The sequence below is a fragment of the Malania oleifera genome, chromosome 4 (genome assembly GCF_029873635.1).
Source record: "Malania oleifera isolate guangnan ecotype guangnan chromosome 4, ASM2987363v1, whole genome shotgun sequence".
Classification (NCBI taxonomy): domain Eukaryota; kingdom Viridiplantae; phylum Streptophyta; class Magnoliopsida; order Santalales; family Ximeniaceae; genus Malania; species Malania oleifera.
Window position 1 is genome coordinate 101757723 of NC_080420.1, and position 144179 is coordinate 101901901.

The 144179-nt window shown below is 36.0% G+C and overlaps 3 protein-coding genes across 6 annotated transcripts; 1 reads left to right on the top strand and 2 right to left on the bottom strand.

The window, feature by feature from the left end:
- The first annotated feature begins 7399 nt into the window (after nucleotides 1-7399).
- Nucleotides 7400-9102, top strand: LOC131153378 (AT-hook motif nuclear-localized protein 20-like). Its single transcript, XM_058105648.1, has one exon. It carries the CDS (start codon nucleotides 7868-7870, stop codon nucleotides 8738-8740), a length of 873 nt encoding a protein of 290 aa, XP_057961631.1. The 5' UTR covers nucleotides 7400-7867; the 3' UTR covers nucleotides 8741-9102.
- A 33809-nt stretch (nucleotides 9103-42911) lies between these two features.
- Nucleotides 42912-92190, bottom strand: LOC131154162 (uncharacterized). Of its 4 annotated transcripts, none has more exons than XM_058106737.1 (8): nucleotides 91713-92190; nucleotides 81729-81838; nucleotides 72298-72509; nucleotides 72104-72195; nucleotides 56381-56483; nucleotides 56158-56300; nucleotides 55724-55847; nucleotides 42912-43284 (listed from the first exon to the last, which is right to left on the bottom strand). In XM_058106737.1, the coding sequence occupies exons 1-7, from the start codon at nucleotides 91908-91910 to the stop codon at nucleotides 55752-55754; spliced, it is 954 nt and encodes a 317-aa protein (XP_057962720.1). In that variant the 5' UTR covers nucleotides 91911-92190; the 3' UTR covers nucleotides 42912-43284; nucleotides 55724-55751. The 4 variants fall into 4 exon arrangements, with proteins under 4 accessions (XP_057962720.1, XP_057962719.1, XP_057962721.1 ...); XM_058106736.1 differs by having other exon boundaries at nucleotides 42912-43277; nucleotides 91713-92173; XM_058106738.1 differs by having other exon boundaries at nucleotides 42912-43363; nucleotides 91713-92173.
- A 29463-nt stretch (nucleotides 92191-121653) lies between these two features.
- On the bottom strand, nucleotides 121654-133423 carry LOC131153103 (protein EIN4). Its single transcript, XM_058105153.1, has 2 exons — nucleotides 130739-133423; nucleotides 121654-122324 (listed from the first exon to the last, which is right to left on the bottom strand). The coding sequence occupies exons 1-2, from the start codon at nucleotides 132482-132484 to the stop codon at nucleotides 121782-121784; spliced, it is 2289 nt and encodes a 762-aa protein (XP_057961136.1). The 5' UTR covers nucleotides 132485-133423; the 3' UTR covers nucleotides 121654-121781.
- Nucleotides 133424-144179: the final 10756 nt, after the last annotated feature.

Genomic DNA, 144179 nt, shown 5'->3' on the forward strand with positions numbered 1-144179 from the left:
TGATACTTGATGCAAAATTTCTTTTGAATTAAAAAAATTAATCATATTGAACTCTAAACCATTATCAGATCTTACACATTTAATTTTTGTCTCAAACTGTGTTTCAACTAAATTATAGAAGGCAATGAAAATATTTTGAACTTCAGACTTCCTTTTCATTAAGTAGGTCCAAGTAAATCTAGAATGGTCATCCACTAAGGTAAGAAAATATCTAGAACCAATATGAGTTGGAATAGAAAATGGTCCTCATATATCAGCATGAACAAGATTGAAAAAAAAATTTTATTATATGAATGAATCTCAAAAGGAAGTCTTTTCTATTTAGCCAAAGGATAAACTATACAGTGATCATCAGGTTTGTTTGAAAAACTAATATCTTATACATTTTTTGAAAGAAAATTCAATCGGGACATAGAAGGATGTCCTAATTTACCATGCCAGATTTTGGAGTTTATGACAGAATTCACAACATTGGATATTGGTGAAAACTCAACAGCATGAACAACAGAGTGTTTTTTTTTTTATGAGAAAGATGGTACACAAAGTACATCTTTGAGAGTTAAGCTTTTAGAAAATTTAACTGTGCCAAGGTGAGTAACTTGGACAATGTTTCCATTTGGAAGCATAACAGCAGTGTCTAAAGGCTTTGTTATAGAAGTAAAGGTATCAATGGAATGAACAATATGATTTGTAGCACCAGTGTCTACAATCTAATGATGCTGAGATGTTGATGAAGATGTTGAACAACTCGAAGAAAAACTTGAAAGTATCATACCTTGGTCATTCTGTGGAGGAGTGGTAGAAATAACTTTGGCTATTTGATGGTTGATGATTTTATCAGGTTGTGAGTGGATTAGAGCTAATAATTTCTTATAGTCCTCTTGAGAGAAAGGCAAGTTATTATAAGATTCAAAGGTTGTATCAAGAGGATGGCTTATAACTTGATTAGTTGATGAAGACTTTTACTGGTTTTAAAACCTAGAGGATAGCCATGTATTTTATAGCATTTATCAACTGTGTGCTTATTCAAACCACAATTACTACAGAACAATTTGGCTCTCCTTTGTTGCTGATTTCCAGAAGCAAATTTGTGGCCTGAAAAATTCGATTCTAGAATTTTACTCATAAGAGCAATTGTATCGATTACCCCAGGTGTGCAGATTTCTCTCTGTTTCTCTTCTTGAACCATTAAATAAAAAACTTTTTTTTATTTCTAGTAGAGGTTCCATCATCAGAATCTGCCCTCTAATATGAGAAAAGAAAAGCCTTCATTCAATCCCATCAAGAATTGAATGAAATGCTATTTATCTTGATATTTCAAGAATTCCCGAATGGCATCACAAGTGCATGTTCTTAGTACACTACAAGAACAAGTAAGAATCTGATTATAATCATCCAATTCATCCCATAAAGACTTAAATTTTGTATAGTAATCTCTTGAACTAACATTGATAAATCCTTTTGAAGTTGAAAAATTCTTGGCCCATTTCCTTGTGTGAACATGTTCTTGAGATCTTGCCACATATCCTTGGCAGTGTGGGAGCAAATAATGTTGGCCCCAATTTCTCTTCACACTAAGTTGATAATCCAAGAAGATACCATATTATTGCATCTTTCTCACAGAGCATTTGAAGCATCTGTTGAAGCTGGACAAACAATTGTTCCATTCACAAAACCAATCTTATTCTTTACCTTCAAAGCCATCATCATGGATCTACTCCATGTATGATAATTTTCCCCAGTAAGAACATTTGAAACTAACATTGTATCTGGTGAATCACCACTCTTTAAGTGGTATGAATTGTTTTCTTCATTTGTATTATTCATTGAAATAGAGGAAGTAGACATGGCAGTGATCCTACGTAGCTTTCTTTTCTTTCTTGCTCTGATACCATAAAACAAAGTGCGGCAGCAATAGATAAAACTCGAACAAAAGAAAGAAAAGCTTTTCTATTATTTTCCTCTATAGCATTACAAATTGAAGCCTCTATATATATAGCCAAAGGAAGAAGATGAAAAATGAAAGAAAACAGAAGTAAAGAGAAGAAACAGAAAAAAAAAAAAAAAAAAAAAAACCAGAAAAAGAGCAACTAACAAAACTAAACTAACTATTGCATTGTGCTATAATACTAACTACTGCATTGTGCTATAATAAACCTTAATAACATTTACACGATTCAAATTAATTTTCCTAACTCTCAAGAGAAGATTAATTGGCCTCTTTCTTGTAATAGCTATTTCTTTGTCAATCCATGTATGATAATTTAATTTGATGGCGAAGCAACTCTGCAGCCAACACAAAGAGCCTTATTACATATGAAACCTCTTCATACCATCCAAAATCTCTATAACAATCTACAATTAAGAGGATGGGTGCTAGCTCCTTCTTGAATTCTTTGCAAAGATGATGGTGAAACTGCTACTTGTTGCTCATTGTAAATTCAATATAATGATCTGATTTGAAACCAACATCCACCTCAACCAACCATAGGTCATGCCAAATTCAATCCACAACATGCTTAACTTTTGGATTTCCATGTTCCTTAAAGGAAATATGAAATCTCTAAAACTTTCAATCCCTGCAACTATTTTGTTTGAAAGGTAAAATTGAGTGAATTCATTAATGAACAAATCTCAAGCCATAAAAAACTGCAGGAAGACCAAGAACATAAAACCAACAAGGCAATAAAAGCAGTGAGCAGCCAACAAATTAACAAAAAAACTGAAGAGAACACCAACAAAAGAAACTACCAAAGCAGTTGAATCAACCACTAAGAACTTTTTGTTGTTCATTATCCATTTGATATCTGACTTCCTCCGCCATCTGTACCTTTCTACTTTAGCATGCAACTGCTTCTTCCTCCAATAGTTGAACCTTGACACTTCCTCCAATAGCCATTACCTACTTCATCAGACTGATAAGAAGACAACAGAGCCTGCTTAATTCTTCCTCCTCCTAAAGCTTTGTATCACTTCCTCCAACAAAACTGTCATCTTCAACCTCCAGCTGCTCTCGACAAGCTGAAATAGAAACTTCTGAAAAGCCAAAGATTCAGCCTGTCTACAAAGACTCTGCCCCACATGCACTAATTCTACTCTCCAAGAGAACCAACCAAACTACCCAAAATCACATGGCCTCCATCTTTCCTACCAACTTCTGCCCATCCACTTGTGAAGGAAATCCAAAATTCCTTAAAGAGAGCTGCTAAGCAAATGCTAAAAATGTTTCCAAGCCTTCCAACCTACAGTCAGTCACCCTTCCATCTCGGAGAGAATACAAAAGAACTCTTCCCAGTCCAGGTTAAATAGAAGTAAATAGGACATGTACCAATGAAACAAGTTAAATATACATTTGTCATGCACATTTGAAACTGTGGAATAATTCTCCTTGAAGATCCTCCTATTCTTTTCCATCCATATCTCCCAATAGATAGCTGCCGAAATAGTTGCTTTTAATCTTTTTAGAAACCCCTTAATATTAGTGAAGCTCCAAGTATAAAACATTGAAATCAACTTGTTTGGCATGACCAAGTGATTGTGCAAGTTTTGGCAAACTACTGTCCAAATCTTCCTACTGAAGTGGCAATGGAAGAAAAGATGATCGACCCCTTCGCTTTTCTCTTTGCAAAGAAAACACATTGAGGGTAGCCTTCAACCTCTTTTTGCAGGTTATCAACTGTCAGAATTTTATTATTTATCGCTAGCCAACAGAAGATGTTGACCTTTGAGGGAATAAAGGTGTTCCACAACCGATAGGAGGGCAGGTTTAGGTTGTTATGAGTGTCCTTTTGAGAAAGAAGTTTGTAAAAGCTAACCATCATGAAGACTTTGGAGTTGGAGAGATCCTAGGAACATGAGTTGGAGTCCCCCTTTTGACTGTTGCATTGTAAATCAGTTATAGTAACTCAACAAGATGATTTACCAACTCGCCTCTGACCTTCCTATTGAAAGATAAATCCCAAAAGGGCCTATTATCAGGGAAGCTTAAAACTTTTGCCACTCTAGCTTTTCTATCTCTAGCCAAAATGAAAAGATTCAGGTAGAGATCCTGAAGAGCAGCTTTTGTAGCCCATTTGTCCAACCAAAAGTTTGTTTTTCTCCTAACTCCCACATTGATCTTCATGTGTTCCCAAATAATTAACTTGAGTTTTAAGAAATTTTTCCATAAGCTCCACCCAAGGCAACCTAATAACATTGACGGATATTAGTAAAAAACCCTATACCTATATTTGATGCAAATCACCAATTTCCAAAGGCTCTAGTCCTCCATACTAAACTGTCAAATCCATTTTCCTAAAAGGGCTTTGTTCATAGTATCCAAGCGTTTGATTCCCAGTCTGCCTTGGTTTTTGGATTGAGCCATTGAACTCCATCTGGACAGAGGATAATTAAATATCTCCTATGTTCCTTTCCATAGAAAGCTTTTTTGCAACCTCTTGAAAACATGGACCACCTTCTTTTGCATAGAGAAGATGGACATATAGTAAATGGGTTGATTGGAAAGAACAAAGTTAATCAAGGTCAGTCTACCTCCCATGGAAAGGACCTTTGATTTCCAAGTTAATCCCTATAGCTATTACTTGGAAGATATGGAAATATAGAAACATGAGAATATTCTAGGAGAAATGCTCAAATAGTTCTCTCATACTCAATAGGGTTCTGAATGCCATTTTTCTTTGGTCCAAAACTATTCTCTATTGCTCCCTCAATTGGGCTAGTAATTATGTAGCTTCAGATGGTTATCAAGTAGTTTGCTTGATTAACTAGGTTGACGGTTCTTCCTTTTATGCGGGCAATAAAATTCCTTCTTTTTGTCATTCAAAAAATAAAAAAAGAAACAATGGTTCATTTGGTAATCTCTCTTTCTCCCATCATATATATATGTATGCATGCATGAATAAAAAGAATTTGTGTAACTTTTTTGTTTGTACAATAATATTCAACTCCTTAATTATATTGTACTTTCAACTGTACATTTGATCACCGTGAGGTATGACTAATCATAATCAAGAACTACCAGGGATGTAATTTAACCCATTCTAATTAATTTCCATATGCATAACATGTAAGAGTAGTTCCTTTTATATAAGCATGACTTAATTCTCTTTTTTTTTTATTATCAATTTGCAGTTTTTGAGCCTTTTTCTTGTTCATATAGCTTCACCTTGTCCCCTTTATTTTTAATTTCATAAAAATGAATTCAATTTAATTAATTGAAGGGAAATGCAATATTTAAAAGCCCACAATTTGTTCTTCCTTGGGATTTCATTTTTCTTTCTTTTCTTCAATTGTATATTAAGGAAAAAGGATTCCTCTTTTAAATATTAAACCTATTTTCCATGCATTTGCCTTAATTTCTTGCTATTCTATTTGTCTATTTTTTTTGTTCCTGATTTGATTTTTTTTTTCTTTTTTGCATGATTTGTACACAAGACTAAATGAGTGATTTTGATTAAGGTTCATACCCGAAAATTTTCATTAAAAAAAACTCTAACATAGTAAAAGTATTTGAAAATTCCTCCAAAGTAAAAGTATCTCTTAGTTAAGACCGATAGTACCAATTAATTCTTGAAAAAATAAGTAACAATTTTGGGGTGATTTTCAACTTAAAATTAATGATCATTTAAAATTTCTAAAGTTACCTTTAACTTTAGTCTAAAATATTGTACAAATCTCTTCGTACTAAAGGCTAGTTTTATAGATACCATTTTTAAACTTTTCTAAAAAGCTATCCTATGATTTCCTTGCATTATAAGAGGCTTTGTGACTATTCTATGAATGAACAATTAAATTTTAGACCGAATGAAAGGCTTTCTTATTGATTGATGTTTTAGTAAGATAAAAGAAAATTTTAAGATTTAAGTGAATTAGTAGCTAGCTAGGCAAAAAAATTAGCATTATTCTTACGCAAAGGTATAAGACGTTGTCATGATATCTATAGAATTAAATGAAAAACCTAGTTATCTTTTATTTTTTCTATTATAAAATGTGTTTTGTCTATCCCAAATTAGTGTACAAGTGTTTATAATGCTACAGTAATATGTATATTGTGTTTTAATTGATTTCTTCTAATATTATAGTAATTTACTATGAAAAAAATTAATGATGATCAATCTATAAATAATTTGATTGGGTTATTACTTATGTCATTTTTAAAAAAAAAAAAATCTAGATGTATGTTTTTAAATAGGCTTTTTGTATAATAAGGTTTATTACAAATAGTCTTAAACACATAAATATCTTTGTATTTTGAAAATGCCAATTAAACTAAACATAGACACAAATTTTCATTGCATAAGAGTTGGATATATAAAATTTTGTAAATTTTTGTCTTGCTTTCCAAGAAAAACACATTGTGCATATTATGATTTTTTTTAATTGTTCCACACCTGCAACTCTCAAAATTTACACTTAAAAGTTGTTTGCACTCTCTCTCTCTCTCTCTCTCTCTCTCTCTCTCTCTCTCTCTCTCTCTCTCTCTAGTTATTAAGAAAGAAATGTACAATAGGATAGAGCATAGAATATAAAGGGTATAGAGCCCCCATCGAATTCCCATGAGATGTTCAAGAACCAATAAGTCCAACCAAATATCATTTCTATTGTCACTACAATTTGATAAACCATTTGGAGAAAAATGGGAAAAAGTGGAAAGAAGAGAAAGATGAGTTTATTTTTCATTTCTCTCATTCAATTAACATAAATTGAAAAGATGAAAGGATAGAGGAAAAATCATTAAAATAGTTTAATGGGAGAGAAATGAAAATAAAATTCAAAAATAGTTAGATTAAACACCTATTACACAATTTGGAGTAGCCTTAGTCGTAAATTTCATGTTGAGGACTTCTATCTTTTTTTCTTCACGTGTTTCTCTACTCTCTGTTTAAGTCGAAGAATATTTTAAAAATCTAATTAACATAATTAATATTCCCTTTCTAAGCACTCCTAATTAACTTGAGCCAAATCCGGGTCTTAAAAGATGCACTAGCCATAATGCGAGTGGCAGATGGCCACTAATTAAAACACTTTCTCAAGCTAATTAGCTTCTTAATCCTGACCAACACCCCCCGCCCAAACGGTTAAAAACTTCAAAAGAAGTGAGCTTATTTTTTTAAATTGAAAACGAAAAGATATATATATATATATATATATATATATATATATATATACATACATGTAATTATGTATATAAATGTGTGTGTGTGTGTTTATATGTGTATATATATATATATATATATATATATATATATATATATATATATATATAATATGATACATTTAGTGTTTGATCTGTCGGGGCACGAGAAAACTACGTGCTTCCCACTTCCTCACACGCACGCTACCCCACATTTAACCCTAATTTCCAATGGCCCTGACCATTTCTCAAAGAGACAACATTTTCTACATAGAGAGAGAGAGAGAGAGAGAGAGCATGAACCTGAGCTCCCGCAGCCAAGTCCTTGATTGATAGATACCCCAATCCAAGGAACACTCATTTCTAACATCAAACTCTCTTAGCTTACCTGTCTTCTTCTTCTTGTTCGTCTTCTTCTTCTTCTTCTTCTTCTTCTTCTTCTTCTTCTTCTGTGCTACCTTCACACTCTGATGCTCTTGCAGCTGCTCTTCTCTCTTCTGGGGTTTTCAGATTGATCGGATCATCCCAGCTGGGTGTCTCTCTATTTGATTTTCCTTCAGTTGAAGCAGCTTGAAAACCCCTTTAGCTCTTTTTTCTGTTGACCAAGAACTTGATTATTATAAGTAAAGTTAAGAACAAGATCTAAACAATATATAGTTGTGTGTCTAGATAGCTATCTATCTGCTTTCTGATCTTATTTCCCCTCTTTAGTTTCTCCTTTCTCGTTGATCGAACATGGCGAACCGGTGGTGGACCGGGCAGGTGGGTCTGCCGGGGGTAGAGACATCGACAGGATCGCCCGTGCTGAAAAAACCAGATCTGGGAATATCCATGAACGAAAACGGCGGAAGCCGAAGCGGCGGCGGCGAGGAAGAAGATGAAAGAGAGAACAGTGACGAGCCGAGGGAGGGTGCAATTGAGGTGGCCACCCGCCGACCGCGAGGCCGCCCTCCCGGCTCCAAGAATAAGCCCAAACCGCCCATATTTGTGACTCGTGACAGCCCTAACGCGCTCCGCAGCCACGTCATGGAGGTGGCAAACGGCGCCGATGTCGCCGAAAGCATTGCCCAATTCGCGAGAAAGCGACAAAGAGGAGTGTGTGTGCTCAGCGGAAGCGGTACGGTGGTGAACGTAACCCTCCGGCAACCGACGGCGCCCGGGGCGGTGATGGCGCTCCATGGCCGGTTCGAGATTCTTTCCCTAACCGGGGCGTTCCTCCCTGGCCCCGCCCCGCCCGGTGCGACCGGGCTGACAATATACCTCGCGGGAGGGCAGGGCCAGGTGGTAGGGGGCGCCGTGATGGGATCGCTCGTGGCCGCAGGACCGGTGATGGTGATCGCAGCCACCTTTTCGAATGCTACGTACGAGAGGCTGCCGCTAGAGGAGGAAGAAGAAGGGAACGGCGCGGCGCAGGGGCCGCTGGGAGGAGGGGGAGGCGGGGGAGGGTCGCCTCCGGCGGTGGGGGGTGGCGGAGGACAGCAGCAGGGTGGGATGCCTGACCCATCATCAACTATGCCAGTTTATAATTTGCCACCAAACTTGCTTCAAAACGGGGTGCAGCTCAACCATGAGCCCTTTGCTTGGGCTCATGGCAGACCACCCTACTAGTACTAGAGGTATTTAACCAAAAAACAACAAAAATAAAAAATAAAACAAGCAGGTAGAAAAGAGGGAATTATGAATTAATGAGATCCAACAAAAGTAATTAATCAGCTCTGCTTGATGTACTGAAGAGGGAGAATTAAGGGAGGGAGGTGAAGAGGAGAATATATTCAAGCTTTGTGCCTTGTATATGATTTTGGTTTAGACTTTACTATAGCTTGCTACTGGGTAGATGTGTATTATTCATCCTCCTCCTCCTCCTCCTCCTCCTCCTCCTTCTTCTTCTTCTTGATGGTGGAACATTAATCAGGGAGTATTGCTATAGACTATGATTAATAGATTTGTAGAATAATTAATAAGTGGGAATGAATGGCTACATATATGTCTAAATATATATATATTTATAATTTTAGTCATTAAATTTCTATCTACTTATTCTTAAATTATTGAGGTTCTGTGTTCTAGCTTGTTTTTGTTTTTTAATATTTGCAGCACTTTACTTGTGTTCCTGGGAACTTCGTGTATGTATAGCTGGTTTATATATCTCTGGTGATTCTTTAATTGATTGATTAAAAATTAATTATTTTTTTAATTATATTATCTCTCATGGCATGGCCGAAAGAAAAAAAAAATTATATTTATATATATATATATATATAATAAATCTTAAATACTGGACCTAGAAAAATAATAATAATGAAAGATGCAGCTAGCTAGGTAGCGAGCAAGGAATTCAGCAATATCTGCTTTTATGAGTTTCTGGTAATCCATCAGCTGGGTAGAACAAAGAAGAAGGGCTTCTTAGTTCGTAGGAGAAGGAGTTCAAAGATGTCCGGTGCACAATGATGTTTCTCTCTTCGAGTACAGCTAACCTTGTAACTCCAGATAAGTTTTTCTTTTAATTTCTACTAGCTACTTTTGCTTTCACTTTGCATTTTGCTTCCTTCAATTCATCTACTTTCTAATTTTAAACACAAGTATGCCCCAATACATAATATTGTTTCCTTTCAAAAAAATTTATAACCAGAATGAAAGAGGGGTTTTTTTTTGTTATTTTTTATTTTTAATCTCTCTCTCTCCCCCTTCCCCCTTCTTCTTCTTCTTCTTCTTCTTCTTCTAGATCCTAGTACCTTTTCAACTATCTTCTTCTTTCTTTGTTAGTAGTATAGATTCAACTTGTTAGGTGACTTTAATTGCTAGCTTCATAATCTTCTTATTCTTGCTCTTCCTCCTCATCTTTGATCCTACTTAGTTTAATTTTTTCCTCTTCTCTATTATGAGCAGCATAATTCAATAGGTGTTAGCTAGCAGCTATGGTTTATAATCTTCTTATTCTTGTTCTTTCCTCCTCATCCTTTGATCTTCTTCAAAACTTGTAAGTGTCTATTCTCATATCATTCAAATTTATTAACTAATTGGGTCCTTGGTCTTTAAGAAAACTTTGCTTCTCCCAAAGAAAAACTAGCACAATAAATTTTCACAATTGATTTCAAATATTGTGGATTTGTTGAAATTGATTGAGTTTGAAACGACTAATTAATTTTATGATGCCACATCACTTGTAATGAAATTTTGTTTTGCGTGCAATGAATAACATAACCAAAACCATTATGATTTTGTGATCTACATGCATAGCATCATCCCATTAAATTGGACTTTATATAACTTACTGTGATTTTGCAGAATATTATGTGCCATCTCAAGTTATTTGCCTTAATATCTCATACTTTTCTACTCATAATTTTTTTCTTTCTTTGAAGCAACCATATATAAAAAATTCCTCTATATAAAAATCTCTTCACAGGAGTTGAAAATTTTTGAGATATAATGTCAAAACAAAACTTATTTTTGCTAGTGATACACTTTAATATCGTTAACTCTATGTTTGTGAGTTTGGAGTTTGAGCATTAGTTATGATATGTACAAATTTCAAAAAAAAAAAAAAAAAAAATGCATTACAAAGTTCAATTGTATTGAATTGTACTTAAACCCACACAAATTAATCTAAATATAAGACATAGAATCTCTGCATGATATTTCTCATTGCCATTGTAATAATTTTAGGAAGTCCATTCTACTGAATGCACATCTAATACAATCCCAGTTTTGGAAATATGACTACGTTATACCAGTGCGACAATATTGTTGAGTTGTAGCACGCTCTTTCTCCTTCCCACCCCAAACACCCCACCCCAAAAAGAGGCAAGACCCTCTCATAATTGTATTATGAACTTGAAATAGGGCTTTTGTGTTAAATTTGACAATGTGTCTAACACATTAACATAGTTTTGCAAGGATTTTGTAAATTATCCAGGTTTTTTGCTTGCTTGGGTTTTATTCTCACTACCTACATTTATCATCTTACTAAAAATTATGTTTTTTCTTAGTATAGTGAGTGTTCTTCATTGTTGTACCTATTTGCATATGCTTGCAACTGGGTTGCATGTGTGGGAAATGATGAGGTTTAATATACATTGTTGACCCACAATATGATGCTGCCATTCAAAACCTTATATATATAAATATATATAGGTGTTTGAAGGAAAAACATTATGCCTGCCACTTTTCTCCTATCGAGACAAAGGGAAACCTTCGACTAAAACTTCAAAAGTGTGATTAATTAAAGTATAATGTCGTATATATAGTCAATGCTTCCTATATTATGCACGTGAAGAAACAATGATAAATTATATATGAGAAATTATATAAAAATAAATAGTCTAAATTGTTGAAATTTGAGTTTCTTATGAAGTATTTAAAAATTCATTTGTGCCCCTTTTTTGTGTACCACACTCTTTGCACTTTGTTCTTCTTCAAAGGTATTTCGTTCTTTTTATACATGCACTTGGCCCACATTATTTGGGAATCCTACTTTGGATCTTCTCATATATGGGAGCACTAGTTGGGCTTTGTCAATAAAAACACGAAGGTTACGTTTATTTTGTGAAATACACATTTTCAAGAATATATTAGTTTTAATAGGGTAGTTATAATTAGTTATTAAAAAAATTGTCCTATTTCTATAAATTGGATAACAATGTAAAACATTTTATGAGTTCACAACAAGGAATAGATAAGAAATAACTATTATCAAATTTCATCATGATGATATATATCCCTTTCTTATTACATGTTAAACGAAATAATTAAGAATATACAAGGAATAACTATTCCCTTGATTCCCAAAATTTAAATATATTCCATCTTATTTCAAGAAATAACTATTCCACTAAACCAAATGAGCTATAAGGGGTCTCTCATGTGTGCACTAGACAAGGCATTACCTATTCATTTCGAGGGAGGCTACTCTAAACATAGGGTGTGAAATCTTGATTATTCCAAGCCTTATGAGTGGGCAAAGCTCAATTATTTTTACTATTATGATTTTTGACTATTCAAATATTTTCCTTGATTTTTTTTTTTACAACCCAAATAAATTTTGGCATGATTTTTCTCTAGGTGTTCAATGTTTTGACAATTGTTTGTCCTCTTTTAAGCAATTATTTTGTAGCTATCCTCTTTTCTTTTCTTTTTCCTGTGTTACTTGATTCTCAACCATTTCTTAAATTGTTATGCATCATTATCTCAAAGAAAATCCCATGATACGTTGTTTTTCAACCTATGCCTCTTACAATCCCCTAGGTTACCAAAGTTCATACATATTTCTTGTTTCAGATTGTGAGTGAACACTTGTAGGAAGTTTTTTTGCACTATCCTTAAACGACAATACATCGTGTATAATAGACAACCATTTGTTAAGTATTCCATATTCACTGCATTTTCTTTTTGCATCCATATCTACTAATTAAAGATATTTTTATGACAATCTTAGATAGATAGATATAGATGATCGATCCTATTGTGAATATGGCTCACATTTTAAGGGAAGGTATGAAGAAAATCTTTTGAGTAGCAACAATCAGTCGACTAATTGGCCAAATTAATCGACTCATTAATCTAGAGTTCAGAACAATTACATTATGTTTGAAACGATCGATTGATTTGCCCAATTAGTTGACTGATTGGCTCGAAACAACATGCGCAGATTTCTGAATTTTGAATGATTAGACATTAATATGGTTGGGTTTCGGGGGCAAACCTCCAAGGGGACTTATATATACATAGAATATGTTGTATATAGGAAGTCAAGTGTGGTTGAAGAGACTTTTAAGAGAATTCATGTATTGTTTATGTAATTTGGACAAGAAGATAGTGAACTATTGTCGTTTGCTTTCATGAATGTAGGCTTTTTGTAGAACCACGTAAATCCTGGTGTCATTGTTCTTGTTATTGCTTTATTGACTTGTTGTGGTTGTGAATTTATTATGTATTCACCATTTAGATTGTTGTGTTGTTTGTGTTTGATTCTTTAAACAATTATATATTCTATTGTGCATTTTTTAAGGGTTTTTACACAACAATTGGTATCAGAGCACTGTTGTAATGGCCTCTGGAACATCGTTTATGAAATTTGACGTTGTCAAATTTGATGGAATCGGAAATTTTGGTTTGTCGTAGAGAAGAGTGAAGGATCTCTTGGTGCAGCAAGGGATGGTGAAGGCATTGTATGGAGTGCAATTGGAAAGTATGGATGAAGCAACTTGGAATGAGTTGGAAGAAAAGGCATTATCAACCATTTGACTATGTTTGGCTAATGACGTGTTGTATCACGTCATGGATGAGGATTCTCTGGCGGTAGTTTGACGTAAACTAGAAAGTCGGTATATGTCGACATCCTTATCAAACAAATACTTTCTTAAGCAAAGGCTGTATTGGCTTTAAGATGGTAGAGGGTTCAGATTTGAACCAGCATATCAACACTTTCAATCAGATTGTGAGTGATTTTGTACGTGTTGATGTAAAGTTTGAGGAGGAAAACAAGGCGCTGATGCTATTAAATTCGATACCTATATTTCAAACTTATGAGAACTTGATTACCACTCTTACATGGGGCAAGGAAAGCCTGAATTTGGAAGAGGCAACAAGCGCATTACTTGATTTTCATCAAAGAAAAATGGTTAGAGATGAAGCTTCATATGGTGAAGGACTTGTTGTGAAAAGTAACCAAGAACATGGGAAACATAAGTCTCGGAACGGATCTCGATTGCAATTCAGGAAGAGGAAGGACATAAAATCTTTGAAGTGCGGTAAAATTGGGCACATAAGACCGGAATGTCCGGAGTGGAAGAAAGGGGATTCTGAAAATTAGTAAGGTCCACCAAAATTTGCAAATGTAGTGGAAGGAGATTTAGAATGCAGTGATGGAGTTATGCTATGTATTTCATCGAGTTCGAAGTGCCTCACGGATGATTCTTGGATCCTAGATATCAGATGCTCTTATCACATGATAGCAAATAGAAAATGATTTGACACCTACAAGCCAATTAATGCTGGTTGTGTTTTGACGGGAAATGATATTTCAAGCCAAATACATTGTATTAGAAATGTCAAAATCAAAATGTATGATGTGGTTGTGAGAACCATATATGATGTAAGATATGTACCGGGTCTAAAGAAGAATGTAATTTCATTAAGCACTTTAGACTGTAACAGGTATAGCTACAAGTCTGAAAGTGGAGAAATGAAAGTGTTTGAAGGCGACTCAATAGTGATAAAAGGAAAAAAGGTAGGAGGAAATATCTATGCACTACAGGGTGTTACGATTGTAGGTGGAGCTGTAGCTATAGAATCAGAGTCAGATATTTTATGACATATGCCGTTAAAGCATATGGGTGACTGCATGCATTCAGATGTTTGGGGACCGGTGAGGATAGCATCACGGGGCAAACATATGTTTTTTGTGGGTGTATCACGAAAGACCTTGGTTTATCACATGTGGCACAAGCCTGATGTTGATGCTTTTACCAGGTTAAACTTGTGGTTGAGGTGGAGTACCAGACCAAGAGAGAAATCCTCAAGTCAAACATTGGGACTCAATACGCTGGTTTCATTTAAGAAGTCTTGTGAGTAGGGTATGTTATATGTAAGGCTTGCAAGATACTTCTTGGTGAAGTCAGTGAGTATGACGCGTTTCTCGTAGGGTAAGACCATAAATATCCTAGGGTCAAACCCCCAAAAACCATCCTGATCTCAAACCAACTACTTACCCTTCGGCCAGGGTAACACTAATAGCTTGCTCTATCTCGAAGCTCACTCTGCTCGTCTGTCTAGATTTCCTGAAATGTTTGTATTGTTGGGGTGAGACACCTCTCAGTAAGGGAGATAAACTAATATCAGTGTGTGACAATATGAATATTATTGTATTATAGCATATACCACACTTGTGAAACTGTAACTGATAAGTTAGGAAAATATATACATAATTTAACTACATTTAATAAATCAAGTAAAACTATTCTGTATAAATTTGAATAAATCATATTTCCATCTAACATATTGTGTCATACTAGATTTATGTATACATATAAAGCATCCTCTATATTTGTATAATACTAAAATTATACCCTGAATGGATAGCTAGCTGATGTCATAAATTAACCCAACATGACTGAGTTATGTGACCCGTAAGTGGGACCTAGCAATGGTTGGCCTACCACACTAAGTCAAAACTGATAAGTCTATAAGTACGATTGGTCTGCCCAACCTGGTCGAGACTGTCAGGGGAGCACATTACTCTACTCTAGGCTCAATCGACTATCTATCTCCCACACTCTATCTGAGAAGTGTGGTAGCATTACCTGATCTGATAGTTATGGTACCGTGCTCTAAATCTAAACTAAGTCATCCAGGTTCTATTATCATATAATATATTTCATAATATTGTTATATAATTGTTTCATAATTCTGTATAACATCTGTAATGATAATATTTCTTAAATAACTGTTATAGCATATCTAGTCACGACATTTGGACCGGCTAAAATATCATGGAATTTGCTTCAGTTGAATATTACGGCATCTGCGCTAGTTGAATATCACGACATCTACGCCGACTGAATATCACAATATACTGAAAAAATAATTTCTGTTATGTTTATAGTTTTTTTTTTTTTCTAAAAACTGTCGTCGAATCATGTTTGTTCTGTGAAATCATACATATTCTCACATATCATTATTTATAGTAAAATTTATACTCATGCCACACATAAGTGAGTACTACACTATGATATATTAACTGGCTGGGAAAACATATTATATTGACAAAATAATATTAAATTTGTTTTTAAGGTTTCCTCAGTTCAACATCAGTATTCCCAAAAACTATACTAAACCATATATAAATTTCTAAATCAAAACATGTATATTCAATAATTAATTTTCTAAAAATATCTTACTTAATCTATCCCCTTACCTATTTCTTGAGAAGCCTGTTGAAAAACCCTAAACCATGCCCGCGGCGCTCAAAACTCCAAACCCTGAAATCGCATTATCCCCAATTCAATCAACTCAAACCCCATATATTTGTCATCTAACACATTCCCTTGGACGACATAATCCAAATAATCATTTAAACCCTAAAATAACTCACTTACCCTGATTTTGGAGTGGTGTCCAAGGACTTCAAATTAATAATCTGCTTCGGTCAACTTGCAGAGAATCATCCCTAGATCATTGTAGTAATTTCTGATTGTCGATTCGGGTGAGAATCGGGCCGAAATTGAAGAGAGAAGGTTGAGGATCCATAAGTTAGAGAGAGAGAGAGAGAGAGAGAGAGAGAGAGAGAGTGTGTGTGTGTGTGTGTGTGTGTGTGTGTGTGTGTGTGAAAAGAGGGCAAAATTCTCGCTGAAAAAATTATCTTGAGCCCTTATATAGACAGCTGTTCACGTGGCCTCGTCGACAAGACACGTGTACTCGTCGACGAGCCGAAGAAGGGCATTTGTCGACAAAGAATGGGTTCGTAGACAAGTCACAAAAGGTCATTCGTCGACGAAGATAATGGGTTCGTCGACGAACCCTTAATGGCTTGAAATTCTCTGCTCTCAATATCTTCTCGTTGACGAGACACATGTACTCGTCAACGAAACCAAGAAGAGCGTTCATCGAAAAAGACAATGGATTCATCAATGAGTCCCTACTGATGCCCCCTTTCTAAATTTCTTTCTCTTTCCTTTTTCTTTATCATTTTCATTTGTTACATTTCCGAGTCTCTACAACTATCATTGATATTTTATGCCCATTCCTATGGTAATAATAATATTATCTTCCAATGTGAGCTTGAGCTCTTTCTTTTGGTGAATTTCATATCCCTTTTGGGTAATGTCTAGCATTCATTTGATGCTTTGCCTATATGCATGTGTAGTAAAATGATTCCTATGTTATTGTTGGAAAATTCACTAATTAAGCACTAATAAAATCCATTTAGGGCACATGACGACATGCCGAGCCACATTAAAATAAACCTGGGCAGTGCAGTGTGGATGGTAATTGTAATGACACAAAAGGAAATTATATTTTATAGAGATTTAAAGTCTCATCATACACTCGTTGGTGACAACCTAGCTACAATTCTAGGTTTGATACATAGCCTGAAAGGTACTAGTACAATGAATTAGATTTTCATTGGTTGAACCAAACATTTTTTCTGCCATTTGAGATTTGTGGGAGATTAGTGAGAATTGATTTACTTTTGAAGTGTTTAAAAAACTAGAACTCCCTTGGTTGGTGTTCTTAATCCTTTTGTGTACCATACTCCTTGTTCTTTTTGTTCTACCATAGAAGGTGTTTTGTTTATTTTGTCCATTTGTCTCACATTGTTTGGGGAACAATAGCTAGTTGAATCAATCTTATTGACAAACAAGCACCAAGAGTTCCCTATACAAATAGAGGTGAGGCACAATCCATTTTATTTCAAGGGAGCTTGCTCTAATAATTAACAGATTAATTGAATGCGGCATAGGTAATCATCATGCATGAGGGGTGTAAATTCATAGTTCCTTAGTTGAGCTCTAGTTCAACCTAATTTTACTATTATAAGTTTTGACTTTCAAATTTATCTTTGACCTGCTTATCACCCAAATAATTTCTAACTTTATTTGCTCCAAATGTTAATTTAGTGATTAATTAATTGTTTCTATCCCTCTTAAGCAATTAATTAGCCATTCTAAAATATTTTCCTTTGGAACTAATTTTAAACCATTTATTGATAAGTCATTCAATTTGATAGAATAATCCAACACTCAAGGGTTTCTTAAAACACACTGCTCTCTTAGCTGCTTAGATTTCTAAAGTGAATATGCCACTCTGCCTTTTTCGCATTGACTAAGCATGCTTGTGAGAAGGTTTAATGTATCTTGGTAGATGGTTACTAAACCTTTTTGCACTACAAAAGGGCAATATCTTTCTTTTAAGAATAATGTGGTGGATCCCATAGATTATACGGTTAGCTTGGTTTTCACCTGGATCAATTAAGTAGCTCAGATCAGCCCCTTGGTATGCTAAGATCAATATCACACTATTGATCCACTCACTTGATGTGGTTCCGCTCAACAAACTCACTTGCATATCATATGATATGACAAATATTCTCTATCTACTACGTTTACATCCTCCATTTGCAACTATATTTTACAATAATTTTTCGAATAGATATACCTAAGTATGAACATACATTAAAGGAAGGAAAAAGGACCCTTTGATGCAATGTTTGTGATTGTGGATTTGTTGTGATAATGTTCAACTTTCTTCATTATCTCATATACTATGACATGTCTTGAAAAAAATATGTATATATGTAGTATATACATATGTATGTTAATATATATATATATATATATATATATATGTACATATGTATATATATGTACATAAGTATATATATGTGTGATATTTTTCTTTTTTATGTTTTTGATTTGTGAGAAGCTTTACTAAGCTTGAGCTATATAACATTGAGTTGAGACTCCTATTCAAAGATACCTTTATCGCTTCCTATTCGCAAAATTTGAACTTGTCTCTTCTAATGTAATGTATCTATTATTGGCCATATCTTGTGTCTTGTTGAATATTCTCTAATCATAAAAACACTAACAAAACCGTGTGCGTGGTAGGTGGGAACTAGTTAAAGAGGAAGGAAGAAAATAGAAAGTAAAAAAAGTGAGTAGAAAGTTAATTTTTTTCTTTATTGGTACGGTAGAAAACTAGGAAAGGCGAGCCAATGGAATGCAAAGGATTTTTTCGTTATAATTCGTCAAATAAACAATCCTCCTAAAGTAGAAGAGAAAAATAAACAAAAAACACACTTATCACATAAATTGAGTAGTAATTATTCTTATTTTTCTCAATTTTTCTCATCGAAACCTAGATATGCAATCCACCTCAAGATGTAAGCTAATTTGGTAGTTTACCCATACTTGGAAACCCAATTACATGACTTGTACAAATTTCAATAGACCAAATTAAAGAAAGCTCTTGCTATGAGTCACAAACAATACTATTTAGTGAGACAGAAAGCAACTTTCCACTTGCACACGTTTTGAGAGAGAGGGAGAGGGAGGAATTTGTGCAGGCATGTTGTTTGTTGACCAGCAATTCAATTTGTATCTTTTGTGCCTTCGAGTGGTTTCAGTGTAGAGATGCATGCATATGTAACATGTATGATTTTAATGGAATATGAGTTTGAAGAGTACTGCAAGTTCAGAAGTTCAGAAGTACAACTGACACCACAGCATTTCCCATCATTTGTCTTTCCAAGTGCTTTGCTTTGCTTTGCTTTCCTCTCCCATTTGGTACCCAAAAATCCCATATTAAATTTATTTTTGTATTTAGGAGGATTCCATTAATCAATATGTTTTTTATTATACATATATATATATATATATATATATATATATATATATATATTTTTTGTTTGCTGAAAGAGGCTATTAATCTTTGGTACATCATGAGAAATAGGAAAAGGAAAAAGAAAACAATATGTTTCTTGCTAGTTATTTTTAAAGTTATATTTTATTGGACAAATTTTATTTTATTTTTTTTGCAAAATACAAAGAGATGTTCCTTGAACCTCTTAAAATTGAGATGGTACTAATTTTTTTTTAAAATAAAATCCATTGACATGTAAATCAAAATTTGTTTATTTTTATATATTTTATTTTATATTTAAATTATTTAATATCCAAATATTATTTTTAGGAGTATGAATTTTAGATTTTGAATTTAGATTTAGATAAAATTTGACAAAAAAATTAGTATAATTTTATATTAAATTTTATTAAAATTCACACAAATTTAAATACAAAACTTCCCCTAAACATAAGATTAAGATTTTTTCAAATTTCAAAGAACAGCTTAAAGCTTTCTCAACCTTAGAAATGGATTGGGGCATGCTCATATATATATATATATATATATATATATATTCCTTGTGGAAAACTCATTAAATCAAGAAAGAACTAGTATAATGACTGACTGAAGAAAAGGGTTTCCTTCTCCTAAAAGAATGGTATTCAAAATCAGTAAAGGATTTCCTTCTCTTAAAAGAATGGTATTAAGTAAATTAAAGATTGAGCAATACTTTTTATGTTACCCATCTGCTATGGAGCTCATCAAGTGCAGATAGTGACTTGGCCGCCACCCATGTATAGCCAAACTTACATGCTTTACAGGCATTAGCTTCTCATCCATCCATCCAACTTTAAATCCCCAACAATATTAATGCTTAAAGCTAGAGAGCTTTATTCCTGAATCAAAAAGAAAGCATTCCATACATTAGGAACCTGAAAACCATAATTGGGAGCTAGCAAAACCATTCATTACTTTCTAATTTTTTGTCCTCTTTCTTTTATAGTCTTATCAAAATGATCTCATCCCATTGAGCTTTGCACTAATTTAATTCGATACAACTATTTATACCACTTTGAATATGTTTTCTCTTTCTCTCATGAGTTGATGATAGTGACATTGAATAAATCAATATGCACTTTTAAAAATAATTTTAAATCTTCGATAATTTAGCGGTAATCATAAACGAGTTGTCAACTCAAATGTTCTGAAAATCAATTGTTCATGAGATCAAACTTGTATTTAAATTAACACCCAAGATATGAGATGTTTAATATATCAATATACACTTTTGAAAAATAATTTTAGATCTCTTATGGTATCCAAACGTCTATTTTTAACTTCTCAAAAGATCAAATATGCATCTAAGTTGACACCTATGATTAGGGGTCGTTGTGTTAAATGTCTCGAAAGTAATTGATCAATTTATGACCATTCCCTTTCATTATAAGTAATAGTAATTCAGGTCTTAACATGTGAATGGATTGTTGTACGTATTATTCGTAAGATATACTTTACCCTAAATAACATTTGACTTATTTATTCATACATGATCTTGTGAATTTGACATGAAAAAATAATTTTGACCCTTGGAAATCAAATCTTCAGTATTTTTGATCAAAATTTTACCATCAAATCTTGGTTTCCTTGGTGGGTTTTGAGCATTGATGAATTTACATCAAAGAATTGACCATGTGAATAGGGTGCTGCTATAATCATCCACTGCTGCAGTGGTCATATCTCCTATTGTGGATAGAATTGTATATGGCATGGCATGCACCAAGCACAACCCTAACTGGCTACCACTGCTGCCCATCAGTGCCTTTAAAAAGGATATTCTCTTTGAGAATCCTAGACTTATATAGAGCAAAAACATGAAGGACCCTCTTCACATGAACTCACATGTCATGGTTAATGAGAAACCCTAATTTATTGTCCCCAAGTCATTGCCTCCAACATTCCAAGGGTAAAGCTGTGATGTTCATGGAGCCCACCCCATGTTTTATTAATTAACATTTCTAGCTTCTTCTTGATTAAAATAGCCTTCAACTAAGACTAATTTAAACATTTAGCTTTTTCTTTTCTCTACTTTTCTTCTTCTTCTTTTTTTATTTTTTTCCCAAGTGTAGTTTCACCAACATCTACAAACCCTAGCTACACCTTTGAAAGTCTCACAATTCCAATTAACTATAATAGATTGAAAGGGAATCCGCAAAACCTGCATTGAAGAAAATGCATGTGGACCACACACTAAAGCCTAATTTATGTAATATAAAAGAGGGAATGGTTATTTAATAAATATTGTTAGTGGGGAATCAAGCATCAACAATGATACTGAGAGTAGTTGTAGACGCAGCGACTATCTCATCTCAACCATCCATTAATTTCATACTTGCGCATAAAATAGCGTATGGAATGCACGAACAAACAAGATTAATTAGTCGCTATCCTGCGACTATACTTGGCATTTGCCCTATAAAATAAAAGGGCACAGTCACTTTCCAAATCCTCAATTGGTGTAGAAAAATTTTAGTCGCTACATACGTTTTCCGTGGAGTACACGTTGCCTTAAGTTGAACGAAGTTGTTTGACCTAACTTACAAAAGGATGTAACTTCTCATTGGAGCATTTTCAATTTTATTTGGTAGCTGAGCACAGTGTTGCATCATATCATATATTTCATTCCCTAACGCATCAGTACCTTCATAAATATATCACTTTTACATCCATCCAATGTAATAGCACCATGCTTACTTTTTATTTTTTATTTTTTTTGAGGACTGCACAAGAAAAAGAGAAGATGAAGCTTGAAGCCATGACTATTGCTAAGTGCCTGATGTAAGCATATTGAGAGACTGAGCATAGTTATCAGATACCATAGCCTAATTTGTGACTATTAGAAAACCATGGAAGACTCAAAAGGTGAATTTTTAAATTAAGACGATGAATTAGCATGTAACTTAGTTTAACCAATAGTCAAAAGGATAAAGCACTGGTATGCTTGTTCATTTCATTATTTGTATTGCATTTTACTCTTGGTGTCTATTTTTTAGATAGAAGAAATATGCTTTATAGTTTGAGAAGAGCCTAACAATTAATTCAAAATTGACTTTATAAATGGCCAAGTGTCTTTTGTTGGTCACTCTATAACTTTCTTCAAGATAAATTTCTATAAACAAAACAACTCTGCTGAAATTGCAGTCTTGGTTAATCGTTCAATTCTAAGAAAATAGTTGGAAGCCGTAAGAGGTTCCCGTGGGTCCCTTGGACTTGATATCCCTACTTAATCAAACAGTGCATGTAATTGGTTTTTGTGCAAAATAATAAAGATCTCCTTTGATTATGGATTTTTGTTTTTTGTTTTTTTTTTTTCACTCGTAATTGAGTGACCTACAAAACTAGATTACCATACATCAAAGGATAGCCTATTCTTGTTGAAAAACTCCTTATTTTTTATATGGAACCTCAAACAAATATGAACATTCTATATATTCAAACTATCAAACTATTCCCAAGAATAAGTCTCAAGTACCATTCAAACATGACATCAAATGCGTTTAACCATACGATAATGCACTAGACCTGATAATTTGAAGATTTTCTTGTCCACTTAACAAATCTCATCAATATGGTTAAATTCCAAAGGGATTGATTTTCCTTACCTTGAGTATTTTGGAGTGAAGTTCTTGATCCAACAAATTAACAAACATACATGGACCGACTTTTTTGGGGAGACATGATTTTTGGCGAATACATTTTTTAGCTTGATTCTTATGTGATGAATTCTCTTCTTTATATATATATTCTGAGATTTGTATATCAAGAGGTGTCTAGTAAGACTGGGTCATGCACTCGACCCTATGTCTTGCTAAAATATTTCCTCAACTACAAACTCACGAAGACTAATGTAGCCAATATCACAAGTATACTTTTTTTTCTTTTTTTCTTTTTTATTTTTTGTTCATTAATAAAATTTTGAGGTTTTCATTGAATAACAATATTTTAAAGTTGGAAATAGACTTGAAGATTGGACCATTTTTTGCCCTAAAAATAAATAAATAATTTGGGGCCTGCTGCCATTTTAAAGTTATGGCTACCTTGATTATTCTATTTGGAGGCTTGCCTTGCCATCAAAATTTTCAGCCATGGGGTGAATAATTGAAAAACATCAACACTACCCATATCTACATGTGAAGGCATCTCTGCTGCTGAAACATCATAACCCTCTAATGGTGCAGAATGTGATGACCCTGTCACTCTCTTAGGTTGCATCCTTTCTTGCATAAGACAACTTGGTAATTCTTCACAATAAGAATTCTGCTCAAGATACAGCTTTCACCCTTCATATATATATAATCTTTCAATCAAGTCCATTAACCATGTTATCACAACATCTATTACCAAACACAATTCCAATTATCAAGTTATGACCATATAAAAAATAAAATACACCTCCCATGTAAATCAATCTAAAAACAAATGTTCATTTTATTGGACGGAGGGAACTCACTTAATCACTAGTTGTGATTGAAATTCAGCGAGAATTGCACACAAATCAATACAAAAAAAACTGATTTTTAGTGATGAAAGTATTAGTAACAGATTGAATTTCGTTACTAAAAGCGGGTATTAGTGACGGTTTTAGCAACCGTCACTACTACCGCACTATTAGTGATGGTTTTAAAACAGTCACTAATACTTTCATCAATAAAAACTTGTTTTCCCGCTCAAACTATCGCGTGAAACCATTTTTCATGCAAAAATTATCTCGGAAAAATATTATCGACGATTCTTAAGATATTAGTGACAAATTGAATCCATCACTAAAAGTCACTTATTAGTGACGATTAAGTAACCATCACTAATCGTCTATTATTAGTGAATGTTTATAAAATTCGTCACTAATAATAGGATATTAGTGATGGTTTAAAAGATTCGTCACAAATAGCGTTTTTATTTTTAAAAAATATATATATAAATAATTTAATTAACAATATTAGTGACGGTTTTGAAAATTTGTCACTAATAATAGGGTATTAGTGACAGATTGGAGGATTCGTCACTAATAGCGTTTTTATTTAAAAAATATAAAAAATAATTTAGTTAACAATATTAGTGATGGTTTCAAAAATTCGTCACTAATAATAGGGTATTAATGACGGTTTAGAGGATTCCTCACTAATAGTATTTTTATTTAAAAATATTAAAATAATTTAGTTAACAATATTAGTGACGGTTTGTAAAATTCGTCACTAATAATAGGGTTTTAGTGAAGGTCTAGAGGATTTGTCACTAATAGTGTTTTTATTTAAAAAATATAAAAATAATTTAGTTAACAATATTAGTGATGGTTTATAAAATTCGTCACTAATAATAGGGTATTAATGACGGTTTAGAGGGTTCATCACTAATAGTGTTTTTATTTAAAATATATAAAAATAATTTAGTTAACAATATTAGTGATGGTTTGGAAAATTCGACACTAATAATGGGGTATTAGTGACGGTTTGAAGGATTCGTCATTAATAGCGTTTTTATTTTAAAAAAATATAAAAATAATTTAGTTAACAATATTAGTGACGGTTTGGAAACTTCGTCACTAATAATAGGGTATTAGTGACGGTTTAAAGGATTCGTCACTAATATTCTAGCAAAACTTGCTCCTTTCCCTAGCTTCTCCCTCCTTTCCCAATCTCCCTTTTCCAGCCATCTCCCGCGTCGAACATGGGTACACATGTGTACAAGTGTGTGTATCCTTGCTCCTTTCTCCCTTCCCTTCTCTGTCTTACTTTCCTCACAAGTGATTATTGAATAATGGGCTTAAAATGAACTTTCATTGTCACATTAGTTTAGAACCTGTAATCATTATATTATTAGCCAATAACTATTTTTTTTTAAAGTACATCTGGCCAAGAGATATTTCCTTTAAAGTGTAAAAAAATGTGACTTTTGTCAAAAGATTGGACCAAATTGTCCTTAAAGAATGAATAATTTTGAGACTTTATCACTATACAATGGCAAAGGATGGATTTTTTTAATTTTTCTTTTTCTTTATCACTAGTTAAAAGACTAACAAGAAGCCTTCTCCCCTGAATCTCCACCGAGCAGTCTCTAACCACCTTACTGCATACAACAACCGACCCTATCGGCGTGACCACACCTAGCTCAACTCCTAATGATTGAGTCTCTACTCCGCACACTTTAAAAAATCCTTGAGATACAAACAAGTGGGTCGCACCTGAATCAAAGACTACAACAGCTTTATTTGAAAGCATGTAAATGTTACTTGTAACTACATCTCCTACGTGCTCGGCGTCACCCGGAGTCATAGAATATACCCGCGTCTGGGCGGTACCCCTCTGGTGACCACCTCAGGGTGCCTGATTTCCTCTCCCATACTGCTATTGTGGAGGTGTGTAATTCACTGTCGCGTGACAGTCCCGCACTTGATGCCCTGCTCCACTGCATTGGTAACAGACAACTGATCTAGCCCTACACTAGCCCCAATGCATCTTATGGCATATGGGACAGGTAGGACGCTGAGAATTCCCCCGAGGGGCTCGAGATCCTGTCTCCTATCGCTGGCCCGTAAAATTATCGAGCCGCCTCCACGAACTCTAGCGGGAGCTGGACTAAAACCCCTAAGGCAAGGGCCTCTTCTTCTGGTTTACAAATTTCTCCCCTTTCTGAATGCTGGCCTCAACTGCCATGGCCCTATCCACCAGTTCGGTGAAACTCTGCATTAGTAATGCCACCACCTATGATTGTACACTCTACCTCAGACCTCTCTCAAACATCCGAGCCTTCTTCAGCTCATCCAGGACCATATGCAGAGCGAAACGAGACAACTCCACAAATCTGGCCGCATACTGCTGCACAGTCATCAGCCCCTAGGTCAGATGTATGAACTCCTCTACCTCTGCCTCTCGGGTGGCAACATGGAAGTATCTGCTGAAGAATACCTCTCTGAAATGGCTCCAGGTAATAAATGCATACCCTGGGCATTGTTCCTCCACCAGCTTGGCAGACCTCCCCCACCTCTTTGCTTCCCCCACCAGCTTAAAGGTGGCAAACCTCACTTTATGTTCTTATGTGCATTCTAGCACGGCTAACAGCTCCTTCATCTCCTGAACTTAATCTTCTGCTGCAATCGAGTTCACTCCTCCTAAAAATATTGGCGGATTCATTCGACTAAACTACTGGAACGTGCAGCCCCTATCCTCCAATAGCTGATCCCGCTTTCAAGAATCCCTCCGGGTTTCCTTCCTAACCTGACGTGCTATACTGCGCAGCACTGCCGAAGCATCGGCATCATCTTCACTGGAGGTATCCACATGATTATCCCCTCCAACCATGATCTCCTTTCCCTTGGGATCCATCCTGAATATAGGATAGAAACTGACTTAAAAATTCCACATTTATTAAGGTTGATGCAAATATGGAATGACTAATAACTAAAACATACGAGTTTGCAGTTAAAGGAAGCATTTATACACTTCTGCTACAAAACTGCCAAGGTACCAGCTCCTAATCATAACGTTGACACTACATACATACTTCTCCAACCTAACGTTCCCAACCTGAATTTCTGAGCTCCAGTCTCTCAACCCAGAAACGAAACCATATATGGATTTACCATGGTTTTCTTGAAATTGTCACTCTAGGAAAAACACAGAAGACCGTCAAAAGATCACCCTCTCTAAGCTTCCAGACTAAAACCCAACCTAACCTACCCGTTCTTATCCTTAACTTATCTCAACCTATATTCTGGTGATCTTCCACTATCAAAGTCTGCAAAACCTAATAAACCTAAACTCTAATACCACCTGTAACGCCCCGACCCGCCACGTGGGCCCGGGGTGCTATTTTAGTGACGTCTAAGTACCTGATACCATAATTATCATAATAAATGCAGTAGAAATAATGAACATTCTCCAACCATACATTACCAAAGTTCTAAATTTCCTTTATACATAGAGGTTTCTAAACATACATACTTTAATCCATAATACAAAACAAAACCCATCTCAGTCTATACAACCAAATTACATAATCAGGGCTTCAAACCCAACGCATATATAGCAAAGTTCTTACTGACACTCAAAAAACTCTAATTGGCTATCATCTGCCCAGAGTACGCTAAACTCGACCTCGAGATGGTCCTGAAAAGATAATTTGTATAATGGGGTGAGACACCTCTCAGTAAGAAAGATTAAGTTAACACCAGTGTGTGATCAGCATGCATTTATACAATGTACTCACTTTATATTGCTGAAAATACTCATCTCATTTTCATGACATAAACAATTCAGTAAATAAATAATATCATTTACATAAATCTACAGATATGCATAAAAGACACTCCTTGGGACTAACACCATTACTTCCCCCATGGTACAGGTTGTGTGGCCCGATGGCTGGACTAAGCCTGGGGTGATCAACCCAGACAAAGTCAAGCATACATCTGCATCTAACTCCGACTATGTAGGCATTCGCAACTTGCTTTCGGGGTTCCGATTGTCCTACCACATCTTGAAAGTTCGGGCTTCTAGGGAAGGTACATCCTCTACTGAGGCTAATCGGCTGAAACCACCCTACACTGCTATCTAGAACAGTGTGGGCTGACATGGCCACATTGTAATGACCTAGAAATTAAAATTATAGAATAATTAGGAAATATAATAAATGAAATGGATTAATGGATAATAGAGGGAAAAAAAGGAAAGGTTTTAAAGGAGGAATAGCAGGTCTTGTTGACGAATGTTCTGTCTTCGTCGACGAGTGTCCTTTTATAGATCGTCGACAAATTCCGTTCCTCGTCGACGAAGGAATCCCAAGAGAGTAAATTTGAAACTCTGAATTTTATTGACGAATATATCTTCTCGTCGACAAAGTCTCTTCAGTGGTTCGTCGACAAAACCAATGTCTCGTCGATGAAGCCCTGCTTATAAATAGAGTTTTCCTTCATTTCAGCGAAAAAATTTGGAATTATTCTTTTTCTCTCTCTAAAAAAAGGGACCCCCAGCCTTCTCTCTTCGATTTCGGGCTAAATTTGACCTAGTTTGACGATCCGGAACCACCACGAGATTCTTAGGATCGTTCTCTGTAAGGATGTAGGAGCTAATCGTTGATTTGAGAGGTTTGGAAAACATCCCAAAATCAAGGTAAATGAGTTATTTTGGGAATTTCTTAACGAATATTTTTATTTGAAGTCTAGGAAGTATTAAATAAGTACTTTTATTAAGATTTGAGTCAATTGGAGTTTATTTTAATTAAACTAGGGTTTTTGATTTAGGGTCCAAGTGAATGTCGTGGGTATCAGTCCGGGGATCCTGTCGGCATAGTTCAAAAGTCAGGTAAGGGGAAATTGTATATTAAATCAAATTTTATGAAATTAAAGGTAATAAATTATGTTATATTTATGTTTATGTTTTGGTGTGGATTATTAAAATGCCAACCATGTAAACTATGTTTTTTGAGCCTAAGACCATTTATATAGCTATGTATATATGAAAATGAACTGATGAAAGTGAAAGGTATTTTCTGGGAAATTATGTAAGAAATGGAAATTATATTTTCAGTATTTAAATATTAAATGTGGGTTGGCTTATTCTACAAGGAATATGTATGAATTTTACTACTAAATTGTGTGGCATGAGTAAATGTACGTTCTGTACAAATATATGTTAAATGTATGAGATGCAGGCTAAGTAATGCATAAGAATGAAATATGATATGAATCATGCTGCTTGTTTATGTTAATGTACCATATAAATGTAAGACATCTAAAACGAGCCGTGTTAGCAGATTCTAGCGCATTTTTATGTGGACTATTTGATGAAAGCTAAAAGGAGTTGTGTTAGCAGATTCTAGCGTATTTCTATGTGGACTAACTAATGACGACTAAAGACCAGCTATAGTATGAATGAATGAAATGAAAATGGAATGAAATGGCAATGAAATGACAATGGAATGAAATGTAAAATGTGAACAATGAAAATGGGAAAGAGTCACTTAAAGTGAAATATAATGCAATGTTAAAGTTATGAACATGAATAAATGTGAATGGTTGAATAATGACAAAAAGAATAATGTATTATGATATTAGAAGTATCTATGCTTGTAGAACATGTTTCGATTGGGCAGGGTGTACTCTTCGTCTGAGGGCTTGCTAAGAAGGTGAGTGTACTAGTAACTTCATATGTGGCAGTAGCTGTATAACGTACTAGGGTAGAGGGAACCTACTTATATGGGCGGGTAGATTTTCTTATCTTTGGAGCCTTCGCTGGTAAACCTTTGTTTGAACTGTGTGAGTACGAGATCAATCTGATACTTGAGGGCTTATTGAGTAAGATGAGTGCCCTGGTATGCTTTAGTAACGACCCTAGGGTTGCCTAAGTATCAGAGTAGAGGGGTGCCACTTGTATGGGCGGGTAATCACTCCTATCTTTAGGTAATCACGTAGGTTAAATCTTTTTCATGTGTTTGATTAGGTTTAGAGAATGATTTCAATGTTATGATAACTTTTTGCAAATGTTATTAAAATGATATTTATAAACCTAATATTAGCCACACGCAGTTTTAATATATTGTTTCTTCCTTTACTGAGATGTGTCTCACCCGAATATGAATATTTCTTTTTCAGAACATCCTCGAGATCGGGCTAAGAGAGCTCGAGGATTTATAGCATTTTTTAGGACTATAAAGAGAAAAGTTATATTTTGATAATACTGTTGGGTTGTATAAAGTTTAAGTTTATGTTTTATGTTTTAAGTTTGTTAAGAAAGGTATGATTATGAATACTGATATGTGGATTGAGTTTTTGGAGGTATATGGATTTGTGAATACAGATGGATAAATGGTTAATATGGATTATATGTAGGAATAGTAAACTCTGGTATTATGTTTATGGAAATTATGTTTATGTTTTCTGCTACGTATGTTTTGATTTATGGATTATCAAAATTTTATCAGGTAACGCACCAAACCCGGGATTAAGGGTTCGAGGCGTTACATTTTGGTATCAGAGCAATAGATTTTGGGGTTTTGAGAACATTGGAAATGATTTATACCAGAGTATAGGAATGAGTTAGGATGAAAAATATGAGATGGGTAGGTTAGGTGTTGAGAAGTAGGTATGGTGTAGGGAAGTATAGGATTTTGTCTTATACCTTGGAGGCAGAAATCCCTTGGCGGACTTCTGTGATTTTCTGATTTAGTTGATGGTTTTAGAAAACCACGGTAAATCCATTGATGATGATGTTTCCTAGCCGTGAGATTGGCCCTTATATGGAGATTTTGGATTTTTATTGGATTTAATTTAATGATTATGTTGTTTGAAGTTATGATATGAAATTCTTATCTCTTCTCTGTCCAATTTTCAGGATGGATTCTAGAGATGAGAATGTAGAGGCTGAAGGAAGAAAGGATTCGGTGACTTCTAGTGAAGAAGAAATAGATACCTCTAAGGTGCTGCAGGGTATTGCCCATCAGGTTAAAGCAAAGATAAAGAAGGATCCAAAAAAACAGAGCTGTCCACCAATAGGACAGGGTTGCCGCATTAAGGAATTTATGATTAAGGAATTTATAAGGATGAACCCTCCAACCTTTGTCGGAGGACCTGATCTAGTGGCTGCAGAGAATTGGGTATAGGAAATAAAGGAGATCATGATTGTACTCGACTGCACGGACGAACAAAAGGTTCGTTATGCTGCTTTCAAGATGACTAGAGAGGCGAAGCACTGGTGGCTTTCTGTGAAGCTGCTAGAGGATCAGAGGGTAGTAAAGATAGCCCTTACCTGGGAGAGATTCAATGAGCTGTTCTTTGACAGGTATTTTCGTTCATCTATCAAAGAAGAAAAGATTGAGGAGTTTACTAATCTGACCTAGGGGGATATGAAGGTTGCGGAGTATGCGGCTAAATTTGTAGAATTGTCGTGTTTCGCTCCATTTCTGGATCCAAATGAGGTAAGGAAACCCACGAAATTTGAGAAAGGCTTAAGGCACAGAATCTACGAGCTGGTGGTCGGGTTTCAGGTCCATAGTTTTTCAAAACTAGTTGATAAGGCCTCGATGTTGGAGAAGAGTGTCCAGAGCAAAACTAAGTCTTTAGAGCAAAAGAAGAGACTTGCACCATCTAGTTTTCAATCTAAGGCCAATCAGGAATCAGCAAAGAAAGGAAAATAGACAGTGGACTTTATATGACCAAAGTGTAATAAAAGGCATACAGGCGAATGTTGGTTTGGCACTTCGAACTGTTTCAGGTGCGATAAGCCAGGGTATATCAATAAAAATTATCGGGAATCATTGCCTATGGTACCTGTTCAAAATCAGGACTGGGGAAAACAGCAGGTACCGCTTGGAAGAGGTGCTCCACCCCGACTGTATACACTTCAAGCTAAGGAGGATGCCATCAAGGACACAGGTATGAGATTATATTTAAGATAGTGATGATTTAATTTAATGAAGAATGATTGAATGGTTTATATGATGATATGTATGTTGAGTTCTTATAGTTGTAGCTAGCAAATGAATTCAAGTAATGTGAAAGAATGATTAGTTAGTAAAATTTGGAGGACGAAATTTCTTAAGGAGGGGAGAATGTAATGACCCAGAAATTAAAACTATAGAATAATTAGAAAGTATAATAAATGAAATGGATTAATGGATAACAGAGGGAAAAAAAAAAAGAAAAGATTTTAGAGGAGGAATAGCAGGCCTCGTCGACGAATGTTCTGTCTTCGTCAACGAATGTCCTTCTATAGATCGTCAATGAATTATGTTCCTCGTCGACAAAGGAATCCCGAGAGAGTAAATTTGAAACTCTGAATTTCGTCAACGAATATATCTTCTCGTCGACGAAGACTCTTCATTGGTTCGTCGACGAACCCACGTGTCTCGTCGACGAAGTCCTGCCTATAAATAGAGTTTTCCTTCATTTCAGCGAGAACATTCGAGATTCTTCTTTCTTTCTCTCTAAAAAAACAGTCCCCCAGCCTTCTCTCTTCGATTTCGGGCTAGATTTGATCCTGTTTGACGATCTAGAACCACCACGAGGTTCGTAGAATCGTTCTCTGCAAGGCTGTAGGAGTTGATCGTTGGATTAAGAGGTTTGGGAAACATCCCAAAATCAGGATAAGTGAGTTATTTTGGGAATTTCTTAACGAATATTGTTATTTAGAGTCTAAGAAGTATTAAATTAGTATTTTTCTTAAAATTTGAGTCAATTGGGGTTTATTTAATTAAACTAGGGTCTTTGATTTAAGGTCCAAGTGAACGTCGTGGGTATCAGTTCGGGGATCCTACCGGCGTAGTTTAGAAGTCGGGTAAGGAAAAATTGTATATTAAATAATATTTTATGAAATTAAAGGTAATAAATTATGTTATATTTATGTTTATGTTTTTGTGTGAATTATTAAAATGTCAACCATGTAAACTATGTTTTCTGAACCTAGGACCATTTATATAGCTATGTATATGTGAAAATAAACTGATGAAAGTGAAAGGTATTTTCTGGGAAATTATGTAAGAAATGGAAATTATATTTCCAGTATTTAAATGCTAAATGTGGGTTAGCTTATTTAATAAGGAATATGTATGAATTTTACTACTAAATTGTGTGGCATGAGTACATGCAAGTTCTATACAAATATATGTTAAATGTATGAGATGCATGCTAAGTAAGTATTGCATAAGAATAAAATATGATATGAACCATGCTACTTGTGTATGTTAATTCAACCATGTAAATGTAAGACAATTGAAAAGAGTCGTGTTAGCAGATTCTAGTGCATTTCTATGTGGACTAATTGATGACAGCTAAAAGGAGTTGTGTTAGCAGATTCTAGTGCACTTCTATGTGGACTAACTGATGACGGCTAAAGACCACCTGTAATACGAATGAATGAAATGAAAATGGAATGAAATGATAATGGAATGAAATGTAAAATGTGAACGATGAAAATGGAAAAGAGTCACTTAAAGTGAAATGTAATGCAATGTTAAAGCTATGAATATGAATAGATGTGAATGGTTGAATAATGACAGAAAGAATAATGTATTATGATTTTAGAAGTATTTATGCTTATAGAATATGATTCGATTGGGCATTGCATACTCTTCGTCTGAGAGCTTGCTAAGAAAGGCGAGTTCACTAGTAACTTCATATGTGGCAGTAGCTGCATAACGTACTAGGGCAAAGGGAACCTACTTGTATGGGCAAGTAGATTTTCCTATCTTTGGGGCCTTCACTGGTAAACTTTTGTTTGAACTGTGTGAGTACGAGATCAATCTGATACTTGAGGGCTTACTGAGTAAGGTGAGTGTCCTGGTATGCTTCAGTAGCGACCCTAGGGTTGCCTAAGTATCAGAGCTGAGGGGTGCTACTTGTATAGGCGGGTAATCACCCCTATCTTCAGGTAATCTTGTAGGTTAAATCTTTTGCATGTATTTGATTAGGTTCAAAGAATGATTTCAGTGTTATGATAATGTTTTGCAAATGTTATTAAAATGATATTTATAGACCTCATGTTAGCCACACGCTGTTTTAATATATTATTTCTTCCCTTACTGAGATGTGTCTCAACCGAATATGAATATTTTTTTTTCAAGACATCCTCAAGATCAGGCTTAGAGAGCTCGAGGGTTTATAGCATTTTTTAGGACTATAAAGAGAAAGGGTATATTTTGATAATACTGTTGGGTTGTATAAAGTTTAAGTTTATGTTTTATGTTTTAAGTTTGTTAAGAAATGAATGATTATGAATACTGGTATGTGGATTGAGTTTTTGAGGTATATGGATTTGTGAATATAGGTGGATAAATGGTTAATATGGATTATATGTAGAAATAGTAAACTCTGGTATTATATCTATGGAGATTATGTTTATGTTTTCTGCTACGTATGTTTTGATTTATGAATTATCAGGATTTTATCAAGTATAACGCACCAGATCCGGGATTAATGGTTTGGGGCGTTACACGCATACTGAATCTCTAGCAACGGTACCGTGCTCATAACATAACTGGTCCTCAAGGTTCCTAAGGCATGTCATGCAATTTAAGTAATAAAAACTGCATTTCAATCCATTTCATATAAAACCTATCATGTTATAAAACTCGGTCCTTGCGGCCATCATATAAAATTAGGCCCTTACGGCCATCATGTAAAACTAGGCCCTCTCAGCCATCATGTAAGAATTGGCTGACAGCCGCTAAACATAATCCCAGCCCTCGTGGCCATCATATAAAATTTCCTGCATATTTCACAAACACTTCTAGTATTTTACAGCTAATTTCATAACCTCGGTTATACAATAACCCCAAAATATTATCCATCTGCCACACAATTTTCCGTATACCATATATCCTATTTATAAAATCAAACTACATTTTCCACCTTTCATTTTTACTAAAAATATCGTATCATATATCCTAGGTTTGAAAAGACCCTTTGAACGGTTGGTTTTCGAAATAACAACCAAAAACATAAATATACATATATAGCATTTTATTCGATTCAATTTTAATAAACTTCTGACTTAACTTAATCCCCTTATCTGTTTACTAAGAAAAAAATCCTACAGCACTCCTACAGCCCACCCACGACAACACGGGTTCCAAAACCCTGAAAACACATTTTTCCTAGTTTAAACAAGTCAACTCCCAGATTAACAACCATTAAACATCCCCAAACCCATATACCCCATTTAAACAGTTAAATTATAGATAAAAAAGTTCATTTCTACCCTTACCTCAACTTTGGGGTGAAGCCTGGAAAGACCCCGTTAAAAAATCTGCTCCGCTAGACTTGTAGAGAATCTCTCCTAGATCCTCATGGTAACTTCCAATCGTCGAATCTGGCAATGAACAATGAAGGATCGTAGAGAGAGAGTAAGGGCCGCATGTTAGAGAGAGAGAGAGATTTTTTATTTCATAACAATGAAGTAACTGAAAATCCTTTTATAGACCGTTGACCCAGCACAATTCGTCGACGAAATGGTGCCTTCGTCAACGAATTGCAAAAGGGCGTTCGTCGACGAAGGAAGGGGTTTGTCGACGAACCTTATGCCTAAATTTCCTCTCGGTACTTCCTCATCGACGACGCCTGAACTTTGTCAACAAGACACAAAAGGCCACTCATCGACAAAAATAGGGGATTTGTCGATGAGTCCCTCCATTTTTCCTTTTAAAATTTCCTTCCTTATTTTCTTATTTATTTCCTTTATTTTTCGGGTTCAGGTTTCTACACTCCTCAAAGCTAATCGGATTGCTAGTCAACAACAGACAATATAGTGTAACATACTCTTCTATTGGTTTTGTAGTTTCATACAGATCAGTTAGATTATGAGCTCCTCTAGGCCTCATGTCTAAGATTTCACGTTCAATTGGTGATGGAGCTTCATTCCTCTATGGTGAACCATGTGGAGGTGTCTATAGCTCAGGAACTTGTGACTCAATAGCCACTTCTCTTGTCTATGTGGGTTCTTTTCCTTCAAGCATCAATTTCGCATCTTTGGAAGATTCAGCCTGGTCCCACTTCCAGGATTCATTTTCTTCAAAAATGATAGCCTGACTGTAAATGACTTTCTTATTGATGGGATTGTAGAGTCGATATCCCATGGTGATGTCGCCATATCCAACATGGATATATTTCTCTCATTTATCTTCTAACTTTTTCCTTCTTGCTTCTAGGATCTTGGCATAGGCAATAGAGCTAAATACTCTAAGATGACTTACACTGTGCTTGTGAGTACTCCAAGCTTCATGTGGTGTCTTTGTATCAAGACTCTTCGTAGGACACCGGCTGAGCAGATAGACAACACATGACACTGCTTCTACCCAAAAACTCTTAGGCACATTCTTATCCTTTAACATGCTTCTAGCCATGTTAAGGATCGTGCGGTTCTTCCTCTCAACTACACCGTTTAACTGAGGAGTGTATGATGGTATGAATTGTTTTTAATCCCTTATTGTCTAAGGAATTCCAGGAAAGTTTCTTCCTTATACTCTCCTCCTTGATCTGATCGGAGTAACTTGATGCGATAGCCACTCTGTTTCTCCACAAGAGCTTTGAACTCTTTGAACTTGGCGAACACCTCTTACTTCCTTTTTAAGAAGTAGACCCAAATCTTCCTACTATAATCATCAATGAAGGTGAGGAAGTATCGGTTCTATCCATTTGAAAATGGCCTCAATGGACCACACATGTTTGTGTGTACTAGCTGGAGCGGCATGGTAGATCTCTAGTCGACTTGCTTTCCAAAGCTATTTTTGTGTTGCTTGCTCATAACACAGCTTTAACATATCACATTTGGGTGGTGGATGTTGGGCAAACCTTTCACCATCTTCTTGCTTCCTAATTGTTTCAAACTTTCAAAATTCAAATATCCAAACCTAAGATGCCATATCTAGTCTTTGATGATAACGCTCAAATACCTTGGCGTATCATGTTGAATGGCCAATGAAAACATTCGATTATTTGTCATTTGTACTCGAGTAATGAGCTTACCTCGAGCATATGTTATCACCATCTGCTTATCTTTAAGACTAATTCAGTAGCCTTTCTCCACAAGTTGTCTGAGACTTAAGATGTTAATCTTCATGTCTGGCACATAGTACACGTTGGAGATAAAAGCATGGTCTCCATCCTTCCTCTTGATTAGGACATTTCTCATTCCTCGAACTGGGACTTTAGAGATATCACCAAATGATATCTCTCCCTGAACTTTCTCAACAAGTTCATCAAATAGGTTCTTTCTACCAGTTTTGTGATTGCTTGCTCTAGAGTCAAGGTACCAAACTTTTTTGTCCTAGTGGGTTGAATTGTGTGTCATCAGCATCAACGATTCTCTTTCGACTTTCTCCTTTTCTGCGAAGTTAGCATTTTCATTTACTTTGTGATTTTAGGGATTACCTATGCACTCATTGTCGTAGTGTCCATACTTGTGGCAGTTGTAGCACTAAACGTTTCTTTTGTCTGCATTTGGGCGATTATTATATCCCCCTCTTCTTCCTTGTCCTCTGCCTCATGGGACATATTTCTATTGATTGCGCCCTTCTCTAGTGGGACCTCTTCCGCCTCTGCCGCCTTCTCTAGATTCAAAATTTCCTAAACTTCTTCCACGAGATCCTCGGCTTCGTCCTCTTCCTCACTGTGACATCCCTCCTTTGTTGTATCTATCTGTAGTAAGGGACAACTTTGTTTGAAGGGCTTGCTCCAGTGCTTTATCTTTACTCCTTCTATTGAATTTCTACTCATGGGCTTGGAGTGAGCCCACAAGTTCTTCTATGAACATGGTTTCTAGATCTTTTGTTTCTTCCATGGTCGTAGCTATATAATCAAATTTTGGATCCAAGATTGCAAAATTTTTTCACAATTCTCTCATCGTTAAGAGTCTCTTCATATCTTCTCAATTGATTTAATACTACCATAACTCATGTGTAGTAATCAACAATAGACTAGGTAGATTTCATTCTTAAGGATTCGAAATCACCTCGCAATGTTTGAATACGAATCTTCTTTACTTTGTCTGTACCTTTGTGTGTTCGATGGAGAGAGTCCCAAACTTCTTCGGATGTTTTGGCGGAGGCAATGATTTCGAACGTGGCCTTATCAAGGCCTTGGTAGTTTATGGACTTTGCCTTGCAATCCTTCTTTCAATCGGCTCGCAAGGTCATTCTTTAAGCATCAGACATAGATGCTTTGACTTCTTTTGATGGGCTTTCTCTGTACCCTTTTTCAACGATGTCCATGACATCCTGAGCACTTAAAAGGTCTCTCACTTGAATACACCAGTTATCATAGTTCTCCTTTGTCAACTTTGGAATAACAGCTTGTGTAGTATTATTAGCCATTAGATTTAATATATCAAAAAATAGAGTGATGGGGATAGATTTTTCCAAATATGATGCCACCAATGTGTTCAGAAGGTTGAAAAACCATAGGAACCGGTTTTGGGTTACAATGAACTGATTTAAAACTCATTGAACCGGCTAAAAGAAATTCTGGACTGTTTTTTTTTTAAAAACAGTTTGACTTAACGGAGTTTAACGACGTCAGATATTACCATTAGGACACATGGCAGATTTTGCGGGTTGTGCTCGCGAGGCCAGTTCCAGGTTGCTGGTTGTTGGGCAGGGTCGCGGATCGGGTGTCCGGGTCAGATCACGTCAGTAGGGTGGAGAAGACGCATGTGGTGCGTGACGTCGCCGGTAAATAGTCTTGTCGGCACGTGAGGCGCGTGTCGTTGACACTGAATTCGTTGGCGGCGCGTCGAAGCGCATGTAGAAGAACCCAAACTCCGTTTGAGACATGGTTTTCACCTTTGCATTCATCTCGACACAAATTTCACAATGATATACTCAAAAATAAATTTTGAGTAACTTCAAATCTGGAAAAAAATTCGAATTTCCCCTTTGTCCTGTTTGGTGAATTTCAGAAAACCTGAACGTTCTGATACCACTGATAGGTGGAGTAGACTCACTCAATCACTGGTTGTGATTAAAACTCAGTAAGGATTGCACACAAATACACTTAATTGATTTCAATCTAAAAAATTACAGAGAAATTCAAAATACACAGACACTTCTTCTCACTAGTTAATGTCTCTCTCTACACCACATATTATATTACACACACATATCTATTTATAGTAAGGTTAGAACAATATAATCAACAATGGTGGCTAAAGTTGGTGAGATTTTAGTGAGGTTTTTGCCAACTCCAGCCCAAATTCATCATAGGTGGGTTGCGGGCCATCTCCAATCAAGTTTAATTTTCAACACATTTAAATCTCTTCTTCAGGTCACTTGGTCTCTTACGTCTCATAATAGAAAGAGTACCGAATTGTGTCTTAGTTGAAACTATCCAACAGGAACACTAGGCTTTTTTAAATAAGAAATATTTAGGAGCCTAATGATTTATTCGGCGCATAAGAATGGAATGAAATGGATTGAAATTAATGTGTATAATTTCATAAGTTCATCATAAATCTTTTTCTTTTGCCATTTTATTCTACAATTTCAAGTATTGGATAAGTGAATTGTTAAAATTTTTCTTAGATGTGAAATTATTTTGCAAAAAATTAATTTTTCCATTTTTCAAAAACACTTGGGTTGTCCAAAAAACTTAAATCTAGTCATGGCTCCAATCATCAATTTGCAAGGAAACCCAACATAATTAAGAGACACTAAATATGTCGAGTGAGTTTCATACCCAACACAAATTTATCATACGGAAGCATAGTATGAACTCACAACGATGTCAAAAGTTTTAAAGATTCATTTACACTACTCACATGAACATAACATGATAAAGCCTCTTATTTACTTTCTTGGACTTTCATGCTCATAAAATAGTAGGAATAAGATACAGAAGTCAGACGCAAAAAAATTTATTATGCTCAATCATTTTTAAAATATTTGCTTATAAATTATATGAGCACATTTTCAAAAATATCAATTCAAAACAAAGAAACCAATTTACCCAACTAAGAAATGAATTAGTTCTTCAAATACCAACTTACCAAGTATAAGAGTTCACATTAATATTAGTTTCATAACTCAACATGCATAAACCCCCACATATTCTAAAATTAAATTGTCATTATATATTAGGCATGAGTAACCAAAAAAAAAAAAAACTCAAATTTTAATCACTCAATACATTTGGATAAATTTTCTTTATAGGAGGGCAAAAGAATTTACTATCTAGAATAAATAATAACACAAAACAAAATAAACACTTCTATAGTACACTATAATCAACTCCTATAATTGAACAATGATATAAACTATTTCATTTATTCAGTAATTTAGATTAATAATTCAAGTAAATCATAATTATATATGTATATATACATTTTTTCCCAAGTTAAATATATTAAGGAACCTTGTCTGAATCACTTAAAGATGTAATGGAACTTCCACAAAGTGAGCGCGATTCTATATTTGGCTTTTTTTGGTGCTAAGGGCACAATATAACACTCCAAACATGATAATAATTTTCAAAAAAATATTATCAAGGCACAATTAAATTATTTAAATATATTATTATTATTATTATTATTATTATTATTCGTGTTGTTGTTGTTGTTTAATCGTTATATTACTGAATACATGCATATTTTACGGATCTCATTGATTACCAAATCTTTACAATAGTGACTTGTTGGGATTAAGTTTTTAAATTATACGATTAAAAATGTAACTCAACTTATTTTAGAGTCAAAACATTAACATTCTAGTAATAATAATAACTAAAATAATATCACTCACGCACAACAAAATTTTCTTTAAGCATATTTTTTTCTTAAGAAAACATTGTCAAGCCTTGTTATTTTCCAAACACTATCAGCTTCACAAATAAAACTTAATATTGTTCAAAACAATAGAATTGTGTTGCAAAATAAATAAGCAGTATATAATTCAATTTAATATGGTTTAATTATAAGTGTGGGCTTTTGGCAAAATTAGGCCTTTTTATTAATAAATTTTGCACTCATAAAAAACTATATATGGCAAAACTAAAGTATAAATCTTCATAGAATAACATTAAAGTGGTAAAGAAAAATAAAATTAACTTTGACGAAAAGGTAATATCATTATCAGCGGAGAAAACAAGCAAGATGCTTGGAATCTCCGAACAATACTAGAAAAAATGTGAGCATAAAACAACCTCCCACATCAAAGAAAATACAAGAGAACTCTTCCCAAACCGAAAAACCACCATCACCCTATAAATAAACAAGACTTCCAAACAACTGAAATTAAGGTTAAATTATAGATTTTTCGAGATTTAAAAAAATGCAGACGAAAGCTAGGAGAAGACCACGGAAGTCAGAAAAGAGGTCGGGGATAGACAGAAAGATTGCATTGAACTCTCTTTGACGTGCTTAAGTTTCTTTGCTAACACGAAGGAAACTGATTTATGGAAAGTGACTGAATTCCACCAATTCTCATTTTTTTTTCCTTGAATTAGTCAATTAAGAACCAACTGTTATCGAATCTGAAAGAAACTTTTCTCCAACTAATGCCGCCACAGTCCAGTAAAATGGGATTGTGGTCATAAATACATCGATTTAGAGCTTTTTAGCATACCTGAGGAAACAAACCCAACCCAAACTTTAACAACTTGTTATTGTTATTGATGTTGTTATTGTTCAACTTAAGTAAAAATTTTTGTTACTAAGTACCTATATATTTCATACGTCCCATTGACTATGTGACTCTTTACGATAGTGAATTTTTGAGATGAAGTTAATTTATAGAATCAAAAGTCTATACCCACTTGTTTTGAAGTCAAAACATTAACATTAACATTTCAGACATGATAAAAATAACTAATGCAATATCATTCACGCACAATAAGACTTTTTAATCGTATTATTTTTTTCAAGAAATAATATCAAATCTTGTTATTTTCCAAACTCTTATCAATTTCATAGATAATAAATAAATAAACTAGGCATTTTAAGCATCACCCTGGTTAAATAAATAACAATATCATGCTAAATGATAAAATAAAAGTATCATGCCCAAAAATAAATAATATATATAATGCAACTTAATACTCTTGAATAATGAATGTGAGTCAAAGCAAAATAAAATAGGGTTTTCTTAACTCAATGCTAATCAAAAATATAAATCCAACCATTCTAAATAGAAATTCACTTGACTTTCTATTCCCTTGGCTTTCAATTTTCTAGTATATTTTGAAAGGAAAAAGCTGCATAGAAGCATTAATAAGCTCATGATTTTAAAGCCAACATTGCTCATAAATTCTAGAGACATATTATGGGCTCACAATATCAACATTGCATTACAAGAAATTGATACAGATTCAATTTGATTTCTTAATGACAATCCATTATAATAAAATAGGCCGGATCTCTTATGAGACATTAAAATATGGAACTTCACATTAGAGATCTTAACTTCGAATTATGAGGGATGAATAGAAATGAGTGCAGGATGAAATATGAGCTTTTTAACTAATTTTACTTTTTTTTTTAATTAAAAATAATGTAACAATAATTTATTCTTAGAATTTTTAAAAATAAATTTTTATTTCACCACTTAAAATAAAAGTATTAATTAATTTCCTAGAGCGAAAAATATAACAAGCTCAATTGTAGTATATTACTAAAGTCTTTCATTACTGCCTCAATATATTTTAAAAGCACTTTTCAAGTTTAGAAAGAGTTGTAATTAATTAACGATTAGTTTCTAACCATTTTAAGATAAAATTTTAGAAAATGACAAAAATAATATTATTTATTAATTTAGAAATATAATTAAGAATTCATTTGATTCAAAAAAATATCGACTTTTTTATCTAACTACGCTCGATAATACCATTAGGTATACATGTACAATTACTATATTGTTTCTTAGGGTCACGAGAAAAATTATATAGCACACTGAAACTTACAAAACTTAATTTAGAATCAGAAATCGTATGTTTGCTCAAAAATTATCATTTGGCTTACAAACTGAATGATATATCATCACTCCATTATAACATTCAAACATGTTTCCAACGACAAGTAAAACTTTCAAAAGAAAAGCTCTAAAAGCAGAAATATGAAAATGTTCAACATAGCCAAGCATTTGGAACAATCGATTCTTCATCAATCTTGGATCGAAAAATCATAGAGAACTTTAAAGCATTAAACAAGTAACAGATGTCACTCGACACTGTAGGATAACTCAAGGGTAGCACAATGAATGCTTATTTGTGCTTAAACATTAATCCAACGGCGAAGGACCTCCCCCAAAATTCCCTTGGCTGCCATGTTTGAATCCTCTGATTTCTCCCATGATTCATGAATACAAGACCAAAGCCAAAGCCTATGTTAGTTGAGATGCACACGCCACGTTAACAAACCCAATCTGAAAAACTCAATTAAGACAAAACCATCACCATTAGAAACTTTCGGCATCAAGTTCTATAATAATATGCAGTGGGTCACATGACTCAAAGGAATGAGTTGAAAGGGTGATTTAGGGTTTAGCTGTCTAGTTTAAATCCTTGAGGTCTATAGAGCAGATCTCATGACTCCCATGGTTCAAGAGTACAATACCAAAGCCAAAACCTACCTTAGTTGAGATAAACACATCATGCTAACACAACCCAATTTGAACTTGCCCAAGGCAACTAAAAATTTCTGCAGGAGTTCAATTAAGGAAAAACCATTGCCATTAAAAACTTGCTTCTTCAAGTTTTGTAAAATAATATGCAGTGGGTCACGTGACTCAAAAGGAATGAGCTGAAAGGGTGAGCCCAAAAATGGGCCTGAAACCCACCCCTGAATGGTGCAGTCCACTCTAACAATTTATGAGAAAGAGTAGCTTTAATTTTACAACTCTAATTTACGCATAACCAAAACCAGTAAAATGTAAATACACATACCTTTAAGTGGAACTAAAAGATATGAGTAGCTCTTAGAAGGGTTCAATTATGGTCAAACTGGGAGATTCTTGTGTGCTATTCCTTCGGTTGAATGGGAATAACTTTCTTAAAAAAATGAATCAAGGTGCAGTGCTAATACCATACAAAATCAAACCCAAATACCTGTAAAACAACATACTGTGGACTTCCAAACTCAAAAGCGATTAAGATATGACATGGTAATAAAATGACATTATTAAAATATTGTGCCCATTAAAGAAGCTTGCATCTTTTGTAAACGATATATAGTATTTTCACCATCTTGCTTCCTCGTACTAGTCCATTATCACAAGTTACATATTGTCCATTGTCTTATGTGGCAAGTTAAGGCTACCAAAAATTAGTCCAATTCATTTTTCAGAAGTTAGGGATGTCCTCTTCCTTGAAATCTTAAAATTCAAAGAAAGAGAACACTTCATTTTATTATTATTATTTTTTGTGTCTTCGTGTTTCAGTAAATCCATACAGCCATCACCTCAAGGGAGTCAAAAATCTTCCTAGCAAGGAGGCTGTAAATACTCCAAAATGTTGAAAAATGCAGGCTCGATAATATCACTTCATGTATTAAAATAACTAATAACTTAATGGGTAGAAATTCTAATGCACAAGATGGTGCAATTGAAAGTCCTAGCTAAGATGGGCAGGAAAGGCATCAATAAAAAGAAATTAGGGAAGTACATGAAAATTATACCTTCAACATGTAAGGATTGGGGTTCCCTCCTCTCCTTTAATTTTATTTCTCTTTCTTCTTGGTTTTCCCTTTATTTGGATGAGTAGGTATTCTTGGTGCAGGAAATGAGGTTTTAAGGAGAAAGTGTGAAAACTTTAAAACTGAATAAAATTATCCCTCCCTTGCATAAATTTTTCATACTTCTTCTCTTTCTTTGCTCTTGCATTTTCTCACTCTCAACTTCTCACTCGCAGTGACACTTCCATGCTTCTTTTTTTTTCTTTTAACTTTTTAGGAGAGTAGATGGGAGATGAGGGAGATGGTGATGGAAAATCATAGCCAAAACCATGACCCTAATAAGGCTATTTTCAGAGCCAAAAAAGAAAAGAGAGAAGGGTAAATGAAACTTTAAAGAACTATTTTAAATAATATAAAAAAGGAAACTAACTCAAACAAAGACGTGTTTTAAGGAAAAATCTTGAAAAACTTAGGGAAAAAATCTAAGAAATTCATAAAAAGATAATATCAAAATATATTGCCTAAGGATATGCCACCAGCAGTAGTAGGAATATAATTGGAGATTAAATTTTACTAAAGATAAAAACAAAAATTAGGAAAGCTACTTGACCCTTTCCCCATTAAAAAGCAACTCAAAAGTCTTATGACTCTACTCTCTTTTATTGCAATTTTTAATGTTTTCTTCTTATTTTTCATTCTCTTTATATTAGTTATTTAAAATTAGTTACAAAAAATGAAAAGAGAAGGGCAAAACTTACTTTTCCACAGAACTTGATCAAAGAGCACATCCCACCCTTTGTTGAAAGAAAAGTTACTTGAAACACTATCAAAAATGGCATATTGATTGAAATCCTTCAAAAATATCAAAAAATATGAAATATACAACAACAAAAAACCAAGCATTAAGTCCTAGTAGGTGGGATCGACTACATGAATCTTATCTGCCAATTTATGCGATTATAGACTATTTCCTTCAATAGATTCAGCGTTATTAAATCCTTACTATCTCATTCTAAGTTATTAAGTCTACCCCTACCCCTTATATTGCACCTCACAGTAACTCACTCTTCCTCACTAACGCACTATGTGGTCTACGTTGCAAGTGTCCAAACCGTCTGAGTCATTCCCCTCTTATCTTATCTTCTACAAGAGTTATGACATAACTTACTGCAAATATGTCCATTTCTTTATTTATCTTTTAACTTTATACCACTCATCCATCTTAACATTCTCATTTCGGCAACTTCTACTTTTTGGATATGTTGTTTCTTAATTGGTCAATATTCTTATCCATATAGCATAGTTGGTCTTACAGTGATCCTATAAAACTTCCCTTCTAATTTTAAGGGCATTCTACAATCATATAACACACTCGAAACACTTATCCATTTTACCCAACCTGCTTTAACTCTATGCATTACGCCTTTTTCAATTTCTCTTTTGACTTGCATAATATATCCAAGGAATCAAAATCTACTAGTGCAATTGATTTCATCATGATCAAGTTTAACGTTATCTCCAATATTCCTCATACTATGACTGAAACTACATTTCATATATTCTGTTTTATTTCTACTCATCTTGAAGTCTTTAGATTCTAAAGCTTCTTTAATTCTAATTTAAATTCTACTCCATGCCTAGTTTCATCAATCCAGACAATATTATATGCAAACAACATACACCATAGAACCTCATTTTGAATACTCTTAGTTAGTTCATCATCCATCACTAAAACAAAAAAGATAAGAGCTCAAAGCAGATCCTTGATATATACCTACTGTGATTAGAAACTCTCTAGTCTCTCCACCTATAGTCCTATTGCTAGTCATTATTCCATTATACATATCCTTAATGACACCAGTATACCTACTAAGACACCTTTTTTTCTAAAACCCATCATAAAACTTCCCTAGGTATCATGGTTTTAAATAAAGACCGCGACCGTTGCATAATGCCATTACATAATGGTTTTTTGGGTTGCCGATACCGTTACACACCGCGAAATCGGTGTGAAGAAAAATCACGGCCATAGTGGCCGTTACTGACCGCGACCGTTACGTAAAGGCCGCTACGGCCGCTACATAACCGCTACCAGACTGTTACACCAAAAAATTTATTTTATTTTTTACTTTTTCTTCTCACTTTTTCCCTCTCTTTCAAAATCATTCTCAATATATCATGTGGCGAGGGGGAAAAGATTATAATGAGGATGACAATGATACAAAATTTACTATTTCTTTAAATACTCACAATAGATGCATTAATTAACAATTTGAAAATACTAGTTAGGAAAATATTTTATTTTGATAATATTAGTAATGTGATATTTATGTTCTATATTTTTCAACTTCAATCATCTTTCTTTTCTAGTTATTTTATATTTGTATTATTTGTATGTCTTATGTGTCTAATAGATTAATGGAGTGTATAATGTATTTTGTTTTATTAATTAATTTAGCACACATAAGAATTTATCACAGATAAGAACAATGAGAAGTATAAATGCTCACACACACATAATTTTTCTATCAATGGTGATTTAAAACAAATGTAAACTTGTTGCCCTTACCAAAGAACTTAGTTACTCGAACTAAATGATCCATAATACACTAAAACTCTTTCTAAGAAGGGCTAAAAGCTTAAAACATGTAAGTACGCTAATATGCACAAGGTTGTGCGTGCTTCAAAAAAATTCATGGGCATTACACCCGCTTCCTATTATGTAACATTCGCTACTCCCACTTCCCGTTACACGCGTTACCATTACGTTACGCTACCCGCAACTGCGATTTAAAACCATGTTAGGTATCCTATCATACATTTTATCTAAGTCAATAAATATCATATGCAAGTCCCTCTTCGTTTCCCTAAACTTTTCCATTAATCTTAAAAGGTATATAGTTCTATAGTAGATCTCCCAAGCATAAAACTAAATTGATTTTCTAAGAGTTTCGTTTCTAACCTTAATCTTTGTTCAACTGCCCTTTCCACAATTCCACTGTATGACTCATAAGTTTAATTCCATGATAGTTATTACAATTTTGAATATCTCCTTTATTTTTGTATATAGTTATTAAAGTGTTTTTCCTCCATTCATTTGATATTTTCTTAGTTTTTATAATTGTGCTAAATAAATTAGTTAACCATAAAATTCTATTATCACCTAGGCATTTCCAAACTTCAATTAGGATGTTATTTGGTTCTATAACTTTTCCATTTTTCATCTTTTTTAGTGCAGACCTAACTATGTTGACTCTATTTTTGAGAATAAATTTCATATTTTTAGCCTTATCCTCATTTTTCAAGTCTAAGTTTCAGCCTTCAACTTGGTTCTTATTAAATAGCTTATTAAAGAAACTTCACCATCTTTCTTTTACGTCTTCTTCCTTTTCCAAGACAATATCATCCTTACTTTTTATACATTTTACATTACCTAAGTCCTTACTCTTTCTTTCTCTAGCTCTAACAAGTTCAAATATATTTCTTCCTCCTTTTGTATCTAACCTAGCATATTTAACTTCACTAATGACTTTTTTTTGCATCTTTTCTTGCCTCTTTATACTTTTCAAAGTTTTTCATGTTTCTACATTTTGTCATATTTTATACCAACTTCTTTTTGTCTTTACAACTTTTTGGACATCTTAATCGCACAACCAACTTTCTTTACTATCTAAGAATCTTGATTCACCTGAAATCTCTTTTGTTATCTTTTTAATAGAGCCTAGCTATTCTACTCCAAAGAGAGTTTGTGTCTACACCATCCTCTATAGCCCAATCACCATTTTGATCATTGTATCTTTAAATTTTATTATATTTCTCCCTTTAGGTTCCACCACCTAATTCTCTTGCACTGATTTATTTTATCCTTTCTCCTCCATTTTTTAATTCATGTATCTAACACTAAAGCTCTATATTGTGTGATTAAGCTTTCACCCGAGATAACTGTACAATTCTTACATGATAAATGATCTACCCTCCTAGTTAAGAAGAAATCTATTTGACTTTTATTATGTCCACTTTTGAAAGTTATTAAGTGTTATTCTCTCTTCTTAAAATAAGTATTCATTGTAATAAAATCATATGACATGGCGAAGTCTAAGATCATCTCTCTAGACTCATTTTTGTCTCCATATCCATATCCTCCATGCATCCTCTCATAAAATTTAATATCCCTTCCAGCGTGTCAATTCAAATATGCTCCTATGAAACATAATAAATCAAATCATTCTCTAAAAAAAAAATTTCTCACATGATCTACCATGGTCTGCCCCTTCATTGGATCCTACATACATGGGAGCTTTGTGCACCGAGCTAACCTTTTTATCCACTGCCCAAATTAATATTTTAGACCTCCCATAACAAGATACCATCTCCTATGATTTACATAATTTTTCGAAGCACCATAAAAAATTTAAAAATTTGATTTTTGTCAAATAAATTCCAAAAATCATAACTTTTTTTCCCAAATTTGCACATAAAAAACACACTACGCCCTCAAAAAAGGAACAACACATGGCATTAGAGATCAACTGATCTAAAATTTTCACTTCTTACATCTTCTTACATTAATTTATTAAACACATTTTCATACTCATTTGACCATTTTCTAGTCTCTCTTCATAACATGAAACTTGATAAATTAATTCCTCCAACTTAATGGCCCTATTTTTGCAAAATTCTCCATAATTACAATAAAGGACAAATTTGGGTGTTCATAAGCACCCCTTTGTCAATTTCTCAATGAGATCTTTGAGAAAGACAAAAATACATGACCCCATTCTAGCCCATTATACCATAAATTTGTTTAAAAGATGTATTTGATACTATGCTTGAAGACTGACAAAGATACAAATATACGAGTGAGATAAAAAGATCACCTAAAAACCCTAAATAAGATGACTAGAAGGGATAAATTTCATTCTTTTTTGAATTGGTATTGACAAAATGAGATTTTGAACATTTTCAACATGGCGTAAGAATTTCATATCACAAATATAAGGCCAAAAATAGTATTTTTGCTTGTTATCATTAATAACTATCTAGAAATAAGATTGATACAATTGAAAACTAAAATCTTAACTTCAATATGTAAGACTGGCAAGCAAAGAAAAACCATAACTCTATCCTATGGTAATGAAGGTGAAAATACTCGATCTAATTCTAGAATAGGACCCTTCAAAGTGCAAGATTGAAATGAAAGTACACCATCAACCCTATACTGATGAATGTTGAAAGTTTTTAGCTAGCCTAAGATTGAGGCTACCCTTGATGCATAAGATAAACAAATAAAGAACTTGTCCTTCAGTGTCTAAGAGTGATCGGGAAAGACATGATAGTCTATCCAAAGCTATGGAATGTGAAAAAGATTCGGTCCAATATGAATATAGGATTGTAAGTCTAAATTCACTTCACACGCTTCAGTTGATTTGCTCGTTGTGAGTTGTTTTAGTACCTCTGTGTCCTAAGGTCCCCAATCACTAAGAAGAAACCATTGAGGAAGCCCGTCCAAGTTAGTGTGAATGAACAGTAATATATAGTATGCACAAATAAAAAAAAATTGTAAACAAAGGGTTTAAGTAGAATTTTATGGTAATTATCATATCCACTCATTCCATATACCACTAATGGTTAAAGAATATGCCTTGGAAGATAGTATTGCTCAGAGTTTCTTAAGAATGGCATTTTAATCTAAACAATTCATTTTTTAGATTTATTATTTAATACTTAATTTTTCTTCCGAATTGTCAAAAAATTAGGTGAATAGGTGTTTAGGTTAAGAACGAAAAGATTTCTAAGAGACTCAAAAATTTGTTAGCTTGGTTGATCTCAAACCAACTTGTCTTCTTCTCTTAAGTTTTGCGTGTTGGATCTTATTACTTATTCATGTATTCTTTCTTATTTCTCTTCTTTTCTCTTTCCTTTTGTTCTTCTCACTTTTTCTCCTTTTTCTCCTTCTATTTTCTTCTTTATAATGCCAAACTTCCAAAGAATCTTAATTTTGATAAAATTTCCCAAATATGAAGGGGTAAGACATGAAAAAATAACTCAAGCTTTGTGACTTGCTGGTTGCAAGGGACTTTGGATAAAACTGCCCCTAAAATCAAGGAATATTGTTTTATCTATAAGGGGGGGAAATGCCATAGTTCAGCGAGTGATTCATAAGCCTACTTTATGAAAAACTAAAAAAGAAAACAATAAAAGATCAAAAGGGTAAAAGGATTGATTCAACAAAGAAAAAAAAGATGGGCCTCTCTTCATTTCAATTTATATCTTTTCCTCAAATAACAAAATGACATTCAATTTAGCACCATCTTGTAATATTAAAATTAATAGGCTTCAAAACCAATAGATTAACACATCAGAAAAGGGAAAACGTCAAGAACACAAGAAGAATAAGCAAAGAAAGATTAAAGAACATATTTGATCTTGTTGAATAATTGGGTAAATGGAAGACCCAATTACAGTGTTAGGTCTCTCCTTCTATTTATAATATATGTCGAGTACATACAATGACCATAATGCCCTTACTAACTCACACTTACCAACATAATGCTAGCACATACTAATAATGCTACAATGACCAAAATAACCATCAACACTCCCCCTCAAGTTAACGCATAGATATCATATGCTCCTAGTTTGTCACAAATGAATTTAACATGATCACCACCAAGGCTTTAGTCAATAAGTTAGCCAACTACAAGTCAAGCTTCACATAAGTGGTGGTAATAAGTTTTTGTACAAGTTTCTCCCAAACAAAGTGGCAATTTGCATCAGTATATCCTTGAATATAAGTGTAACCTCAATCCTGATATAAGAGGTCGCTCCCATACGCACCTTTGAGATATCTCAAGATGTGAATTACTACATCTCAATGACTTATTCTCAAATAATCAAGAAACTAACTCACAACACTTGTTGCTAAAGATATTTCTAGTTGAATGACTATGAGATTATTCAACTTTAAAACAAGCCTCCGAACTATCTTATATCAGGGCAACAAACGATAGATCACTATTAGGATCCACAAGTGTATCAATAAGTTTTGATCCCAGCATCCTAGTTTCATCTAAAAGATCAAGAACATACTTTGGGGCAAGTTAGTTCCCATACAAGATCTCAATACTTCTACACAAACAAGTACTTCAATGGTCCCAAATCCATACTTAGTCTATAGGAAATGTTTTAGGCCCTAGATACCTTGATCATCATCACCAGTAATCACAATATCATCCATATACACAAATGTTTTGGGCCCTAGATACCTTGATCATCATCACCAGTAATCACAATATCATCCATATACACAATAGTTAGAATCTTGTTAGATGAAGTACGACAATAAAATATAGAACAATCTACTACACATTGTCAAAGGTCATACTCAAATACTACAACACTGAATTGATCAAACCATGCCCTAGGAGACTGTTTTAAAGCATATAATAACTTCTTGAGCTAACACACTCAGCCTAACTCCCCCTTAAGCAACAAACTCAGGTGATTGCTCCATATAGACCTCTTCCTGAAGATCATCATGCAGGAAAGCATTCTTCACATCTAATATGATGTAAAGGCCAGATAATAGGCGATGGCTAAGGAGATGATAAATGTACTTTGGAAATGGGGGAGAATGTGTCTAAATAATCCAAACTATACACCTTAATATATCCCTTAGCAACAAGGCAGGCTCTCAATCGAGCCAAGGAACCATCAGGATTGACCTTCATAGTGTACTCCTAGTGACAACCAACCCTTAACTTATTAGGAGAAAGAGATACAACTCCCATGTATTATTATCATGTGGCGCATTCATCTCATTGCATTTCTTCACCAAAATGAGACTAGGCTTCAGAAATAGACTTTGGAAAAACAACTGAAGATACAGTACTAACAAAACAATAGTATAAGGGCAACAAGAAATCATACCAAGCAAAAATAGAGAATGGATGTTGGGTACAAGTGCATTTACCTTTTTGAATAACAATAGAAGGATCAACTCATCAACCACATAGGAAATAGGATCATTTGACGAGAGAACTAGAGGTGTAGAAGTGGAAGCTGGAGGAGGCCCTCCTCCTTTGAGTCGCTACGTGTACACTTGCAAATTAGGACGATCCAAGCGATGGGAAGGACTCAAATTGGATAACATGTAGAAGGAATGGGTGGAGAAATAGGTTAGGATCAAGAAGACTAGGAAAAAGGAAGGGACTCATTGAAGTCAATAGAACTCAAGGAATCATACTAGTATGGCGTAGACTCAGACATTAGTAGAAACAAAGAATCGATGTAAAGCAGGGCTATAGCATCGATATCCCTTTTTTTAAATATAGGAATAACCCAAAAATGCATTTGATAGCACAAGGATTCAACTTGCCTATTCCTGGATTTAACTGATGGACAAAGGGCACACAGTTAAATATACAAGGAAGAAGGGAGAACAAAGGAGCATTGGGGAAGATAACTGAATGTGGTATTTGACCACCAAGGACAAATGATGGCATTTTATTGATGAGAGCATAGTTGCAGAATCTTATGATTAGTGATTTGATTCATACAATTAGTATCATTCTACACCAAATTGATTCAAATCTTACTGCTATTCTAAAAACAACTGAATCATTGTTAAATCTATCAATTCACCTCCTAAATCTTACAACTCAATCTAAATCTATTGATTCACACAATTCTAGACCTATTATATTCTGACAAGCCCAACTAGTTTGAAACCCCCAAAACAACATTTCTTTCCTTTTTTTATTGCTTTTATTTTACACAATTATTTTCATTCCTTGTCTATGTTAGTTTTGTACTAAAAAATAAGAGAAAATAGAATTTTAGGTCTTCTGTTGTCTTCACAAAATTATTCTTCACACTAGGAGGAGTATAGTGTTCTACTATTGACAACAAGTGGCAAATCACTCACTGGATATAGTGGTACTCTTGTTTCATTGTGTTGTTAAGATTCAGAAGTTGGGTTTTTAGTAGTTTGTTCAATTATTATGAAAGTTACACAATGATGTTTCCTAATTGACAAGACTCACATTCATGGTTAGGCATGGAAAGCATAGTAGGAACTAATTGTTTTAACTTGTCCAGTGATGGATGACCAAGGCGACAATGGATTTGATGTAGTGCAGCAGCAACACAACAGGAAATAGGAGGAGAGAGTGACTAAAAGTAGTAAAGTCCACCAGCCTCACATCTTGTGCCTTCCTCTTCATATTTTGAATAGAAAGAAGGTTATCAAGCAATTTAGTGACTTTAATGTTTCTAACATGAGATTGAACGTGGATTTAGGAATGCATAAAATAGAAGAAAGAGAGATGGAGGGAGTAAGATTTACTATTCCTTAACTGCAGTAGTGGACCAATCACCAGAGGTAACTTTGAGGTAGATTTTCAGAATAGTTAAAAGCAAAAAAAACCTTGGTGACACCTATCATACGGTCAGTAGCAATAGAGTCGATAACCTAGGAACGAGTGGAAGAGAAGCCAGATGACAAACAGATGGTAGGACTACATCTCTGAGCAAAAGATGCAATGTGATGAGATGCTTGTTGGGGCGCCTAATACTGCATGAACCTTCAATATTCTTCCTATGAGACAATGTACTATGTTGTTCACCCAAACTAGTGACTGACTAGGGGAACACACTTTTGGGATTTGGGAACTCCATCCCAACGCACACACGACCTTGATAGAGCATCAGATCAAAAATACACAGCAAACAACAAGTTTTTCGAATTTACCAACTCCTTCCCAACACACACGACCTTAAACAACCGATGCAAACCACAAACACATTATGAACGAATCAAAAACACAGAAAATAACACTGTTTCGGGGCACAATAAACTCAATTAACATTGACAAACAGCTCAGGAAGCATCAAACAACCATTCCCTGGGTGCGACAAATGAGCAACTGAAAAAAAATGTGAGATTTTTGAGGAAAAAAAAAACATCACGAAAAGCTTCATAATATGTTTATAGAGGGAGTCAAACACTGCAGGGAAAATTCAGGCCTGAGACATGCCTGAAATTAGCTTCACGTGGTGGCGTGAGGGGGGTCAGCCCTGCCTGCCTTCAACTGGTGTGTGATGGCAAGTGGGAGAAGCTATGGGGATCAGATTTCAGTGGGGGCAGATCAGCAGTATATGTGGGTGACTCTGGTGTTGGTTTTGCAAAATATATAGGGGCTTTTTGTGTTCCTGAGCTGGCAGTGTCACCCAGGAAATTTCCAGCAACTGCTCTGGCTTCCAGCGGCTGCTGGCTGTTTTCAGGGCTATGGTGTTGCTGAAAATTCTTCTATGATGGTAGACATGCAGCAGATTTAGGGTTTTAGGCTTCATTTTTTATGGTGTGACAAATAGGGTTTAGGACTTAGAATCATGTTGAATAATTGGGTAAAATGGAAGACCTAATCACAGTGTTAGGTCTCTCCTGTTTATAATATATGTCAAGTACATTCAAATGACCATAATACCCTTACTCACGCTTGCCATCGTAATACTAGCACATACTAATAATGCTACTATGACCAAAATAACTATTAACAGATCTAATTAGCCACCAGAAAATACTTTCCCCTGAAAATGTAAAACTAGCCACCACTCTTGAAGAACCTAGACCTGAGGCATTTTCAAAGTCTCCTTTTCACTTTCTCTTTGATCTCTCTCTTTTTTTTTTAAATAGGGGATGGAAAGAGGAATTACCCTTACTGTGCATTCTAATATCCAGAATTTAACAAATCAAGTTTCTTCTAAATTATTTATTTATTTGTTTTAGTTAAATTTATTTGGGGATATGCAGTATCTAGCTTATGAAAGATACAGCAGATGAACAGTTTTTGGAACTAATTAAAGGAAGAAGAGAGAGAATTTAGCAGTGAAACTACACAAGCAGGCTTTTACAAATTTAAATGGGAGGGGACATAAGATGCATGAGACATCAAAAAATAATTTCTATCCAATTTCATCATGTTAGCACCCCTGACAAATTTCTACCAAACAATATAAAATTAGTCCACAATCCACTCATATTTTCCCCAAACACAATTCTTTTTATAGAAAACAATCAATCAAAATATGCATTATCCTTTCAGACCAATACCTAAGACAGATTTTTGTCACCAACTTCATTAGGGCTTTTGGAACTTTCCGTGAACCCACACCCTTCGCATACTTTTCCCATTTCGGCGATTCACTGACTTAACACAACAATACTCAAGCTCAAGCTGCAAGATGAACAAGTGATTCATAATTAGAAAATCAATGAAAACAAAACCGTTGGAATTGAAATCTCCAAATAGCAGCAAGTAGATGTAACTTTAGTCATCAAGGAGTTGGAACAAAAAATAAGAGAACTTGAATATACATGGTAAGCACATTCCAATACCAGGAATTTCTACATTCCAAGATTCACTAGCTTCACATTTACCTACTCGGCACCCAGATGGAATGCAATGGAATTATCGAAACATTAGTCCTAAACTAAACTCTCAATTTCATTCTCTAAAATTACACCAACTGTAAGAAAATTTTTACCTTGATGAAGCCTGCACCCACAAAGAGATCCCTAACAGTATCCAAACAGAAGAAATAAGAGCGGGTTCCATCAGAGCGCATATACTCCCTGAACCCCACTCTCTTGTCTGGCTGAAATCGAAGCATAGTCATGTCATAAAGGCCTGAGTTTCATCACCGAAATAATTTCAGAAAGTACCCAAAAATATGGAGGATTAACAAGACCTCTATTTGATCTGCTTACCATAATCCCGAAATAGGAGCAAACCACCGGGCTTTAAAACGGAGAAGCACTCTCTAATAGCTGTTGGCATCATGTTAACTGGAACGGCTGACAGTGTGAATATCTAATAATTTAGATATCAAAATAAGCAGCTCAGATCTCAAATGCCATGGTACTCAGTTATTTCTTCAAGATAAACTAAAGAGGATGCAGAAATTCAGGGCTATGGAATAATCAAGCATGCTTCTAATAAACAAGTAATACAATTGTGATTAGAAAAAATATTTTCTACTAGCAAATACTTCATTTGGTTAATATTTAGCTGATACGATCAAATCTGGAAGCATGTGATAATATTCTATGCTGATTACAGAAAATTTTAAATCAGCGTATATATGTGTGTGTCTGTGTATGCAAAATCACAGAAAATAATGTGACAACATGTTACAAGAATTCCCATAATAATGACATTAAGTTGATATGGCTTATTAAATGGCAATTGGCACATGTTACTGTTGGCTGCATCATTACTATTAAAACATTATACAACCATCATTTTGAGGCTTATGTTCTAGTTAATAGCCAAGAAAGACATTTTAATGTTACAAAAGAAGCCCTCGAGAGAACTGAAGCAATTTATTTGTCAAACCATTTTCATGACCAATACCTTTGAGAAAGCAAAGCACAGTTATATTTTCCTCATTGACTTCTCAAAATTCATTTTGGAACTCAAATAAATCATCTAGAATCATAAAATGACATACTTTTTGCAAGCTTGCAACGAGCATGATTTGAAAGGTAGAGAGAAGGGAAGGGAAATAAGGATGTTGGTGGGTACAGTCTCTCCAGATCTGCTGCCAATTGAGGAATCAAAAATGGGAAGATGTGGATAGGTAAGCTAGTGGTAAGGAGCACTTGGAAGGCACAGTCAGAAGATTGTATTTTCCTTCTGTCTGTTGGGATTTCAAAGGGCATTATTGTTCCATGTAATCCTAGATTTGCTAGCCTTGACAACTGCATGCAGGGATCTTAATTTTGTTGGCTCTTTTAGAGGTGAATGGTTTTGAGCAGTGGTGGATTCCCTCAGTTAATGGTCCTAATCAATCTGCTTTGAGATCATCTATTATGGATAAGTTAGCAACAATTTTTCGTCTATGTAGCCCAAGCCTCAGTCTACGGTCAATCTGCTTTGAGATAATCTTTTATGAATAAGTTGGAGCTAGATTCAGCATTAAAGATTGTTGACAAAAAGGGGAGGTTTTGTTAGAAATGGTATACAAAAGAGGTTCAAGATAGGCCAACAATTTGAAGCATTAGATTGGTACCATGGGATTTTGTTCGAAACACGGTATCTAAGAACATTTATTTTGTGGTAAATGATTATGGAGTTTTCCATCAGAAATTATCTTCTTATGACATAATATTATAAATAATTAGTATGGACTCCAACATAATGGTGGGAAGATGCTATTCATGCCGTCAGGAAAATCTTTAGAAGTTTCTCTCTCATTTTCACATATTTTCTTTCCACTTACTTGGCACTAGTAAATTTGTCACGTGCAAGTTTTGAAAGTGAATAATATTGACTAAGTATATCAAAATTAACTTTCAGTGAGTCTTGCCAAGGGTTACAAAGTTACGGAGATTACTTGAAAGACTTCTCCTAATATTGTTATTTTGCAGGAAGCTAAGCTAGAAGAGGTTGATGGGTTGTTAGGCATATTCAGGATACCAGATTCAAAAAATGGATTTGGCTAGCTCCTAGTGAATCCTCAGGGGAGTACTCTAGCGATTTGGGATACTAGGTTTGATGGTGTGGTGGATAAGCTAATCCAGTCGTACTGTATGTCAGTCCTTTTTAAATGCAAAAGGAAGATGTCAAGAGTGGCTTTCTTCTGTATATCTCAATTTCCTGAGGCTTAATTGCTTTTTGGGGTAGGAACTCATTGCAAATTTTACATTTGGTGCGGAAAGGGCATATTTATATTATGAGGCCTTCTAGAAAAGGAGATTGTTGGTGGAGGTAGGAGGTTGTAGAAGAGTTACGGTCATTTTGAGGGATTTTGGTTCTTTTACTAGATAGAGTTTATCAGAGAGAGTGATTAGCACAACATCCCTCTTTCAAATGTTCAGTTTACAAGGTTTGCTGCCGGACGGGAGTTAGTTTCCACTCAAATTGATAGCTTCTTGTTCACCACATAGTAGACGGACACTTCTCTATTTTAACTAGGGAGGTTCGCCATAAAGTGGCAGTAGATAGTGCTTGATTCTAGCCTGATGAAGTACGGTACAACTACTTTTAGGTTTGAAAAAATATGTGGTTGACTTATTCCACTTGTCATGATTTGGTTAAGAGTTGGTGGAATGAGCATGCCGTTGAGTGGTGGGAGAGGTTTTATTTCATGAAAAGGTATGAAAAGGGAAGCTGAAGTAGTTAAATGTTGATGTGTTTGACAATGTGTTGCACAGGAAAAGAGATTTTACATGAGGTGTGGCTTTAGATAGGTTACAAGAGGTTCTCTATTCAATCATTTAGTTACCAAAGGAGTTCATTTGTTGAATGAGTTTGAGGAGGTTCTTAAGAGAGAGGAGGCTAGTCAAAGGAAAAAGCCTAGAATGAATTGGGTTGAGAAGATGGAATGTAATGCTTGGATTTTTCACGGGGTGATTGGTAGCAAAAGATGAAAATTTTATTGAAGATTTGAGAAATGATGACAGTGAAGTGATCAAAAACTTTGTATCTATTGTAAAAAAGATAACAGAGTTTTATAAGGTATTATATTCAAAGGATGAGAATAGCAAAGTTTTATAAGGTATTATATTCAAAGAATGAGAATAGCAATACAATTAACAGGATGGACAAATTTCCGGTCTGTAAGGATAAAATTTCTTAGCTAGAGAGGACTTTTAAGGAGGAAGTAAGAAGAGTTGTGTTTGACATGGAGAAGGACAAAACCCCTAGACCAGATTGTTTAGCCATTGCATTTTTTTAGGGTCGCTAAGGCTTTTTGAACGATGAACACTCGAATATGTTTACGAAGTGAGAAGACACTGCTATTCCAGTGGAGGGTAGGATTCATGTTGTGATTTGCAGATTGTCTTAAAAGACATTATTGTGTAATTGAAACAACATAGGCCCTTGTCACATAAAAAGGCCAAGTTGCTGTGCTTGCAAATGTGACAATGAGGGAACAAATGAAGCATCTTCAACAATATGCTGAAAAGAAATGACACAAGAAAAAATCTCAAGAATTGGAAGCCTAAACTAGAGGAAATTTTGAGAATTTGAGTGAAGATGAGATGAAAAAAGTACAAGAATTGCCCAAGGGCAAAGCTTGCAGCCACAGCACAAATTGGAAGACAGGTAGAGATTTAGAGCAAGAATCAGAAGAAGCAAAACTTATGAAAGGAGTGGCTTTGGCAATGTAATGATTTCAAAAATAGAGCTAAATCGCATACTGTTCCAGAAGTTGGTGGGAGTGAATCCACCAATGGATCAACCCTAATACTCTTGAGGCCAGGAAGCAGTATTCATGGAAGGGGAAATTTTGACAGTGGCAATGATTTCAGTAGAGCTCGATCACATACTGTTCGAGAAGCGCTGTTAGTGAACCTACCAATGGATCAACCCTAATGCCTTGAGGCCCTGACGAGACTTAATGCAATGGATCCTGTTTCAGCAAGAAGTAGGGGTGCCAAGCAACAAAATCAATACTAAAGTCCTGAAAGGTTTGAGAAGCAAGTTTGAAAACATGGTAGGAAATTTCTCATATATAGTCCAATCCCATAAAATGTTGCTAACTCATTATTTATGCACTCTATGCTTGACATTACTGCAACAGTTGGAAAGGAATGAAAGGCGCTGTCCTTTATGAGGTGTCTCAAAATTATCTAGAGCAAGGGTACCACAATATGAAGGGCTATATAACCTCCTTAGTTGGCATATGGAAAGAGGGAAGTGTGACCACATGTGATGGATGGTCACGACCAACTAGAAAACAGTCAAAACAAACACAATAAATTTTCTAGTATTACTACATTTCATGAGTTAGTGGATGCCTCCAATGTACCTAACTGAACTACTAAATATTATGTAATTATAGTTGTAAACTAATAGACTAGTAAATGTAGTATGTTTTAGATAGAGCATTAAAATATTGATTATTAAATCCATAATTCATCAGATTAATAGCTGAAGTGAGAAGGAAATCAAGGGAACATGTTGCCCAAGTAATATCTAACCATGAAGTAGCAATGAAGGCAAGGGGAAAATTGTTGATGCAAAATATGCCTAATTTGTATTAGGCAACATGCGCAGCTCATTGCATAGACCTTATATTAGAAAATATTAGTAAGAAAAATAGTGTCAAGAATGTCACAAATGATGCATACAGTGAATTTAGAGAAGAAAACCATGAACAGTGCATAGTTACTTCATCTTGTCATTACTTGATTTGCCACCAATTTTATTGCCTTAGAGACTATTGTTTGCCATAAAAAAATCTTAGAGGGAAATGTTCACATCAGATGGGAAAATTCAAGGTCTGCAATGAGAAAATGAGGTCCATCATATGATGAAGCTAAGAAGATTATATTGGGGAAAGAGTTTTGGAAAAAGGTTATTGATATAATAAGGGTGTTGAACCCTTGTTAGAACTTTTAAAATTGATTAATGGTGATGAAACCCAACCACAGGTTTTATATATGAAGCAATTGACAGGCAAAAGCTTGAAATTCAAAAATATTGTCTATTTTACAATGATTATTGGAAAAATATTGATAATCAGTGGAGTTTTCAGTTGCATCGGGATTTTCAAGCAACCGGTAAGTGCTATTAAAAAAAATTCTTTATTATTTTGAGTTTTCAATTATGCAGCAGGATAATTCTTGTATAGATGCATCGTTATTCATTGGCATATTAATGAATCTATTTCTAAGTTATTTCTTTAATCCTTAATTTTTATATGGTGCCCCACCCTCACCTAAAGAAGTCAAAGATGGGGTAAAAAATAAGTAACAACTAAGCTAGTGCCTAATATAGATACTTAAATTTGGGCAATTAATCACGTAACTATGTAAGTAGTAAGTAATTATGATGAGAATGCATTTTATAAAGTTTAAACTCATATAATAGGTCATATACTATTATCCTTAACCTTCAGGTCCTTCAACCAATTATCCATTTGTAGTTGCCTCTAAATTGTATGCAGATGATAAAGTTTTGATCGATGAAAGTTGGAATGGAGTAAAATCTAAGTTAGAACTATAGAGGACAACCTAAGAGTGACGCGTTGGCACTTGTACAACCCGGGTGTAGCGAAAAGTGGGCGAGGGTGGGCTAGGCCATCGCTCTGAAGCGACACGCCATGTCGGCGCCCAAGTACAGTGTCAAATAGGCGAGGCTTCCTACATCATTCTAGACATGGGCATGTAAAGAAGTTAGTTCAGGAAACTAGGATTAGATTAACTTGGAATATAGGGACACTTATGGGTAAAAACATGCAAATTGTGGACGCAATGATTAGAATAAAAATTAATATAATTTGCCTTCAAGAAACTAAGTGGGTGAGGGAGAAAGTTAGAAAAATTGATAAATCAGGATTTAAACTTTGGTACACTAGAAAAGAGAAACACAAGAATGGAGTAAGAATTATTGTAGACAAAAACTTAAAAGATAGCATTGTTGATGTAAACAAAGTAGGGGATAGAATTATAAAAATCAAGATGGTATTAAGCCAAGAGATAATAACTATCATTAGTGCTTATGCTCCTCAAGTGGGCTTAGCAGAAAATCTTAAGAGACAAATTTGGGAAGTTATGGATAGTATTATACAAGGCATACCAGGGACTAAAAAAATATTTATAAGAGGAGATCTGAATGGACACGTTGGAAGGGATAATAAAAGTTATAAGATGATACATAGAAAATATGGATATGGAGACAAAAATGATTCTGGGGAGATGATCTTAGACTTTGCTATGTCATATGATTTTATTATAATGAATACTTGTTTTAAGAAGAGAGAAGAACATTTAATGATTTAATAACCTTTAAAAGTGAACAAAATAGAAGTCAAATAGTTTTTTTTTTTTTTTTTAACTAGGAGGGTAGATCGTTTATCATGCAAGGATTGTAAAGTTATTCCAGGTGAAGATCTAACCACCCAACATAGTCTTAGTGTTAGATATATGTATTAAAAAATGGAAGAAAAAAGATCAAATAAATCAATGTAAGAGAACTAGGTGGTGGAAACTAAAGGGAGAAAATATAATAAAATTTAAAGATAAAATTATCAAAGATGGGGATTGGAATATAGAGGATGGGATAGATACAAATACTCTTCGGAGTAGATTAGCTAGCTCTATTAAAAAGATAGCAAAAGAAATTTTTGGTGAATCAAGGGGAGGATCCTCTCAAATAGCAAAGAAAGTTGGTCGTGGGATAAAGATGTTCAAAAGGCCGTAAAGACAAAAAGAATTTGGTATAAAATGTAGCAAAAATGTAGAAACATGGATAACTTTGAAAAGTATAAGGAGGTGAGAAAAATGCAAAAAAGTCCGTTAGTGAAGCTAAATACAGATCATTTGATAATTTGTATGATGGATTAGATACAAAAGAAGGGGAAAGAGATATTTAAACCTGCTAAAGCTAGAGAAATGTAGAGTAACGACTTAGGAAATGTAAAATGTATAAAAAAGTGAGGATGATATTGTCTTGGTTAAAGACGAAGACATTAAAGAAAGATGACGAACTTACTTTAGTAAGTTATTTAATGAAAACCAAATAGAAGGCATAAACTTAGATTTAACAAATGAGGAAAAGACTAAAAATATGAGATCTATTTGCAAAATTAGAATTAACGAAGTTAAGTTTGCACTAAAAAAGATGAAAAAATGGGAAAGCTATAAGACCGGATAACATCCCAATTGAAGTTTGGAAATGCTTAAGTGATAACGGAATTATATGGTTAAATAATTTATTTAATACAATTATAAAAACTAAGAAACTGTCATATGAATGGAGGAAAAGCATTTTAATACCTATATACAAAAATACAGGAGAAATTCAAAATTGTAATAACTATCGTGGAATTAAACATACAATGAAACTATGGGAAAGGTTAGTTGCACGAAGATTAAATTTAGAAATGAAGGTCTTAGAAAATCAATTTGGTTTTATGTCTAGGAGATCTACCATAGAAGCTATATATCTTTTTAGAATATTAATAGAAAAGTTTAGGGAAAAGAAGAAAGACTTGCATATGGTATTTATTGACCTAGAGAAAGCACATGATAGGATACCTAGGAAAGTTCTATGATGGGTTTTAGAAAGAAAAAAAAAAGGTGTATGTAGTAGGTATATTGATGTCATTAAGGATATGTACAATGGAGAAATGACTAGTGTAAGGACTATAGATGGAGAAATTAGAGAATTTTCAATCACCATAGGTGTACATCAAGGATCTTCTTTGAGCCCTTATCTTTTTGCTTTATTGAGGGACCAACTAACTAAGAGTATTCAAAATGAGGTTCCATGGTGTATGTTGTTTGCAAATGATATTGTATTAATTGATGAAACTAGGGACAAAGTAGAGGTTGAGTTAGAATTATGGAGAGAAGCATTGGAATCTAGAGGCTTTAGGACAAGTAGAAATAAGATAAAATATATGAAATGTAATTTTAGTAATAATAGGAGAAATATTGGAGACAAAGTTAAACTTGATGATGAAGAAATAAATAGCACTTGTAAATTTCGATACCTTAGATCTATTATGCAAGTTGGAGAAGAAATTGAAGACGATGTAATGCATAGAATTAAAGCAGGTTGGGTAAAATGGACAAGTGCTTAAAGTGTGCTTTGTGATCTTAGAATACCCTAAAAATAAAAAATGAAGTTTTATAGGAGACCAGCTATGCTATATGGATCAGAATGTTGGGCGACGAAGAAACAAAACATCCAAAAAGTAAAAGTTTTCGAGATGAGAATGCTTAGATGGATGAGCGGTATAACATTGAAAGATAAAAAGTAATGAACATATTCGCAATAAGTTAGGTGTAGCTCCTATAGAAGATAAGATAAGAGTGGGACGACTCAGATGGTATGGCCACTTGGAACGTAGGCCACATAGTGCACCAGTAAGGAAGAGTGAGTTAGTTACTGTGAGGGGCAGTAGAAGGGGTAGGGGTAGACCTAAAATAACTTGGAAGGAGATAGTGAGTAAGGATTTAATAGACTTGAATTTGCAAAAAAGAAATGGTACATAATCGCTTAAATTGGCAGAAAAGGATTCGCATAGCCGACCCCACCTAGTGGGACTTAAGGCTTGGTTTTGTTGTTGTTGTTGTAGAAATATGATAGAATATATGAATCATAATTTCAGCCATCTAAAGAGGGATATTGGAGATAAAATCAAACTTGATAATCAAGAAATTAATAGCACTAGAAAATTTTGTTACCTTGGATCTACTATGCAAGCAAAAGTAGAAATTGAGGAGGATGTAATACATAGAGTTAAAGTAGATCGGATAAATTGGAGGAATGTTGCAAGGGGGGAGGGGGGTTGTGTGGTCTTAGAATGCCCTTAAAATTAAAAGGAACATTCTATAGGACGGCTATAAAAACAGTCATGCTCCACGAATCAGAATGTTGGGCAACTAAGATACAACATATCCAAAAAGTAAAAGTTGCTGAAATGCAAATGCTACAGTGGATGAGTGGTATAACATAAGGATAAATTAAGGAATGAAAATATTCGCAACAAGTTAGGCATAACACCAATCAAAGATAAGATAAAAGAGGGATGGCGTTAATGGTATGGGCATTTGAAACGCAAGCCAAGCATTCACCAATGAGGAGAAGTGAGCTAATTATTGTTGCTAGTAGTAGAAAGGGTAGGGGCAGACCTACAATAACATGGAATGAGATAGTGAAGAAAGACTTAATAGCTCTTAAGCTAGTTGAGGAAGATGCCCTCGATTGTGTGAATCGGCGAAAGGGATTCACATAACTGATTCCACCTAGTGAGACTTAAGACTTAGTATTGTTGTTGTTGTAGTTGCTGCTATATTGGGAAAAGCACAAGATATTTGGCACGCCGGCTTAAAATATAGTCAAACAAACATATACCAATGATTTTAGGATGTTTTAACAACTATTTTTATTTTATATGCTGAAATTTAAATCTCAACTATGATGTCTTCCTTGAATTATTAAATGAAGCTGAATGGTGGATTCATTGTGGCATGTGTCCTACACACCTTCAACTAATAGCAATCAAAATTCTTAGCCAAACCTTCATTTCAAACCATAAAATATAATTGGAGAATATTTAGCCTCATCCACGTGGAAATAAGGAATAGAATTAACGACATTAGGTTACAAAAATTTGATTTCATGCATTACAACATGAGGCTTAAGTTGAGGCAAACATAAGGAGAAGTCAACATGGCATAGAAGATAATTTGAAACTCACCAACTTTGATTACATCTTTGAAGAGTAAGATCTTGAGTCCATGGCTATAGGATAGAAAAACACCTTTACTAGAGCTTCGGGATAATTTGATTTAATTGGTTAGACAAAGAGGTAGTTGGTATTTTCGAGGAAGCATGTGGGCAACCATTGATTAATGTGCATGATTTTCAAATTCAAACTTGTGAATGGTACACAAAGTGATGATAATCAAGCTCTAACCCCACTTGGTGATGATGATAATGACGACGATGCATATCATGGTAGTGGTGGTGGGTTGGTGAAATATATCATATGATTACAAGCAAGGGCAAGCGGAAAGGTTTGGGTTTAATGTTAGGACATCATTTGTAGGACAAACATACCATTCTAATCATTATGTACTATAGGATGTATAAGTAAATTATGATCTACATACTCCTCAGTTCCAATCTCCACACACAGGAGGAAAAGTACTGCTAATGGTGGCCATGGTGGGAGCCATATCATAGGGGCATAACCCACAAGAGATCAACACTAGTGAGATTGTGACTATCTAAAGATACAAATGGAATTGTTCACAATTTGGGAGACTCTGGATTACAAGATTTTCATTAATCACATGGATCTCACGCTAGCATTATTATCCACCACCTCATAATTATTATGGTCTAAGTCTTGCATATCCTTATCTCAATGCGTCTAGTCGCTCAAGTCACTACCAAATGCCAGGCCCACTCCCAACCTAAGGGAATATATATAATCCAAAATATGGTCACGAAGGGGGTATTGCACCTCCTTTATTGATTGGATTTCGGCCACCAGTGAGAACAGAAAAATAATATGAACAAGGACCTATTAAGGATAGCTAAGGTTTTGTCTAAAAGGTTGCAAAAGCCACTAGGGGGTACAATTACTTTGGAACAATCTGATTTTATTAAGAATAGGCAGATTTTAGATGTTGTTTTGAGCACCAACGAAGTTGTGGAGGATGTAAGGAGGTGAGGAAAGAGCGGAGTCTTATTTAAATGGGTAAAATCCAGCAACGTCCCTTGACTTCTCTGAAAATGACACTCCACCCCCTATGTTTCAAAAACTACCAAAAAATCCCATATTTTTAAAATGAGACCTATATAATAAATTAAATCAAAAAAAAAAAATTGGTCAACATAATGTCTTGAAAACTAACTAAGCAACTCAAAGACCTAATTGATTCTCAAATTAACTAGTCTATTCGGTCCAATAGCTTTAGATCAACCAATTGACATGAGCATAACAAAAAATAACTTATTACTATTTTAAAATTTTAAATTATATATATGATAAAAAAAAGTACTAATAAATCATAATAATACCTAGTAATTGTAATACTACAAAATATTTATTAGATGTAATTTTCATAAAAATTCAATCATTTCAATGACTAGACACATCATTAAACAAATAAAAAATAATTCAATATTTTTAATTCAAATAACATATCAAACAATGTTAAAAAAAGATAAACTAAAATTTCAAAATTTATTCTCTATTAATTAAAATTATAAAATGGGATGTAATTTCTTCTTTCTGTAAAATATGAATGCTAAATGGATAAAGAAAACTCAAATTTATATTAATTGGTTGACCATTGTTCAAGTCAATTCACTTTATTTTTCTTGATTTTATTCAAGTTGTTATCTTATTAAATTTGGCATTCAACCAAACCCAAAAAGCAAGCCACAATTCAATTAACCGTCTGATCCAAATCAATTTTTTAAACTATATTTAATTTGTTAAAGATATATTTAGTCACTTAATTTTCATGAAATGTATATAGAAAATATTTTGTAACAATATAATTATTTAATTATTTTTTTGAATCATTTGCATTATTTACTTATTTTTCATAATTTTTAATTTAAAATAATAATTTAATTATATTGCCATGCTTATGTCACCTGATTGACTCGACTCACTTGCCAAGTGTTTGATTCACTTATAAGTTTAATTTTCAAAATATATTGTAATTAGCTGATCAACTTTTTCAACTTAATTTATTAAATTAATGTCATTTTCTTAATTTATCTTATCAAAATTGAGTGGAAGGGTAAAATTGTCATTTGATTAAGGATAAATTTTAATCTTTTCACTAAACTTAACGATTAATTAACAGAAGGTTCATTTTGTCAATAAAATTAAACCTCAGGGGGGTTTTGTGGTAGTTTTTGAAAACTCAGGGGGTGGAGTGTCACTTTTCGAAAAGTGAGGGGGTGTTGTTGTATTTAACCCTATTTAAATTGGATTTGGAAAAGCCTATGGCATGGTGAGTTGGAATTTCTTGGACCACATGATGGATAAAAAGGTTTTTGGAGAAGTTTGGAAGGGGTGGATTAAAGTTTCTTCAGTAAAACGGTGATCATGTAGGTCAGAGTGGTCAACTGAGGGATTGGTTTAAGGCTTCGCAAGGGTTAAGACATGGGAATCCTCATTTTTTTTTTATAACAAAAGAAATTTTCATTAATAAGAGAAAGAATTTACAAGGGGGAGAATGAGACATCTCCCAAAGTAAAACTTGAACAAATCAAAGGAAACAACTAAAAATTTTTTTTATAAAAATCAACAAGCCAACACATTCCTTTAGTCTCTTTGAATTTCCTGGAAACTATTCCCTATGAAAAATCCAAAATCAATGCACAAAAGTGACGCCAAATACTGAACTTCATCCCCAGCAAGCTCCCAATTTAATTTTTTTTCGAAAGAATATCCTCACATTACACTCTATCCATATCGCCCATAAAGCAGCAAATATGCCGCACTCTATAAGGCTGCCATGTCCTTCCTTCTACCAAAACCTATGAAAGAAATGGCTAATGAGTCTTCCACTAACACAGGCCATACCCACCTCTCTCCCACAATGCCAAAAAGCTTATTCCAAATCCTCCAAGCAAAATCAGTGTAAAAGGGGATGAGAAGCTATCTTAGAGTTCTTGAAATAGAGCACACATACATAGGGAGAGAAAGCCTTCAAAGTTCTTTTGATTTGCAACAAGTTATTAGTATTTATTTTATTAAGCACAACCAACCAAGTGAAAGCCTTATATTTTAAAGAAGACTTGGCCATCCATATAATAGTATAGAATTGAAATGAATAATTAGAGCAGATCAACTCCCCGCTGATCCAATGACCAAGAACGAACATTCCTACCCAACAAAAGATTACTTCCATTCAATAAAGATAACAAAGAAGACATCTCCACCATCTCCCTATCGTTACAAGGTCTCCTAAGATGGAGATTCCAGGATACCACAGGACTACTCAGATAACCATCAAAGAAAGATATAGCTTTATTTTTCAAAGAACTCAAATGAAAGAGATGAGGGAAGGAAGTGGGAAAAAATTACATTCCCCAAGGGTCTTTCAGAAACGGATACGTGAACCCCTCCCCACCACAAGTTTAGTGTGAGGGGTGGAGGAAGAATAAATATGAGAAATGGACCTCCACATACTCCTCAAAAAACATCTTAAATTAATATTGGTGTCCCACCCATTCTCATCCAACCCAAATTTACTTCTTGTTACTCTATGCCGAAGGGAATAATCTTCTAAAGATAAGTACCATAACCATTAGCTAAAAGATTGGTGTTTCTAGTTACCCTCCCTCCTTAGACCTATGGACCTCATCCCATCTAATAAAGTGGTCCATGTGACCCCTCATACCAGATCATAGAAAATCTCTCATAATTCTCTCAAATTTTCTAGCAATCCCCATCAGAATCTTAAAAATAGACACAAAATAAAGGAAGATGCTAGAATTAAGGCTAGAGTCTAGGAAATTGAACCCCACTTCAATGACCGGCTCTCTAAATGCATAATAAATGCAAAAGGAAATAACCAAAAACAATTTGTTTTAAAAAAATAATAATAATAATAACCAACTAAACAAACCAGTTTTAGTCATTCACAACCAATCTAGCACTATAATGGCTCGTGACAGCCCATAACATTCCATAATATCCATTACAGTACCGTAATGACTGTTACAGTTGTGAATCGAAGCACCCTCGAGATATTGCTCGTAACGATCTCAAAAGCCACCACTAACGTTACGTAATGTTTATAACAATCATTACGCATCAATTTTTAAAATTATGGGCCACACACCCTCTCAAAGATTTGGAGAATACCTGAAATTCTCATGTAAGAGGGGCAATGATCATCAAGGAAGACAATGGTATCATTAGAAAACTGGAGGTGGGATACCACCACTACCTCTCTCCCTACTTCTAAGCCTCTAACCAACGCCCTCTCCACAGCTTTACCCGCCATCCTACTCAATACATCAGCTATAAGGACAAATAAAAAGGGGAATAAAGGGTCTCCTTGCCTAATGCCCCTGGAAACACTAAACCAAGATTTGGGTTCACCATTTATGATCACTGAGAACCATACATTAGATAGACAGTCCCTTACCCAATGACGCCAATGCTCACCAAAACCCTTTCTAGCGAAGACTTTATCCAAAAAGCTCAAACTAACTCTATTGTAGGCTTTCTCAAAATCTAATTTAAAATCAAAACCCCCTCTTCTTATTCCTACACTATCCTCTAGCATCTCATCGGCCACACGAATGGCATCCACTATTTGACTCCCCTGCACAAATGCATTTTGGGCACTAGAAATAGTATTAGCAAGAACAACACTCAACCTATTAGCTAAGGCTTTAGTAGTAATCTTGTCCACACTAGAAACAAGCCTAATAGGTCTAAATTCCTCAACCTTAACAGATCTAGATTTTTTAGGTACCAAGGCTATAAAGGTGGAATTGATACTTTTGGTCAAAGTCTCATTCCCAAAGAATTCAATAAAACTTCCAACAAAACGCCCTTAACAACCTCCCAACAACCTTGGGAAAAAGCAATGTCGAAACCATTCAGCCGTGGGGCCTCATCCCTTTCCATCCCAAAAACCACCCCTCTCACTTCCTCTTCCTCATACAATCTCTCTAACCAACACTTCTGATCAATGCTTATAGGATTCCAACCTAGCCCCTCTAGCATTGAAACCATTCAGCTGTGGGGCCTCATCCCTTTCCATCCCAAAAACCACCCCTCTCACTTCCTCTTCCTCATACAGTCTCTCTAACCAACACTTCTGATCAATGCTTATAGGATTCCAACCTAGCCCCTCTAGCATTGGTCTATGACGGTCATCCTCCGAATACAAATTCTTAAAGAAGTTACCAATAATGGAAAAGCAATTTGATGTTGGTCATTAGTGACTCTCCCATCACCCACGTCTAAATCCCTAGTCAAATTCTTACTCCTCTTACGACTAGCTAGCCTATGAAAGAAAAAAGAGCTACAAACACCGTCTTTTACCCATTTAAATTCGGACTTTAGCCTCCAACTCTTCAATTCTAGAAAGATTACCTCTTCCAATTCCAGCTCATTCTTCAATGACTGTTTTATTTGTTTCTTTGCTTGTTTTTGTATTAGGAGGATACCTTATCCTCCTTTCTATGTAATTCTCTCTCATACATAGATGAATTTTCTTTTATAAAAAATAAAAATAAATAAATGAATAAATAAATAAACTAGCCCAACCCTTTTTTCATGTCCCTACTCCCCTTGGCACCCCAGCATGTGTGGCACAATAACAGCAGCTAATCAACCATGGGCAAGGCACCACAAACATCTAGGAAACTGAAACCAAAGCAAGCAAGATATGCATGCTCAGTTAGGTTGGAGCAGGGACTATAAAGCTCTATTAAGTTCTCATCAACAGCATGAGGAACCAATCCTCACCCAGGCTCATGGAATGACTTAAAGATTGTAGTCGGAGGGGGCCTAAAAAGGCTGTTTAAGGTAGTCATACATCCCTGATCCATCAAGTTTGGTGCACAACCATGTGGCCTACCAGAAAAGGGAGAGAGTCCTCCATTTTCACAGAAAGAATTATGACTAATTGAGTGATTCATGCTGCATATTCTGCTACCACTGTGCCTGCCAATGCCCAATAGTGCCCAGCCACTGGCACAAGCTCACAATTTTTTAAAGGTCATGTAATTCATCCAGGGAATTGCTCCAACATCCTATGCTCTCTCTCTCTCCCTCCCTCACTTGCACACACACACAAAACTCAAATAAATAAAAAAACTGCAAATGGTAAATCAAAATTTAAATAACCCAATTTCAAATTAGCATTTAATAAATGCTATTAGACCAACTACAATATACTAATCCAATTGTCATAGTTCCATTTAGATGACAACAGTGCAACATCAAAATGAATTATGTACAGAAAAGCACTTACCAAAGAAACAAAATCCACCCCACCGACACAACAATTACTATCTTTTGGTGAAGAAAACTCATTTAAATATGTCCCTGTATTCTCTTTGACATCTGCCAAACCAACCATACCCTAAGTCAATATTGAACAAGCAAACAATTTTTATAAGTTTAATAAATCTAATGAACAGATTGTCAATAGGTAAAATAACCAACCTGAGAAGCAACCGTGCTTCCTTCGCATAAAAGTTCCTCGGCAAGAATTGCAGGCCAACCACCGTGGAAATGGTGTTGTAGAAAAATCGCAACAAAATGGATGGAAACGTTGAATAACTGAGAGTACATTATTGGCATTTATAATCTCTTTAGCCCTCTCAAGAGCCTCGGTGCTACAATCACAGGCGTATATGACAATATTCTCTTTGGCACTACAACACAGAAACTGGGTCTTATAAGGATAATAAACTAGGATCTGGAGCAGTGCGGCAAATCCAGCTTAAATAATGTTGAATAATTGGGTAAAATGGAAGACCTTATCTCAATGATAGGTCTCTCCCTCTATTTATAATATATATATATATATATATATTTAAAGTATATACCAATGATCATAATACCCTTACTAAGTCACAATTACTAACATAACACTAGCACATACCAATAATGCTGAATGACCAAAATAACAATAACATTCCCCCTCAAGCTGAGGCATAGATATCATATGCTCTTAGGCTCTTAGCTTGTTACAAATGAATTTGTAAATTTGTATGTTTAAACAACTTATGGCAACGCTGAATGACCAAAATGACAATGACATTCCCCTTCAAGCTGAGACATAGATATCATATGCTCCTAGCTTGTTACAAATGAATTTGTAAATTTAAACAACTTATGGCAACACTGAATGACCAAAATAACAATGACATTCCCCCTCAAACTGAGGCATAGATATCATATGCTCCTAGCTTGTTACAAATGAATTTGTAAACTTGTAAATTTAAACAACTTACAGCCATGATGGACATTTTATTAATCAAGAATTAATGACAAATTATAAAAAAATAATTATTAAAACAATAATATTATAAACATAATTATATGCCATTATTAGGGGGAAAAAAAAAGTACTCAGGCCTTGTAATCTGCTTTACCTCAAGAAAATTCTAAATTTTGAATGGAACTCAGAACATAAAGCTATCTTGGGGAATCCTGTGACAGAAAAGGAAGTGACAGAAGTCATCTTCCCCTTTTCAGATGAGAAGGCACCTGAACCAGATGGATTTAACGCTAAATTTTATAAATCCTGTTGGCACATTGTGAGGAAGGACATGGTAGCGGCTGTGCTTTCTTTTTAAAAGATTCCAAACCACTGAAACAAGTAAATGCTACTTTTTTGACATTAGTCCCCAAAACTAAGCATCCTTTATATGCAACAGACTTTAGGCATATTGCATGTTGTAATTTGATCTACAAACACATAAGAAAAATACAAGCTAAAACAGACTTCAGAAATGTGTTGAGGCTTTTGCAAAAACTGCTTTTATCAAGGGGAAGAGCATTCATGATAATTTCTTACTAGCGTAGGAGCTATTGAACAAATATCATCTAAATGATAAGCCACCAAGGATTGCTTTGAAAGAGGATTTGATGAAGGCCTTTGATTCTGTTTATCAGGAAGCTATATTCCAGTTACTGGATTGCATTGATAGAAAAAAAGAATTTTGTTGGATGGGTCGAAGAATGTATCACAACTCCATATTATTTTATTCACATCAATGTCACTCCCAAGGGATTTTTTTAAAGGGGAAAGGGGATCAGAGGTTTGAAAAGTAATCCGGCCAAATCAGAAATATATTACTCAGACCTCCCCATAGATAAAGCCAACCAAATTACTCAAATTCGTGGCTTTTCACTTGGCAAACTTCCTGTTGGGTATCATGGGCTACCACAGATTTTGAAAAGGTTAAGCAAGGTGGATTGTGAGCTTCTGTTGGGAAAAAGTTCTGTGAGGATGAATAAATGGACACATAAACTGTTATCCTATGCTGTGTTGGCATGCCACAACTAATCACATCAGTCCTTCATAGTATTCAAGCTTACTGGGCTTCTCCTATTCTCCTTCCCCAAGCTGTCATTCATGATCAAAGCTTTCCTCTGGAAAGCAAATGAATGGAACACAGGTTGCTGCAAATTCAAATGGCAGGAAGTTTGTAAACCTATGGTTGAATGAGGGCTTTTTATAAAACTTCTTACAGAGTGGAATTTAGCTGCTGCAATCAAACTAATTTAGCAGTTATGCACTTCTAAGAAATTTCTATGGGTTATATGGATTCGCTATTACAAACTAAAAGGGAGGAATTTTTGGGCACTGAGTGAATCATCAGGTGACTCTTGGATTTAGAAGAAATATTGAAAATCAGGTCAGTAGCCTATTCTCACACATACACTGTTGGTTCTGGTAGAAACATTTGTCTTCTCTATGATAACTAGCATCCACACAGTCCATTAATACAGCATTATGGACCTCACATGCAGTTTGAGCTTGGCATCCCAAAGCTCGCAAAAGTAAAGGAAATAATCAAAATGGAGACTGGTTTTGAGCTAGAACGTTAACTCAAGATGTGCAATTACTGGAAAATGTCATCACTTTTGCTCCAAATGCTGGAAAGGAGGATAAAGTTAGCTAGGATTCTATTCCTGCTGATAAATTTACTACTTCCATAGTATGGAACTCAATTAGAGGTAAGAGACCTGTTACTTCCTGGTCTAAAGTACTATGGACAAAGTATGCCATTCCTGGGGATACTTTCATTAGCTGGCTTGCAATTCTAAATGGACTCAAACAATCGACAAGCTAGTTTCCTCCGGGAAAATTAATGATCCCACTTGCAGAATATGTAAGGCAGCTGTTGACTCAAGAAATCATTTATTCTTTGACTGTCAATCTGCACAACAGATTTATAGCAGAATTAAACTCAGAATTTGGAATCCAAAGGGATGTGATGAACGGGGGAGCGTATCTCAGCTGGCTGTCTGGACTAGGGAACTCAAAATCAAAGTAAGTCGCGATTGAGATTTTAATTAAATGAATGACATAAAATGAAGATAGGTCTCTCCTTCTATTTATAATACAAATCAAATACATTCTAATGACAATAATACCCTTGCTAACTCTCACTAATTAACATACTAATAAACTTTATAGTAATACTAAAATACATAATAACCTCTAACACTCCCCCTCAAGCTAAAACATAAATATCATATGTTCCTAGCTTGTTACAAATAAATTTAACACAAACACCCCCAAAAGCTTTGGTAAACAAATCAGCTAGCTGCATATCAGAATTCACATAAGTGGTAGTAATGAGCTTATGCACAAGTTTCGTCCAAACAAAATGGCAATCAACTTCAATGTGTTTCACCTGTTCATGAAAGACCGAGTTGGAGGCAATATGAAAAGCAACTTGATTATCTCACATCTACTTCACAGGCTGAGAATGTGAAAAACCCAATTCTTCCAACATGCTCTTCAACCAGACAAGTCCAAAAGTAGTTGAGCCATAGCTCTATATTCTAATTCAGCACTTGACCAGGCCACCACACTTTGTTTCTTACTCTTCCAAGAAATCAAATTACCAACCAAGATACATTATCCGGTTGTGGATCTTTGGTCCAAACGCAACCCAACCTAATCTACATATGTATATCCAGGAATAAAAGTGTGACCCTAATCACGATATAAAAGACCTCTCCCAAGTGCACCTTTGAGATATCTCAAGATGCGAATTACTGTGTCCCAATAACTTGTCCTCAGAGAATCTAGAAATTGACTCACAACACTTGTTGCAAAAGATATATGTGGCCAAGTGACCATGCGATAATTCAACTTTCCAACAAGTATTCAGAATTGTCCAAGATTAGGCAACAAATCACCCATATCAGGCATTAACTTGCTGTTACGATCCATGGGTGTATCAACCAATTTGGATCCCAACAATCCAGTTTCATCCAACAAAACAAGAACATACTTCCTCAGCGACAGAACAGTTCCCATACGAAATCTAGACACTTCTATACCCAAGAAATATTTCAACGGTCCTAAATTTTGATTAGAAACTTAGTCTGTTAAAAAAGTTTGAGACTCTGAATACCTTTCTATCATCATCAGTTGTAATAACAATATCATCCACACACACAAAAAGAAGGATCCTACCTAATGAAGTATGACTATAAAATGTCAAAGACTAAACTAAGGCACTATAACACTTAAACGACCAAACTATGCTTTGGGAGGCTGTTTTAAACCATCTAATGTCTTCTCGAGCTGACACACTAAGCCTGACTGCCCCTAAACAACAAACTCAAGTGGTTGCTCCATATAGACCTCCTCAAGATCACCATGCAAGAAGGCATTATTCACATCTAACTGATGTTGAGGCCAGTGATAAGTGGTAGCCAAGGAGATGAACAAACGTACTAATGCAAGTTTGACTACCAGAGAAAAAGTGTCAGAATAATCCAAAGCATACACCTAGGTATACCCCTTAGCAACAAAACGGGCCTTCAAACAAGCCATATAACCATCAAGGTTGACTTTCACAGTGTATATCCAACAACAACCAACCACAGGCTTGTCAAGTGGAATAGATACCAAGTCCCAATTGTCATTGTCTTATAAAGCATTCATCTCTTCAACCATAGCATTCCTCCACTCAGAATAGGCTAAGGCTTTCGAAACAAAGCGCAATAGATGATAGAGTAGTAACAAAACAATAATAGGAGGGTGATAAGAAGTCATAACAAAAATAGTTGGAATGGGATGTTGGGTACATGTGCGTTTACCTTTCCGAACAGCAATGGGAGGATGAACATCATAGGATATATGATCATCAAACAAGGAAACCAAAGGTGTGGGGACTCTCTTCCTTGGAGCCACCATCATGAATACACTTGCAAATTAGGATGATCGAGACAATGAGAAGGACTTTTAACTACATGGAGATTCAAATGGTTGATTGGGCAAGGACATCAAATTAGAATCTAGAAGATTAAGCAGAGGAAGAGACTCATTGAGCTTATAAGCACTAAGATACTTTGTGTAGTAAGGTGTAGAATTAAATAAGGTAATTCCTCATTGAGCTCAAAAGCACTAAGATACTGGGTGTAGTAAGGTGTAGAACTAAAGAAGGTAATATCTGCAAAAACAAAGCGATGAGCACAGGACTATAGCAATGATATCCCTTTTGAGTATATGAGTAGCCCAAAAAGACAGATTTTATAGCACGAGGATCCAACTTATCCACCCCAAGAGTTAGTTGATGAAAAAAGGACGCACATCCAAAAATACAACAAGTGATAGACAATAAAGGTGAATTAGGAAAGAGAATGGACTAGGATATTTTGCCACTAAGAATATAGGATGGCATCCTGTTGATCAAGTAGCTGGTAAGTACAAAATCATTCCAAAACACTTTAGGTACATGCATTTGATAAAGTAAGGTGTGAGTGATTTCAAGGATATATATATTTTTCCTCTCTACAACTCCATTTTTTTTAGGAGTGTGGGCATAGGATGATTGATAGACAATACCAAACTAAGTCATATAAGTAGTGAATTGTGAACTAAAATACTCTTTAGCATTATCACTTCGAAGTATTTGAACTAGCAAACGAAATTCGGTCTTTATTTCAAAACAAAAGGCACAAAATATATGAAATAACTCGGAAGAATCTTTTATTAAATATAGCGAAGTCATTCTTGAATAATCATCCACAAAGGTTACAAAGTACCGGAAACCCAAGTTGGACACAACTCTACTAGGACCCTAAACAACAATCTTTTAACATGAAAGGGTTTGCAGCCTATTTATTGACTTGGGAAGCAAAAGGGACACAATGGTGCTTTCCCAACTAACAAGACTCAATCAAGACTAGACACAAAACTCAAATCGGGAACAAGACGTTACAACATTAGTACAGGCGGTAGAAGGAGATAGTAGCTCAAAGTGATAAAGTCCACTAGCTTCACACCCTCCGCCAGTCGTCTTCCTTGTCTTCAAATCCTGAATAACCACAAAATCAATGAAGAATGTTATTAAACAATTCATGGATTTAGTAATCTTGCTAAAGGATATAAGATTGAAAGGAAGCTTAGGAATATACAAAACTGAAGGAAAAGAAATAGAAGAAGTGGGATTTACAATCCCAATTCCCTTGACTGCAGTGGTGGATTCATCAGCAAAAGTAACACAAGGTAAATTTGTTGGATATTGAAGAGTAGAGAATAAACTAGGTATAAATGTGATATGATCAGTGGCAGCGGAGTCTATGACCCAAGGACTAGGACGATAAGTACTAAATGAATGGCATACTGTGGGATTACCTATTTAAGCAAGAGATGCAATAGAAAGAAAAGCTTGTTGTGACACTTGATACTATTGGAACTTGAAATACTCTTCCTCTAACATGGATACAATATGTTGCCCCTCACTTGGCCCCAAAGGTGTGGAGTTGGTGGCTGCATTGGCTGCTCCCAAAGGTGTAAAGTCGGTGATGGCTGCATTGGCAACACGTTAAGGTCGACCGTGGAAATCCCAACACTGCTCAATAGTATGATTACCTTGTCCACAATGAGTGCACTTGCAAGGAGTGCCTCTACCTTGTGCAACTCTACCACCACGACCACTAGAACCACCTTGATAACTTCTGCAATTATTTGGTAAGACTTTCTTTATTTCTAGAACAAGGAAGAATTGATTCAGAAGGTCCAAAAAAATAATTAAATTTCTATTCGATGCAATTCGAGAACTAGAATCACCCTGTGTAGCAAAGGTTGTCCTCTCAGAGCCAGATGCAAAAGCAACAGAACATGTTCTCAAGGAAGCACAAAGGACACGAGAATAAACATTCAAAAATGATGGAAACTCTGCACTACTAAGTATTTGGGACCAAACTGCCTCAAAATCGAGTTTCAAGGCCGCAAAAACCCAAAGAATTTGTCATCTGCTCCCTCTGCATCTAGCGAACGCCATCGGTTATAGGTAGCACAATTTTAAGCTCTTCATGAATACATTTCATCTCTCCAAAATAATCTGCAATGCTTCTATCTCCTTGTAATTGAAAGTACTCTTGGGATAAATCATACGTATGTGTAATGTTACTAGAGTAGAGAAGCTTGGCAAAATCCCAAATATCCTTATGCATGCACATTTGTGCAATCTGTGGCTCCATCAAATTCCACAAAAGGGAAACAATCAAGGCATCTTCTTTAATCCACACTCCTTTTCTCTTCACATCGAGGATCAGATTGGAGCAAGTGATTAGATTTTCCTAATCCTACTAAATAAACCCGAATAGCTTTAGACCATTGAACATAATTCTTTCCATCAAACTTTTGAATTGTTTATCTGTGACAGCGGTGAAGGAAACATGTTTTTGGGATTCATAGACTCATCCAATACTCACAAACTTGCAGTCACACCACTGTCAAACAAGAAGAACAATCAAAACTAATTGGGACAGTCACAAACTATGTGAAGCACCGACACAACCACACATGAGGTGAACGACATACCAACTGATATAGCACTGCCATAGCCTAACAACTCAACTTACAAACACTGCCACTGCCCCAAGAAACTCATAAAGAAACCTCTACGAACACTAAACAACAACTGACAGATTACCACAAGTGCGTGGACAAAAAAGGTAGGATCTTTGAGCAAAAAACATGCCCAACAGCTTGATAATATAGTCTAGAGAAGGAATCAGAACATGGAAGAGGGAAAAAAAAAAGGTGGCCGGAAACTCTCATGCACCGGCGCATGGGATTGGTACTTCCTGCAGTTGGCTAGCGCATGGCAGTGCATGAGGCACTTGCTGGCGATGGGGTTTCGTGGGGGTAGGCTTCAAAGGGTTCTGTTTTTGGCTATATGGTTGGTTTTGTGAAATAATGAAGGGTGGAGGTGGATCTGAGAAGGGCAGCGATGGGAAGGTGTTTTCTGGTGATAGCTGAGTATGATAGGGTTTAGGTTGGATCACGCTCTGATACCATGTTGAGATTTTAATTAAATGAATGACCTAACTAGAACATAGGTCTCTCCTTTTATTTATAATACACATCAAATACATTCTAATGACAATAATACCCTTACTAAATCTCACTAATTTACATATTAACAAACTTAATAACAATACTAAAAGACATAAATAACCTCTAACAGTCTCTAAGTTGACAAGATCTGTTGCTATCTATCATACATGGAAAATAAGGAACTCTCTGCTCTATGTTGATGCTAAGCCTGAATTGGAACTAACATCTCAGCAAGCTATAAAACCTAGATGTCCAAATATCAAAGGTTTTAAATTCTTAGGCTAAGGATCAGTTACTTGGTCATTTATTAGTCATATCCATAGTAAGGCTTTTGCCTTTTCTTCCCAGCTTTGATAATATATGACTGTTATCTCTTACCCAAAAAATATATATATTATAAACATAAACTAAATAAATAATATTATTGTTATATACAAAATAATAGTCATATATCATTTTATTTAATATAAAACATTAAAATGTCAATTAAAATCATTAAATTAGCATTAATATTGATTAATTTGTTTATTTTGAAAACATCAAAAATGTTAATTAAAAATTTTCATTAAAAAGTTAATCAGTTTGCTAACTAGACAAATTTAAAATTTTAATTTAAAATGTCAATACAAATTTTTAATTAATTTTTTAATTGGAAAATATTGAAAAGGTCATCAAAAATGTTAATTAACATAAGTATTAATTAATTTTTTATTTAATAAAATATTATAAATGTTAAAATTACAATTATTCATTGGACAATATTAATAAAAAATGTTAACATAATTTAATAATTAGATAAGATTTTATTAAGATTGATAATTAAGAATGTCAATTACTTTGTCAATTAGACAGTATTAAAATGTCAATTAAAATTTATTTAACATAAATATTAATTAATTTGTTAATTAGAAAATATTAAAAATATTAATTATACTATTAATTAAAGATGTTAATATAATTTAATAACTATATATTATTTTGTTATATGTTATAATATATTAATATAAGTTGAAACATAATAATATTATTCACATGATAAAAATATATATTCATGTGATACTCATAATAAAAGTGAGTATCCAAACACTGCGTATTTTGTGAGTACTAATAACCAGCACCTTTTTTTAGCACAACCAAACAATGCCTATATGACAGCACTTTTCCAATTTTTAGTACTTAATACTTACTATATGTACTCAACAGACTTAGTACATTTTTTAGAAAAAGTACTTTTCCATAAGTGGCTCCAAATGATCCCTCAAACTTTATTGACAAAGAAGGAAGGCACAAACCATTTTCATCTATACCCATGTAATTACAAGAGTTACCTCCAAGCTAAATCATAGTTTCATCCCTGGCCTACCCTAAAACACAGTTTCGAAAATGTTGGTATGTGTATGTCATATTAAAAGGGCTCATCAGCTCAGACAATATCAAGCTTATTCCCAGGCAAGGAATACACCAATTCAACCGAGTTATGTTGGCAGTTCTGTTCAAAACATGAGTCAGAATAGATATATTATTTAAAAAGTAAATCGAGCCTTGAAATTACCGTAATATTGGAAGAGCAGTACTGCCATTACCACATCCCACCTCCAAAACCTTAGAAAATCTATCACAAGAAGCTAGTTCTGGAAATTCCCTCAACAAGTACCGTCTCTCCTACATAAACAAAGTAAGAAAAGGAAGGTGAAACATGGTCTATTTCTATGCAACTCGGAAAAAGTACTAAAAGATTGAAATTCACTAATTAATGCTGACATAGCAAATCAGAAAAACATAAAAATCGGCACAAAACCATATAAAGGGGCAAACACTCATTTTCACATAAAATAAAAAAGGAACAAAAGTTCAACCAGATTTCAAGTATAAAACAACCCAGTGAAAACTGTCAAATAGGAACAAAACATAAAAGGGGGAGAAATGTTAATTCTGTTTTAAAATAAAATGGAGCATAAGTTCAAGCAGGTTTACCAAACTTGCCATTAATACATCAAAAGTCATTCTTAAAATTTAAAAGGAGGGCCAAGTACAACCACTCTTTGATGTACCTGGCATTGAGGTGGACAGTCCCCTCTTTCCATATCACACTAACATTTTTAAATACAAGGTCTGTTTTTAAAGAAACCTTTCCTCATCAAAGGTTCTTTGAAAGATCCCAATGATTTGATTGGAATTGATTCTAAAACTCCCTCTATGACGTCCATTTCAAATATCTCTATTTTGCTTCCTTTCCAATAACAAAAAATTAAACAATTAACTTTCAGTGGTGTCTTTGGTTTAGTGAATACAAAAGGAGTGAAAGTAGGAGTGGGGGTGTACAGTGTTATCATTGGACAGACAACTTATGTTTTTTTAATATTTCCTTTATGATAATATTCTTTCATATTTTTTTTACAACCTTCCAATGCAACATAACCATTCTGAATGCACTTCCCATTCACTTCAACTCTAAAATGGAATTAGAGATAGAGATATTTTAGTTAGTTTTCATGCGTTAATATTTTTATAGAGTAGCTGCAACAGCCTTAACTACAATTTCATCTTTAGCCTGCTTTACTTTTGCCTCACAAGCATCTCCAAGTGTACCTGTTTCATCTCTTTATTATACAATAAGGACAAAAAATACAGCATAACTTTAAAATAATTTCAAAACTTATGCACTTAAATTAGAGAGCCTAAGCCCAGGCAAAAGGAAACAGATCAAAACTAGATTGAAAATCGTAGAAATAAAATAAAATAAATGCGCAAATATCATGAAGCAATAGTTGAGAGATTGCCATTTGTAGACACTGCTGTTGGAGCCCACCAAAAATATATTCAATTTGTATTATGAAAAACCTGAGCATATCCTCTAGCAAAAAGACAAGCCTTTAAGCCGTCAAAGAAACCTTTATGATTGATTAACTTTCTCCGTAAACACCCATCAACAACTAACAATGAGCTTATTAGAACTTAAAATGCCAGGGTGCTAGTTCTCAACTATTATTTTGCAGCAAGCCTTCATCTGTTCATGTATGGCAGCTCACCTGCCAGGATTGGACATGACCTAAGCAGATTTATGAAGAGACGCTCAAGGTGGTAAGGAGACAAAAGCATAATATAAAAGTGACAAATCATCATAGGATTCAAAAATTGATATGGGATGAGAAGTGTCAGTGTTCTCACCTTAGTGGTTGACAATAAAAAGTTCTAATTAATTTGATCTGGATAGGAGTACAAGGGAGCCGTTGGACAGGTATCTCAATTCATAGTCGAAGGTGCAACATGGTGGTGACATTGGCCGACTATACAGTTGCAAAGGTAAAGATGGATGACAAAAGAAGGAATAGAAGATAAGGGAGAATTTCTGACAGAGACTAAGGAACGAAAGTAGGACTAGAAATAAGCGATGGAAGAGATAAATGAATATATACAAAAGTATTTGTAGTAATGAAGAGTAGACCCAAAGAATGTAACATGAACACAAACAAAAATCAATTCAAGGCTGATCTATAACACTGAGAATGTCCCAAAAAGATGCATTGAATTGCATGAGGATCCAATTTATCTACTCCAAAAAGAAGCTGATGGATGAAGGAGAATGGAGACACACACCCAAATATATGAAGACTGAGGAGGAAAACAAAAGTTCAAGATGAAGAGAGCAGAATGGAGAGACTTCCCATGAAGAATCAGAGGAGGCATCCTGTTATAGAGATTAGATGTTGCAGAAATGCATCACTCAAAAAGATGTTCAAAACATTTGAGTGGAACAATAAAAGAGCAATTTCATGAGATGACTATTTTTTCTTTCAACAACCCCATTCTATTGCTGGAGAATAAAATGAATTTGATGAACCATGTTAAACAACTATTTCACCTAAAAACTTAGCCATTAGGATGTGGGCCAAAAGTGTATATCATGCTTTCCAACACTCAATCCCCTCCCCAATATGCAACCCCACCTCAGGGAGGCAAATAAACGAATTTGAACATGTGCGTGAAATGCAAACAAAACAAAGTGCTCCTACATAACTGGGTAAACAAAGACAACAATAACTTTTTTATTGAAAAAAGAAATGTACATGCAAGGGATTAGTTTTGACATTAAATATCCTTCGATTAGTTTTATCATTAAATATCCTTGCATTCCTTTCAATCCACATGGTCCAAAACAAAGAAAAAACCACACATCTCCAGAGGACTATTCCTTTTATACTACTCCCAAAAACCATGTATCGCACCAACAAAAAAGCATTAGTCCATGGCAATGCCAAAGTCTCCTAAAAAACTGAGAAAAGATAAGTCCAAAGCTGCTTAGCAACCGAACAATAAGGAACAAGTGGTCACAAGTTTCACTCATCTCCAAACAAATAATACAAATATTGAGACTGTTAGCTTTGTAAGGCCTCCTCACCTACAAGTCTGCAACAAATCATTGGTATTAAGCCTATTAAGAGCCATAGTCCACATAAAAAGGCCCTGATTTTGAAAGGAACCTTATCCTTCCAAATAAAATGGTTCAAGGGAAAATAGAAACGCTCAGTATTTTCAATGGGAGAGAGGATTTGTAGAAAAAGAGTCAACCTCACTCTCATTGAGATATCTGAAAAAAAATGAAAATCCCAAGAGAGCTTTCCTTAAAAGAATAAAAAGCATTAGCCAGTGTATTAAGAATGGAAGCCACTCCGAAAAGTTGAATGATCAAAGAATCCAACGAAACCTCACCCACCCAAAAATTTTCCCGCAATCAAATAAGATTCCCCTTCCCAACTCAAAAAACTGGGGCCATCAGTACTTGCTTTCATAACCGTGTTCCAAAAGAAATCAACCTCTAATGGGAACCTCCACAACCATTTTCCAACTAGTGATATGTTTTTAGATACCAAATTCCCAAAACCCAAAACCTCTACTTAGGTCTTCTAACCTTCTCGCAACTAACAAGATGATCTCTCTTATCTTTCCATATACCCAACCATAAAAAACATCTCATAATCCTCTCCAAGGCAACAGCCACCCCTGCTAGAATTCCAAAAAAGGGAAAGAAAATAAATGGGAATATTAGAAACAAGTGCAATAACAAGAGTAATGCCTAAATACACCCTCTTCCATCCTTCCAACTGCTTCCCACTCTCACCACCACCGAACCCCAAAAAGTAGAAGAATTAGTGAAAACCCACAACGCACTCTTAGACATGTTGATCTTTAATCCCAACTTTTTCCCAATAACATTAAGGTTAAAACCTTTCAGAATTTCACAACATTGTCCTCAAAAAAATAGAAGGGTATCATCAACAAATTGAAGGTGGGAAAGCACAACCTCCTCACTACCAACCTTAAGGCCTTGAATCACATCAAGAGCATGTTTCAACAACGACACAACACATCACCATGTCACAGGCTTTTTCAAAACCCAACTTAAATAAAACACCCCTCCCTCCCTTCCTTATATCCCCCATCTCTTCATTAGCAAACAAAACAGCATCTAAAATCTGTCTATCCTTAATGAAAGCAGACTGCTCCAACGTAACCATACCCCCTAACACCTCTCGCAACCTCTTAGACAAAACCTTAGCCAAGATTTTATCTTATATCCCCATCACTTCATTAGCAACCAAACCAGCATCTAAAAACTGTCTATCCTTAATGAAGGCAAACTGCTCCAATGTAACTATACCCCCTAACACCTCTCACAACCTCTTAGACAAAACCTTAGCCAAGATTTTATAAAGGCTAGTAACCAATCATCCAAAAATCTCACTTTCTCAGAACGCCCTTTCTTTGGAACACAGGAAATAAAGGTAGAATTAACACTCTTCCCCACCACCCCATGTCAATCAAATTCGTGAAAAACTCCATAATCTCCTCCTAGATCACCTCCCAAGTCCCAACTATCCTGAAAAAAAAAAAAAACCATAATAAAACCACCATGGCCTGAAGCCTTATCTTTCTCCATCTTGATATCAACCCCCACACCTCCTCTATATCAAAAGATCTCTCCAACCAATGTCCATCCCAATAGGACACCAATCAAAGCCCTCAATAATTAATGTGTGCTTGTGATTCTCAGTGTACAAACTCCAACAGAAGTTTGTAATCTCCTCCCCAATATTTTTGGCATCATGCACCACACCTTCCAAATCTAACTCTAGTTCTTTTTCTTCCTTCTCCCATTAGCCACCCTATGGAACAACTGGAAATTACAACCCCCTCCTTCACCCACTTAACCTTAGACTTCTATCTCCAATTAATATCTTGTTGAAAAAGAATCAAATCCAAGTCATTACTAAGCCGACCCCTCCTATTCCTATCCTCATCATTGTCCAAAGCCACACTCCTCCCACCTAACCAAGCACTCAATTTTTTCAAGAATCACATTCTTTTCTCCTTTAAGCTGCTAAAAACATCTCTATTCCAACTTTCAGTTTATTTTTAACTATCTTCAACTTGTTCTTAAATTTAAACCCTGCCCATCCTTGGACAATACCCTCTCTCCACCGAGTTTTAATGAACTTGTAAGAAGGATGCATCAGCCACATATTTTCAAGTCAAAAGGGGGAGGACTACATTTCATGGGATTAGCATCCAACAACACTGCACAATGATCTGAAATTGGCTTAACCAAAATCTCTAGAGCAACATTGGGAAAAACAGGAAATAGTCAACATAGAAAGATCCTACCTCCCGAAGCCATCAAGTAAAATGATCATTAATCAAAGCTACATCCCTGAGCCCACAATCTCATGAAAGATTCGAGCAACTCCATACTACTAGATACCCTAGAACCTCCAAAATTATCACTAGCAAGGTGTATGACATTAAAATAACCACCAACCACCCGATGCAAACTGCAAAGACCGAAGAGACTAGCCAACTCATTAAGAAAAGAAGCTTGCAAGGCAGACATCATGGGCCTGCAAACCAACATGAACCACCAATCCTAGAAACCCCTCACTTCTAACGAAACAAAAATAAAGAAAGACCCAACTGCACAATCCCTAATACATGGTACTCTAGTATCCCACACAATAATCTGCCCCCTAATGCTCCAAAGGCCAAACATCCAATCTCTAAATCTTGACTCCCAAAAATTTCTAACCAGGAAACTATCCACCACCTCTACCATAGATTCTTGATGGAACAAAATATCATGGGAGACTTTATTAATTAAATCTCTAACCGCCCTATGCCACCTAGTGCTCCCTAAACCACAAATATTCCACATGAGAAACTTCATAGATTACCACAGACAACAAGCCTCAAACCCAACCTCCTAAAACCAAGCTTTGAGACCATGTTAAAAAGACCAAGTTTTACATAAGAGCTCAAGAGGTTAGGTTGTGTGCCGAATTTACAGCCCTAATAAACATTGAATCCTCAAATTTCTTAAGGGTTATGCTCATCCACAGGAGGCATACCCATCTGTGGTGTCATTGATTTAAAAGCTAAAACATGAAACATGCTAGTCTGGCTGCCTCACAATCTATTTTTAATAGAAATGTTTGCAATAGAAAAAATAAATCCCTTTGACCTACACTCCTCAATGGTAGTTCTTATTTTCCAATGAAAAAAACTCACAAATTTCTTTTTGTGATAGCAAAAGAAATTCATTAGATAAGGTAAGAATGTACAATCAAGAGAAGAGGCATCTCCCTAACAAAATATGTGAAACCCCAGAGAAAAAAGAAGAAAACCAAAAAGTGCAAAGAACAGCACAAGGAAATCAGCATGCCCTAAGAAGTCAACATAGAATGCCAATTGTGCTGAATATCTGAAAAGAATATCCCCTTGAAGTTATCATTACCCACACACCAAAGAGAAGCCAGAAATGAATCTTCTCCCAAACCAAAAAAAATGATAATTTCTTCCCTGAGAATATATGCGAGTTTCATTCCTTTCACAATCCCAAAATATTGCACTTTTACTTCTTCCTACCAAACCCAACAAAAGATATTGCCAAAAACTCCTCCATTGTCCCTGGACAAACCCAACTTTCTCCAAAATAATGAATAACTTATTCCAAACCTTCCATGTGAAATTACAATGCAAGAAAAGATGCAGAGCAGACACTGAGCAGTTAAAACAAAGCATACATATATCTGGAGAGAGCCTGTAAAGGCCTCCTAATCTACAACAAGTTATTAGTATTTATCCTATTAAGAACAACCCAACCATGGAAAAACTTTAATTTTAGGGGTAATTTTGGCCGTCCAAATAGTTTTATAGAGTGGAAAGGAAAATTTGGTGCTAACCAAGAATTCACAAAAAAGATTTGCCAGAATACTATCAAGAACGACTAACATCTTCCGAGGATACCGAAAACTATTTAACAAGACCAGCAATGAAGATAACTCAATTGTTTCCCTACAATTCAAGGATCTCCTAAAATGAAAATCCCAAGAAAGTAAAGGACCACCCACATCTACACTAAAAGAGGAAATGGGATCATCCTATCCTGAGCTTAAACAAAATAGGCAAGGAAAAGAGGTGGACAAAGCAACAATACCCAACCAAAGGCCTCTTCAAAAACAAATATTGCATCCCTTATTCAACATAAATTTAATATGGGGAATAAAGAGAGGGTAAATCTAGGAAATAGCTTTCTACAGGCTTTCTGAAGAACATTTAGAACCCAAATTAGTATCTCATTCATTCCTGTCTAGTCCAAACTTGCTTTTGATAACTTCATGCCACAAGGAAGAATTTTTTATAAACAAAGAGTTGTATTAGAGGAAGAAAGGAGTAAATAATGAAAAAGAAAAAAGGAAAAGCAAGGGAAAACAAGATATCCTCCCATTACAAAAGAAAGTAAATACAAAACAAATCAATAAAGTAAAGCCAACCAATGTTGTTGCATGTTTTCCAAAGAACATGCCAAAAGAAACCATTTGCCAAGCACCAAAGGGACACCAGGAAGACTACAACACTCCTAAGCATATTACTAAGTGACAACACCTTTAAATATTCTAGCATTTCTTTCCAACCAAATGCACCAAATAACAGCTTGAACAGTACACGGCCACCAAACTTCATCTCTTTCCTCTCGCCAAGCCTCCAAATATAATAACATAGAAATGCTCCAAAGAAACCAAGCACACCCAAGTTTCACCAAGTATCCCAAACAAAGTATTCCAAAGTCACCAAGAGAAGGGGCAATGTAAAAACAAATGAGAGCAATTTTCCTTATTCACAAAACATAGGACACAAACATCGGGAGATAGGTCCTCATTAGGTTTTCACTTCCGAAGTAAATCATCAGTATTCATTTTCTTAAGGATCATAGTCCAAGAAAAGGCCTTGATTTTTAAGAAACTTTAGCTAGGAAGAGTCACAGATTCAGTCGATCAAAACACAACACATTCACCAAACATGCGATCATGAAATAATAGAATTCCAAGAGCATGCCCTATATCGAAACTAATTACCTCACTCCCATCAAACATACCAGATGAGATGAATTAAACTTTGAAGAAAAAGAAATCCCTAAAGAATTAAGCTTAGACACTAGCAAGAACCACTTCTCTCTTCACAATTGTAATGATAGCACTCTGAAGATACTTCAACATGCACTGAGCTCAGGAATCTTCCCAAAAGGCTAAGAGTTGGTCGTTAAGATGGCACTCTAACCCTTTTATTTATAAATGTAAAATAAGTGCATGGTTTCTCCTTGATGCCTAAAAAAGAAAAAATCAAGGGGTTAAAATTAAGTCTAGTGGTCTTAAAAAACATAATCCACAGCTCAAATAACCCTGCATAGGAAGCTTCATTGGAAACAAAAATCAAAAAAAAAAACAAAAAAACAAAACAAAACAAAGGAAAGGCATGAAAAGGGTTAATTGCCACATTATGGCCTAAGAGAGCACTTCGGGTTGCCCTAAGGTACCCAACAATGCAACCCAAGCATCAGACAGCACTAACCCAAGCGCTGTCTACCCTTAGAACTTAAAATGGGTGTGTTTTGGATCCACCCAATTTCGTGGTTAACCCAAATTTAGGTAATTTCTAATCTAGGAAAAAGTGTACTTTACCCAAATTTTCCAATTTGATGATATACTGGTCCCGAAATCACCCTCATATGATTGATTGATTGACTGATTCTAAAAGAGTTTTTATGACCTGCTTAAGTGGACTGCATATAGGTCCACGCAAATTGGGCTTTTGTTCATGCAAATTAGGTATGGACCTAAAATTAGTGGAGTAAAATGAATATGGGCTTAAAAAGATTAAATAAAGTGGGGTATCTACACCATTGCAAGAAGTAAGAAAATTGTAAAACCAATCTCAGTAAAGCCAAATGGTTAGATAACCAGTTGACTACTATGTTTCCTTCCGACTAAATATGCTTAAGAAATAGGGATGAAATTTTTGGTCTACTACAAGTGATTACGAGCTCATTCGATACAGCAATAGCTTTTGATTTAAACAATATATTTAACCAAAGGCAGCATTCTTCAAAAGTTCACGAATCTGAGTCCAGCTTCTTCAAAGATCCCTTTCCACCTAACATAATGCAGCTTCATAGTATTTAGGAGTAGCCAAATAGCGTAATTGTGCATTTGTATCATGCAAATGCAATGTCTATCTCAATGGTGAGAAGGAGAACTAAACTCAAAAGCTAGATGGAGTTTAAAACCACTTGGGGTGGTAGCTTGGTTGTAAAGGGCTTACTTTGACGTGGTAGGATACATTTGGTTCACATAATAGTTATTCCTTGGAAAAAAATGGAATAAAATGAGGAATTTGAAAATAGACATAATAGCTATTCCTTCTATAATGCTTATCACTTCATCCAACATGGAATAAGAAAGGAATAGACACTTCTATGGTAAAATTTTGGGAAAATAGTTATTCCTTGTCCATTCCTTGTCATGGATTCATAAAAAGCTTCACTTGGTTATTTTCTTTATGGTAATAGCATAATCCTTTGTATAACAAATTTTAACTAACCTATTATTACTAATCTACTCCTAGGGATAGGCATTCCACAAAAGTAACCTTAGACTTCGGAGGATAGTCATGAGTACAACAATACCAGAAGCCAGGGGTAAGGCTGGATTTTACTTCATGGCTCTCAATCTCAGACCTATATAACACATTTTTAGAAACTTAAGTCTCATATTTTCCATTGTTTGGTACTAAGAAGAAAACAAGATTCCCTGGAAATAAGCTAATTCAACTACTTAGCTTGCTTGAGTGGAGCTTTTTATTTATTTTTATTTTTTTTAATTCTCTGTTCCTACTGAACCAACAGTTGATATGATTTTTTGTTTACTTTTCCTCAGTTTCCTACCGACCAAACAAGGTAACTGCTAAATGCCAGAATGACTCCGGTGTTTATTCAGGCTCGCAACCAACATAAAAAACACCACAAAAAAAAAAAAAAAAAAAAAAGGAAGGAAAAATGCATGGAAGAAGGAATTAATTAATTTAAAAGGAATAAGAAAAATAATTTCATGGAAGAACTAGCCAAACGAAACACAGACAAGGAAACAAGATTAAAAGAAATCAAAGAAAACAAAACCCATTTACAAATATAAAAGGATAAGATGCGAACTTTGAAGAATTTGCCTGTGGAATGACGAATGTGGAAGTTGTTCCATGCCTGGGAATCCGGGGAAGGTTGTGAAGGAGGAGGCGAAGAGGTGGACGGAAAAGGAAGCAAGTGATAGCTAATAGATGGGTCTTCCTCTATCTCATGTCTCAGTTCTTCCCACTCGAAATCTTTTGAGTGGTATTCTGTATCATTGCTCATCTCTCTCTCTCTCTCTCTCTCTCTCTCTCTCGCCTGTTAGCTCTGTATCGGTGGAGGAATTATACAGAACCTGCTCCTCCATCACTCATCACTGTTGAAATTTTAAATACTCTTTGTGATCTTCGTGATCGCATGGGATACGCGTGTACCAAAAATAATTAATTAAAAATTAATTATAATTTAATTCATGAATAGAATTGCATCATCAAAGTCATATATTGTTACTCTGGTCGAAAGTCATGAATCTTCAATGTTGATGTTCCATTTAAAAATGTAATACATTCATTTATAAGGAAGGAATAGAGTATACATTTAACTTTTTGATGAATTAAGACACTCATACAATTATATATAAAGAGTTCTTCATCACTTTGGTCACTTAACCTAGTTTGATAAAACTCCATTACTAAATTAAATATAAAAGTAAGGAAAAAAAATATTAAGTAGTTTTCGCATAATTGAGACTTGATTGTCAGAAATAGGAGAAAATAAAAGTTACTTGATTCAAAGTTCGGTTGTCTCATAGAAATGACTTAAACATATATTTTAATTTATTTTATACATTGTTAATTTTAGTTATGATAGATACAGGAAATTGACGATTCTTTTGAGCAAAATTTTCTAACAAGTGGTACTAAAGCCATATAATTGAAGTTTATTTTTACAACTATAAAAGTTGTTTCATAATCAATCATTATGTATTTTATCAAATTGGTAGTCATCAAAGTAGTGTCCAAATTGTAACGACCCGAAACATATATCGTCATTGACACCACAATTGTCACGTATCTCTAGTACCATAATTTTCACGACCCAAATCCCGGTGGGGTACAGGGTACGCCTTTTCGTAACTTAATTTAAAATAAGCAACGCAAAACATTTAAACCTCAAATATCATACCAGAGTACTAAACCACCACCACAATTACATAGATATCTCCCAAAAATAATATTACATCCCAAGATACACAAAAGCATTTATAATTCAGTATCACACATGCACTTACTCTAACTATAATATCTTCGTCCTGCCCCGAAGCTCTTAAACTTGATTCCCTGTTTGTCCTGAAATATGAAATGGTTATTGGGGTGAGACACATCTCAGTAAAAATGAATAGATTATTATCAGTGTATGACTAATATGAGTTTTAGTGTAAGTAAAACACATTCATTAATTAATTTTAACTGAAAAAGCATTTATAACCTGCACTCACACCTGTATAATTAAAAATGCATATTTTTCATTCAGTTAATAAATCCGACTTAATATTAGCCCCAAATATATAAATCTATAATTATGTCTAAAAGAACCTCTCATTCTGCACTAACGACATGTTTAACCCCATGACGAGTTGTGCGTTTAAAGACTGGACTTAGCCTTGGCTTGCCTACCACCAAACTAAGTCAAAGAATGTAACGCGCCAGAAAATAATATGCATGGAAGTGTAAAATATATATATATATATATGTTATTATTTTTGTAATAAAAAAATTAAGTGAATAGTATTATAATGGTAATAAAATCTTATATATAATAATATAATATATTATATGTTATATAAGTTAAGTTATATATATAAACTTATAGTTTCTTGATTGTTCAGGAACTTGGGATTTGAAATCTCAGCTATGCGTTTCTTTCTCTCCAGCTCTCTCTCTCTCTCTCTCTCTCTCTCTCTCTCTCTCTCTCTCTCTCTCTCTCCTGTGTCAACTCACTCTCTCTCCTCGATTTCTTTGGTCAAACATACGCCGATCGGAGAACGGAAAATACCCTTGGACTCCATTCTTCGCCACCAACATTTTAACTAGAGTGGATTTGTCGTAAGACCGTCATGGGCACCACTCCCGGGATAAGGTAATTTCTCTCTCTCTCTCTCTCTCTCTATCTCTCTCCTCTCTCTCTCTCTCTCTCTCTCTCTCTCTAATTTTTCTTAAATTTTTAGCCAAATTGACGATCGAACACCACCACAGGGTCCTAGGTTTGATCCTCGTCATATTAGTCGAAACAGATTTTTTATTTGGGGATCTTAAACACCACTCCAAGGCTAAGGTAAGGAGTACAAATTATGTCAATTATTTTAGAAATTCAACCGGTTAAATTATAATAGGTGATTATTAAATTGGAGTATTTGATTATATCAGATTTTTGGGATTAAGTTAAATTGTAGGGAATTGATTAAATGGAATTCTTAGGGAATATTTTGGAATTAGATTAAACTGTGGGGGTATGATCATAATGGTATTTTTAATATGTTAGAAATTAAATTTAAATATGGGAAGCGGATCAAACCCATGTTTTTAAAATTTAACCGGTTAATGGGAGCGTGTGAGCCTAGGAAATGTTAAAAATAATTGTAATTCTTGGGTTGAGTTGATTGAACTGAGGAAAATGTGATTTTCAGGATTTTGAATTTCGAACGCCGCAGGCGTAGGATTAGGATTATTAGCGGACCTCTCAGTAAGTCAGGTAAGAGGAATAAATTATAACAATTATTTTTTAAATTACTGGTTGAGTAATTATGTGAAAATGAAATTATGATATTTTCTTTGGGAATATTGTATTGTGAATATCAGACGAAATTGTGTGGTATGAGGAATGTGAATAATATTTTATACTGGGATTGTGGCAAAATGGAATATATATATATATATATATATGCTGAAATGTTTTATGCAGAAATAAAGATAAGGGAAACTCAGTTATGTTTATATACTAAATTGTGATGATATGAGATTTGAAATAATAAAAATGATGAATTATGATATACCAATGTTTATTTTACTAGAAAGGGTTGGAATATGATATTTATGTATAGAAATGTTTTCTATGATAAACGAGGAAATAAGAAATATTGATATGTTTTATTGAGAAATGTTGAAATACGTGAAATGAGATATATATGCTATTATGAGAATATTACTGATGTGATGAGATGAACAAATATATTGAAATGTGAATACTGAATTATGAATATATACGGAGTTGTAATTTTATACCGAGTTATGTTTGCATACAGAGAATGTGGTTATACTGAATTGTGAAAATGAGTTCCTATTGATGTCAGTGGGGGAGGTATGCTCAGTACGGAAATTTATGTTATGAAGTTTGTACTAATACCAGTGGGGGAGGTATGCTCAATATGGAAATTATGTTATGAAGTTTGTACTGATGCCGGTAGGAGAGGTATGCTCAGAACAAAAATTATGTTATAAAGTTTGTACTAATGCCGATGGGGAGGAATGCTCAGTATAGAAAGTAAGTAGGTGTTGAGAGTTGAAATTATGTGATCTGTTGTATATGTGAAATACCTATATGTGGATTACGTACACATGGACACTCATAAGTTAGAATGTGAAACAAATATGAGGAATAAAAGAGTGTGAATTTATTTACATAAATAATAAGGGCAAAGTAAAACTCTCCGTCTGAGGGCTTACTGAGTAAGGTGAGTACCCTGATAAGTATTAGTTATAGTTGCACCCGAACTATTCAGGTAAGGTTACAAACAAAATCAGAGCAAGGGGGGCGCTACATGTATGGGCGTGTAATCTCCCTTATCCTTGGGAACTTTCGCTGATAAATATTGGTTGCATGTGCATGAGTTTTAGAAATGGAATTAAAGATTATAAAAGATTATGTTATAAATCTATATGATTATGAGTTCATATCTGTATATCTTCTCAGATGATATAATCACGTAAGTGAGTATATTATTACATAACTAAACTCATACTGTCACACATTGTAAATAATTTATTTCATCTTACTGAGAGGTGTCTCACCCAAATATCTAAACATATCAGGAAACCGTGACAGACGAGTAGATAGAGCTCCGAGATTAAAGGGAGTTGGTACCCTGATAAACAGGGTGAGTGTTATGAGCTAGGGATGTATGATTCCCCTAGAGTATTTTGTTGATTTTTGGGAATGTGTTTAGACATATATAGATGGTTAGAACTCTAGTTATTTGTATTCTGGATGGTTTGTAAATATTGACTTCCGTTGTTAGATTTGTTTGTATAAGATAGACTGTTTACTTGGTACCCATTTTCAGGTCGGATTATGTTGATATGGTATCAGAGAGTGTGACGTGGCAATTGATTCATTATTGTTGATTTAAAAAAAATGATATGAAAATCGGGGCATCACAAAGAAACTCATTTATAAGTCTAATTTTCCTACCGCAACCTGGTCCGGACTCCAAGAGGGTACAACAACTCTTCGTGACCAAATCGATTATCTCATGGCCTACCCTTCCACAACAGTGTGGCTGCACTGATTTTCCCACTAGCTACGGTACAAGCATCCACTAGTCTATCAAGGTTCTTAGAACATACATTTCAATTTACATAATAAAAAAGATAACATGATTATAATTCTCAACACGTGATTTGCAATAATCCCCCCCCATCGTTCTCAACAATCACGTGATCAGTATATCACCGTGAAATTTGCAATCGCTATGTTATTCTTTGCATTTCAAGAACTCGATATAAAACCATAATTTAGAATAAAACCACAATTTTTGCCATATAATACCATAACAATTCCCATGGGTTTAATTATGCAATAAAACAAGCCATTATCATGCCACACTTATTTGAGTGTTGAATCAAAATATAATTGGTATAGTATGCTGAAAATAAAGGTATGATCACTTCCATAGTTTAATACAACTCCAAATATATGTTTTACAAGAAAAATGATATGATCACCCTACTCACTTTAACTTTTCCCAAATACTTGTATGGTAGAAAAAATCATCCACATACTCAAGTTTAATCGGTTCAATTTCCAGAATATACTGACATAATCTATTCCCCTTACCTAATACCGAAGATAGGTTTACCACATTCCCGAAACCGAGCCTGCAACTTCTAGGAGACGGAATCCGAGTTTCCTTAAACCTGGCCCAGGAGAGAGAGAGACAATCAGAGAGGAGAAATAGAGGATCGGAGAGTGGGAGTGGAGACCCGAGAGAGCTTAGGAGAGAGAGAGAGAGATACGAGAGAGAGAGAGAGAGAGAGAGAGAGAGAGAGAGAGAAAGAGAAGAGAGAGAGAGAGAGAGAGTGTTTTAAAAAAGAAATATAAGCTTCCTTAACTTATAGACCCTCATCCCGCGCAAAACCGTCAATGGTTTGGTCTCATACCAAACCAATTTTTCTCGTGTTCTTACATATAGGCTCTCGATTGTCTGAAATTGTTAACGGTTTCCCTGAACTCCCTGAAACCGTTGATGGTTTGGTCTTGTACCAAATCAAATTTATTAATTTTATTTTTCAGGTCCTTAATTCCTCCCCTCGTTATAAGAATTTCGTCCTCGAAATTTATTAATTAACATTCAACTCAAACTCTAGAATTTCTTTAAATGGTAACCTATCTCTACAGAAGAGCCAGTAGCCACCCATATAGTGACCCCATCCCAAGTTTATTAATAACCCTCCCTTATGGCAGAGGAATACCGTGGTTACATACCAGGCCTCTGGGAGATTACAATGACCAACCAAAACTCTCCCAAAACCAACTATAACAAAAAACCAAAAATCAATAAATTAAAACTAAACAAACCTATATCCAAAGATTTAAGCAACTATCTAACCCATCAAATTTACCTGACTTAAGGTGGAGCCTCGTTGAATAAGTGTGGGTACCTCTGACGTATCTCCTAATCTAATTCCCATAAATCTTCCTCAATTGCATTATTACGCCAGAGTACTTTTTCCAGTGGAATCTTTTTGGTCTGTAGCTCTTGATCCTTTCTATCAAGAATCTGAACTGGCACTTCCTCATATGATAAGGTGTCCCTAACTTACAGCGCCTCATAGCTCATCACATGCAATGGATCTGGAATGTACTTTTTTAGCACGAACACGTGAAACACATCATGAATTCTAAACAACGTCGTGGGTAATGCTATTCTGTAAGCAACTGGACCAATCCTCTTTAGTATTTCGAATAACTCAATGTACATAGGGCTTAACTTACCCTTCTTTCCAAATCTTATAACTCCCTTCATTGGAGCAATCCTCAGAAATATCTTATCACCTACATCAAACTCTAACTCTCATCAGCGAGTATCAGCATAACTTTTTTGTCTACTCTAAGCTATTTTAATTCTTTCCTGGATGAATTTGATTTTCTTAGAAGTCTATTGTATAATCTCTGGCCCCGAAATTTGTCGTTCACCAACCTTGTCCCAATACAATGGAGATCAACACCTCCGACCATATAATGGTTCATACGGTGCCATCTCGATACTGACCTAATAGCTATTGTTGTAGGTGAACTCTACCAATGGCAGATACTAAATCCAACTTCCCCCGAAATCTAGCACACATACCCGCAACATATCCTCCAATATCTGAATTGTTTTCTCTGGTTGTCCATCAATCTGGGAGTGAAATGTTGTACTAAAAGTAAGTTAAGATTCCAAGTCTTTCTGCAAACTTTTCCAGAACTAGGAGGTGAACGGTGGGCCTTGTTCCGATATGATGGACACTAGTACGTCGTGCAATCTAACTATCTCCTAAACATACAACTCTGTTGGTCTATTCATGGAGTAGTTAACTTTGATTGGAACAAAATGGGTAGTTTTCATCAGACGATCAACAACTATCCAAATGGTGTTTTGCCTATGTAGCACTGATGGCAACCCTATTACAAAATCCATGGAAATGTGCTCCCACTTCCCACTCACGAATGTGAAGTGGTTGCAATGGTCCTACCGGTTTCTGATATTTAGCCTTCACTTGCTGATATGTAAGGCATTGCTCCACGAATCGGGAAATTTCTCTTCTCATATTATTCCACCAGAAAGACTCGCAAATTTTGATACATTTTGGTGCTTCCTAAATGCACTACATAAAGAGAGTTATAAGCTTCTTCCAAAATTGTTTGTTTAATCTCTGTATCATTTGGTACACATAATTTGGTGTGAAATCCCAACACCCCAACATTTTAAATGTTAAAATTTGACCTCAGTCCACTCTGCACTTTACCCATAGTCCCTACCAACTCCGAATCTTTCATCTGTGCAATCTTAATCTTCTCTAGCAAGGTCGGTTGGATTACAAGTTTAGCGATGAGCGCCTAATGATTCCCTTCCACTATCTCTACACCAAATCTTTCTAGATCCATCCTGATTGGATGTTGAGTCACCATTGCTGAGACTGACGCATTTCCTGACTTTTGACTTAACACATCAGCGACCAAATTAGCTTTTCTTAGGTGGTAGTGGATGGTACAATCATAGTATTTTATCAATTCTAACCATCTCCTCTATCTCAAATTCAGTTATTTTTACGTGAAGAAGTACTTGAGGCTTTTATGGTCCATAAAAATCTTGCATCTTTCACCATACAGGTAGTGTCTTCAGATTTTTAATGCAAAAACCACTGCCACCAATTCCAAATCGTGCGTCGGATAATTCTTCTTATACTCTTTGAGTTGCCAAGTAGCATATGCCACAACCTTCTCCTATTACATTAACACGCACCCAAGATTTTTCCAAGATGCATCACTGTAAATCACAAAACCACCTTCTCTAGATGGAATGGTCAAGATTGCAACACTTATGAGTCGTTGTTTCAATTTTTGGAAGCTTTGCTCACATTCATCTATCCACTCATACCTCACATTCTTTCTTGTCAACCTTGTCAGAGGACCTGATAATTTAGAAAACCCTTCCACGAATCGGCGATAATACCCTACCAGACCTAAGAAACTCCTGATCTTGTGAACAATTTTCGGTCTTGCCCAATCCACTACCGCCTCGATCTACTTGGGTCCAATGAAATACCACCCTTGGATCACATGTCCTAGGAAGGTAACTTTTTCCAACCAGAACTCACATTTCCTAATTAGCATAAAGTTTCCTTCCTATTAGCACCTAAAGTACCAACCTTAAATGATCCTCATGCTCCTCGGGACTCTTCGAAAAAACTAAAATGTCATTAATGAATACCACCACAACTAATCTAGATATTTATAGAAGACCATGTTCATCAGGTCCATAAATGCAGCAAGAACATTAGTCAATCCGAATGGCATAACTAGGAATTCATAGTGACCATACCTGGTTTGGAATGTTGTCTTTAGAACATCCTTTGACTTTACTTTCACTTAATGATACCCAGATCGGAGATCGATCTTAAAGAAGACTTGTGTTCCCTGGATTTGGTAAAACAAATTATCTATCCGAGGTAGTGAGTACTTATTCTTGGTCGTCACCTTATTTATCTCCTAGCAATCGATACACATCCTCATCAACTCGTCTTTCTTTTTGACAAAAAGAACTGGTGTTCCACTGGGTGACACACTAGGTTTGATGAATCCCTTATCCATTAACTCCTGTAATTGCTCTTTTAATTCCTTCAATTCTGCTGGAGCTATTCTTTATGCAATCTTAGAGATTGGTGCCTTTCCTAAAAGTAGGTTAATAGTGAACTCCACTTCGCGATCGGGAGGCAAACCAGGTAAGTCCTCTGGAAACACATCCCAGAATTCCATCACTACTTGTATATCCTCAAGCTTTAGTTCCTTCTTTGGTGCCTCCTTCACACATGCTAGGTACCCCTAACATCCATTCAAGAGTAGCCTTTTCGCCAGAATAGCTGATAGTATCCGTGGTGAGGAGCGCACGTACAACCCAAAAAATTTGTACTCCTACTCCCCAAGAGGTCTGAACATTACTTCCTTTCTATAATAGTCAATACTAGCATAACCAGAGGCTAGCTAGTCCATTCCCAGAATCACATCAAATCCATGCATGTCAAACACTACACGATTAGTAGGTAGCATTCTTCCTTGGATACCAATTTGATAATCCTTATGTACTTTCCTACATACCACCACAGTTCTCGTCGGTGTGACCACAAATAAATCTATATCTAACAGCTGAGTTCCCACCCCACACATCTTAATATACCCTAGAGATATGAATGAATGTGTTGCTCCTAAATCAAATAATAAAACAACTTTATTTGCAAATATGTGGATATTACCTATCACCACGTCTCCAGCATTTTCTTCATCTCTCGGTGTAAGACAATAAACCTAGGCCTGGGTGGTGTTCCTCTGATAGCCACCCCAGGGTACTTGATTGTTTCCCCGGTATCAATTAGGAGTGGGTGCATTAATCGGTGACCCATGACATTCTTGTGCAAAGAATTTGTGCCTACCGCACAAATAGCAGATAACTCCTCCAACGCAGCACTCACCCCAATGCATCATATTACACCTAGGACACAGAGGGCGTGATGGATCACCCTGATCAACTTGTCTTCCCATTTCCTGTCTCAGGCCCACATTGTTGTTATTCCTCCTCCATGGACCTTGACTAGCACCAACATGAAAACCATAAGGCATGGGCCTCTTCCTATGATTCAGTATCCCTGCACTCCTCTGTAAACTCGTTTCCAACACCGTGGCTTTATCCACCAACTCCGAGAAGGTCTGAACTTGGAATGTTACTACCTGTTCGTAGATCCTTAGACTTGGGCCTTTCTCGAATCTTCGCGCCTTCTTTGACTCATCTGGGACCATATACGGGGTGAATTGGGATAGCTCTATGAACATGGCCACATACTGCTGCATGGTCAAGTTCCCTTGAGTCAAGTTAGTAAACTCCTACACCTTTGCATCCCTGGTGGAAGCGGGGAAGTACCAATTAAAGAAGAGCTCCTTGAAACGGGTCTAGGTCAGAATTGCGGGTACTGGCCTCTGTTCTTCTAGTAACTTCACTGATATCCACCAACGCTTGGCCTCTCCGGTCATTTTAAAGGAAGCATACAATACCTTTTGTTCATTTATGCAGAAAGGAAGAAAGGAAGAGAGAGAGAGAGAGAGAGAGAGAGAGAGAGAGAGAGAGAGAGAGAGAGAGAGAGAGAGAGAGAGAGATGCTGCAGAGGGAGTTTTGGTGGCTGGCCGGAGAAGATGGTGGTCGTGTGGTGGTTTCTGCTGGAGTACCCGAGAGTTGCAGCGGATGGAGCTCGTGGGTGCTGAACAGAAGATGACTGGCCTTGCAGCAGAGAAGATCCAAGGCTTTTTGCTACTATGGAGGGTGGTGGAGGCTCGTAAGGTGACTGGTGCATGGCCGGAGGAGAACCTACTGGTGTCGCTGCAACTGTCGGAGCAAGAGAAGCTGGTGACGGGTCTCCACGGCACTGCTACTCTCGGATCCTCTTGGGTGCTGTCTGATGGAGTTGGACAGGGGCCTATAGGTGGCTTCCAGAGTTGCAACAGGGGCTGTAGTCGGCTGGAGAGTTGAAAAACAAAGAGGGAGAGTATAGATAGGGCAAAAGAGAGGATGAGGGAATGAAAGAGGAAGGGAGTTCAGAGAGAGAAAGCGTAAGGGAGAGTAGAAGAAGCTAAAGGAGAGATAAAAGAAAGAAGAGAAGAGCTGAGAGAGAGTTGAAAGAAAGGAAAAAAAAACAAAAGCTTAAGGGAGAGAGAAGGGTGCCGAAGGCACACCACACACTGGAGAGCAAAGAGGGGTTTAAATAGGAGAGGGAGACTGCTGCACTAGAAGAGACCCATGACCCGGATAGATCCAACCCAACTCGGCCATGCATGGCCGGGTCATATCAAGTGTCGTTATAATATATATATATATATATATATATATATTTTTTTTTCATTTTCTTTCATTTTTAATCTCCGCGAACACGGTCCATTTTGACCCTCCTAGAGCTCGTTTCTCGTGAAATGCAAAACATAGAAGTTGTAGATAATCCTTTCATCTTTCTCTAGAAATTTAAATAGTTTCGATCGGAGTTCATACAAAAAAGTTATACATGAATTACGAACAGGTGCTAGTTTTGGTTCTCGGGAATTTTTCTGCAATAAAAAATTACCAAAAATTCATAAATTATGCAATAAAACTCAAAAATGATAAATTTGGAATTTTATTAAAATATTGGACGTAATTGGACATTTAATTAAAAATATAAGCCGTAAAGTCCGGATTAAAGTGCCCAATTACCTAGTTTTGGCGCGTAATCACACCCCCCAACTAACGTTTTGATAGTCTCTAACAAATGACGTGAATGAATCTCAGGCCGGTGCCTATAACTACAAACTCCAGTGATCATGAAATTAATGCACATGTGACACAAGCATTTCGTTTCACATACAAGAACATAACTAAATTTCACACAGGCTCGTTCATAATCAGTTCACATTCTCCAAAGCACGTCACTTATGCAAATTTCATCATTTATATGTCATTTAAAAATAGTATACTCACATGAAGTGGCACAATTCAGAGTTAATGCAGTCATATAAGTTTGAGTATAAATAGGTAAACTCTCGAGGTGTGTGTGATGTGTGTGACTCAGTACACCTAGGATACCAGTGGACACCTACGGAATGGTCGCTTTGACTCAGCCTGATTGGTATACCCTTAAGAACACTCAAAGAAAATGGGTTCACTCATTATATATGAGGAGGAGTGTCGCGATCAAACATCCCACATATTAAAAGGAACAATGCTAAGTATATGGAGTGGACTAGTCTGGAAAGGATCTAATTTATCTATGAGATGTTGGGTCCTTCACCCTTGCATCTTCTCACCTACTTGTCATATCCAACTGAGACCACCCTAGATCAACTTATTCACAAACTTGTCGTGAATATATCTAATGCATTAATCGGTTGAAGAATCTTCATATGTGGAAAATATGTGTCGTGTCCTTGACTCTTTATGATATTTATGTGGAGTCGGCATTAGCATTTCATTTCATGCGCATGTGTATTGCTTATTCTTTCTTCTGCTCATTCTTCAATTTCTGTCTTTTCTTGATCAATTAGGACAATCTTTACACTTCTTTTGTGATCTTCAAACAATTAATGGGAATTGAGCTCGAATAATGGTCCATGAACTAAGTTTATCTCTAGGGGTGGCTCAGCCTTCACATCTTGAGTAGGATACAAGACCTAGGTTTCTATATCCCCACTAGATGTCACCTCTAGGCTAGCAAATCAAAACATAGACTAGTGCACAAGGATCATCTAGAAAAAGAGAGTTGAGTTCTGTGAACTCTGATTTGATATTAACGTTCAAAAGGACGATAAATAGCGCAAGGATATCTCACATGGTGTCATAGTCGTCACGGTTGTTCTCTCAGTGCTCACAGGAAACCCTAAGTGCAATGAATCATATGAATGTGTTTATTTAGTCTCGTGAGGTGCCATATAAATACAAGAAATTATATACCCAGATTAACACGAGTGTACTACCAATCGATTCTTTATGGAGTCATAAGATCATATAAAGAGAAACTACGATTGACTCAAGTGTGTCATTCGTAAGTTATACGCAAGTATGTGAAGGGTATGAGTCAGTGTTACATATGACATAATGCAGTGTTCTTCCTCAGTTCTCTTTCTTTCTTTCTCTCTTTCTTTTTGAGTTTTTTTTTTTAATTTTTTTTTTGATTTTTTTTTTGATAATATAAAACCCATATAAAACCCGATACGTGTACATGCACAGTGTCACATGCGAATGCTCACCCCCCAACTAAGTGGAACATTGTCCTCAATGTGAAAGTATAGGGGAAATAGAAAGGACCATGCATAGAAAAAGTAAAGCGTACCTGAATGACGGGGTAATGGAAAAAAAAGACTGAACTACGAGAAAATAGACCTGAAAACTAATTAAAAATAAAATAAGGTAAAATAAAGGGAAAATAAGGGAAAAAAAACATCACAATTGTCTGGTGGAGGCTCAGGAGGAATTTCGTCTGGTGGCCGCAAGTCTATAAATTGCATCGCGGTTCTCCAAATTTGAGCCACCACAATTGATCAGTCTTCAGACCTACATGAAAATCAACCTCAAATAAATTAATACGCGTCAATATACCAAATAATATGTGTGCAGGTCGGCCCTTTTGTGTTGTCAAGAAAGGTTCTTTATTCAACATATTTTCTAGGAGATTTACTTCTTTCCGAACTAACGTGTGATGGAAAGTTATTGGAGCAATTACCTGTAATTCTTCAGAAGCATTAACATTAAAAGCTTTACCTGGTTCCAGGAAAACGAGACATTCACCAGTCTGGTCACCCTCTTTATCGGGTGTACATATCATTGTACCACTACAAGGGTCTGCGTCCACATTGGGCTCCTTGACATCTGATTTAGGCGGGAGTGACGGTTCCACGGTTTCTGGGCTCAGAGAGTGAGATACCGCAGGTTGGTACTCCTTATTGGTATCAGTCTCCTCATTAACTAACTACTCCGCTTCTAGGCTTATTTCCTTTGATTTTTCTTTGACCTCTTCTGGGTCAGTCATAACTTCTGTTGCTAGGACAGCTGGTTGCCTGGCGATGAGCATCTCGGGTTGGGGAACTTCTTTCTCCCTTCTTGGAGAAATGGCGGTCTCTACTGTCAAAGAGAACATCGTGCATTTGTTGTTGTGGCTGCTGGTACTCTTGAAGACAAGGCTGAGGTTCCGCGAGCAATTCTTCGTTTTCTAAGATGTGAAACTGCGTGCTTATCGCATTAATGGTATCCCGCAATTCATTATTATGATTGACTTGAGTTTGCATGAACTTCTGGAGCATGTTCACTATCTGTGTTATGCTATCCTTGAAAAGTTTTGACAGCGTACAGCTCTGAGGGATTTGTTGTGGCTGATATTGAGGCGGAGGGTTGTTTGGGTAATATGGTGGCTCATATGCATCTCCACCACTTAATGTACTGATAGGGAGTGCAATCATGGGTGCTTGAGTGTATCGTGTGTTCCACTGTGGGACATTTTCAGCTAGGTAATCGAAGAACGATAATACCTGATCTGGATCCTTGCTAAAGAGTTCTCCATTAGACATGGTCTGGACAAAGTACTTGCAATCAGGGGTAAGAGCAGTATAAAAACAATCAACTAACCTCCATGAGTCAAACCCGTGATGCAGACAAGTACTTAGTAGATCCTTGAATCGCTCCCAACAAGCCCGAAATGTCTCGTCATCCTATTGCACAAAATTAAAAATTTGTTCCTACAAAAATTGAGTTTTCTGTGAGGGACAAAATGCATGCAAAAATTCACACTCCATATCAGACCAATTAGTGATAGAGTGAGGTCTCAAGGAATGAAACTACATCTGTGCCCTATCCTGCAAAGTAGCAAGAAATAAATTCAGTTGAATAGATTCATCAGTTCTAGCATGAGGGAAAAACATATTTCCAGTTAATTCAAACTCCGATAAGTGCTGATAGGGGCACTCAAATTTCGTCCCATAGAACTCGGGTAGCAGTGATGTCCTCCTGCGCTGCATCATGAAATTAAACTCTTCATTAGGCAAAATAGTGGAAGAGGATGCAGTGGCATATTCAAGCTGCAAAAAGTCAATTATCGTGCGCGGTGCAGGTGTAGCCATTTTTTTCAAAACTCAATTTTTTTTCTATTTTTTTTTATTTTTCATAAAACTAATAAAAATGACGGGAAAAACGCAAATTTGAGACTAAGACTGACATTCCCTGGCAACGACACCAAAAACTTGACTCACTCAAAAAATGAGCAGTTCAAGAGCTATCTCAAGTATAGGAGTTACGTCGTGTAATATTCAGCCCAAGGGCTAGATTGCCTCCTCAGGGAATGCGTTTTAATCTCAAATGTTACGTTCGTCCAATCGAAAACAAAAAGGGTACTGAACTCAGTTCAGATTCGGGATCTCAAAGGTGTTTGATTGTACTTTTGATAAATTAAATAACATGCGAATTAAAACTCTAAACCTAGCATGCATTGAAATTGAGAGCAAAAACAGAAACTCTAATCTACTCAAGGAAACACTGAAACACGCATTAATCAAAGATGGCAACCTAGAACATGGAATCAAAAATGCACAATGGAAACTCAATCAAACACTCACACGTGCAATAAAAACCGAACCTTTAACAAAACTACGAAATTGAAGTAAGCACCATAATTTAAACGCAAACACGAACTCACGAGAATTTAAAATACGCAAATAATAATGGAACATGATAAAAACACAAACTTTAATAAAATAGACCCTAACTAAATTGAATTTTGACAAAAAAAGATTACTTTTTTTGGAAAAACCAACTAAGTTAAATTCTTTAAAAAAAAAAACTCTTTTTTTTTCTTTCTTTTTTTCTTTTTTTTATTTTATATATTTCAGAACTAAACTGGATTTAATTAAGAAGGCTAAATTAAAATAACCATCAATTAGATAAACAAAGAAATTAATTCAACAAGAATGAAGTACCTAACAATATTCAACTAAAAAAAACTCAAATAACATTTAAAAAAAAAACTAAACTTTCTTCAATATTCAAAGACTCAAAGAAAAGTAAATAAAAGAAAGAAAGAACGGAAAAGAGAGAGAGAGAGAGAGAGAGAGAGAGAGAGAGAGAGAGAGAGTTGCTATAGAAGGAGTTTTGGTGGCTGGCCGGAGAAGATAGTGGTCGTGTGGTGGTTTTTGCTGCAGTACCCAAGAGTTTCAAAGGATGGAGCTCATGGGTGCTGAACAGAAGATGACTAGCCTTGCAGCAGAGGAGATCCGAGGCTTGCTGCAGCTATGGAGGGTGGTGGAGGCTCGTAAGGTGACTGGTGCATGGCCGGAGGAGAACCTGCTGGTGTCGTTGCAACTGCTAGAGCAAAAGAAGCTGGTGACGGGTCTCCATGGTGCTGTTGCTCTCGGATCCTCTTGGGTGCCATCTGATGGAGTTGGACAGGGGCCTGTAGGTGGCTTCCGGAGTTGCAGCAGGGGCTGTAGCCGGCTGGAGAGTTGAAAAATAGAGAGGGAGAGTAGAGATAAGGTAGAAGAGAGGATGAGGAAATGAAAGAGGAAGGGAGTTTAGAGAGAGAGAGCGTGAGGGAGAGTAGAAGAAGCTAAAGGAGAGATAAAAGAAAGAAGAGAAGAGCTGAGAGAGAGTTGAAAGAAAGGAAAAAAAAAGAAAGCTTGAGGGAGAGAAAAGGGTGCCGGAGGCACACCATATGCAGGAGGGCAAAGAGGGGTTTAAATGGGAGAGGGAGACTGCTGCACTAGGAGAGACCCGTGACCCAGATAGATTCAACCCGACCCGGCCATGCATGGCCGGGTCATATCAAGTGTCCTTATAATATATATATTTTTCATTTTCTTTCATTTTTAATATCTGGGAACACGGTCCGTTTTGACCCTCCTAGAGCCTTTTTCTCGCAAAGTTCAAAAAACGGAAGTTGTAGATAATCCTTTCCTCTTTCTCTAGAAATTTAAATCATTTCGATCAAATCTCAGACCAAAAAGTTATGCATGAATTACAAACAGGTGCTGATTTTGGTTCTCGGGAATTTTCCTGCAATAAAAAATTACCAAAAATTCATAAATTATGCAATAAAACTAAAAAATGATAAATTTGGCACTTTATTAAAATATTGGACGTAATTGGACATTTAATTAAAAATATAAGCCGTAAAACCCGAATTAAAGTGTCTAATTACGCAGTTTTGACGCATAATCAGGAGCAGAGGCCGGATCCTATAGCGATGACAAGGAGTCCCTTTAGGGAGATTTTCTTCGAGCGGTACTTTCTCGCTACGGTGTCAGAATTTCTATATTTGACACAGGCGTCTATGACGGTGCAGGAGTACATAGGGAGGTTTGTTGAGTTGTCCCGATTTGCCCCGTATATGGTGTTAAATGAGGAGAAGAAGGCGAGGAAGTTTGAGGAGGGCTTGAGGCAGAATATGTATGAGTAGGTGGTAGGCTTCCAAGCTCAGCCCTTCTCAAAGATAGTGGATAGGGCTGTGGTAATTGAGTGCAGTATACAGAGAGGCGCAGCAGCCCAGAGTTAGAGGAAAAGGCCCGCGCCTTCTAATTTTTAGGTAGGGCCCAGTCGAGGGCCAAGGAGGAGATATGATAGCAGAGAGAGGACGACGACAGGGAGGAGGAAAGCGAGCAGTGCAGGGCAGACGAATGCCCCCTCCTTGTCCCAGATGTTTGAGGAGGCACCCAGGAGAGTGCCGAGTGAGGGAGGTGTTCTGCTATCAGTGCCACCTGCCTGGGCATTTTGCGAGGAATTGTCAGGCACCACCAATGGTAGTGGCTTCTCCTCAACCATACAGAGGAGGCTATCAGGCACCTTGAGGTGGACAGCATAGGAATACTGCCCCGGTATGAGTTTATGCACTGACGTCGGGAGATGCTGAGGCAGTGGGAGATGTGGTGACAGGTACTGTTTCAATAATGTCATTTAAAGCTATTGTCTTATTTGATTATGGGGAGACTCATTCTTTTATCGCCCAGGATTATGTTAAGTTGTGTGGGTTTGAGCTTCAACAGTTAGATATTAGTTTGTCTGTTGTTACGCCGACTGGGGCTGTAGGGATATGTAGAAAGGTACTCAGAGACTTTCCGATGGGTATTCAGGGGAGATCTTTGTCAGCTAATCTCGTAGTTTTAGACATGTATGGGTTTGAGGTAATCTTGGGTATGGATTGGCTGGCTGCCCACTATGCTAGCATTGATTGCCATCAGAGAAAGGTAGTGTTCAGACCTCTAGAGGAACAAGAGTATAGATTCGTGGGATCCCGTGTGCGCACCCTACCTCAGTTATTATCTGCTATTCAGACACGTGGATTACTATTAGAAGACTATCAGGGATATTTAGCCTATGTGAAGGCAGTATCAGAAGGGAAACTGAAGGTAGAGGATATCCCAGTGGTGAGAGATTATCCTGATGTATTCCTCAAGGATTTGCCAGGACTACCTCCTGATCGTGAGGTAGAGTTTGTTATTGATTTGGTTCCGGGGACATCGCCGATTTTGAAAGTGCCATATAGAATGGCATTGGCAGACCTAAAATAATTGAAAGAGTAATTGCAGGAATTATTAGATAAGGGGTTTATTCGGTCCAGTGTGTCGCCTTAGGGACCACTAATTTTGTTTGTGAGGAAGAAGGATGGGTCGATGAGGTTGTGCATCGACTATCGGGAAATAAACAAAGTAACTATAAAAAATAAATACCCGCTTCCGTGTATCGATGATTTGTTTGACCAGTTACAGGAGATACAAATCTTTTCGAAGATAAACTTACACTCTAGGTACTATCAGGTGAAAGTCAGGGCGGAAGATGTTCCGAAGACGGCATTTAGAACACAGTATGACCATTATGAATTTTTAGTTATGCCGTTTGGGTTGACGAATGCTCCTGCAGTGCTTATGGATTTGATGAACATGGTTTTTCACCAGTATTTGGATCAGTTTGTGGTAGTATTTATTGATGATATACTAGTGTATTCAAAGAGCCCAGTGGAGCATGATGAGCATCTGAGTATAGTCTTGCAGGTGTGGCGACAGAAGAAGCTATATGCGAAGCTCAAGAAGTGCGAGTTCTAGCTGGAATAGGTTACCTTCTTTGGACATGTTATATCCAGGGGTGGTATTTCTATTGACCCGAGTAAGATTGAGGCTATGGTAGATTGGGTACGACCAAAGAATGTGCATGAGATCAGGAGTTTCCTAGGGTTGGCTGGGTACTACCACAAGTTTGTTGAGGGCTTCTCGAGACTGTCAGGCCTGCTAACCAAATTGACCAGGAAAGGCTAATGTGGTCGTTGATGCTTTGAGCCAGAAATCAGTGGATTCATATATATCTACAGTGGAGATTCAGAATCCAATCCAGATGGATCTAGAGAGGCTCAGTGTGGAGCTGGAAGAGGGTGAGCACCAGGCGTTCATTGCTAACTTGGTTTTGTAGCCGACTCTACAAGAGAGGATTAAAGCAGCCCAGAAAAATGATGCAGAACTAGTAGAGCTTATGGGGAAGGTACAAGATGGTCAGGAAACAGAGTTTAGCATCTCAAATGATGGAGCCTTGAGGTTTCATACCAGGTTATGCGTTCCCGTCGATCTTGAGATCAAGAAGGTCATTATGGAGGAAGCACATCGATCTTTTCATACTGTACATCCAGGTAGCACTAAAATGTACATGGATCTTCGAGAGTCCTTCTGGTGGAGCAACATGAAGAGGGAGATAGCTCAGTTTTTGGATCAGTGTTTGACGTGCCAGCAAGTGAAGGCTAAGCATTGGAGATCGGCGGGATCATTGCAGCCACTCCACATTCCTGAGTGGAAGTGGGAGCATATAGCGATGGATTTTGTCAAAGGATTGCCGTCGGAATTGCATAGATAGGACCCTATTTGGGTAGTGGTGGATCGATTGACAAAGATTGCCCACTTTGTGCCGATCAGAGTTAGCTACTCCATGGACAGATTAGCTGAGTTATATATCCAAGAGATAGTTAGGCTCCATGGAGTCCCAGTGTCCATAGTTTCAAACAGAGACCCACGGTTCACATCTCGTTTTTGGAAGAGTCTGCAAGGGGCCATGGGTTCTCAGTTGTCATTCAGCACAGTTTTTCATCCTCAGATAGATGGGCAGACGAAAAGGACAATACAAATTCTGGAGGATATGCTGCGAGCATGTGTGCTGGACTTTGGAGGTCGTTGGATGTAGTATTTGCCACTGGTCAAGTTTGTGTATAACAACAGCTACCAAGCCAGCATTGGGATGACACCATATGAGGAATTGTATGGCAGGAGGTTTCGAGCCTCATTGTGCTGGGATGAGATTGGGGAGAGACGGATATTGGGACCAAAGCTGGTACAACAGACTTAGGATAAAGTTAGACTCATTAGGGACAAGATTAGAACAACACAGAGCTGGCATAAGAGTTATGCAAATACTCGTCGGCGAGAATTGGAGTTTGACGCAGGAGATCACGTGTTCCTAAAGGTGGCACCGATGAAGGGGGTTATGAGGTTTGGGAGGAAGGGTAAGTTGAGCCCTAGGTAAATTGGACCATTCGAGATTCTTGGAAGAGTGGGTCCAGTTGCCTATTAATTGGCTTTACCACCAGTCCTATCTAGGATCCATGATGTATTCCACGTTTCTATGCTGAGGAAATACGTCCTAGACCCCTCCCATGTGATCAACTATGAAGCACTGGAGTTGGGGGATACTTTAACTTATAAGGAAGTGTCAGTGCAGATTCTTGACTGGAAGGAACAAAAGCTACGCACGAAGAAGATTCCACTGGTGAAAGTTTTGTGGTGCAATCATGCTATTAAGGAGGTTTCTTGGGAATTGGAGGATCAGATGCGCTAGAGATATCCACACTTATTCTATGGAATTTAAAGTTGAGCTAGTCAGAATAAAAGGAATAATATTGTGTATTTTTATTGGTATAGTGTAATGTAGGATAAATAGGGTTTTTAATTTTGAGATATGAATGGCTTTTGGAGAATTTTGGAAAAGTTGTAATCTCCTAGAACCCTCTTTGTAACCGCGATATTCCTCCGCCATAAGTGAGGGTAATTAATAAAATTGGGGTGTTTTCTCTCTAAGGACGGAAAGCTGATGAATAAGCAAATTTCGAGGATGAAATTTTTATAAGGATGAAAGAATGTAATAACCCCAAAAAGGGTTATACAGGATTAGTGGGGTGATTCCAAAAAAATTTAATTAATTAATTAATTAATTAATCGGATTTTAAAAAAAGAAAATAAAAAAATAATTAAAATTTATATTTATTTTTATTAATAAAATATATTATTATTAATATTAATTAAATAAATTATTATTATTATTATTATTATTATTATTACTCACCTGAAGCTTCTAGCTTCAGGAGGTTTGTTTATTTTTGGTTTTGTTTCTTCTTTTCTTTCTTTCTTCTTCTTCTTTTCTTCTGTTGCGTGCAGACACACACACACACACACACTCTCTCTCTCTCTCTCTCTCTCTCTCTCTCTCTCTCTCTCTCTCTCTCTCTCTCTCTCTCTCTCTCTCTCTCTCTCTCCTCCATCTCATGATGGATTTTCTCCCGATCGAAAATTGGAAGATACCGCTACACTACATTCTCCGCCGCAGTCATTTCTACCGGAGCGAATCGATGGTAGGAGTGGCGTAGACGTATCTCTTGGGGTAAGCCAATTTCCCATTTTTCTTTAATTTTTTACAAATTATAAGCTCAATCGACGAACGGACACCACCACAAGAATCTTGGGATGATTCTCTACAAGTCTAGCGGGATGGAATTCTGGTGGGGTCATCGTGGGCAAAACCCCAAATTTGGGGTATAGGGGTTATTAAGGGGCTTATTTTTAATTAATGAGTATTAATTTAGAAATGTTAACATGTTGAGCATCAGGAGTTGAAGCAGAATTTTCGAAATTTAAAGTCCAGGTGAGCGCCGCTGGTGTAATTTTGGGACTCGCGAACAAAATTCAGAAAATTAAGTGGGGGTGTCAAATATTAGTTTAAATGTTAATTTGAGGTATATGGAGCCTAGGGAAGGTTAGATGGGTATTATTTTGGGGAAATGAATTAATTAATCTGGAAAAAAATGTAAATTTCAAGATTTGAATTTTGGGCACCAAGGGCATAGGATTTGGGTCCTAACGAGACTCTCAGTAAGCCAGGTAAGTGGAATAAATTATAACAGTATTTTTAGAATTACCATTTGAATTAATATATGAAAATGAACATATTGTGTTTTGCCTGAAAATTATTATGATATAAATATTAGATAAATTGTGTGGCATTTGAGTAATATTAAATTGTGATATTTTGCAATGTGAAATATAATGATGTATATTTTCTGAGAAAATATTGAAATGAGAATGATTGATGTGATATTTATATATGAGTAGAAATTATTTGCATGAAAAATGAGTTTGTACAAAAAACTGATATGAGTATTTTGGGAAATATGGAAATATGTGAAATAAAATATATATTATTATAAGATGATGAAATGTGCACAGAAAATGATGAGAATATTTATATTAAATTGAATTGAAATATACTGAAATATGATTGATGATATGCCAATACCGCACAATAATTGCGGGTGGGTGGTATTCCTTTCTTACTGATGCCGTTGGCGAGGTATGCTCAGTATGGAGATTGTGTGTGTGTGAAGTTCCTACCGATGCCGTTGGGGAGGTATGCTTAGTAGGGAGATTGTGTGTATGAAGTTCCGACTGATGTTGTTAGGGAGGTATGCTCAGTATGGAGATTGTGTGTTTGTGAAGTTCCTACTGATGCCGTTGGGGAGGTATGCTTAGTATGGAGACTGTGTGTGTGTGAAGTTCCTATTGATGCCGTTGGGGAGGTATGCTCAGTATGGAGACTGTGTGTGTGTGCGAAGTTCCTACTGATGTAGTTGGGGAGGTATGCTCAGTATGGAGACTGTGTGTGTGTGTGTGAAGTTCCTACTTATGTTGTTGGGGAGGTATGCTCAGTATGGAGGTTGTGTGTGTGTGTGAGATTCCTACTGATGTTGTTGGGGAGGTATGCTCAGTATGGAAATCATGAATGTGTTGAGAATTGGAATTATGTGATTTAATGTATTATGTAAGGTACATAAATGTGAATTTATGTATACATAGATATGTAATGAGTTAAAATGGGAAATGATTATGAAAAATGAAAGAGTGTGTGTTTTATAAAATAAATAATTGAGGCGAAGTGAAACTCTCCGCCTGAGGGCTTACTGAGTAAGGTGAGTGCCTTGATAGGTATCAGATGTGGCCATTCCTGGCAGCATAACATGTTAGGGCAGAGGGAAGCTACCTGCATGGGCGAGAAATCTTTCCTATTCTCAGGACCTTAGCAGGTAATTATGTGTGTTGGAAATGAATAAACTTGAGAAATGATTTTAAAGCTTATAAAAGCTTGTGTTGAATATTAGTGTATTTTCTCAGATGAAATGTTCTTTTGAAAAAAAGTAAAGCATGTTATAACTAAACTCATATGGCCTCGCACTATAAATAATTTATTTCTTCTTACTAAGACGTGTCTCACCCAAATTATCTAAATTTTTCAGGGAATAGGGATAGGCAAGGTGATAGAGCTCCGTGATCATAGGGAGCTGGGAGCCTGACACCCAGGGTGAGTTTCTGGACTAGGGGAGGTGTAATTCCCCTAGAGTTGAGTTGTTTTTGAGTTTGTTATGGTGATTTATATAGATGTATATTGATACTATGGGTGTGGTATTATGACTAATATGTATATACTGTCTTCCGCTGTTAGGTTGTATAATGAAATAATTTTTAATCCGGTACCCAATGAGGGTCGGGTTGTATGAATGGTAGTAGAATTGTTGACGTGGCTGATTTGTGGATGTTGTTTATGAAGAATGAATATTTATTTAATATTTTTGTTTTGAAAAAAATTTGTACGAAAATCGAGGCGTCACAGAAAGGGCAGAAACTAGATGGAAATATTTACACGTTGTTGGGAACTACCGTTGTAGGTGGAATTGCAATCGTGGATGCTGTATTAGGTGAGACCGTCTTGTGGCATATGCATCTTGAGCATATGGGAGAACATGGCATGAATGAACTACACAGGGGAAAATTGTTGAAAGGTTTAAAATCATTTCAATTGGAATTCTACAAAATTTGTGTTCTTGGAAAACAGAACAAGGCACAATTCAGATCAACTACTCACAAGATGAAAGGAATTCTTGACTATGTACATTCAGATGTTTGGGGTCTATTTAGAGTTGCATCAAAGGGTGGACATGTGTACTATGAGAGTTTCATTGATGATTACTCACGGAAGGTTTGGGTTTACTTCATGCATCACAAATCTAGTACATTTGCCAAGTTTAAGATTTGGAAGTTTGAAGTGGAAAACCTGACAGGGAGGAGAATCAAATATTTAAGGTCAGATAATGGGACTGAGTATGCTGATTCTCGATTTATGGAGTTTTGTGTGAAGCAGGGCATCAAGAGACATTTTATAGTTCGCCGGACACCTCAGCAAAATGGTGTGGCAGAATGGATGAATTGGACTCTTACTGATAAGGTTCGGTGTCTCAGATTGAATGCAAGGCTATCGAAGAACTTTTGGGGCGAGGCAGTTAGTATGACTTTTTTTTTCTGGTTAACCGATCACCAAGGGCATCACTAGTGGGTAAAGTGGCGGAAGATGTTTGGATAGTAAATGTAGTAGACTACTCCGAATTGAAGGTATTCGGGTGTCTAGCCTATGTCCATGTGTCTAGTGAGGAGAGGTCTAAGCTTGACCCAAAATCTCGTTGTAACAACCTCAAATTCTCAATATATAATGTAACAAATTAAATGAAAAAGTCAACCCAAACCCGTGGGTAACGGGGACACCTGTCAATCACAGTGGAAACCTAAGCAGCAGCAAGCATAAAATCTCGAACATCCACCCATAAAACATAATACCAGAGTTTACTATATCATCAAAATACTATTACTATATACAACCTCCAAAAAGTCAAAATAACCTAGGATCATATAACAAAAATCTCCCGATCCTAGTTCAACGCTTACCCTTCTAGTAGGGAAGCTCCAACTACTCAACGGCGGCCCTGACCTGCCGGTCTCTCTGGGTTTCCTGAAAATCATTTAATGTTCAGGGGTGAGACACTTCTCAGTAAGGGAAAATAAACTAAATGCATCTGTGTGGCAACATAAATATTTAATGCAATTATACATATACAGTACATTTCATATATCTGTAGACATTTATCATCACATACTGAATAATCATATACTTTCATAATTGCTGATAAATCATATCGTATGCAAACATTTGTTATACTGATAATACTGAAAATATACCCAGGATGAATAACTAGTTGGTGTCATATATTACCCCCCATGACGGGTTGTGCAACCTGAAGGTGGGACCCGACAATGGCTGGCCGACCACTGCCGAGTCAAATATGTCTGTAAGTACGATGGGCCCGCCACACCCTGGTCTGGACTGCCAGGTGGACGTCCACACTCTACTAAAAGCCTCATCGACTATCTCCCACCCCCTTGTGGGGTGGTTAGCACTAATCTGATCATAAACATCTAATCTATAAGCTATGGTATCGAGCCCCTGAATTGAACTAAACTAACATCCGGGTTCTGATAACATATAGTACATGATTATATAGCATCTTTCATAATTACGGTCTCGTGCCGAACATATCATAATTACGACCTCGTGCTGAACATATCATAAGTACGGCCTTGTGCCGAACATATCATACTCACGGCCTCATGCCGAACATATCATAATTACGGCCTCGTGCCGAATATATCATAATTATGGCCTCATGCTGAACATATCATAATATCGTTTTGAAATTACATTAATTACCATGCAATTCAAAATCATCATAATATATTGTACTCTTTCATAATTTCACAAAACATATTTCATTCGTATCATCGTTATATTATGATATTCTTACATGGAAAATAATATTCATGCCACACATTTGCTGTATAAAACCATACATTATATTCTAAAAATCATACTTTCTGGCATCTCATACATATACATACGTATCATCACATTGGTAGTATTTTTATCAAACATACATTCATTCCATAATATTCAAATATCGTAAATATTTTCAGGAAATCAAGTTACTCGTAAATAATAATAATTTGTGTAAAAAGTAACTGCTTTAGTTTATTCCCTTACCTGGCTACTGAGAAAGCCCCTAAAATATCCTGGTCTACCCCCCGTAGGATTTCCCGATCAATACCCTGAAACTGAAAACTCTCAGTATTGAACTTCAGTATTTCTACGTGTACATCATTTCTTATAATTACCATAAGACCAAATTTGGCTTAAAAAGTCTTACCTCAACTTAGGGATGATTTCCAACTTGCTTTCACCAACGATCCGCTTTGGTAGATTTGGAGAGAACTTCCCCAGGAGCGTCGTGGTGACTTTGGATTGTCGATCTGGCGTAAATCTGGCCCAAAATCAATGAAAGAGAGAGAGAGGGCCAAAGGGGAGAAAGAGAGGAGTGAGTTAGCTTAATGGGGAAGTTAAAATTCGGATTTTTCATATTTATAGAATTGGATTCGTCGACGAGCCACGTCATTCGTCGACGAGTCCTTCAATAATTTCATCGACGAAATTCAATCCTCTTTGACAAAATTCAATCGATTCAGACCTCTCTCGGTATCTCTTCGTCAACGATTCCCTTGTATTCGTCGACGAATTTTTGCGTTCGTCGACGAAGTCGACTTCTCCTTCTGTTACTGTTTCCATTTTCCTTCCTCTTTATTATTTAAATCCCATTATTATTCGGGTTGTCACATTGTTGTTGCATCTTCTTGGGATATCCAAAGGGTGTGAAGGGGTATAAGTTGTGGGATCCAATGGCAAACAAGGTGGTGATCAGTAGAGATGTAGTCTTTATGAGAAGGCTATGGTGAAATGTACTCAAAAGTTTGATGAACAAAAACAGGAGCCAGAAAGCTAGGGCAGTGATGAATATGTTGTGCAGGTGGAGTTGGAAGCTCAGGGCAACGAAAATGATCATGGTCCTGTGGTTGCAAGGAACTTTAGCTTGGAAAGCCAGCAAGTCGACGATATTCTGTTAAGAAGATCTAGACGTACTATTCGGCCTCCTCCAAGGTATGGTTTTTATGAGTTAGTATCTTATGCTTTCCTTACTTGTTGCAACGATCCAACTTCTTTTTAAGAGGCAGTGCATGACCAAGAGAAAGATAGGTGGATGGGAGCGATGATTGAGGAGATGGAATCATTACATAAGAACCTAACTTGGGATTTGGTGGAACTTCCAGATGGGAAGAGATTGATAGGTTGCAAATGGGTGTATAGGAAGAAAGAGGCAATTTCAGAAAAGGAAAGAAAAAAATTCAAGGCACGATTGGTGGTAAAAGGATACTCACAAAAAAAAAAAAAAGGATAGCTTGTGATAAGATCTTTTCTCCAGTGGTCCGACATCCTTCTATCAGAGTTGTGTTGGGGTTGGTAGCTTATTACAATATTCATTTGGAACAAGTGGATATGAAGACGGCGTTTCTTCACGATGACTTGAAGGAACAAATTTACATGATACAGCCGGAGGGATTCATTGAACCAGGAAAAGAAAATTTTCTTTGCAAGTTGAAGAAATCTCTTTATAGGCTAAAACTGTCTCCAAGGTAATGGTATAAACGGTTTGATTTGTACATGATGAAGATTGGCTACAAACGATGTGAGTATGATTGCTGCGTTTATGTGAATAAACTTGAGGATGGTTCTCTTGTTTTCTTGTTATTGTACGTCGATGACATGTTGATAGCTACAAGAGATTTAACTGAGGTGAATCAGTTAAAGGAACTGTTGCATAAGGAATTTGACATGAAGGATCTTGATTCAGCCAAGAAAATACTTGGGATGGAGATTTGCTAAGACGAGACTGCGGGAAGATTATGGTTATCTTAGGGCTGTTATGTGCATAAGGTGTTGGAGAGGTTTAGCATGGCTGATGTGAGACTGGTGTGTACACCTCTAGCGAATCATTTCAAGTTGTTTACTGTAAATTGCCCAAGTTCGGATTAGGAAATCCAGGACATGTCAAAGGTCCCCTAGGCTAATGTCGTGGGGAGTTTAATGTAGTATGTCATGGTATGTACGAGGCCATATTTGGCTCATGTGGTAAGCGTTGTGAGCAAGTTCCTTTCTAGTCTAGGAAGGCAGCATTGGGAAGCCGTCAAATGGATACTTAGATACTTGCAGGGTACATTGGGATATGGCATAATGTTCGGCAAGCAACAGGGTTGTCCTTTAGTTATGGGGTTTTTTGATGCAAATTATGCTGGAGATATGGATGACAGAAGGTCTATAATGGGATATGTGTTTACCCTTGTAGGAGGACCAGTATGTTGGAGATCCATGGTACAGTCTCTGGTTGCATTGTCCACGACTGAGGCGAAGTATATGATAGTTGTCGAAGCTGCAAAGGTAGCCTTATGGCTTACTAGTTTAGTCAGAGAGCTGGGGTTACAGTAAGATGGTGTGGTGCTGTATTGTGATAGTCAGAGTGTCATTTACTTGGTGAAGAATCAGGTATACCATGCTAGGACCAAACACATTGATGTGAGGTTCCATAGAGTTCGGGAATTGATTGCTTCGGGTGAACTTGTGTTAGAGAAAGTTCACACATCTGATAATGCAACAGATATTTTGACCAAATCAGTTACTACAGAGAAGTTCAAGCATTGCTTGGACTTACTCCATGTCTCCAAGTGATAAAAGGAAGACATACCCAACCAAGTGTTTTTAAGTTCAAAGAGAAACGGTTCATGTTTTTTAGATTCTCCTAAGGGGCGTATAATCACCAAGGTAGAGATTGTTATTTATGGCTCTTATACTTCTATTTTTATAAGCAAAGAAGGAAGGAGGATAAACATGAAGGGGCCAGCACAGCAGAACTCGTCGACGAGGAGCCTATGCTCGTAGACGAGGAGCCTATGCTCGTAGACGAGGGGCCTATGCTCGTCGACGAGGGAACAACAGATGTTCGTCGACGAAGGCTTTGAAGCTTGTCAACGAATAATTACCGAGAGCAGGAATTTTTCAGATTTCTGACATCGTCGACGAGAGCCCTATATTTTTCGACAAATGGTTTTCTTGGTCTCGTCGACGAGGCTCTGTATTCGTTGATGAGAGGCACCTGAGCTGCGGCAATTTTTCTGAATTTTGAATTTTTGAACGTTCATTGGTTGGGCAAATAGGGGAAAACCTCCGAGGAACATCTATATATGTCATTTGGGCATATTTGAGAAGAGGGATAATCATTAAAGAAGTGTATTGTGTACATTTTGATTTCCTTAATGAAATTTGTGTGTCATTACTTCCGTGAATGTAGGCTTTGCCAAACCACGTAAATCTTTGTGTTGATCTTATTCTAGTTGTGTATGTGTTATTTACATTTACTTGTTATTGTTTATTCTGTTGTGCATCTTCATTATACGATCCATATCACAACAACACTCTTTTTTCCATAACTTACAAACATATATATGACACCATACAATCGTTGCGACGACCCAACGGCTGTGATAAAAGCCACAATAAATAAATAAATAAAAATATATTTTTTTAATACTTATTATTTTTCTAATCCTTTCCTTTCCCCAATTAAAATTCTATTCCAAACAAATCCTAAAAGTGAAAAACAAAAATTAGAAATTTCTCTATTGTAATGTCTAATACCAGAACCAACTTTTTTTTTTTTCGTCAGGTTTGTTTTAGGTTCCCCACTGGTATTAGTTGTAATGACATGAACAAAATACAAAATGGTAATATTAGATGGATGGAATATTATATTTATGAATTGTACCAAATGTGGGTATGTTATAAGTTTACTAGAATACTACATTACTTATACTCGCATTTGTGAACCAAACGCCCCCTTAGAATGTGGCCTATTTCCACCAGACTTGCATTAAAATGGGTTCGTCTTTTAGCTTCCCCTGCTCCTAAAGATTTCATTAGGCTTCATGAGCTCTGGACTTCTTTCAATGTGCAACATAAATTGCAACAAATGAAATTGCTTTGCTAAGGGCAGTACCACAGACGCACAAACCACAAGCTCAAGGCTCAAAAAAAGGGAAAAACAATTAGTTCAGAACTAAGTGATTCACTAGTGAATGTAACATGCACTTCATATGGAGACATTGGAAAACAGCACAAAGATTAGTGTTTTTTTTTTTTTTTTCAAAATTTCCTATACAAAAGTTGGATAACTTTGAAATAAAGCAGCATTTTTTTGGGTATTCTATTAAAAAATGAAATGAGAAATGGACATTGTTTTATGCAACTAAACGTGCCTTTAACTAGTGTAAAACTTTCAATTTTGTAGGTCCCTGAAGGTTGTTGGTTGTTAGATTTCTGGAGTACATTCAACTAAGCGTAGTGATTAAGTTACCGTGATTAAGCTTTTAACCGAGGAAATGGTCAATGAAACCACAGATGCATTTTTTGTACTATTGAGTGTTAATGCTGAGTTGCACAATGCTGTGTCACAATCTTGAAGAGTGAACACTTAGCTCATCAAAGAGCCATCCTGACAATTGGCTTCTTCACATACCTTCATTTGCTCGTACCAGGACTCTCCCAAGCTCATCAGCCATTCCTTGTAATAGCACAGGTTTTCTAATTAGACCATTCATTCCATTCTGCAGACATCTTTCCCACACATTTTCCTCGGCACTTGCTGTCAAGGCTATAATCAACGGTGGGTTCTGAATCCGAAGCTTCCTTATTCTCTTTGACACTTCAAATCCATCCATTTCTGGCATGTGAAGATCCAACAGAATAATTTGAAAAGCAGTTCCAGCAGGGCCCAGAGAACTCAGGCATTCAAACCCAGATGAAACAGCTGATACTTGGAAACCCAGCTTTTCAAGCAATTTCTTGGACACGCTTCGGTTTACGTCGTCATCATCTGCTAATATAGCTCGAAGGCCTCTGAACATAGAGTTCGAATTTGATCGGTCAGTGGAATACCCGGCTTCAACCATGGCTCTTCCTAATGGTGATTGAATTTGAAATCTGAGAATGAGTGTCATGCTTTGTGCTCGATTTTGAGAACTTGACGATACCCAGATGTTACCTTGCATCATCTGCAGATTTGTTCAGAAAGACAATTCGGAAGTCATTAAACTTTTATCATCAAATATGCCCAAGTGAAAACCAGAACCACGATAAAAGCATCCAGAAGATGTGACACGTGTCTTGATTCCTGGACATACTTCCTAAATCCTATCATTGATTTCAATAAGAGAAAAAGCAAATATAGATTGATTTGGTTTCTCAAATGAAACATATTTGCTAACATGTAAAGTTGCGTAATTAAACAATTTCATGGAACAAACTTAGTCCGCAACTGCCTAGGACCTGAAATGGGCATCAATGATTACAAATTGATCAATCACGCTAATTCTCAAATTTTATAAAACTAAAATTAATAGGAAAAAAAAGAATGTAGTTTGAAAAAAAAAAGTTACCAACTGTTTGGTGGTCAAGACGCATCCTACCATTATAAATTTGTTAACACCAAGTCTAAGATAACAAAGGTAACAAAATATTGAAACACAAGGATTTGATTTCAGTGCTAATCAACTGTCATAGTTCTTAAGGAGCGAAATATCCCAATGTCTTCTAAATGAGTTAAATATTGCATCTTGTTTAGAAGGCAAGATGCAGAAGTGACGTATTTCATCCTCACACATGCAACGTGCAAGACTCGAAGCATAAGGTAGAACTATCAATTTTTTGAATATATTTGAACTTAGAAGAAAATAAAGCAAGACAAAAGAAAAAAAAATTAAATAAAAAAGGTAGATGTTCGTTTGCAAGAAAAGTCTTGGCATGAATTTATCACACTATTTAGCAGCACAAAATTCAAAACTCAAATAAATAAAACCAGAAAGAAACTCATCCTTTTATCAATTTATCACAAATAAAAATTGGAACAAAAATAAAACAAGAAAGAAAAAAAAGAGAAACAAAGCCAAAAATAACCTTCGTTACAATTTGGTGCCTCTAATATCCCATGAACAATTCAGTAAAACAATTGTTAATAAATAATAAAGTAGATTTTAATATTATGACCAAAAAATGTCAGTTCAAATAATTCAGCAGATTCAGTATGTAATTTTGCTTTCTATGAAATGTTCTTAGTGTTATCATAATATTCTCCCACTATTAATGACCGTAAAAGGTGTATGTTTAGACAAAAGGCAAGTCACAAGATACAAGGGCCTCAAACCTTGGTACGAAAATCACTTAGGCCCCAACATTGTTTTTCTAGGTGTTTTCCTTAAGCCTTGCCCTAAGGTGAACCTTAAAACATGCATTAAGGTTCTTTAAACCATGTTATACCTCAATCTAACAACTTAGACTTTTAACCTAAGCGGTTGTCTAACATGGAGATGTTATGGCCTCGAATCCAGTACAAAATCCTAGGTCATATTTAATAGAAAATGCAAACCTAGCAGACCGCGTATTGGTAAATCTTTCTAGAAGAGGGTACATTTTCATTTGGAATGCTAATTCTAGTAATTCTAAGTTTTAATGCAATATTTTTCACATATCATTTTTTTTTATTAGTTATTGTTAAGACGTTATATATGTTTTTTAGTATTACTATTATTGAGTGTGTCAATATGTTAATTAGTGAGAGAGTTAGTAAGGGTATTTTTGTCATTAGAATGTATTTAATTTGTATTATAAATAGAGGGAGAGACCTATCTGCAAGTTAAGTCATTCATTTTAATCAAATTTAACATGGTATTGATCCAACCTAAACCCTATTCCCCTCAGCCGTTGCCAGAAAACACCATTCCCGCGGCTGTTCTTCCCAGATCCATCTCCATCCCATATTAATTTACAAAACCAACCATACACCCATAAACATACCCCCCCTGACGACCCACCCCACAAAACCCCATCGCCGGAGGACATCCTATGTGCCAACCAAATGCTGGCAGGGCCGACCCCATGCGTTGGCGCATGAGTGAAGTTCCGACCACATTTTTCATTTTTTTTCCCTCTGCCATTCTCTGATTCCTTCTTTAGACTATAATATCAAGCTGTTAGGCCAGTTTTTTGCACAAAAATTGAACCTTTTTCGACCATGCACTTGCAGTATTCCATTAATTTCTGTTCAGGATTTGTGAAGGCTTCTTTGTGAGTTTTTTGGAGTCGTGGCAGCATTTGTATGTTCTGCTGTGAGGCTGTGGCAGTGTTACATCCGTCGGTGAGTTGTTCATCTCGTCCATGGTTGTATCGGTGCTTCACATAGTTTGTGATATTATTGATTGTTCTTCTTGTTTTTGATGTGGTTGCTGATTTGTGAGTGCTGTGGCAGTGCTATATCCATTGGTGAGTTGTTCACCTCGTCCGTCATTGTGTCGGTGCTTCACATAGTTTGTGATTGTCGCAATTAGTTTTGATTGATCTTCTTGTTTTCGGTGTGGTTTCTGATTTGTGAGTGTTGGGATGGAATCTATGAATCCCAAAAATTTGTTCCCTACATCATTGCCACAAATTACGACTCAAAGTTGGATGGAAAGAACTATGTTCAATGGTCTAAAGCTATTTAGATTTATTTAGCAAAATTAGGGAAATCTAACCACTTACTCCAATCTGATTCTTCTGATGAGAAGAGAAAAGACGTGTGGGTTCCAGAAGATGGAAAGAACTATGTTCAATGGCCTAAAGCTGTTTGGATTTATTTAATAGGATTAGGGAAATCTAACCACCTGCTCCAATCTGATTCTTCTAATGAGAAGAGAAAAGACGAGTGGGTTCAGGAAGATGCCTTGATTGTTTCCTTTTTATGGAATTCGATGAGCCACAAATGCACAATGTGCATACATCTAGATACATGCAAGGAGATTTGGGATTATGTCAAACTTCTATACTCCACTAACATTACACGTATGTATGATTTATCCCAGGAGTTCTTTCAGTTACAACAAGGAGATAGGAGTATTGCAAATTATTTTGGAGAGATTAAGCGTATACATGAGGATCTTAACATCGTGCAACTTATAATTGTCGATGTTTGTAAGATGCAGAAGCAGAGGGAGTAGATGGGAGTTCTTTGTGTTCTAGCAGGCTTGAGACCTGAGTTTAAGGCAATTCGGTCCTAGATACTCAATAGTGTCGAGCTGCCATCATTTGCTGATATTATTCTCGTGTCCTTCATGCTTCCTTTAGCACACATTCTCTTGTTCTTGCATTTGGCTCTGAGAGGGCAGCCTTTGCTACATAAGGTGATTCTAGTTCTCTACCAAACAACCGCAAAAGTTATTGCGGTGGTTCCAGTGGTCGTAGTGGTAGAGACGGATGAGGCAAAGGTACTCCTCTCAAGTGCACTCATTGTGGTCGGAATAATCATACTATTGAGCAGTGTTGGAATCTTCATTGTAGACCTTCACGTATTGCCAATGCAGCCACCAATAACTTCACACCTTTGGGGGCAGCCAATGCAGCCACCACTGACTCCTCACCTTTGGGGTTGAGGGGGGGCAACGTATTGTATCTATGTTAGAGGAAAAGTATTCCAAGTTCCAGCAGTATCAAGCATCACATCAAGTTTCTCTTCCCATTGCATCTCTTGCCCAAACAAGTAATCACACAGTATGCCTGTCATCCAGTACTTCTCATCCTAATCTTTGGGTTATAGACTCTGCTGCCACTGATCCGCTGCCTCTAATCATATCACAGGTATACCTAGCTTTTCTTCTTTCTTCAATATCTTGCAAATTTACCTTGTGTTACTCTTGCAGATGGTTCCACTATTGCAGCCACTTCTTCTATTTCTCTTCCTTCAGTTTTATATATCCCCAAATTTCCTTTCAACCTTATGTATGTAAGCAAATTTACAAAATCCATGAATTGTTCAATGACATTATTCCTTGATTTTTAGGTTATTCAGGATTTGAAGACGAGATTGATGATTGATAGAGGGCGTGAAGCTGGTGAGCTCTATCACTTTGAGCCGCTATCTCCTTCTACAAATTCATTATTAACCAGGTCTTCTACAAATTCATTATTACCCAGGTCATCCTTCATCGAAATAGTTAAAATTTCTTGTTCCTAGTTTTAGTTCTGTGCCTATCTTGATTGTGAGTCTTGTCAGTTGGGAAAGCACCATTGTGTTTCTTTCGCTTCCCGAGTCAATAAAAGGGTTGAAGCCCTTTTACGTTAGTTCATTAAGATGTCTAGGATTCTAGTAGGGTTGTGTCCAAGTTGGGTTTCTAGTGCGTTGAAGCCCTTTTACCTTTGTGGATGATTATTCAAGAATGGCTTGGTTATATATCATTTTGAGTTATTTCATATATTTTGTGCCTTTTATTCTGAAATGAAGACTTAATTTGGTTTGCCAATCCGAATACTTTGAAGTGATAATGCTAAAGAGTTTTTCAGTGCACAAATCACTACTTATATGATTCAGTTAGTAATCATCTTGTGCCCACACTCCTCAACAAAATGAGGTTGCAAAGCAAAAAAAGTTGACATCTTGAAATCACTCGCACCTTACTTTATCAAATGCATGTACCTAAAGTGTTTCGTAGTGATGTTGTACACACTGCTTGTTATTTGATCAACAGAATGCCATCCTTTGTTCTTAGTAGTAAAATTCCCTACTCCATTCTCTTTCCTAATTCACCTTTATTTACTCTTCCTCCTCGTATATTGGGGGCGTGTCACTAACTCTTGGGGTAAATAAGTTGGATCCTTGTGTTATAAAATGTGTCTTTCTAGGCTACTCATATACTCAAAAGGGATATGGTTGTTATAGTCCTGTGTTGCATCGATTTTTGTTTCTACCGATGTTATCTTCTTTGAGTCTACACCTTACTACACCCAGTCATTGAGCGCTTCTAAGCTCAATGAGTCTTTTCCTTGAACTAATCTTCTAGAGTCTACGTTGCTGTCCTTGCCCAACCAACCATCTAAGCCTCTATGTAATCCGAGTCCTCATCATCTTGATCATCATAATTTGCAGGTGTATTCATGACGTCGGCTCCAAGGAAGAGAGTCCCCTCTAGCTTCTACTACCACGCCTTTGGTTTCCTCGTCTGATGATCATACTTCCCATGATATTGATCCTCCTATTGTTGTTCGGAAAAGTAAACGCATATGTACTCAACATCCCATTTTCAACTATGATTCTTATGACTCCTTATCACCCTCATATTATTGTTTTGTTGTTGCTTTCTCATTTACTACCCTTCCTAAATCTGTTTCGGAAGCCTTAGCCCATTGTGAGTGAAGGGATGCTATGGTTGAAGAGATGAACGCTTTACATGACAATGGTACTTAGGACTTGGTACCTCTTTCTCTTGACAAGTCTGTGGTTGGTTGTTGCTAGGTTTACATTGTGAAAGTCAACCCTGATGGTTTTGTGGCTCGTATAAAGGCCTGTCTTATTGCTAAGGGATACACTCAAGTGTAGGGTCTAGATTATTCTAATAATTTTTCTCCGGTTGCCAAACTTACATCAGTATGTCTCTTTATTTCCTTGGCCACCACTAGTCATTGCCCTTTGCATCAGCTAGATGTGAAAAATGTCTTCTTGCATGGTGACCTTGAGGAGGAGGTTTATATGGAACAACCACCTGGGTTTTTTGCTGAGGGGGAGTTAGGCTTAGTATGATGGCTCAAGAAGGCTTTGTATGGTTTAAAATAGTCTCCCAGAGCATAGTTTGGTCGTTTCAATGTTAAGGCATTTGAGTTGGTTCTTCGATGGTGTGTTGTGGATCATTTTAGTGTTTTATCGTCATACTTCATTGGCTAAGATCCTTCTTGTTGTTTATGTGGATGATATTGTCATTACAGGTAATGATGATAAAGGCATTCAGAATCTCAAACTTTTTCTACAGACTAAGTTTCAGACCAAAGATTTGGGACCATTGAAATACTTCTCGGGTGTAGAAGTATCTAGATCTTGTATTAGAAGTGTTGTGTCATAGAGGAAGTATGTTCTTGATATATTGGATGAAACTGGTTTGTTATGATCTAAATCGATTGATACACCCATGGATCCTAACAGCAAGTTAATGTCATATATGGGTGAGTTTCTACCTAATCCTGGACAATATCGGAGACTTGTTGGAAAGTTGAATTATCTCATAGTTACTCAACCGGATATATCTTTTGCAACAAGTGTTGTGAGTCAATTTCTAGATTCTCCGAAGACAAGTCATTGGGACCCAATAATTCGTATCTTGAGATATCTCAAAGGTGCGCCTAGGAGAGGTATTTATATCGTGATCAAGGTCGCACTTATATCCGTGGATAAATAGATGCAAATTGACCTAGATTGCCTTCCAATCAGAGATCCACCACCATGTACTGTATTTTGATTGGTGGTAATTTGGTTTCTTGGAAGAGCAAGAAACAAACTGTGGTGGCAAGGTTAAGTGTTAAATTAGATTATAGAGCTATGGCTAACACTGCTTGTGATCTTGTCTGGTTGAAGAACATGTTGGAAGGATTCGGTTTTTCGCATTCTCAACCTATGAAGTTGATGTGTGATAATCAAGTTGCTCTTCATATTGCCTCCAACCCAGTCTTTCATTAGCGGACGAAGCACATTGAAGTTGATTACCACTTTGTTCGAGAGAAACTAGTGTAGAAGCTCATTACAACCGCTTATGTGAAGTCGAACATGCAGCTTGCTGATTTGTTTACCAAAGCATTGGGGGGTGCTCATGTTAAATTCATTTGTAACAAGCTAGGAGGAACATATGGCATTTATGATCCAGCTTGAGGGAGAGTATTAGAGGTTACATATATCTTTTATTATTATTATTATTATTATTATTATTATTATTATTATTTTGAGTGTGTTAATATGTTAATTAGTGAGAGTTAGTAAGGGTACTATTGTCTTTAGAATGTATTTAATTTGTTTATAAATAAAGGGAAAGGCCTATCTTCAAGTTAGGTCATTCATTTTAATCAAATCTTAACAGTTATAAAGGGGAGAATAATCACATTAGAATTCGAGCCTAATTCATTATTAATCTATTTCAAAAGTGAAGATATCTTCTAGATTTTGGAACACTCCAAAAATCTCCTCAAAATATACAAGTGTCATTACATATTTTTCATCAATATATCTACACAAGTATGCAACTTGCATTCCACATTTTAGAGCATCCGTACCATGATCTTCTTCCTATTCCTTGAACCAGAGTTCTAGGTAACAATCACCGGTCCCTTTATTCAAAATTTCCACCCACAGTATAGGGGAGGATTCACATGTCAGGGGGAGTATCATCATACCTTAATCTAACATCTTAAGCTTTTAGATGAAGTGGTAATGTAGCATTTGAAGCAAGCCCAAAGATTCAAAGTTTTAAGTGTTTGGATTAAGTTAAGGAGCTTACGATTTAATAGTAGTTTTTTTTTTTTCTAGGGCTTTGCTTGAGTTCCAAGTATTAGCCCTATAAATATCTACATGCAACAGAGTATTGAATAAAAATTTGGGTTTTAGGCTTTTTACTCTTGTGTTTGACATTGGCCCTACATTAAATGGCTACCTAATAATATACACAACAGCGTGCACTGCCTGGATCTAACAACTAGAAGCATGCCTAAAGATTCAAGTGTTTGAATTAAATTAATGAGTTCATAAATAAATTGCAATTTTTTTTTTCTTATTTTTTATAGGTATTTTAGAGCATCGTTAACTTTTGAATCCATCTAGGCTTTTTCATGAGTCCAGGGTTCGAGGCATATAAATACCTAGATGTAATACAGCTTAGAATAGGAATAGGAATATGAGTTTTAGGCACTTCACTCTTGTGTTGGACACTGGTTCTACAAAAAATGGTGGCATAATAGTAGTGACAACAGGCATTGTCTATATCTAAGAATGAAAGCCAGTACCATAGCTAAAACATAAGGGTCCAGAGATAAGAATGTGGCCAATTACAAATTAACATAACTTAAAAACTAATTTTACCAACCTCAGACTGTGGACCAATTTTAGCAATTCTACAGACCAGATGCAGAAAGAAATATAGACCAAAGCATCAGCAAAAAACACCAGTGTTTTAAGCCAGAAAAATAACAATGCTTTGCACGTCAAATTTTTCCTATAAATATATTATCCATGTAAGAGCATGCTTAGATATCCCAAAAATATGGAAAGGCAATGCCAATTCCAATACATTGTGCACAACCCTATCTCTTATATAATGTAAAGATTATAGAAACTAGTGCCACCATCAGAATGCAGTAAAAATACTAAAATAACATTACTTCATGAAAACTCCTTAATAGTATTCTCTTTGCTTACTGCTCATTAAGGAAGCAATGAAACACCAAAAACAAAGTAATAATGCAGTGTAATGATTCAGTATTTTGTAAATCAGTAAATCAAACATGTTACTTAGAAAAGGCAAAAAAAAAAAAAAACTGCAACTATTTGCGCAGCAGTGAAAACAAACTGCAGGCATCAAAGTGGAATAACAAATAAAATATGCAAACATAAAGCATCTAACAAGTTCACCTGAACAAGCTTTTTGCAGAAGCTAAAGCTGAGACCTTCCTTAATTTCTCTACTGTTGTATCGCATGCCAGAAAAACAAGTCATGGATGTTGAATCATCCAATTCAGAACCTCCATCAATGATCTCAATTTCAAACCTGATGCCCACATATCCATCAGTCATGTTTTGCCACATTCCCCACATTTTATCATTCTTACCTGCACTTCCGCCACCTGGAAACACCCGAAACATGACAGAACCTACTCCTTCATATACATTCAATAGATACCCAACCATATGTAGAATAACTTGGAAAGCCCTTCTCTCATCCCCCATTACATGATCAGGCAAAGCGCTCTGCACATCAACTGCAAAACCAAATCCTTTATAGACACATAAGCATTTGACAAGACAAGAAGCTTCCTTAATCATGGAATGTAGCTGAAAAGGCTTGATCTCTAGTGGAAACCTTCCATTGTCCTTTGCTGAGATCTCCATTACATCATTTATCAAAGTTGAGAGAACACTGCTCGTTTTTACCATTGTGTCAACAATGATCTTCTGATCAAAACTCATATTCTCTTCTTGAAACAAGGAAAGCAAGCCCAAGATTGAGTGCATTGGCCTCCTCAATCCATGGCTCATTACTTTCTGAAACGAATTCCTTGCCTGGCTTGCCATCATTGCATTCTTTTTAGCCTGTTGTAATGCACGGTTTTGTTCTCTGAGTTTATCTCTCATTAGCTGAGACTCCTCAAGAAGATCAGCATGGGAGAGAGCCACAGCCACTTGATCAGCCACCACTTCCACTATCTCCATTTCTGGATAACTCCACATTCTAGAATTTTCACTAGGAAGAACCAAAACCAGAATGGCGTAACATGTCTTGACCAACTCAGGAGTGCCTCCTTTGAAATTTGAAACACGAAGCATCGGCATTCGAATTGCTGCCACAGCACCTGACCCACTGTCCCGACCGCTACTTGCAGCCCCAAGTGCCGAATCAGGCCTCAAAATCCTCACTCCCTTGCTCTTTTCTATCTCTATAACATCCGGATCATCTATTGGGATAGAAACGTGGTAATTTTTTGAAGAACTTGATTTCAACTCATGCGTGAGGTTCATGATTGTTTTACTTGCATTTGGCATCCAAACTGCACAGTTCTGTAGATCCAATGTCTTTGAAAGCTCTACCAAAGTAGTATACAAGATGGTGTGCTTATCTAGCGACTTCCTAATTTCCCTGGTCAGCATTCTAACATGCCAGCTAGCTTCCTTCTGCTTCTTCATCATCCCAACCTCTTGGCCAAGCTCCAACACATTTTGCTTCAAGAAAAGCTCTCTCACTTTCACCTTGAGAAGCAGAGGAATTAGAGTTAAAAGGGTTATCGCTGTTGCACACGACACCAATGCTGTGAGGAATTTGGCAATGGTGAGAGCCAGCATTAACTGGAATGAATGAGGGCCATAGTAGGTCCAGCCATTGAGCAGATGGGTCAACCCACAGAGGACTATGAAGGCGACGAATTGAAGGAGGACCCATTTGAATGGAAAGTTGGAAAAGCTAACGAAGTATAAAAGTTCAATGGGGATTGAAAAATAGGCTACTGCTATCAAGAAATCGCTCACTTTCTGGCACTCTAAAATGCTGTGCAAGCTCCAGAGGCTCTCATCCTCGCAGTTACAATGGGAGAATCCATCATCAATGGCAGAAATACAGACAACAAAAGAACAAATAAAAAATCCAAGAGCTAATACTCTGAACATTGCACCCAAAATCAATCGTCTAAACCATCTCTCTCCAAGTAGTTCCCCCTTTTTCTCTCCGTGTTCACAAAAGGGTTTTGATCTCACAAAACCGAAGTAAAGATATTCAATTTTTTGAAAACAAAAATCTAGAATATTCAAAGAAACACGCGCCCATTTGAAACCATACAAATCATCTGCAGATTTCAATATCTAAGAAGTCTATATGCTTCCAGATCTAAAATACCCACCTCGCCAAAACCTCAAAATTTTCAATATCCATCTTCTCTTCACCTTTCTAAATAAATCATATTCAATTTTTCAATTGAATTTACAAAATATCCTCTGCACTGTGATCTCTTCAACTCATCCAGCCTCATCCCAACTATCATTTCTCTAATAAAAGCAGCAAAAAATTGACGACAGTCCATCTGCAGTGTTGAGAGAGAGAGAGAGAGAGAGAGAGAGAGAGAGAGAGAGCAAAGTGAAAGGAAAGAAACAGGGTACCTACCAGAAAGAGCAGCCACTTCCGGCCTCCTCAACTTTCCCCCCTTCACATTTTACTAGTCAACAGTGCTGCCTATATTATATGCGTTCTAAAAAAGCCACACCTACACCAAACTTCCATAACTGGCAGAAGACCCACCACAGAGAAGTACCAAACAAAAACTAAACAGTGATCTCTGATCCTACGCCATATAGATTAAAAAACAGAGAACCCCATTAAAAAACTAGTCTTGGAAACACTAGCAGATCATCCAGAAAAAGAAAAAAAAAATGCAAACAAAATCAAGACTGCAAGTTGAGGAGGGCCTGGCTCAGATTCTCAACTGCAGAAGAAGAGAGAGAGAGAGAGAGAGAGAGAGATAAAGAGTACGAACTCACATCTTCTCATCCAATACTCTCTCTCTCTCTCTCTCTCTCTCTCTGAGTCTGAAGAAAGTGTGATAGGACAGCAATGGGAGAAAAGGGTGTGACTTTTATACATTAATTATTATATGCATTCAATTTACAGAGGACCAAATGGGCACATCGAGATGAGAGAGGCGCTGGGGAATGGAGGGGGTGGGGGCTCGCATCTACGTGAAGAGAACCTGGACGCAGTTTGGTGTGTGGACTCCGCATGCCAGAACACATATAATATTAAAAAAGGCAAGGGGGCGTGAATCTACCTTTTTCAGACATCCCCGCCCTTCCATGCTCCACGTGTGCCATGTGGTGCGGACGGGCGCTTCATTATTATTTTCTTTTTCTTCGATTTCAGATTTTAACAAATACAGCTTTCAGATTTTATTTTATTTTTTTAATTCTCTCTCTAGAAAACCTTTCTAATGGTAGAGTTATTTTCGGTTTCAACCTATCAGCTTTCACTTCTTCTTCTTCTTCTTTTAAAAAAATTGTCTTTGTATAAAACCTTTCTAATGTTGCCTGTATAAGTTATCAATGAAGTTATAAAAAAAATGATAATAATTATCTTAATTGTGAGTTGCATAGTGATTAATGAGATAAGAATTAAGAGTAAAAGAATTAAATGATTAAAGACAAATTTAATACGGAGCAAAGGTTTGTTGAGGATAACAAAACAATAACTAAATGTGTTTGTGTATTTAATATTGTCTCCTTTCACTTAAATAAGTTGAGATATTAATAAACTTGAGATAGATTGGGTTAAATTGAATGTGAATGGAAGTTGTAGAGGTAATTCAGGTATTTGAGGTGGTAGATGTATGATAAGAGATAAAAGATGATTATTTAAAACAGTTTTTTTTTCTTCTCATTATTGGGTTATGGAACTAATAATATGACTGAATTGAAATAAATTATTATAGGGATTAATGTGTGCAAAGATCTCGGATTTGTTCAAGTGGAGATTGTTTGTCTCTGCTTTGTTGGTTCAGTGGATTAATTTTGGGAAGTGTTCGGCTTGAAACTTATAAGAATTGTGGAAAGAGCTGATATTAGCATTGAGAGGCATACATTACAAAGTGGAACATGTTTACAGGGAGGGAAATCAAAGTGCGGATTTTTTTGCCAAGTATGGTGAATCTAGTATATCTCGATTATATAGTTGTCAGGATGAGCTTCCACAGCAAGTTAGGGGAATGATTAGATTGAATTTGTTTGGATTTCCTTCATTACGCTTGTAATGTGTTGTGCTAGTATTTGTGAAGGTTGGAGTGGTTGGTTTATTTCTCGAAAAAAAAAATTGAGATATTAAGAAAAAAAAACAATTTAATTAATTATTATTTGGTAATGGGTATTCATTTGCAGCACCCAATTAATTGGATATGGCCATTTGATATTTTTTTTTTATCATATATAAATGAGTTAAATAAGAACTCTTTTAGCCCTTATTTTATTTTCTATATTAGAGAGAGAGAGATAGTAAAATTTTAGGAACAAAATTTTCATTTGATACAACTAAACATCCACATGAAAGAATGCAGTATTTGCCCACATGGACATGGTGTGGTGGAAAGGCATCAGCAAGTAAGAAGGAGTATCGGGGGTTCAATTTCAAGTAGATACACTCACGGAACCAGCGATACCTATGGATGGTGAGAGTTTACTCTGTGAGCCAGTGGGGAACGTGGATGGTGAGAGTTTGCTCTGTGAGCCAGCGGGGACTGTGGATGGTGAGAGTTCTCTGTGAGCCAGCGAGGACCGTGGATGGTAATGGAGATGTGTCTCGGGGGTCGGGTTGGCCGAACGTCCAACTGATGCATAGAAGTCGTATCCGCATTCCAGATTTTGCCTTGATCAGTGAGACCTGGGGGTGGAGGACACTGATTCGTAGGTTTAGTGCCACACCAAGGGGTTCGAAGGGTTCGTTGGTCGCTGGATTTCCTATGTAATAAAAAAAGAAAGAAAAAAAATGCAATATTTTCATGATTCCACCTTAATATGTTTTAATATTAATAAAATTCATTATAATTTAATTATGGGTGCCAATTTGCAATCCATTAATTAATTAATTGGACAACATTTTTTATTCAACTAATTTTAAATGGTTTAAATAAAATATGTACCTGTTTAACATTGTCCTTAAGTTGATGGAGAAAAGTGTCTTTGATCGAGTGAATTGACAGATTAGGATTGATATAATTGACCCCCCATAGTACGACTTAATGATTGTTAATGTTGTTGTTGTTGTTGTTGTAATCCTTTAACACTTTTTGGTAGAGCCTAAAATTATAGACGCATATGTATATGACGGTTTCCATCTAGGTGTGTTGTGGTGAGGATCAAGGAGGAATGAGAAAAAGATAATAATAATAATAAATAAATAAATAAATAAATAAAACACAGAGTTGTTACTTTATTTTTGGGGAAGGAAAAAAAAACCCTAATAGTTTATGAAAAAAGATCTTCAAGAGTCTGATTATGTGTAAGGATTATACCTTGAGATATCTGTTTTTCTAAAATAAGTTGTCGTCACCATGTGAATGTTTCTCTTAAAAATGAAAAGAAAATCAAAGGGAAATTAATGGAAAGGAAAAGAAGGAATAATTATCTTGTATGCCTTAAGATGGTGTGAGGAAGGATAGCCAAAGGACCATTCTTGTAAAGCTTTATGACTTTGAAAGGAAAAAAACTATAAAAAAAAAAAACAGCATAGAAAGAGGGCTTAGAAACCCTAATTTTGAAATTTGAAATACAAAAAAAAAAGAAAAAGGAAACGTCAATATTTTTTGTCAGAAATGATAGTTTGGGAAAGAAATCAATTTTTTAATATGGACCGAATGGAATGAAAGAATGAAAGCTTTTGAATGCAATTCGCCTAAAAATGTATTTTCAAAAATAGATGGAGTTTTTGCGAGCATCTAAGGACATCATCATCGTCCAAATAGAAAAAAAAAAGGATTAAATTTGTGAAAAAGAAAAGATGAAAACCTAACTTGAGCACGAAAACCCACTTCAAGCATGATTTTTTTGGTTTCTAAACCCTTTTTTTCTATTTTTTTCTGTATTTTTCTATATTTTAAAGCATTTTTAGGATTTATTTGAATATTGGGGTGAGTTGGCAATTTTTTTAATAAATAAAATGAAACAACAAAAAAACTTAAATTACTAGCCAATAATAGTTACTAAACTAACTAAACTATAATAATAATAATAATAATAATAATAATAATAATAATAATAATAATAATAATAAAATTATTATTATTATTATTATTATTATTATTATTATTATTATTATTCTTCTTCTTCTTCTTCTTCTTCTTCTTAATGGGAGGATCTCCTCCTTTAATCCCCCCATCCTTCATAGGCTTGGAGATTGACCATTAAATGTAAAAAATTTAAAAAAAAAAAAATTGACATTTGACATAGTATAATGCATATGAACTCACCTTTCATAAAGAATTGAATCATTTTGCAAGTTGAATGAAAATGAAAAATTTGCAAATAAATCACATGCAATCAACTTCCCCAACTCCACCTAGCGTCATAAACTCTCAAAATGAAATGTAATGCAAACCTACCATTACCATTTGTTGCACCTACAAGACTATCAAACTTAAAATTAGTAAGTGTTTATAGATATAACCTAATCTTATAGAGACCCAGAAAATAATAATAATAATAATAATAATAAGGGGAACCCGATTTGGTACAGTACCAAATCGTTGACGGTTTTGTAGGTTTCAGAAAAACCATCAACGGTTTTAGTCAGGCAGAGGTTTGGCACAAGGCCAAATTGTCGATGGTTACAGAAATCTCAGGAAAACCGTCGACAGTTTCAAACAACTGAGACGCTCTGAGGAGGAAACACGAAGAAACACGTAGAAATTCGACCCTCCCACTTCAGAACACCCAAATTCTTCACTCTCTCACTCTCCTAGGTCCTCCAGAAGCTCCATTATGGCCACCAATTGTCTCTCACCCTTCTCCAAACTTGTAGGCATCCCTCTCCTCGTCAGGTTTAGGAAGCTAAGGTTTGTTCCAATGAACATATTAGGCGTATTTTCAGGATAAGGTAAGAGAAATAAATTATGTCAACTTATTTTTGAAATTTAACCGATTAAAACTAATATTATGAGTACAGAAATGTCATATATGATATCTGAATGATTTAAGCATATGGAAATTGATTATTATATTGGTATTTGGGAAAAAACCAAGTGAGTAAGGTAACCATCTCATTTTCCCTGAAAAAATACATATTATGGGTTTAAGTAAAATTTGGAGATGATCATACCCTTATTTTCAACAAAATATATTTTTCCTAGGCAGTTTATCAGATTATGATTTAAGCATTTAAATTGTGTGGCATGAGAATTAATGGTCACAGTTGTAAAAATAAATTAGATGGAATATCTTGTGTGATATAATATAGATAAAATGTGATTGTTTACAGTAATGTGATTTTATACTGAGATATGATTCTATGCAGACATGTGATACTGAGTTATAATTACATGCAAAGTTGAGAATTTATACTGAGATGTAATTATGTACAGAAATGTGATTTTTATACCAAGTTATGATAATGACGATTTGATACCGAGTTATGGATTTGATAGTTTGGTACGATTATGTGAATGAATAGAAATTGTGGAAATATTGATGTTGTTAAAGTAATATGGAAAAGGGAGGGGGGGGGGGGAAAGCGATACGAAACGCCTTGATGAATTATGGAAAAAAGGGGGGGCGGCGAAACGAAACGCTCCGATAATTATAAAGAAGGGCAAAGGGGGACGGCGTCACGAAACGTCCTGATCCTTAGGACTTTAGTCCGAGAGCTTGTTGATTGGGGGACGATGATACGAAACACCTCTCAGTGAGTGGTTATTATGAATGGCTGAATTGGGGGATGGCGACAGGAGACCCCTCAATTTCAGTGAATGCTAGTTATGTATGGATTATGTAAAGTGTGGGTTTATGTGAATGGGGCTTTTGAGTCGAATAATGAATTGAAATGATATATATGTATTATGCAATTATATAGGTGTGAATACTGTTTATAAATGCTATCACATTTAAAGTTAATCAAGGAATGTATAATGTTACATGATAACTCATTTGCCACACACTGATAATAATTTATTTCGTCTTACTAAGAGGTGTCTTACCCTAAATAAATAATTTCACTTTTCAGGATCATCAGGAAAGCTAGCCTAGGAGCCTAGGGTTGGGGTGTGGACATTACAGATAGGGTAAGTGCTGATATGGATCAACATATATAAATGTTCTTGGTAATTTTTGGGTTATAGTTCTATAATGATCCCAAAAGTTGTATGCATGGAAATGTAAAAAATTTAAATTTAAATTAAAAAAATAATAAATAAATTAATTAAAAATTATTATTAATTAAATTATATAATATAATATACTATATTATGTTATAAGTAAAAGATATATACATATATACGTTTCATCCTGAAGGTTCTTTAACCTTCAGGAACTGAATTCACGCCGGAAGCAGAACGCCCCCTGGCCTCTCTCTTCTCTCCCTCGTCTCCTCTCCCACTCTCCTCAATTTTTTCTCCAATATTTGGCTAATCGGAAATCTGAAGATATCGTTGGGTTCCTACCTCCGCCACCGACATTCCTATTGGAGCAGATTTGTCGTGGGAGCGGCGTAAGCATATCTCTTGGGGTAAGGCCAATTTTCACACTTACCTCAATTTTTCTTAAATCTGAAGCCCAATTAACGAACGAAAATTGTCAGGAGATTCTTGGGGAGATTCTCTACAATCTAGTTGGAGCGTGTTTTCGAGTTGGAGTTTCCGGGGCACCAATCCTAAATCAGGGTCAAGTTTAATAATTTATGCTTTATAAGGCTATTTAGGGTATTCAGAATTTAGGGGAATTTTAGGAAAAGTTACTCTGGGGATTGTGACGAGGAATATGGTGAAATTTGAATTTCAGGGTTTTAGGGGTTTTGAACCCCGTGGGGCCTAGGTCGGGGTTGTATCGGGCTTTTCAGGAATTAGGTAAGGGGATTAAGTTAAGTCAGAAATTTTGTTTAATTTGAACCAATTAAATTAATGTATATATATATATATATATATATATTTATTTATTTATTTATTTATTTAAGAATTTGAAGGTTATTTCGAAAACCAATCTTTTGAAATGGATTTTACAAACCTGGGATATATGGTATGGTATTTTGAATAGAAACGAACGGTGGAAAGCTTAGTTGTTTATATGGTTATGTTTAAATGTTAAAATCGTGTGGCCGATGATTATTTGGTAAGATTTATTATTTAACTAGATTTGAGTCTGTTTGTGAAATAATGAACTATTTGTGAAATACTGGAATTGTTGCAAAAAATACTGGAACTGCTTGTGAATAATGCAGAAATTTGATATGACGGCCGAGGGTCGGGATTTTGTTTAAATGACTGTGAGCCGGATTGTATTTGTGGTCAGGGGCCAGGTTTTTGGAATAACAGGAAATATATGTGAATTGATATTTTAAATGGTTATTTCTATTATCTAAATTGCATGATATGCTTTAGGAACCTTGGGGACTAGTGTATTGTGAGCATGGTACTGTTGCTAGTTAAATCATGTGCACCCACACTGTTCTGGATAGAAGTGTAGGGGGTCCTAGTCGACTGCCTGCGTGAGGTTGAAGTAAAGGTGTCGGACCTGCAGTTTTGCTGTGGATGCCTGCAAACGTACTTGCAGAGGATGTTGTTTTTTGACTTTGTTTGGGCTGATCACCCAGGCTTAGTCTAGCCTTCGGGCCGTACAACCCGTGCTATGAAGGAAGTAAATGACATGTTTTTCACAAGGATTGTCTTATATGCATATCTATTAATTTATGTGAATTTGGATCATTAATAAGATAACTTCAAGGGCTTACTGAGAAAGGTAAGTGCTCTGATAGCTGTAATGGTATTAGAGCAGAGGGAAGCTACTTGCATAAGCGGGTAATCTTCCCTATCCTCGGCTAATTTTGTGTGTGAGTGTAAAATAAGAATGATTTCATAAATGTGTTTATCTACTTAGTGAATTGGTTATTTTCTGTACACTAAATGCATGCTGCTGGCCATACACTGACATTAACTTAGTTTTTCCCTTACTAAGTTGTGCCTCACCCCTACTTTACAAACTATCTTTTCAGGAAATCCTAGAGATCGGGTCTAGCAGGCTAGAGGAGCCGGACTAGTGGTGTAAATTTATGTAAGTGGTGTGTATAGATAGAAATTTTATTTTTATTTAGTTTTATGGAATGTAATTATGAGAAAATGGATTTATTTGTGTATAAAGGTAGTATAGAACTTTGGTAATGGATTTTTGGAGATTGTATCTTTTATATTCGCTACATTTTATATGATGAGTTTGGTATCAGGTACACAGACGTCACTAAAGTAGCACCCCGAACTCACATGGCGGGTCGGGGCATTACATGTGGTATCAGAGCCTAGGTTTGCTAGGTTCTGTAGACTTTGATGGTTGATAATTACTAGAGCATAGGTTGGAATAAGATAAGGATGTGAGTGGGTAGATTAGGTTGGGTTTTGGTCTGGAAGCTTGGAGGCAGAGATCCTTGATGGTTTTCTGTATTTTTCCTAAAATGACGATTTTAAGAAAATCATGGTAAATCCATTTGTTTCTAGGTTGAGAGACTGGAGCTCAGAAATTTAGGTTGGAACGTTAGGGCGGTCGAGTACGTGTATGGAGTCAGTGTTATGTTGGAGACTGGTATCTTGTTGATTTTGTGACAGAACTAGAGGAATGAATCTTTAAACTGAGAATTCATATGTATTAGTAATCTCTTCATTTCATACTTGCTTCAATTAGGATAAATGAGGAGTTTTTAAGTCGATTTCTATCCGATCTTCGGGATGGATTCTAGGGGAAATGACATCGTAGCTGAAGGGGATAATCACGTGGATACTTCCAGTAAGGATGATGTCGATGCTTTGGCAGTGCTGCAAAGTATAGCACGACAGACTTGGAAGGGGAACCAGATGGACTCTAGAGAGCAGGATTAGCCACCGGTTGGTCAAGGCTGCACTTTTTAATAATTTACCCAAACGAATTCGTCGGCTTTTGTAGAAGGGGTGAACTTGATCGTGGTTGAAGATTGGGTTCAAGAGATAGTGAAACTACTAAGTGTGCTGGAGTGCACGGAGGAGCAGAAGGTACAGTATGCCACCTATAAATTAGTAGGGGGAAGCAAATAGATGGTGGCGATCTGCCAAACTGTTGGAGGAACAGTGTCCAAGCATACATCTATTACCTGGAGTCGTTTCAAGGAGATCCTATTCGACAGATACTTCCCTACTACCACCTGAGAGGCAAAGGCTCAGGAGTTCCTATATCTAACCCAAGGACCCATGATTGTACCGCAGTATGCAGCCAAGTTCGTGGAGCTATTCCGTTTCGCTCCTTATATGGTCCTAGATGAGCCAAGGAAGGCTCGGATGTTCAAAAGAGGTCTAAGGCAGGGGATACGCGCATAGGTGAAGGCGTTGTTGATTCAGAGTTTCTCCTGAGCTAATGGAAAGGGTCATGGTAGCTGAGGCTAGTATTTAGGAAGAGGAGAGAGCCGCAAACCAGAAGAAGAGGCCCTTGCCTTAAGGGTTCAGACTAGCACTAGTCAGGGCTCATGGAGGTGGCCTAGTAATTTCTTGGGCTAGCCATAGGATACGGGATCTCAAGTCCATTAGGGGATTTTGTAGCATCCTATCTATTCCAGATGCCAGCAGAGGCATTGGGGTGAGTGCAGGGGAGGACCAATTGTTCTCTAGCAGTGTGGTGGGGCTAGACATATGGTGCGGGACTGCCGCGCGACATTGACTATCCACCTCCACAACATCACTACCGATGAGGTAATCAGGCACCCCGAGGGGGTCACCAAAAGGGGAGTTGAGATTAGAGGATATCCCGGTAGGGAGGGATTTTCCTAATATATTCCTCGAGGATTTGTCGGGACCACCTCCTGATCGTGAGGTAGCCTCCTGATCCCAAGGTAGAGGTTACTATTGATCTAGTTCAGACGACAGCGCCGATTTCTAAAGCCCTGTACGAAATGGCATCGGCAGAATTAAAAGAGTTAAAAGGAACATTTACAAGAATTATTAGATAAGGGTTTATTAGGTCCATCGTGTAATCCTAAGAAGTGCCGGTATTGTTTGTGAAAAAGAAAGATGGGTCGATGAGAATGTGCATCAACTACATATTTTCATATTTCCATAAGTCGGCCAAAATAGTGGGGACAGTTTAATCCTAAAACTAAGATGCCCATAAGAATGTAAGATACTAAGTGGGCAACAATTGAACTCCTATGTTTTGGGGGAATTCTTTATTTTCTGGAAAGTGATGTTATTACCATAATTTGGAAATAAATATGAGAATAAGATGTCATGGGCAGCACATTGCCAAGAATTCTGAAGGATCCTGTGAACCAAATAACACCTAACAGAATCATCTTTTGTAACTTACTTAGAAGAAAAATCATAATGATACTCGGACCTTTAGCAAACTTCTATCTAGAGGCAAAACCATACATGTTAGGACATGGAGTTTTATCTTTTTGCTTTATCCTATGCGAATCCTACTTGGCAATGGGACACTAATTTAACCGCTTATGAATCAGCTCGGTTGGGGTTTGATTCATATATAGCTTAACGTGAAATCTTCTGTGGTGATCTGCAATTGATTGTAGCTTTTGAAGCCATCTTCAGAATCTGATCCTTTTATCATTAGCAACTCTCTAGTACAAATAAATGTCACCCCTTTCCTTCCTGGTCCATTTCACACAAGATTTATGCTGTCAGATAATGTTCGATCACTGATCATAGATGACTGAACAACTTCATTAGTATTGTATTCTGTACCAAAAACCAAGACGCATGTTTATTTTATATTTGTCTAGTCACTAGAGCAAGATCAGGGTAGGCTTGAGTCCGTATACCAGGACTTAAACTTTCCATAATTACAATTCATGTTTTTCATTGAGGATATTTTCCAACTATATTTTGATATTCAACGTTTACCAACATAGGCTAGAAGTGGAATCTTAAAACTGTTGGAAGCAAGGGAAAATAAAAATAAAAATCTAGAAGCCAATTTGGTACGAAAATGATACTTTACCCTGATTTAAAAGTGTAAGCCAGTGTATTAGTTTGGCATTGAAAATGAATTGGGTGATTAGAATTACGAAGAATGTTTAGAAGCTCATATAATTTTACTCAAACAAATCACAAGTTATGATGATTGTGTGAAGTGCCTTTTATTCATTTGATATGACAGGCTAATGATTACACATCCTGGTCTGAGATGCCCCGGCAGGTATGGTCCTTGATGAGTATGAGTCATCATTGTAAGTTCTCTGTTTAAAGATGAGGCTAATCATCGGTGGTTATTCATTGATCATACACCTAGTTGATTGTTTTCAAAAGAAAATAGTACTCAGAGATCCAAATGGAGTGAGAGTTTTCTTTCTAACTAACAAGCTCTCATATTTGACATCTTGAGTGCTTGTGAAAGGATAGGATGTGGGCACATGTCTGTGGTTGTTACAACAATGAAAGAAATATTCAAGTTAACGAATCCCCAAATTTCTTTACCCATAGGAGATGAATTTTCAGATATTTTTCCCAGGTGATTTATCGGGGTTACTTCCAAAAGGAGATTGAAGTTAATATTGATTTGGTGCTAAGAACAGAGCATATGTCAACTATTTCATATAGAATGACATTAATTGAACTAAGGCAACCTAGGGTGCAACTAGAAGATTTCTTAACAA

Bases quoted from the DNA above. Each gene is read 5' to 3' on its own strand.
- LOC131153103 (XM_058105153.1), bottom strand. From the start codon at position 132,484: ATGTTCAGAGTATTAGCTCTTGGATTTTTTATTTGTTCTTTTGTTGTC. The intron at 122,325-130,738 runs GTGAACTTGTTA...ACAAATCTGCAG, and splicing joins TCTGCAAAAAGCTTGTTCAG to ATGATGCAAGGTAACATCTG.
- LOC131153378 (XM_058105648.1), top strand. From the start codon at position 7,868: ATGGCGAACCGGTGGTGGACCGGGCAGGTGGGTCTGCCGGGGGTAGAG.
- LOC131154162 (XM_058106737.1), bottom strand. From the start codon at position 91,910: ATGAGCAATGATACAGAATACCACTCAAAAGATTTCGAGTGGGAAGAA. The intron at 72,510-81,728 runs GTAATTTCAAGG...TCTGTGTTGTAG, and splicing joins ACTGCTCTTCCAATATTACG to TGCCAAAGAGAATATTGTCA. The intron at 56,301-56,380 runs GTAAGCAGATCA...GATGAAACTCAG, and splicing joins GCTCCTATTTCGGGATTATG to GCCTTTATGACATGACTATG.